Source organism: Poeciliopsis prolifica, unplaced genomic scaffold (assembly GCF_027474105.1).
Source record: "Poeciliopsis prolifica strain line A6 unplaced genomic scaffold, Auburn_PproV2 SCAFFOLD005, whole genome shotgun sequence".
NCBI classification, from domain to species: domain Eukaryota; kingdom Metazoa; phylum Chordata; class Actinopteri; order Cyprinodontiformes; family Poeciliidae; genus Poeciliopsis; species Poeciliopsis prolifica.
The window spans coordinates 3,999,361-4,121,256 of NW_026562380.1; the positions used below are offsets into that span (position 1 = coordinate 3,999,361).

General features: G+C 38.1%; 6 protein-coding genes across 14 annotated transcripts; 2 read left to right on the forward strand and 4 right to left on the reverse strand.

Moving 5' to 3' along the window:
• Positions 1–12,066: 12,066 nt before the first annotated feature.
• LOC129359967 (interferon-induced, double-stranded RNA-activated protein kinase-like) lies at positions 12,067–23,304 on the reverse strand. Its single transcript, XM_055029971.1, has 19 exons — positions 23,048–23,304; positions 21,689–21,818; positions 21,453–21,595; positions 21,246–21,369; positions 20,224–20,282; positions 19,301–19,453; positions 19,066–19,198; positions 18,915–18,982; positions 18,729–18,819; positions 18,257–18,306; positions 17,737–17,803; positions 17,216–17,271; positions 16,997–17,116; positions 16,762–16,884; positions 16,480–16,675; positions 15,687–15,821; positions 15,190–15,288; positions 14,972–15,034; positions 12,067–14,853 (listed from the first exon to the last, which is right to left on the reverse strand). The coding sequence occupies exons 1-19, from the start codon at positions 23,161–23,163 to the stop codon at positions 14,740–14,742; spliced, it is 2,040 nt and encodes a 679-aa protein (XP_054885946.1). The 5' UTR covers positions 23,164–23,304; the 3' UTR covers positions 12,067–14,739.
• Positions 23,305–24,093: 789 nt separating this feature from the next.
• On the reverse strand, positions 24,094–34,412 carry LOC129360146 (interferon-induced, double-stranded RNA-activated protein kinase-like). Its single transcript, XM_055030260.1, has 19 exons — positions 34,210–34,412; positions 33,508–33,634; positions 33,282–33,424; positions 33,068–33,191; positions 32,895–32,959; positions 32,228–32,377; positions 32,005–32,137; positions 31,291–31,346; positions 31,022–31,103; positions 30,423–30,454; positions 30,305–30,347; positions 30,145–30,218; positions 29,894–30,022; positions 29,631–29,759; positions 29,338–29,554; positions 28,726–28,869; positions 28,543–28,644; positions 27,904–27,966; positions 24,094–27,393 (listed from the first exon to the last, which is right to left on the reverse strand). The coding sequence occupies exons 1-19, from the start codon at positions 34,314–34,316 to the stop codon at positions 27,253–27,255; spliced, it is 2,061 nt and encodes a 686-aa protein (XP_054886235.1). The 5' UTR covers positions 34,317–34,412; the 3' UTR covers positions 24,094–27,252.
• A 231-nt stretch (positions 34,413–34,643) lies between these two features.
• Positions 34,644–38,013, reverse strand: gpatch11 (G patch domain containing 11). The gene is made up of 8 exons (XM_055029701.1): positions 37,873–38,013; positions 37,050–37,276; positions 36,920–36,961; positions 36,719–36,839; positions 36,536–36,626; positions 35,729–35,836; positions 35,473–35,554; positions 34,644–35,398 (listed from the first exon to the last, which is right to left on the reverse strand). Exons 1-8 carry the CDS (start codon positions 37,920–37,922, stop codon positions 35,343–35,345), a joined length of 777 nt encoding a protein of 258 aa, XP_054885676.1. The 5' UTR covers positions 37,923–38,013; the 3' UTR covers positions 34,644–35,342.
• Positions 38,014–38,225: 212 nt separating this feature from the next.
• On the forward strand, positions 38,226–61,355 carry heatr5b (HEAT repeat containing 5B). 2 transcript variants are annotated; one of them, XM_055029549.1, is made up of 36 exons: positions 38,226–38,284; positions 40,055–40,211; positions 40,297–40,508; positions 41,022–41,130; positions 41,224–41,373; positions 41,741–41,912; positions 41,994–42,151; positions 42,408–42,702; positions 44,700–44,855; positions 44,939–45,189; positions 45,268–45,379; positions 45,465–45,617; positions 46,286–46,385; positions 46,463–46,572; positions 46,659–46,822; positions 47,268–47,443; positions 47,568–47,673; positions 47,748–47,938; positions 48,655–48,814; positions 48,911–49,100; positions 50,644–50,813; positions 50,900–51,047; positions 51,485–51,664; positions 51,748–52,002; positions 53,344–53,525; positions 53,626–53,694; positions 53,804–53,983; positions 54,053–54,293; positions 54,779–55,015; positions 55,136–55,263; positions 56,012–56,156; positions 56,238–56,510; positions 56,586–56,810; positions 57,782–57,933; positions 58,505–58,718; positions 60,418–61,355. In XM_055029549.1, the coding sequence occupies exons 2-36, from the start codon at positions 40,086–40,088 to the stop codon at positions 60,723–60,725; spliced, it is 6,198 nt and encodes a 2,065-aa protein (XP_054885524.1). In that variant the 5' UTR covers positions 38,226–38,284; positions 40,055–40,085; the 3' UTR covers positions 60,726–61,355. The 2 variants fall into 2 exon arrangements, with proteins under 2 accessions (XP_054885524.1, XP_054885525.1); XM_055029550.1 differs by having other exon boundaries at positions 42,408–42,657.
• Positions 61,356–62,322: 967 nt separating this feature from the next.
• LOC129359559 (striatin-like) lies at positions 62,323–91,254 on the forward strand. 4 transcript variants are annotated; one of them, XM_055029208.1, is made up of 17 exons: positions 62,323–62,670; positions 74,654–74,757; positions 76,401–76,474; positions 79,257–79,335; positions 80,874–81,038; positions 82,246–82,375; positions 82,465–82,636; positions 83,596–83,706; positions 84,928–85,071; positions 85,161–85,297; positions 85,540–85,715; positions 86,928–86,978; positions 87,074–87,195; positions 87,281–87,448; positions 87,543–87,683; positions 89,011–89,199; positions 89,788–91,254. In XM_055029208.1, exons 1-17 carry the CDS (start codon positions 62,458–62,460, stop codon positions 89,955–89,957), a joined length of 2,346 nt encoding a protein of 781 aa, XP_054885183.1. In that variant the 5' UTR covers positions 62,323–62,457; the 3' UTR covers positions 89,958–91,254. The 4 variants fall into 4 exon arrangements, with proteins under 4 accessions (XP_054885183.1, XP_054885184.1, XP_054885185.1 ...); XM_055029209.1 differs by having other exon boundaries at positions 86,931–86,978; XM_055029210.1 differs by lacking the exon at positions 83,596–83,706.
• Positions 91,255–92,479: 1,225 nt separating this feature from the next.
• vit (vitrin) lies at positions 92,480–121,634 on the reverse strand. Of its 5 annotated transcripts, XM_055029212.1 has the most exons (23): positions 121,517–121,634; positions 114,249–114,336; positions 113,957–114,022; positions 112,066–112,222; positions 111,856–111,989; positions 111,694–111,771; positions 111,086–111,271; positions 110,591–110,635; positions 109,957–109,995; positions 109,810–109,860; positions 108,061–108,123; positions 107,437–107,490; positions 103,926–104,000; positions 103,721–103,786; positions 103,238–103,300; positions 101,833–101,895; positions 100,457–100,504; positions 99,913–99,981; positions 98,264–98,411; positions 98,071–98,174; positions 96,590–96,816; positions 95,998–96,511; positions 92,480–94,773 (listed from the first exon to the last, which is right to left on the reverse strand). In XM_055029212.1, the coding sequence occupies exons 2-23, from the start codon at positions 114,277–114,279 to the stop codon at positions 94,595–94,597; spliced, it is 2,460 nt and encodes an 819-aa protein (XP_054885187.1). In that variant the 5' UTR covers positions 114,280–114,336; positions 121,517–121,634; the 3' UTR covers positions 92,480–94,594. The 5 variants fall into 5 exon arrangements, with proteins under 5 accessions (XP_054885187.1, XP_054885188.1, XP_054885189.1 ...); XM_055029213.1 differs by lacking the exon at positions 107,437–107,490; XM_055029214.1 differs by lacking the exon at positions 103,238–103,300.
• Positions 121,635–121,896: the final 262 nt, after the last annotated feature.

The following is a 121,896-nucleotide window of genomic DNA, read 5'->3' on the forward strand; positions in this document are numbered from 1 at the left end:
AGGAACCAGATGAGTCATTTATTGGCGTCTCGCCTTATCCTGTTGGAGTAATTTTTCATAAGCTTCTTTTCAACCACAAGTTTTCATCTGCCTGAGGGCCTGAAACAAGAGCGTGAAGCCTTTGAATTCTCAAAGAGAAACTAAAAATTGCTCTTTGTGTTTGTTGTTCTATTCAGACTGAGTTTGGAAAAAGTAGTATTGTCTTGATGCTCATGCCCGAAGATCAACTGAAGGATTGCTGGTTTTTACATCTGAGGGCAATTATGTTTTTTCAGCTGAAAACGTTTGGAAACTGAAATTAATTTAAGGGTTTGCAGACTAGTAATCATGTTTTTGAAAATGCTAAGCTACTTAACTGCTGCTCTGAATCATGAAGCCATTGTGTATATGTGTTTGTGATTTCCACTCCCTGTGCTTTAAACCAACATATTGAAGTAGTCCTTAAAACATTAACAGTTGTACAACTAATTCAAGAGCAGGGATTTTATTTTCACCAACGCAACTGAGAACACATCTTTGCATATTGGGAGAAGGTCAGTAAAACCAAATACTGCATGATTAATTATTTCTCTATCAGTTTCGTTTCAATTTAAGTTATTTATGTAGTAAGACCCCAATAACTGCAACTTTAAGCTACTTCTAAAGAGAAAAGGGTCCAATTGTTATTTAATCAGAGCACATATTGTTCCACCATACTGTAAAGTTCAGATCTGATTAGTTATTGGTTTTGGGCAATTCTCTGAGTCAAGCATGTGGCAACAGTGGAGTGAAACTGCTCACTTTGAACAGCTACCTGTGGAGAACATACATTTTGTGATGGCAATAAAACAACCAAAGTCTCCATCCAGAAACGAGACAAATCAGAAAAAATAGACCAAGCATATTAATCAGAAAATGTACACAAAGTTAAAGGCAGTACTTTGTATACAGGAAGAGATACAGCATGACAGAGAGGCAATGACTCACGAGCAATAAAATACACTGCGTCAATGGCCACCGTTGCACATTCATTGTCTCGCTCCCGTAAAAAAAAAAAAACATAGCTATGTACTAAAGCAATGAGTCATGTACTTGCTATGGGAAATAAAAAAAACAAAGACAGTACACGCAATAAATAGAAAATCCATCAACATATTTGATGCGTACTGATGATTTTGATGATGGTATTTGACAAAACGTAATGTTTATTGCATCATAACTGGTGATGTTTTTATTAAGTAAAGTACTTTGAACTGCCTTGCTGCTGAAATGTGTCAATACTTAACTATTGCATCATTGTAGAGACATAATTCAAGACAACCAGAAGTCACTCATTAGTAAGGAAAATAATAAGCCTGGTATCAGAAGTAAACAAGGTAAAAAAAAAAAACCCTGGCAGCTGGTTCTACAGTGCAAGCCATCATAACTGGACACTTTGGTCAATAATGTAACCATTTCAGTTGAGTAGACTGAGACGGTGACAGGTCCATCCATCACGCTTCGTTTTCTTCATCGTCGACATCGAGTGTAGTTGGAAAAATTTCCCTCATCTGTCAAATCATGGAGCTGCAAAGACCACAAATGAGAGGACAGCTGGGGCGAAATCTTTGAAGCAACACACAGACAGGAGCTCAACCTCCCAGAGGAAGGTCATACGGCGTTGCCATAGCAATGGGGAACACCAGCAGTATGTTAAGAAGGTAGCCTGGAGAGGAGTCGGCAGGGCGTCTCAACTGGATCTATGGCTAAGGAATTTTAGTGGCCTGGTGCGGATGTAGGTTGAATATTAATATATTCCCTCTGAATGAAGCCAGAGTAGCTTTGCCTCTATTCATTATAGCACTCTGATGTTCTGGACCCATTAACATCTGTTAATGCTCAGTACGCACCGCGACACATCCGGCTCTCAGGACAACCAGGGTATTTTTAGACATGTGCTCATTAGTGCTGAGAGATCATTTGTAATGAAGGACGGGTGGAAAGAAAGGAGGCCAGGATCTCAGTGAAAGATGGTATCCATGCTCAAATGTCTGCGGAGCGAGTGGATTTAAACTGGGAGCGAAAAGAGCGAAGGTGAGATGTGAGGAGCAGGCCGCCGGAGGAGTCTGAGAAGGGCAGAGCTATAAAGTGGTCAGAGCAAGGGCAGAGAAATTATGCAGCACATTACGCAGTATGCTTCGAGCTCTCATCCTAAAATATAGGCAACACATGTAACCTCTCACTGATTGCATATGCTAATAGCTGGACTGAATCTATTGTTCCCACTGGGATCAGCATCCAGGCAGCCATCATTCATAAAAGCTCGTCAGTTCTATTAGCAGAGGAGTCGTAATTCAGGATCATGCATGTTATCGATTAATGGACTCTGAGAACTGTTCCATTACTCCTCTCTGAAATGATATAAGATCCTGGAGTCAACATGGAGCATTTCTCCTGTATAGGTTGCAATTTTTTTCTTTTCTTCCTTTTCTATAATGGCATTCTGATTTAATTTGTTGCAGAACAGAGAACGCCGTCTCTTTCTCCAGGTGGAGGTTGGTACTGGATAAAAATATAGTGCTTTTGTCTTGCAAAGAGGACACAAATACAGACCGCATGGCTGACCAGCTTTTCCACTTCCCTCCTCTTGAAGCTCCAACTTTGGTTCTTACACCCTGATGCAACAGTGCCCCCCAATGGACATGCTGAAGGTTACCAAAGTAACAAATACTGTCCCTCTGGGTATCTATCCGGGCCAAAACGAAGTTAATAAATAAATACTTTAAAGATGTGTCATATTTAAAAACAAACAAACAGCGAATTTTGTATAAACACATCAATTATTATTGAAGCCTATTAGTTACTGAATAAATAAAAAAATTATACTCATTGCTGTATTCATAATTTAAAATATTATTATCTGAGTATTAATTAGTTATTTCTCATTTTATTTGCTACAGTCCACTATCATGTAATCAAAACTCTTTGGTTATTTAAATAGAGCTGGACATTTGAATTGTTTGCATGTAAAGTAATTCTACTTAAAAAAAAAAAAAAACATAAAAAAATTGACCCAAGACTGAAGCCCCGCTCTCTGACTTTGACAGAACAGGCAGGTAAAGAAATAGAAGAAATAAAAATGTTAAAATTACAACCGAGATTTTTAAAGAAATAGTAAAAATTCATATATGCTTTGTTTATTTGACTGTATAAAAATAGCTACACAAATAAAATTTAATTAATCAATTATACATTCAATACACTTATGTAATATACAATTAACTCAACATGGGTTGCATGCGTGGGGTCTCTCTGTGAACCCCAACTTTTACCCACAATCCAGAATAATGAATGTTGGTTAATTGTTCTCCTTAACTTGCCCTTCAGTATAAGTGTGCGTGGATGTTTGTTTGTCCGTTGTGTTTCTATTTTGTCTAAAGTGTACCCCGACTCTCGCCCCATAAGATAAGCACATATAGCTGATGGATGAACCCAAAGTTGGCACAGATGTCATGTAAAATCTGGCAAAACAAAACTGAAGTATTAATCTTCTCAATTATGAATTACCGGTACTTTGTGTTGGTTTATCATAAAAGAAAATCACCAGAAAACCCATTTAAATTTGTGTTCATTATGTGTGAAAGAAATTGAAAACTGTAAAGGATAACAATGTTTTTGTAAGGTATTATATCTAATGACTGTATGATATGCACATCAGCTCCAATTGGCACAACTTTCCATCATAAAGCCCACAGATGGATGCAGCAGCAAGTTAAAGTTTTCTTCCCCAGACGCTGAGCTGTTCTATTACAGTTCAAACTCTTAAATGTGCTGAGTGACAGCGTAAGAAAGTTGTCTAAGGAAGTTGCTGCTTTCACAATTTCATCCCCTCGGTTGTACATCTTTCACTCAGCACTTCAAGGGTCCTGAGTTTTTATCAGGCACAGGGCTGTCAGAAAGCATCCTGCATGCTGATCGAAACCGTTACAAGAATGGCCAGATGTCAGGAAAAAAAAATTGGCTGCAACATCCTGCAGCAATAAAACGAGGTGCACTTCACATTGTCTCATAAGTCATGCTTGTAATGGATGAATTCAAATTTTCCTCTGGGAAAATCAGTGTTTTACAACAAAATATAAAAAGTAAACGCAGACAACAGGATGGCAAGTGTGATTCAGACCACAGGGTGTTGATTTCTGGGAAAAGCAGCTCCAGAGGGTGGAAGGAGGTGGACAGATGGCAACACGGTGAACTGGTTCCCCTACGAGGATTCACATGCAACAAGAAATCCAGTTATGAAATGGCTCTCTGGGTATAATGCCACTAATTTGGGTCTGATGAAGAACACAGGAGCTGATCACCAGCAACGGGGACAAGCAGCCATCTCTAACAGGATTTCTGAGAAGCCAGATGTGCTGCAAAATAAATGTAATTCAGCGGTCTTCACCCCCATGGGGGTTTTTTAAAGGACATCTTATCATATTACGGCAAGTACTGAGAGTCCTATACTGTATCAAAGAGTTATTGTTCTGTGTCAGTGCACCAGTGGCATCAGTACAAGCTTTTAAAACACTTGAACAGTGTGCTTTGAGCAGAATCAAAGACTCAGACTGACCTTTCTACAACCAGTAATTCAAGAGAGATTGGCTTGAAATCAAGGATAAAAATGTATTACATTTTGTCCACACAGAAAATGTGTAATGCTTTGGGTCTGTGGTCTGGGAGTAATATCACAGCACCTGGCATCTTTTGATCAAGAAGAAATTGTAAATAAAAATTGGGGACCTCAGTCACAAACTGAAACATGTGAGTCACAAAAGGAAATCATCAAAGAAATAAAACAGGGATGCCTTTAAGTGATCAGATAATAATAAAAAAATAGACCAAAACCTCGGGCTAAACTGAAACCTTCACTGAAGTTACTGTAGAGTTCAATCAACCTAGAGTTGTAGAAGAACAATTAGTCCAAAGGCATAGGGGTGAATTGATCATGATTTGGGTTTGTCTTACAGCAAGTTGAAGTGATTTCTAACTGACTGAAATATCACATATAAGAAAGTGAAAGATACACAGAAGAAGAGTTCTGTAACGCAATGGCAAGCTTTAAAACATCGCTAAAAACACATCATTGAAAATGTATCAATGCACTTCAAGAAGCACCACAAGCAATAATAATCTTGAGGAAATAAATTTGACATTGACATTGATATGTTTTTAAGCTTAAGATATGTTTGCTTTTGAAGGTTAATACCTAAGACTCCAAACGCAACCAACCATCACCAACACATATGCATCTTATTCAGGGTTTCCCCCCCAAAAAACTTGCTGAGCTCGGTACTCAGGGTGCTAAGATAGTCATCCAGCTGGCCACCATGTTTTTGAGTTAAACAATGTTTGAAGTTGACAGGAAATTTGAAAATATTACTTGATAATTATGTGATAATTATTAGAAAACTGGAATAGTAATACCTAAACGCCAACTTTAAAGTCTCTGAAATAGCAATAATTAAGAAAAATTAAATAAATAAACAATGGTAAGCCTGGGGGGTTGCGGGGAAGGAACAAGTAAAGCCTGGTGACCCGCCAGGCTTATAACACACTGAGGGAAACTCTGCTTATTTGAGATTTGAACTCAGTGCATTCTTTCTGTAAGGCAACAGGACTACAGAATAGAATATAAATATCCTTTATTGTTCCACAACAGTCTGTCACTGAAGGAGATTTCCAGTTCAAATGCTCCATATTCAATATTTACAAAGAAATATTTAGAAACGTTACATCTGTCATTCCAGTTTCATTACATTTGTCACTCCAGTGTTTCAAAATACACAGTGATACCTTAATTCTTCACTGTTGCTGTGTAGTTATCTGCTATAAAGACAGAATACATAACGTTGAGTTCTCTGCCTGTTTAAACTGTGACATACTGAATTTTCTCTCACAAAGGCTTAATCCATTTTGACTGGTATTGATTTCTGGAGGCACCAGACAGAGCAGACTTTTTTCAATAAGGATCAATACAAGTGTCTACAAGTATCATCAAATCCCCGGCCCTTGTGAAGCTCTCAGTTCTGAATTTTTTAGTCATCCTCCAAGTATGTCACAAATGAACATATAAGTGGCATAAATTTCTCTTCTAAGTTTGTCCTCTAAAAAATTGAGAAATCACAAATTCAACCCTCTGTTGCTAATCCTTCAACTTCCCATCGAGTGCATCTGCTCCGAACATGCAACCATGACAATAATGTGTCAAACATAATGTGCTCTGCTGAATGTTTGATGTTTTCCCCTCCAGGCAACAACAACATAATCTAAAGAGATGAAAATGAAAAAGTAAAGTGTATTTTAAAACCATCTTTGAAACCTGAAGGGACCTTTCCCCTAAATGCGAACAAACCCACTCAGGCAGAAAAGAGGTTTAACAGCTCTCAAACAGCAGACAGGCGGGCTGATTGCAGAGAGGGAGGCAGAGTGTGTCTGCTTTTAGAGGCTCTGCTGGCTCGAGTGAAGCCAAACTGGACGCAAATCATCTGGAGCACCATCCAGAGGGGTGGGCATGTGGGTGGATGGGAAGGCAGAGCAGATAAAACGAATCCTAAAAAGCTCCTGGCAGCCGAATAAAAACAGCCCCAAAGGCTGTCTGTCATGGCGCAGTGTTCAAGCGCTGGCCCCCTCTTTCTGTTTTCTGACTTTGTTCGTGTCCTGGTTTCGCACGGCTTTCATCTCACTGCTCGCCTGCTTTCATACGAGCCCGTGTAATCACAGTCGACACAAAGAGAAAGAGAAAGACCTGAATCTGCAAACGTTACACACGTAATCATTTCCTCTGGATGCGCTCTATCTTCCTGCTTATCTGCCTGTTTAATGAGCTTGCTTTTTTTCTGTCCTTTTTGGCTCTCTTGCTCCCACCACTGCCATCATGCAACCTGAATTTACTGTTATCATTCACACTATGCCATTAAGTCGCCTCTCTTTTATCCTTCCTCCTCTGTATACCCTAATTGTTGACTTAATGACATCCCTTTGCAGTCTTTAACAGCATTTGGAGCAGAATCCATCTCTACACAGTCAGTCTGCACTAGCAGACTGAAGGAGTCGACACCTTCTCTTAAAATCAATCAAGAAGCACATAAAATTTCATAGACCTCTGGAGAAGTGCATGATGGCTCCTATTTAACTTTTATATTAATGGAAGCAGAGAGGAGGATGTGTAGATGCCTCTGTTATTGATTTGTAGCTGTGTTTGCATGAAATAGTTCTTTGGATTGTAACTTGTGCCAACATTTGTCAGGTTACAACCACAAATTCTGTGTTTTATTTGAATTCATTATGAGACTGACAGAAAGTTTTGGTGCAGAAAAAGTGAGGTATGGAATAAAATATTTTTGTATGGCACACATTTAAATTCAGGCCCCTTTACTCTAATCCTCCAAAAAAATCGCCTACTTTTTAAGCTCCTGCAAACCCATCAAGTCGTCCATATCATTTAAATCAGAGGCATCAAACTCATTTTCAGTTTGGGTTATATCAAAAATCTGAATGTTCTTAAAGGGCCAGTTGTGCCAGAATGTATTAGTAAAACCAATTACACTGTTAAAATATCAAAAAGTAGCTGTTTGTTTCTGAATTTAATAAGTGTTTCTTAAAATTAAACAATGTTTAACATCTTTTCACGCTGATCAGTCCATCAAGAATTTTTTGATTGTTTTTGTATTTTATTTTTTGAAATCACTAATTTTGTGGTGCCGATGTAGAAATATTTCTAAGGAATTTTTAGCAATATTTGTGCTAATGTATGACTTTAAATGTAACTCTTCAATAATCACCATATCAATCACGGATTATAACTTGACATCAAGCAAAGCTGAGGCAGCAGTCACATAAAGAAAATATTTTTGGCAAATTTTGAGAAAAATTTGCAGTAAAAATCAGGAAACAAAATGTGGGAATCTGTTAATTTTGTGTGAATTTTGGAAATTTGTGAAAAACTGGAGGGACTTGTTGATGTAATTTGGAGTCTAGAGGGCCACATTAGAGAATATATGTATATCAGTACTGTCAACAAAGTCTGACCTTAATGGAAAATTTGTGAAGACTTATCTGAGGTGTTTATTAAATTCCATGCAGGACACACAACACACACAGAATTACATTCTCTGGTCATAGAAACCAAAATTGCTCTTTTTGAGCAACATGCATGGGATTAATTAGGGGAGAAATTTATACTCCACATCATTCTAAGCACACAAATGAAACAGTGGTGGCAGCATCATGCAGAGGGGATGCTTCACTTCCAGGAAGATGCTGATGGTGAGATGGAAAGAGTGAATTATATGGCAGTTCCTTCAGACTAGCAGCAGCAAACACCTGGGGGAACTGCACGCCTGCTGAGGTTACCATACAAACTTCTGTCAGTCAAACACTTCTAAGGTGATGCGATGAAGGTGGAATGTCGGAAAGAGCAGGAGCTTCTTAAAGAGACAGAGGCACAATTTCAAGGCATTAAATTGCTAAATTAAGTCTTGTTTTGTACAACAATTTTTTAACAACTGAATGTAACAGTTACTTGACTGTTCTATCAAATGACGATATGTGGCTGGAAAATGCATAATATTGCCTATTTAAGGAGGCTGAAACACAATGCATGCCACAGTGTTAATTGTTATATGTTTGTTGATCTGGCACATGGAATTCCAATTAATCCCATTCAAGTTTATAGTCATAATGTGAAGATATTTGAAAAGTGTACTTTTTTTTGTATGGCACTGTAATAAAACAAGGTATAAACCCACTACAAAAAGTTTACATAAAGCTATTTTTGCCTTCTCGCTCCATTCACCTTCTGAATTCATCTCTAAAGCTGGGATTGCATCATCATCTCTCACCTCATCATCATCTCTCTTTTCTAAAATCAGCACAACAGCTGGCCAGTCAGAAAGTGTCACCTTTTGCAAAAGAAAACAGAGGAGAAAGTGTTTGCAGATGATCTTCAGTCGCACCCCCGTTGCTCTCCAATGAACTGCTCAACTCCAGATGGGGCTGACTCCTTCGCCTATTAAAGATTTATAGGTGAGTCTGCCATCGCGTCCCTGACCTTCAGTGCTGTAAGCAGGGGCCTGTGCTTTTAAAACGCCAGTAAGTGGGGACTCGAGAGGGCAGGAAGTTGACAAATGACTTTGCTGAATTTGCCAGTCGACAGTTGGCAGGCTGACAGATGCGAGAATGCAATATCATTTGCAGTAATTTTACCTGACCTCACAATGTTCAGCGCGGCTCTGACAGCTGCTGCAAATATCTTGCAGAGCAGAAAACTGTCAGAGAAGCACAGAAAATAATTATTTCTTTTTACACACACCATTTTTAGGTAACACATAGTTTAGTCTCTCTTATATTATACTGGATTTGACTCTATTATTCACTTTTGATATTTCTTTGCCGTTTCCAATCAGAATAAAGAGACTCTTTCACCTATTCCTTCGCCTATTCAATTATCAATTATAAATGTATTATTTAAATAGTACTAATACCTTTTTTGTACATTAATGTACTAAATTCAAGTGTTTTAAAGTAGAATGACACTCACAGACATGCACACATTCATACACAGTGCCTTGGGGTACACAGCAGAAAAAGGCTGGAATCAAACCTACAATTGTTGTATTAAGATATTTAATAGGGTGAAAAGTTAAGAGAAAGAGTCGTATGCTTGTTTAAGAAACTGAACATTGTTTGTGGCATTTTCAACCTGTGTTTTCATACCAACGCTGACCAAAATAAAACATAGAACAGCAGCTGTGACAGTGTGTGTATCGCCAGTAAAAAAAAAAACATCTTAGCAAAAACACTACTGTGATGTGTAAGATCAGTTCTGACAGACGGGGCCTCCAGAGAGAGCAAGCTGCTGTAAGCGAGAGGTGAAAATGGATAAAAAGTCTCTGCAGAACATTTGACTGATGTGCAGCGATTTACAGCACATTTGATATGGACCATTAGGGATGTCTCATGTGAGATGAGCTTTATGTAACCACAGCATAAAAGGCTGGGGGAGGATTTACTGTAGGTGTTGTAAAAGAGGATCCAATCTCTTCTACTGAGTACAGCTCAGTCAGGTGGACAAAGAGCTCTGTGCTGCTTTTGTAGCTTCAAGCTTTGCCTTCTTCTTGTTACCTGTTGATGCTGGAGTCCAGCTGCACACGCCATAAATTCTTTAACCTTTCTATAAACTCCAGGGTTTTTAAAAAATAAGTTTTCTTGCCAAACTGCTCAATCTTTGTCTCATCTAAAACTTTTCTCTCAAATGCATCTGGATTGTCCAACTGACATTTCTGTTGATCCTGAAGGCATTGAGTTTGGATTTATTATCTTTTATTTATTTTTTTAGCAGGAAGTGACTATTCAATGAACTTGAACTAAATTCTGAACAGATACAATAGTTTTCAGTGTTTTAAACATCAGATGACGAGAACTATTAACAACACATAGTTAAATTAAACAAGTACAAACATAAGGCCAGACAATTAATTTTTACAAATCTTCTTTATCTTAACAAGAATTTTTGAAGAATTAGGTTTTTAGATGTGCAAAGCTGGTAGTCATGTGCAGCTGTAATTGTGGCAGTAGGTGGTTTTACAAAGTTATCAGCTCAAAGTGGCCTGAATTGAAATGCATGCCACAAAATGTTTTAAAGTAATATTCCAATATTTGTGGTTTGCAAAATATGAAAATATTTAAGGAGTAAGGGTACTTTTCTGAAACACTGGAAATAAATAAAATCCTGAAATAAAATCACATTCATGATGATTATGTAAACTGCTGAGCTTCTAAATCTGACCTTAAATCTGTCACCCATGAACTATACAGAGGTGTGTAGAGTACACAAAAATTGTACTGAAGTCAGAGCAGCACTACTTAGGTATTATTTTACTCAAGTCAAAGAAAAAAAGTACTTTTTACTGAAGATCTTTCCTAAAAAAAAGCAACTCAAGTACTGAGTAATCTCTAATCTAAGCTTTTTAAATGTCTCCAGACAGAGAAATTTTGCATTATGTGGACATTCTGGTATTTTAAAGATCAATATGAAAATAATTCAAGTAACATAATTTTACAATAACAAAACTAGGCAAAACAACACCAAAAACAAACAAACAAAAAAACATTTTCAAATACAATTCTTTCAATATATAAAACTTAAAAAAAAAAAAAAAGAGCAGTGTTACTTTATAGCAATTTTACTCCGGGAAAAGCAAACAGTTCAGTGTCATAATAATGACTTAGTATTCCTAAAAGTGTGTTTTGCTTTCAAAAGGTTAGTCAGGTAAATGTAACTAGTTAACTAGGAAGTTAATTGTGTATATTATGATTTCAACGTTTCTTTAGGTGCAACCAGAGAACAAAGACACTACGCAAAACATGCATCAGATGATATGCAAATAAAACCCTGAAACCCACTCAGGCCCTTAAACAGCACTTGTCCTGTTTGCTAAGTGTTGTAGACAGTGGCAGGATGTGGCTGCAGAGAGGTGGAAAGTCCAGGGTGAAAGCCAACAGGAGCCTGGGGGCGAGACGCGTCATGTGCTCATGCTCCAGTAAGCTCCGGTTCACCAGAGGTTAAGTGGGTTTTAGCATAACAGAAATATAAGAACAAGCAGTGAAGGAGGGCAGCGCTATGTGACAGCCTCTCATAAATCCTGAATTCTCATTTTGATTTTGAAGCCCGCTCCCGGGCGAGGTTAGTTCCCCAAGACACACAGAGCAAAAACAAACTCTGGTTGCCGCTTCTGAGATGAGGCTGTGCACTGAGTAATCACTCGCTGAGACCCCAGAGACCGCAGGCAGACTCTCTGACTTGTGAGTCCATTTTACCCCTGGATACATGGTTCATGCCACTGACCAGGAGCTCTGCTTCAGCGCCCACACAGCTCTCAGAGGAAGTGACCTCAATACATTCAATAACCCTGCTCACAGGAGCACGGCTGCTGCAGAGGACCACAGACTCTTATCTTAGAGGAGAGGATGCTGCTCAGTTGGAGCAAAATGTCAGGAGAACAAATGTTTTTAAGTTTACACACACAGAAATACAATTTATCACCACAAATATTTATCCAGTAATAATGCTTCAAGTGTTACATTGACACAAGATGTCTTTATTTCTTTTATTCGGATCCACATTAGTTGACGTTCCCTGCATCTACTTCTCCTGAGGTTCACACATTCAACATAAACAGCTAAAAATACAAAACATACATAGATCACTTCAGACGTTCAATATAATGACAAAAATAGACAAATACAAACATAAAACATAGATCAGAACAAATGAATATTACTATAATGAAATGTATAATATGTATAATTATATTGTCTTATATCAATTGTGGGTTTTTCCACATTGTCACCTTCCTAAAATAATTTGCCAGAAAATTGTTTTTGTGATTTGTTTTTGCCTAAATAATTTTTGACAATACAAATGATGTTATTTGTTAACAATAATCACATTTGAAAGAAAAAGAAGAAGCTTAGGCCGTTATTTTGGGAAGGTGACAATATGGGGGTTAAAAAATAAACAATAAATGTAACAGAACATAAGATTAAGATCATTCAGGATCATTGTTTTTCTTGTAAACACCTTCCTGAAGCTGGTCGATATTCACTCTCCTGATGTATCTCCAATACATTTTTCATTTGCTTCAGATAGTGTTTAAATACACAATAACTCCTAGATTTATGGGTGAACCAGAAGATCTGACCAAGATTTGGCAGGAAAACGCTAAAAATAGGACTCGTTTATATAAACTACCCATATTTTTGGCTCCTCTGTGTTATTGTGGTTGTTAAGGAAGCACTGTGAGCTGCAGGAGCTGATCTGCACTGATTACCTGCGCCTCACCCGGAGTTTGCGTGATTGTGTGAGATCTGCTATTTGGCCACTGTGACTGTTGTTTTCCACCGAGATGCTAATCATGCAGCATGTGCCGGAGGCATGATTAAATGTCACACACGCACCCCACCCCTTTGTCTGCTCCCCCTCACTGTGAACAAACCTGGATCACACTCAGCTGGGGGAGACCTGGAGTCTGCACACACAGCTCAGCAGAACAACAGCTCCACCTACAGGTGGAGCCTTGAAAGATGCTCAGTGCGTAAACCGCAGCATCATTCCTACTCCACCTTCCATGGATAGTGTAAACTCAGGAGGGTATGTGAAAAAATGTATGCAATTCAAGGCACTTTAATTGCATTAAAAGAGTTTTAAAAAACTTTTTCAGATTTTGTCTGAATATAACCAAAGTTTTCTGTGTATTTCATTAGTATTACATGGAAAAGACCAACAAACATTTGTGCAGCATTTAGAAAAAACACATAAAAATACTGAAAAAAATTTGCTGATTCTTTTGAGGGCTGAAAGTCTCCAACAGTTCTGTATATCCAGAGACAGACATTTTTCAACATTCGGCTTTGAAAACTGTATCAAGATCAGTTAGATTAGATGGCGATCACCTGTCAATATCATTTTTCAGATATGGCCAAGAATTATTGAATGGATTTAGGTCTGGGCTTTGACTGGGCCATTTTAACACATGAATGTGCTTTGATCTTAACCTACTGTAACTGAGGTGAAATGTTTAGGGCCGCTGAACCTCCAGCTCAATTTGAAGCCTTTTCCAGCCACAGGTTTTCTTCTAAAAGTCCCCTCTTCCTTTTTAATAACATTCCATTGATGTCATAAACATCAATAGATTGTTAATAACATTTTATTCATGTTATTAACCTTATTAGCTGATATGAAACTCATACCAGCATTTAAGAGAATAAGTGTATAGTGAAAGTTATTTCCCTCTTAGCTCTTTATTTATGCAAGTTAGGAGGTGGATGCAGTTTTGGCAAAGCTAATTATTAGATACATGCATGCCCTGTTTATTTCCCACAAATATTATCCTACGGATATGAAACTCATACCATCAGCTCAGAGAACAGGTGTGATTATGCAGAAAAGCTTACATCTTTTGAAACTCTTTATTTATCTGATTTAGCCAGAGATACAGATTTTGGTACAGCAAATTATTAGCCTTCTGTTATTTGTATGCCCCGTTTTTCCATCTCAAAAGATATAATACATACGATCACACCGGTAGCTCAGAGGATATGTTTCATTATGTAGAAAATCTCATATAACACGTTGCCATCCAATATTTCCACCTTGTGTGGGTTTGCAAAGTTTTGTACTAAGCAACAAAACTGGGAAACCTGTAGATTTTGACTTAAATCATTAACAGAAGAAAATGGTTTATGAATGAAATTTAAAACCAAAAAACTTAACAAAATCTAAAATTTCACTACATGCATTTTTGTACATTGTTTAAAAACAAGAGCATCCTCTAAATGATTGTTTAACTTCCAAAACATCAAAGTGCGTCATGTTGCTGAACTTAATGAAGTTTCAGAGGGGTAACAGGTTAATAAAATATGCAGCTTGCTTTTTGGGAACCCAACAAGCCCACCTTTAGTTTTTCCTTCCAGTTGTCCCATAGATGTTTTTTTTAAAGATGATCTATCTCTTTGAAAGAATAAGAAAATTGGCTGCTAAAATGACCCTAATCATGTTTTTTAGAACAAGCATGATTATTTAAGTTGTAATTATTGCAAGACATATTTTAAATCATAATTTTGTTTCAATGCTAAAAATTCCTCCAAAGTGCTGCATGTTGACAACTTTCTCCACAGATCATGTGAAAATAAAGCATCTCCTCCTCCTGTACAACCAAACTCTCATTCTTTTGACATTCACACACTGTGCTGATCCAGGTGTTGGTTTGTTTCCTCCAGTTGTTTCTTCACTTGACTTGGTTCAGGTCGATCTTTTGGGTTCTCAGACAGCAAAGATTTGATTATTCGATACTAAAATGAAAAATAGGAACAATGAACCTTGATTAGTATGAGGTTCCATAAAGTAAGTTTCTGAAATAAGTGCATTTAGTGAATAAATTGGCAAAGACTTAAAAACATAACAACATACCTCAAAGGGAAAAGCCCGTGTAAACTCTTCGGGAAGCGTGTTGTTTCTTGCATCTTTCCAAATCTAATAGTAACAAAGAAGATTTGACATGATAATAGTGAATTAGATCAGTTTGGTAAGACAATAATCCTATATCACATTTTAAAGAAAAATAGTACAAGAGAAAACACACAGTGATTTAATACATTTTAAAATCAGTCTTTTTATGAATGACTAACCTCTGCTTTTTCGTGGCCAGTTGAGATTTTCCAAAGGAGTTCAAAAAAGATCAGACCCAGAGAAAACATGTCCACTTTACGATCATATCTATTACTTTCCTGTTAAAACAATACCAAAAAGTTAATGTGAATTATTTGAGAATTAGCTTGTGCATTGGAATTGGTTTTTTGCACAGCGGGTAAACAGTTATGAGCAGGGATGCATGCAGAAAGATACTAGGTTTTACTAGAACACCTTCTCTTTTTGGTGTGGACAAAAAAAACTGCCCTTCTGAAATTGTTTAATTTATTATTTGACACTGTATATGTGTCGGCAAAGACAACTCAGAATGAACATATCCGCCCAATTTGGTATTTCTTACACTGGTTGCCCATTTCCTTTGGAATTGATTTTAAGACCTTATTTTTAGTTTTTAAATGTCTAATGCCTTTATTTTTTATTCTCTTCTACAATAAAATCAATAATGATGTTAGCTCTAGCACAGTACTTTACTTACTTGTTCAGGAGCCATGTACATTTTGGTTCCTGGTCCTTCTGTTCTGTCGATCAAGATTTCATTTCTGTCAATAGTGACGAGACCAAAGTCCCCAATTTTCACAATCCCATTTTTTCCAAACATTATGTTGGGAGGCTGAGAAGTGAAAAACAAATAAAGTGATTAAAGTGATTATCAAACTTCTTGGATCAAACAACTACAACCTTTATAAAAACTAAAATTACTAAACCACCAACATACTGAAATATAGGCTGATGATAATAGATGCCCCATATATTTATGAGGCATCATATAGATGCCCCATATGTCTATGGGGCATCTATATGTATCTATATGTATATCTATATACATATGGGGGCATATGGGGTATCTATAGGGGCATTGCCTGATGATTTGTGACTTAACATCAGGAAGTTTTTGAAATGGCTCATTTTCAAGACACTAAAGAACCTGAACTTATTGCCAGAAACCATCTGAATGTTTTTTTTTAAGTACTTGGTCTGTTTTTAGAAGCAGACCCAAAAGAAAGTACAAAAATATGCAAGATGTGAATTTTGCTCAACAGGACCCCTTTAAATATTTTGTGTAAAATAAGGACAATATTTTGAAGTTCCATCATTGATTATATGCAGTTTGCTTCAAGCTAAAGAAGTTTCCCAATGAAACTTTCAAGAGAGAAATTGTGGTAAGAGAAAAAAAAAATGAAGGCACAACACAAGCATGGGAGAATCCAATAAAGGAAGGAAGAATTTACCAACCAACCAAACCAGTAGTGTAAAAGCCCGAGCCTCACCTTAAGATCTCTGTGAATGAATTTGTTGGAGTGAATGTATTCGACTCCACTGAGTATTTGCAATGCAATAGGAAGACTGTCTTCTCTTCTCTTTGGGTGTGGTAGTTCCTCCTCATTCTTTGCACCAATCCATTGTTTAAGGGTTTCAGAGCCACATAATTCCATCTTAATGAAGAGGTACTGTCCACATGTGACACTTCCAGGTAATAAAAGGAAAAATTTGATTTTTCTGTCAGTCTGTATGATTAATTCAATTATGTGAAACTAGAGGAGAAAACTTACTGTTTTAGTTTCTTTTGGACTCTCTCTTGTTGCACTTTTGAATCCTCCATCCAAGAGTGGTAGTATCTGACAATGTTTTCATGTTGGAGATCTGATAACACCATCACCTCTCGTAAAGCTTTTCTAAATCAAAATAATACAAATACAACTACCCTCAGTGAAACAATTTCAGTTTGTCTTGAAATCTTTAACCAACGTTTCTGTTTTTGTGCCCTGAGCAGCACCACATACTCACTCTGTTCCAGGAACGATCTTCACTGCATAATCCAGGCCCACCAGTTTTTCCTTCACCTTATAAACACGACCGAACCCTCCTCCACCAAGATATCCAAGGATCTCAAAATCTGATGTGAAGCTTTAGAAATTAAACAAATTGTTTAGACACAAAGAAATGCACTGGTCTTTAATATTTATTAAATTTGGACTTTTAGTGCAATAAAACATTTTTCAATACCTTGACTGCACTGCTGGGTTGCTTATATTTGTGGTTTTCTGGTTGTCCACATTATTCTGGAAAAAAAAATCAATAATGGGAGTATTTTAAAAATAGAAAAGCATTAATTGAGAACATCTGAGTATTTGCACTACTTAGAGAAAAATAGTGCAAATACTACAACTTCAGCCCTTGGTAGCAATGTCTCCTCTTTGATTTGAAACCGCAGTGCTAATGATCTACAAGAGTACATAGAAGTGTCAAGGCACATTTTAGAGGTACAGTTCAAATTTTGGTATATAGCTCTGATAGTGTGTTTATTTTGTATGAATACTGATTTGTTTTTGCAGAAGGCTTAGGATGATCAAAACTTGTATTTCTATCATCCTGAAGCAGTTTCAGCCATGAAAACGTCATACTAATTTCTATAAGATACTTAAAAAGTCTGCAATGTTTATCTTTAAATGTATATTAATAGATAACATATGAGTGTCTACATAAGCATCAAACAAAGCAGTCATGGTTTAACATAAAAGCAAAACCTGGTCCAAAGAATCCACAGGATCAGATGAGCCCGTCATCTCGCTCTGTGAAGGCTCAGAGGAGTCTCTTTAACAAAACATTAATAAAAATTATTGTTTAACAGCGTTCCTATTTAGGTTCTATATTCTACAAGCTGGTTTAATATAAGTAGGTAAGAAGTGTGACCATGAATAAACAGCCATTAACCTGCAGCAGACAGCGGTCACAACCATCTCAGTTTTGATTTCAGATATACGATACTGTTATAAGTGTTTGCTCACCAAATAATTTTTGTATTGAAACATATTTGGGTAAACCTGGCTGTGAAAGGCCCAGGCTGAAAATGACGCTTAAAGCAGGTACGTCCCTCTCTACATGGGGCACCTGTGCACCCCAATTGGCCACAGGGTGACCTGGTAGCCATCAGGAAGGACTGCTTGCTACTGAAGTAAGATAATGACTGGTCATTCATACTCCACACATCCCCACTAAAACAAAACAACACAAAACAATGTGCTCTGTCTTTTTAAGAGGACTTACTGTGACATGGGTGATGGTTCATTTTCTCCAGATCCAGTTTTTCTGGGCATCTAAAATTCACAACAGTAGATCTTTTTTCTTGTTACTGCCTAAAACTTCACACACTTGGTAAGAATGTATTTTCCCAGTAACTACAGTAACCTGCAACCTTCACACTGCTTCACTTTCATTTAAAAATATTTCAATCACAAGCTTCAATATTTTCTCTGTAATTTTATGCCAACCTGTCGAGACAAGTTTTACTCCTTCACTCTGCAAAATAGAAACTACTTTTTCCCACCTAATTTTTTTAAATTCAATGGCCACAGGTTTTTACTCTCAGATATTTACACGTGGACACACTTAGCAAGTTTGTCTCAAAAAGATGACCTGGCTTTGCTTTACAATGTAAATTATTGCATAGTCTTAAGGTATCCTACAGAGAATGGATTACTGCTTTAACTATCACACATTTTAACTATGATAAACAAACCTGGGCGTTGGAAGGGTTTGAGGAATCAGCAAATGTTATTAAATCGCTTGAAGTCGTTTGCATGTTGTGTAATGATGACTCATGTAAATTTCTGAAAAAGAAGACAAAGAGGTATGTCTACATGAGTACAGCCATAACATTCAGCTCTCCAATGTATTCGGCAGTTTTTGTCAGGAAGTGCCTTACAGTGCATCTGATTGTGATGCTGCTGCTGCATCACAATCATCTTCAGATGCTGTTGATCCGACTGACACCTGAAATGCAAAAGAAGAGTTAAGAACATTTTAATTTGCCCTCGGCTTGAACTTGATACTAGCAAAATCTGAACCCTGTCCACCTTGCTGTCATTGTCTGACTGCTCCCGAAGAGCAGACCAGGCCAACTTTGCTGCTTTCTGTTCGGCTTCCTTGATCTTCTTACCCTCAGCGACAGGATATTCCCTTGTCCCAATTTTTAATTTGGAGAAAAATCTGCATTGAAGAAAAAGAATCTTGATATCTGTAAGTTTACTTTAACATCAGTCAGCAATTCAGAAGTAAAGGCAAAACTGGTTCAGTTAAGAAGATTCTTACCGACGGTTATGAGGAGGCCCACTTGTTTCTACAAGTATAAATTCAGGACGACAAAGGTTGTTCTTCTGACAGTAGTTGTGGATAATTTCAACAAAATTTGACTCCGTACAGCTGTTGTCTTCAGTGTTCATACTCAGGCTTTTTGTTTTTTCACTTAAACAAACAAACACAATTTCACATATGTGAAGACATCTAAACTAAACAACAGGGGATAAAACATTATTTTCAAAGTATCGAGACGTTGACTTGGACAATTCAGAGTTGATCAACTAACATTAAAACTTTATCTGAACGTGAACTAAAAACCTATAATCTGAGAAAATCAAAGTGTGGTACTTAGAATTTTAAGCACTTCCAGGTTCTATTCTTTATGTTCCTATTTTACGTTATTTTATATAAGGTATGCATTTCTCTTTATCATTTAACTAAAATGTATTGTGCATTAAATTATTAATTATGCACAGAGGTTTGTGGGAGTTGCACCATGTTGTCCATCCATCCATTGTCTGTTCATCCTTATCCCTATTGGGGTTGGGAGTTGCTGGTGCCTATCTCCAGCTGCATTCTGGGCGAAAGGCGGGGTACACCCTGGACAGGTTGCCAGTCTGTCGCAGGGCAACACAGAAACAAACAGGCCAAACAACCATGCATACACACTCACACCTAGGGAGAATTTGGAAAGACCAATTAACCTAACAGTCATGTTTTTTTGGACTGTGGGAGAAAACCGGAATACCAGGGTCTTTCTGCAAACTCCGTGCAGAAAGACCCTGGGCCAGGAATAAAACCCAGGATCCTCTTGGCTACCAACTGCACCACTGTGCAGCCCTGCACCATGTTGTGACAATGATAATTTATAATTGCAGTGTAGCATTCTGAATTAATCTCCACCCATAATAGATAACCCGCTGTTATTTACTCACCTGAGACCAGTTAAGTTTTTATTGACCATCTGATTTTGATGAACTGGGGAATCTATGACCTTAAAGCAAACATAAGATAATTAACAAGAGGAATGCTGCCTGATAAGTATTAGAAAGTTATTTACATAGAAGTTTGAGGCTAAGTAAACAAACTTATATGGTCTGTATTTTTCTGCAAGGTGTTGAAAAACACAGTCTATTATGTGTATCAGAGAAACTATGTGGTGTCCTACTACAGAATATTTGCATATGGGACTACCCATGCTTGATTAGTGAAAAGTGAATACAAATTAGTGCAAGTGAATTGCTTGTTTCATTATAGATGCTCAACCATCTGACTCCAAATAGATGCATACAAGGATCCACTTTAAAATGCACCAGCATACCTGTGGACCTAAATAGCCCCACAGTATAATGCTGCCACCACCATGCTTGATGGCTGGTACAATGCTATGAGGTGTGAAAGCACAGGATGAATTGATGTTCCATCAACAGAGTGATCTCAAACACGCATCCAAACTACTCTATGAAAGAATAAAACAGGCTGACATTAAACTTCCAGAACTGCTTTTTCCTCTCTCATTATGCTAAAGGGTACAGATTATGGCCATTAGTCACATCTGGGCCAGAAAATCTATTTTAATTATCCCAAAAACTACAAAAAGAAATATGGTAAAATATGAAGTTAGGAGTTTGACATAAGCTTGTTTCTACAATGATGTTATTGACTACAATAACATCAACAAGCTTTTGGAAGCATTTTGGAACAAAATGTTCCAAAAGTGGACATTTAAACAAATATTAGAGGGGCAAATACTGTATGCAAATATTTGAGTGGATGAAAAATACTGTAAATTCAGAAATCAAACCCAATTCTTGTTTCAATTAATCTTCCCAGTGTGGTATTACCATCCCACACAAGGAAAACAACAGTTCTAATGCAAGACATACACAAAACTCCGCACAAAATTTGCATGCTATGATGTTTGCATCAAAATGTCTAATAAACTGTATCACCTTACCTCTGGAGGTTGACTACTATTTATTATGTCGTACACCAACTTGGCAGCTTTCTCCTTTGCTTCTCTCGGAGTTTTTCCAGAGACTTCTGTGTATTCAGTGTCACCCACTATAAACTTACACCATCTAATTCAGCAAATGTATATTTATGAATTTCAAGCGGTTAGTTCATAGCAGAGACAAAACGTGCAGCAATGTGGTAGTCTTACGGAGTTGTATTATGGGGTCCAGGCCGTGTCGTCTCCACTGGTTTTACAGTCACTCTGTTTGTTTGACCGTATTGATTGAGCCAACATATGTAGTTGATGTCATTTTCCCTAGCAGGTGAAGATGTTTCTGCTGAATATTCTGCCTGTCAAGACAACAATTATTCACCATTTAGGGCCTAAATAATTGTTTTGAATTATTGCATGTAGTTCTATTTCGCACAGAAGAGGAATCTTACTGCGTCTTGTTCTTGGTCTCCACAAAGACATCTTATTGCATTCTGGGCTGCGTTCAGCTTGGCATCCTGTTTGCTTTTTCCCACGCCACTAGGGTAGGGCTTGCCATCTATAAGAAATCTCCCGGTGAATCTAAAAAAAAGAAAAAAAATTAAGTCAAACTCTTTCTCCATGTCATTCATTTGTATAATACAATTTTTATCCATAAGATGACAAAATCATCTGTACAACATTTATAAGAAACAAACGTTACACTTTTCTCAAACAGCTTTGCATGTCTGGAAGTTGAGAATTTTGTCCTTTTTTTCTTTACAGTTATGTCAAGCTGAATAAAATTGGATGGGCAACCATTTGTGAACTCCAGTTTTCAAGACTTGCAAAAAATATGTGTATCTCTGCAGCTCCTCCAGAGTTAAAGTGGGGCTCCTGCCTCTGGGATGCACTTATTAATGTTCTCTTGATGTTGACGACCATATTTTGGGAGGTTTTCAACTGTCATATGCCTAACTTCCTGCTTTAAACTTCTCCACAGGGTCTCCCTGCTGTGTGTTCCTTGGTCTTCATGGTGTTGTTTGTTCACTGAAGCTTTCAAACAAACATATGAGGCCTTTATAGATCATATGGATCAAGACTAAGATTTATGTAGATATTTGCTGTTTACTAATCCATTCATTCTGAAGACAGTTGCCCAGTATTTCATTTAGAAGTAATAGATTACACCAGGTTAAATACATGTAGACACCACACATCTCAGATTTATATTATTTCTCTTTCTCTTATAATTTATATTGGTATATCACATAAGCTCTTAATACAATACAGCAGTTTGTGGTCATACATTCGTACTCAAACCCTCCACTGTTTGGCCTCTACTGAATAATCTATCTTTGTGTTTTGGTCTTCTGCTGCTTGAGCTTGTTACACTAATGGAACTGCACCCCATACCTGGAGACAAGGCAGGGACTTAACATGTAAAAGGTAAGAGAAGTAACTAGTTGTTTTCAGTTAGAGTATAGATACATATAACAAACAAGCTCATTTTCAGCAATTAGAGGTAGATGTCATTTGAAACTGAATATTATATAATATTGTTATAAAAGTCTACCTGTTTTGTTTAATCAAAACTCACATAATACAGTGACAAAAACAATTATTAATTAATTTGTGTAATTATGTCAGCACAATTTTGATTAATAACTATTTTCATTATTTATTACATAATGACTGATTTCAGCAGTTCTTATTGCCCAGTTCACGAAACTGTACTTATCATTACCTGTCTTAGTTTCTCTATCAAAGCCCAAATGCGGACTAGCCCAAATGCCCTTCCCACATTTGAAAAGAAAAATATTAACACTTACTGTTTATTATGATCGGGGCCCAAGGAGTTCAGATGTTCATAAGTTACCTTCAGACCACGTTTCTGTCCATACTTGTTGAGATTAGAAATTGCGTTTCCAGCGGCTAAGAGCTCCATCGTAGTCAGTAAACCGCGTCCGGGGTGTCTGGCTGGTCTCTGCTTCAGCTTCAGCCGAGAATCAAGACTCTTTTCGAGCCAGCTGGTTTGTTCTTTTCTAAGTTTCGATTCTAAAATCCAGCGGGGCGAATAGAAACTAAGCATTACGACTTCCGGTAAAAGGCGGTGAAAAGCGGAAGTTCTATCAGTTTATATGGAACAATATCGACGGTTGCAAGAAGTCTAGGAATGTGAAGAAATATAAAAATGATTTGTGTTTAATGCCTCTTTTGTGAATTCTGACTACATTTAGGGCTTCTGCACATATCGAAATTCCATACGTTTACAGACATACGTAATTTCGAAATTTTTCTATCTATCTATCTATCTATCTATCTATCTATCTATCTATCTATCTATCTATCTATCTATCTATCTATCTATCTATCTATCTATCTATCTATCTATCTATCTATCTATCTATCTATCTATCTATCTATCTATCTATCTATCTATCTATCTATCTATCTATCTATCTATCTATCTATCTATCTATCTATGTTTACAGTGAATATCTTGTTCTCAGAACTTTTAAGTTAATAACATTATTTTACAAAGATTGTTTGATTGCATTTCAGTCAGCCTGTTGTTTTATGGGAACCAGAGCAGACATTTAGAAAAAAGTAACAGGAAATATGTTTCAATACCCAGTTCTACTTTTTTTTCTGCTTATCACGACTTGGAAAATATTTTAAAATTATATATTTGACTAAGTGTATTATTTACCAACTGTTCAGCCAATTAAGGTCTGCAATAAGTTTTTTAGACTTATTGGAGTACTGGGTAGGAAACAAAACAAATTCAAGTTTTATCAAAAGTTAAATGCAAGTTTTTTTCACATAATTTCAGATTTTTGAGTATAGATTAAGCACACAGAAGCAGAACAACTCATAAATTCCATATGGTTTAATTTTCCAGTTTGGTCTTTCATTACAATATGAAATGTTGTGATGCAAAATTGAAAAAACTGCCAGAAATAGTATTAAAATGATCTTAAACAAGTTTATATTTAAAACGCCAAAACAAGATCATTTTCTCACAATAATATTTTTGTTAAAAACCTCTACTTATAAAACCAAATCCATTATTTTCTTCCACCAAGTAAAGTGCCAGACACAAAACACCTCATCAGACAGCACACAGTCATGATTAACGGTTATAAATATTACTCAAAATGCAAGAGCTTAATGATTTGATGTGACACTTGGGCCAGTGTTCAGAATTTTGTGTCCACATTTTCTATTGGTGATGCAATAAAAAACAGTAAATCCTGCTACTGTAAACAGAAGTAACATCATCTGAAACATTGCCTGCAAAAAATGTGTTAAAAACTAATTTATATCTGGAGAAGTCTGAGCAGAGCAGAGAGAGATGCGGAGCAGACAGTGAAGGTCATACGTCAGCCAGCTATTCAGAGACTGGTTCATGTTAATGCTTTTCATTTCATATTCATTTTCATTGGCCTCTACATAGCAAAACTAAAGCTCTACTGCAGAAATTACTATTGTTTACAAAGCATATATACAATTAGTAATTCATGCTGTCTCATGAATTAGCTTGTGACACAGCACACACAGGCTGCAGAACTAAAATGAACAAAACTGAAAATTTGCTTTTGTTTTGCAGCAATTACACACTGGAGAGCCAGTGAAAATTAAAAACATGGCTGACTGGCAGATATCTCCCTGGATCCTCACCCTTTGCTCTGCTCAAACCTCTTTAAATAGAGGAGAGCTTCTCTCACATTTTTTGCAAGAAGGGTTTCAAAAATCTGAACTCACTTGTGTCTCTACATACTTGCTTCAAACACCTCAAAAATCTCTTTCTATTAAAGACAGGGCAGATAACCAACTCTTTAATCTTTTCGTGTTGTATGTTAACTGACCCGAAAACATATTGAAACCACAATGAAATTATAACATAATTTGAAAAACAAAATAGAATGAAAATAAAGGAAAGCAGAATAATATTGATGCATTTTAAAAAGAGAACTAGCTACACAAGTGTGACTTTATTTTGGATTGTTTTAAAAGCAGAACCAGCTGAACAAGTGTTCAGATGGTATTTTGGATTGTTTGCGCTTAAACAAAGAAGGCCATGCAAACAGGCTCAAATATATTCATACACTCTTACAAATGCTTGGTTAAATCTCCCTAAGAAAGTTGAACCTCAACCATCTGGTGTTTGTAATCATCAACAAGCTTCTAGTATAAATCTCTGAATATTTGACCTTATCGTATACCAGAAAAGGTGGACTTAATTTAAACTGGTTAGTTTACTGGCACAGCCCTTTGTTGTAAGAGTCATTCCATAATTTTCGATACCGGTAGCTATTAACCTATTTCAAAAGGTTAATGATAGAGCTTTATTACCTTTATCCAAGCCAGTTTTCATTTGTGTGTGGGGTAATTCTTGTCTGGAACATCCAGTTCTGACTACTTGTTGACTTAAAGTTGAGTTATAGAAGAGGAGTCCCCTAGCCAGTCTTCAAGAGCTACCATGCTGAAACTTTTAGATGCACCCCTTCTCGTACACACCTGAATAAAAATGAATAACTTGTTACCCGATCTCTGCAAAGCTCACTGATCTGGCCTACAGGTGCAAAGACGTAGCAAGCAGCGAAACACATTGGAAACGCATAAACAGTGCAAACTTCAAAATGTCAAAAAAAAAAAAAAAAAAAAAAAAACAAATGCAACAGAAAACATTTTACAAAGAAAAATTCTGGCACTTTCTCTTTTGCTTCTATTTTCTATGGTTGCAGCATTTTTTTGTTGAATTTTATTTGGTGTGTTTGTATGTTTTGGAGTTTGCATCGTTCATGTGTTTGCAGCGTGTTTCTTTATTGAGCCACCATAGAATTCAGCCATTTGATCCAGGCGTGCATCTAAAAGTTGCAGGGTAGCAGCTCTTGAAGACTGGACTTGGGCACCCCAAGTCCAAGTATATGGATTTTGTCTTCCATTCTCATTATTGGTGTGTTTAAATATAAAATGTATTAACATAGACCACTAGCATCTGTGCAATAATGTGTGTAAATACCATAAATATTGGTATTTAAACACCGTTAATTACTTTGTAAATTGGTAGATACACCAATTAGATGTATCTACTTTATACACCTAAAGGATAACAGTTTGAGACAGAGGGTCGGACCGAGCTGAATGAACATGTCCCTAACATGTCCCATGAAAACGTGTTTGGAGTGAATAAAGCAGGTGAACAATAAGCTCCTGCAATGACATTGACCATGTCAAAGATTTCTAAACTTAACCAGGTCTGTGCCACGAAACCAAACAGTTTAAATTAATCTCCACTATGTCTGCAAAAATGAATATTCAAATATCCAGACAGTTTTGCCAGAAGTTTGTTGATGGTTACAAAAACTGTGGTTTAGGAATAACTTCCTCAGAGACATTTGACTAAATATTGGAAGGGGTGTATGTATATATTTGAGTCTGTATGATAGTGACTCTGTTTAGATAAAAGAAAATTTAACAATAAAACGTAGGATCTCTAAATAAAATTATATTGAAGTTGTGGTTATATTATCAAATCCACAACAAGAAATACATGATTCAAATAAATCATAAGTATCAGAATGGAAGAGATTCATGCAGATCCAAAGTGTATGTAAACTTCTGACTTGTGATGTATAATGGATCCAGGACGTGTCCATATTGAAGGCACAGATGTGGTTAATTATTTCTACTTCACAATCAGAAAACGTTCTAAGAGTTTAAATTTTACATATTGTGGAACAATTCCTTCCAGTTTCTCTCACATTCTGTTTTTAATCCCTAAACATTTATTTTGCATGAATGTGATTTTGTCATAAAAGCAAATACTATTAAAACACTCGAGTTCAGATTTTCCAGGTTCTTGCATTTCAAATGTACTTAAATCAAATCAATAAGCTCAAGCATTTAGAAATATATTTCATCTTTAAAGCAGTTTCAATGCATAAGTTGAAAAACTTATGAGTCCAACATAACTTGTCACTAAATGAATAATTGATCCTTATCAGGCCTCCAAATGTGTGTGAAGTAATCAGATTACTGTTTTGCTGTCACGTTGCTGGGTTTTAAGCTCTGCAAGCAAACGTTTGTGCTGCTCTAAATCTATTTTTATTTTACTTGCTTCCGGTCGTTCTTCAGGTTTACCACACAGCATTGATTTTATCATTTGGCTCTGAAAAAAAAGAACACAAAAAGAACATGCAGTCATTAGGACTTATATAATAACTAAATTAAAGTCTGTTGTAAAACTTTTATTGTCCTGGTTTATCTGAAACATTATGATTCTTCAAGGTTTCATAAATAAGTTTCTAAAGTGATTACTTGTTTAGTCCTGCATATTATAACTGAATTAATAGTTTGGACCATATGAGGAGGCTTTTGCTCTCAACATATTAGTGGTCAGTTCCTGACCACTGGTCACTTGCTCTATAACTTCCCCCTTTTTGCCCTTTTCCATGTCAATAAAAGCCCTAGTGTCTCAAAATCTACAATTAATATCAATATTTGGGAGTGTTTTTTTTTTATATTGGGCACTTAATGTATTTTTTTTATATTGCTGATAATTTGTCTTATACTATGTGCCAATAGAATAAAAAAATAAAAAAAATGTTTTCTTTGTAATCTACCAAAAATCAGCAGAGTGAAAATTAGACAGTCCATAGATTGAGAGATAGTCAAGTACCTCTTGAGTAAAATGATACAGAAATGGTTGAGGAAGCTTCTGGTTTCTGACATCAGGCCACATCTGGAAATCAAGCAGCAATAAAGGAGAAGAAAACTTTTTAGTCGGGTTAAAATGAACCAGAAGGATCAGCAAAACACTTTTCAAATAACAAAAAAACTCGCAGCTTCCACTGCCGCTATAGTAAATAGTAATTACAGCCTTTTTTTGAGTGATAAGCCTCTGATGTTGTCCTGGTAATGTTTGCAGTAAAGACACTGTTGTTTTTTCTTAAATAGGATCCTAAAAGTTTCACAGTAAAACAAACAAGAAAATAATAAATTAATGTTACAAATATCCAATGTTAAAAATATTTTATTTTTTACATTGATAAGAGTGACTAGGACCTTTTAATTTGTAACGAAAAGTTTCTATTTCCCTGATGTTTAAATATAATGTGACGCTGAGGGCCTGTCTCTCCTCCAAAGATTCTGCGAACCTTGTTCATCGACATGGCATGCTGAAATATTTTAAACATTTGAACATTTTTAATAAAAAGCTGATGGACTCTGCCAAAAACCTGGAAAAGGGTCATCATCATCCAACCCACAGCTCCAACCTAAGAAAGAAATGATTAACAAGATACAAAAACAACCTTACCTTTTCTTTCTCGTGGATAGTGGGTATGTTCCAAAGGAGTTCAAAAAATATAAGACCCAAAGCAAATATGTCCACCTTTCGGTCATAAAGCCTCCGATCCTTCTATTATAAAATGACACAGAATCAGCAAAAGCCATCTTAACCCCTGAACTATTTAAGAGACATTCCTACAGCTGCTGTCACCTGCTCAGGCGCCATGTAGGATGGAGTTCCTTTGTAGCCTCTTCTCTCCTTCTGGTTCTCTGCATCATCTTCAATCTCAGCCGTGACAAGACCAAAGTCTCCGATCTTCACTGTGCCGTTCCGGCTGAACATGATGTTTGCGGGCTAACACGCAGATTCAAGAGGCACAAAAAGACATAGTTCAGAATTATCCCGAATGCACTTATGTAAATTTGATTCCTTGGTTTTCTATTTTTTTCTAAACTTGCAAAAATCTTATGCTTTTTTCTCCACCTTTTTAAGTGAGGTATTTATGTGTGTAGAATTTTAAGAAAAGAGATTGATTTAATACAATTTGGATTAATGCTGTAATATAAAAAATATGAAAAAGGGAATTGCTGTGAATACTTTTCAGATATTCTGTACTACAAAAAAAGAAAACAAATTGAAACCAATAATTTACTAAAACTGGATTAAGTTGCCAACCATTTAGAGCCTACTTCTGCCTACTATTTAGAGTTTTATTTGTAAAACCATGAATAATTTTCCCCTACTTACGTTTTTGCCACTTTGCAAAGCTGTGTCACTGTTTATTTTTTGTTAGTTTCAGGTGAAATCGACCTGCTGCCTCACCTTCAGGTCTCTGTGGATGAGCCGCCTGGAGTGAATGTGCTCGACTCCACTGACCATTTGCACTGTAATATCCACACTCTCTTCTTTTCTCCTGGAGTCTCTGAGGGATTTTTTAGGGTTCTGGATATTTTTCTCATCTATCCAAACCCGCAGTGTTTTAATCTCACATAACTCCATCTGAATGTAGAGATACTTTATAGACAGGTCAATGGAAGACCTGGAGAATAAACAACACAAAGAGGAAATAAACACCAGGTTTGATGAGTGAGACCTCCAGAGAGAAGAGGACTCACTGTGAAGCGCTGCTGCTGTCAGTGGAAGAGTCCCAGCGGTAGGCCGTGTCTTCCAGCCAGCAGGAGTGGTACCGAACGATGTTACAGTGATTCAGCTCCGATAAAACCTTCACCTCCTCCAGAGTTTTTCTAATCCAAAAAAGTACAACAAATAGGGTACTTTCAGAAAACATTGTACCTTGATTTGTGTTTTTAAAGCATATGTTGTGGGGATTTCGCCCCCAAAAACCCACTGTTGTTAAGAAAAAAAATTCTTGACTTACTCTTTGTAGCGCACAATCTTTACAGCGTAAAATTTTCCCTCCAGTTTACGTTTGGCCTTAAAAACACGACCAAAAGCTCCTTTGTCGAGTTGTTCTATGGATTCATAGTCTGTTACAAATCTGCTGAAACTAAAAAGCATGAAAAGTTATTAGTGTGGTTGAACTACATGATAGCATGTCTTATTTACTTTTTAATATTCTAAGAAAAGCAATCTCTCTTTGTGCTTCTTGTAGCAATTAAATTTCCATACCTTGGAACTGTCTGAGTTGGTGATTTCACACTCTGAATATTTCCTTCATGATTGGTTTTGAAATTTACCATATCCTTAATAAAAGCCACAATGCGGGTATGAGTATTTTGAAAAAGAACCACAGATAAAAATTGTTATGGTCAATGCCTTTGTTCTTTACCTCTTTACTGTTGTCTTTGACTTTTGGAAAAAATGCAGCAATTCTGGCAAGAAAAAAAAAAGAACCATTGACATTTGGTGAAAGAAAGTACAGCTTTACAGTAGGGATGATGGCTTACTTTATTTTAGGTTTCACAACTGGACTTATCACCTTTGGAAAAAGCAGAAGAACAATCACTTTATTAAATATGCAAACTTTCAAAATCCATTTCCAAATCCATCTTGATGTTTTACACGTTGGCCAAAATGGTTCAACAAAACACAAAAGCTGCAACTAAATAGTACAAGTCACAATGGCTTATTTTTACTTACAGTGGAAGTAAAAAATAACAGATCTTATATTAACCTACGATGGAAGTTGTGGCCAGTTGGAAGTTATGCTAAAGTGGAACTTTTGTTAATGTCTAATAATAAGCCAAAAACATGAGTATATGAGAAACTACAACGTTTGGGACCTCATCATTAGACTAATAACACCAGTGTAAAGCCCCAAAATCTGACAACCAAAAGGGTATCAGATCTTTGTGCTGCAGCTTTTGTTACTGTGCTCCGTCTTGTGTTGTGACTTCAGTATTTTGTTGAACCATCTGGGCCACTGCAGGTTTTAAGAGCTCAAAACACAAAGCAAAATATGAGCTGGGTAAAAACTGTAATGGATAAACTCGATGCAATATGTTCTGCAAAGGAAAGACAGAAGCAAGAGAAATAAATAACAGACCTTATCTTTGGGTGGGCTTGATGGATCCACAAAAACAATTGATTCGCTTGTTGCTGGTATCACCAGGGATGATTTTGTGTCCCTAAGAATTGGAAGAGATGCACGATTAGTGTCGTGTTCAACTATAAGTGTAACCATCTGCTGTACAGCTCAGTCAGAACAGCATAACACTTTCATCATAAAGCATTTGCAAATTTGAATTGTTTAAGAATTGTTTAAGTACAGTTGTTTTTTCTAGTATCTTTGACAAAAGGTGGTAGCTGCCTTACAGTGTGCTTGTTGGAGGGGACTGCTTGGCTTGTGTGCAATCATCAGACCCAGCTACCTGAAAACACAAAGAACCCAAATGTTACTTTTTCATATAATATGAGCAGACCAAAAAAACAAAAATTTTGAATTTTTAAAAAGAAATGTTGGCCAACTAAAATGTATTTCCATGAAATGTGTAGTAAATGCTGGTTTTTAGCTCCTTTTGCATCAATTACTGTGTTAGTGAAGCATGGATGAGATCAGCTTGTAGATCTTGTGAAATATTAAGCAACCCCAGATTGCTTTAAAAGTGGCCTTTAATTCGTCTGTAATGTTGGTTATGTTATCTCTCCTTTCCTTTTGATGGTACCACATAGATTCTCTATCAAGGGTAGATCAGATAAGTTTGCCAGCCCCTAACCTCCCAAATGGATGTTCCTTCACAGTCCTCTCAAAGCTATGGCTGTCCCTATTCCTTGTGCACATTTGTCTACAAATTGTTTTCCTGCTACTAAACTTTCTGTGAATATTCTTGCATGCGGCATTCTGTGCTTATTTAGAAATGACCTTTTTAAAACCATAGCGATTCAAATGAACTGAAATAAATTCCTTAAGTATAGTACTCTGTATGTAATATAACTGTGAAATAAATGGATGAAGTTTTCAGTTATATTTTAATTTATTTAGATGCACCAGAACTAGATCTGACATTAAAAAAGGTTAAGTATTGGTACCTTGCTGTCCCAGTCTGACCGCTCCTTCAGTGTAGACCAGGCCAATCGAGCTGCATTCTGTTTGGCATCCTTGGCCTTCTTGCCTTCACCAACGGAGTACTGCACATTGTTAATCAATAACTTGTAGGAAAATCTGTAATGACCAAAAGGAAAAGATTAATAAGCAAAGCGTTTATTGGTCTGTTGATATGTATTCAGCTTAAAGAAGTTCACTTATGCTCACATTGGGTTATGAGAGGGGCCACTTCTTTTCTCTTCTACAAATGCACAGGTGCTCCTTGTTTTCTGACAGTAATAATTGACCAGTCCAATGAAGTTTGTTTCTGTGAGGATGCTGTCTTCAGACTGTAGGCTCAACCGCTTGGCATGATTACTGAAAGACAAAATATTATAACTATTAACACATTTTACAGTCCCTCCACAAAGTTGAAACTATTAACTAGTAGGAAGGCTATTAACTCATCAATTGTATACTTTGACTTGCAATTTTCACCAATCATCTCAACTTTCCTGCAAATATGACTAATCACCTTTACGTTTTATGTATTTCCCTCTTTTCTAACCAATCACAGCAACCTGGCTGAATTTTGACCAATCCCCTTAGCCATCTTGAAATTGAACTTCCCCACGACATAAATTTATTTGTATCAAGGATGCTATTTCAGAAAAGTACTTGACAATATTATTTGCATTTCACTTATTAACCATGTTTAAATCGTATCTTTTTTGTGAAGATAAAATTTGTAAGATCATGGCACGGTATAAATAAAGCTTTAAAAAATAAGCTATTTTCTATAAAAGGTGTTGCATTTTAGGTCATTTTAGGCCGCAACAAAACAAAAACCATTGCATCATTCTAGAACCATCACAGGGGAAAGCATCAGGCTCACCTGATATCTGAGACAACTTCCTCATAAGGCAGACTTGATGTGCCGCTGTCTCGATCATTTCCAGTCTGCAAAACAGACAAAAACATACAATCAGAAACAAACATTTAAATTGAATCCAGGAATCAGATATCTTAGGATAAAATGATAATAAACTTATGTATCTCACTACTTACATCTAAGGTTTCGTTGCCTAATATCTCATGATGCACCAGCCTGGCAGCTTCCTCCCTGGCTTCCTTCTTGGTTTTCCCAAAAGCAGCTGGAAACTCCTTGTCTCCCACCACAAACCTACAACACCTGATGCCGTCATGAGAAGAACACTTTTATATAACTCGTACTACTGAATTCACACCTGTAGAAGTAACTGGATGTTGCAAGGAGACCTACTGAAATAAACTATTGGGTCCAGGTGTGATTTTCTCCACAGCCCTTATCATGAGCTTGTTACTTTGTCCATATTCATTCAGCCAACTCATGTAATTAGTTTTCACCTGAACCTGAGGAGAAGAAACTTCTGCAACACTTCCTGTCTGTCAGGACAAAAAAAAAAGAACATGTTAGTACTTCACATCGATGCAAAAAGTGAAATGTGCATTGATTCAATAATTCTTACAGAAACTGAAGTTTCATCTAATAAGTGTATCAAGGCATTTTTAGCAGCACTCTGTTTGGCTTCTTTCTTGTTCTTCCCCACACCTTCAGGGTAAGGCTTTCCATTCACAACAGCTTTTAAAGTAAACCTGCAAGAGATTCAGAAGAACTGCATTAGTCGCTTTAAGAATGTGATTGAATAGTTTGACAAGAAGAACGTGTGCATGTGCAAGCAGGTGTCTCTGTGTTGCAAAGTTTGTACAGAAATTGTATGGATATGTATGGATCAACAAATTATCTTTCAATAATCTCTTTCTTCTTGCACACTCTTCAATGAATACTGTAGTTGTCCTTCAGACACGTTCTTCCATGAGAGCTGTGCATCTCGGCAGCTCCTCCAGAGTTACCATAGGGTCTCTTAGACGCTACCGATGAAAACCATGTCTTTGTAGGGCTGCATCTGTTCCAACCTCTCACTGTTTTCAGAACACAGCTGTTGAGTCAAACTTGGGAATATAGTTCTATAATTTAACCCACACATTTTTCCTTGATCTGACTGCTGTGTTCCTAGGTCTTCATGATGTTATTTCTGCACTGACGTTACTGTACATCATGCATGTTTTCATAAAGATGAGTGGCTTACTAAAACGATACAACACACCCTGAGACGCAGGGAGAAGAAAACTTCCAGAATGAGGTAAAAATAAAAATCCCACCAACTCACGTTCTAATGTGGTCAGGTCCAACACATCCAACTTCCTCATACTTCAGCTCCAGTCGCTCTTTTTGTGCGTATTCGTTCAGCCTGGCTATGTAGTTTACAGAATCCATTTTGAATAAGATTAGCTTCCGAAGTGCAATAAAATATGAGAAAACACAGTCCTAGCCCGGTAAAACTCCTCTGGTTTCATATCAGCGCTGCTTCCACGACAGAGACGTAAGTTTCGATTTCATCTGAAACGTCACCCGTGGCGCCTTCAAGTCCAGTCTGAAATATCAATTCCTATGGAGTTTAATGCATTCACTATTTTAATTTAAAAAATCTAACTTTTAAAGTCACCTTTACATTTCGAATGATTGAAATATTTAAAAAGCGACCGAAGAGTTTGCAAAAGAATGAAAATAGATTAATGTATCAATCACTTTTGACACGTGGAAGATATTTATTAGCCTTTTTATTTTTTACTAAGGTATTTGTATTACCTTAGTAAAAATATGTTTGTGGCTTTTGTAAATCATGAATGCGGACGCCACACAGCAAAAAGGAAGTAAAAAAAATTAATTCGGTAGGAATTCACAACGGTTCCAGCTGTTTAGATATGTAGTTCGAAACGCCAAAGGAATACTTAGTATAATAAAAATACACAAAAACAGTCATGAAAAGGAGATAATAATAATGATTTACAGACGCGCTCAGTACAATGAGTTTTAGGGGAAAGAAATACTAAAAGCAGAAATAATTATGTATTTTTAAAAATGTCAACAATATGACCTCTTTCTAAGTAACTCAAATTCAACAACAATTTTTGAACATCACAAAACCCAATATCATCAACACAAGATTTCTAAAAAATAATACTCTCATTATAGCTGCTTTTGAAACACATGAAAGAGATTCCTCCATCATTTAAAAAAATGAAATGCAATTTTATCACATTTTTGAAGAAAAAAACAGACATAAAAACTGACAGTAGATTTAAACAATGAATGAACATTTCACAAATTACCACTAATATCAAATTCAGTTGCTGTTGATTCCTATTTGCACTGTAACATTATCTTTATTTATTAGTCAAATATATTTTAAGAAACAAATATATGTTGCTGTTTTTTCAAGAAGGAAGCTGCGAATCAGAATCATTCGTGATCTGCTGCTGTATCTCCTGGACAATTCGAAGCCAAGTCCTCCTCATCTGTAGAAAGTTAGCATATGCATGAACAAAAGAGCATAAAATAGATAGAAATCTTATGATGGTTTCACCCTTACCATTATATGTGGTTCCACACCATAAGCAGTAAAAATGGACTCCTCTTAAATAGGATGTAATAATTTGCAACTTATCAGAGGGCTGTAAGAGAGACCAAAACACCTGATGGTAAATTTAACAGCAAACACATTAATGACATTAGCATGGAACATATATTTCATATCTTAATATTGTTTAGTAAAATTAATATCTTTTTTGGTAACAGTGGGGTTTTACACTGTTGTGAGAAGTGTATATCCTAAAATAAATACCAACATTTAGCTCTGGAATTTCTTCCTCTTCGTCCTCCTCTTCAACAGGATCTTCCTCATCATCAACATCATCTTTGGGCCAATACCAGGGTTCCCTGGGAGCAGTTATGCCCTGAGACAAAAAATATACCTCATATCTAAGAAGAAAGCTAACACAACAATGAAGAATCACTTAAAGAGTTAGTCAAAATGATAATGAGATTTTTCTTCAAAAAGTATTTTCCCCTTTTTTTAAAATGTATTCTCACATTATAGTATCTAAAATGAGGGCTGACCAAGATCAGAGAAACAACCAAGAGGAGCTGTTTCCACAGCTCAGGTGGAAACAGCTTTCAAAAGTACAATCTCCAAATCTGACCTTTGTGGCAAAATGAAAACTTGCGTTTCAAGTTGTAAGAACTTTCTTTAGAAGTTTGTCACAATTCACGCCAGGAAAGACTAAATTTCAACTTTTTGACCTACTTACAACAGGATATTACAACAAAACACCATTGTGATGGTGGGACTTGGTGGAGGAAGCATTATGGTGTAAAAAATGCTGCTCTTCAACAGGGAAAGAGATTTGTCTGACTTATTTATCTGATGGTTGGAGCTAAATAAAGGGGAATCCAGAAAGAAAGCTTTTTCAGAGGCTGCAAAACACTAGAAACTGGGATGGAGATTTAACTTCTTGTATGACAACATCCCTCAAGATGCAGGCAGAGCTGTAATTACACGATTAGGTCAAAGCATAAGCATATAATTCACTGTAATGTGACAAAATGTTAAATGACTTTTTTGTGAGAAACTTTATACTCAGATTTCTTCTAACCTTCTGATTGTCAAGTTGCTCGCAAGACCGCTGACTCCTCCTCAGGTCTCCTTCAATCTTCCGCTCTTCTCTCTCTGTTCTGACTCTTGACCTGAAGTGCGTTGCAAACACAGACAATAAAACAGCTCTACTGCAAGCAAGAACGCTCCTCAGGGACATCTCAAATGCTCTTGCAAGCTTCACCTAAAATCCTCCAGAGACCTGGCCTCGTTCTGTTGTTTGGCTCGAACTTTCTGCCGATAATGGTGGAGTTCCTCCTCAGCTTTTCTTTTTTTCATCTCTTCAAGACCAATACCCCCTCTGTCTGATGGATCAGTAACAGAAGCTTTAATAAACAACAAATTGTACTCATCAGCACAATATGATAAAAAATGAACAGCTTACCTGCTTTAATACTTAGAGGAATCGGATCAACCCTTCCTGCTCCTGAAGACACATAAGACTGAAGTGTTACATTTGATTCAAGAGCCTGATCTTGATTAAAGACAAAATTATTACAAAAGATTATACTTACCCTCTTTTCCAAGGCCTTGGCCAGCTTTGTAACCCATCTTTTGAAGAAGTGCAAAGCCCTTGTTCTGACTGCTGATGGAGCTCTGTAAAGCTGCTTCTCTGCTTTCCTTCTCCTGCTCCTTGTAGCTCTTCTGACGGTTCTGGATATTCTTCTCCTTTTGCTTTTCCTCCTTTCTGATGGCTTCCTTCACACTCCTCACCATGTTGACTCCTGGCTTCACATCCTGACTGCAAACAGGAAAAACATGGAGAACAGAATCTTTTTGCAGATAATTTCTCTATTAATATTTTCAATGAGCATGAGGGGTGCTTACTTTCGCTAGGTTTGTAGCAAAAGAGAATGTAAAATATTTTTGTACTTATAGGAGCCACAAATTTTCACCCAAGAGAGATGTTACTTCAAAATAATATTACTCAAATAAAAGTAAAACGTATGGTACAAAGTTTTTCTTAAACTTACTTATGTAAATGGAAGTAGTCACTTCTTTCTCCAACAGAATTACTCAAGTAAGATGCTGATTTAAATATTATATTCAGCACCTGACAAACAGGCAGATTTTTCTACATTCAGCTAAAATTCCAGGGATGATAAAGTTATAAATTATTTTATACCTATATTATTTTGACCACAACTGCTTTGTTGAAACCTGTTAAGTTTACGTTTTAAAATGAAGGTAATCAATTAAATTCAATAAAGAAATACTTCATTAATTCTATATTTATAATTTGTATACTGCTGAAAATTTCTATCATCACATAATTTACAATATCTTGCTAGGTAGCTAAATATCTTCGTTATTTCGATACAAACATAAACTGCTTACATTTTACTGAGGAATGCATCCGACATATAATCTTCTTCCTCGTCCGACATTGCGAATTCCAGAAAAAATGTAGCACAAATAAAAATAAAGAGAGATTCGGCTTAAATAAATGCTCGCTGGTTATTTTTATTGCTCCGCCTATGTTTGGTTCGTTTGTAGAAAATGTCCGACCATCTACAAGGAACCCACGTGTCAATAGTTCCGACATTTAAAACACATAATTATAAAAACTATTAATTAATACACATCATATAGAATTAAAGTTTATTACAAAGCAAATGTTTTAAAACTTTCTTGTCAATTGCGCGAATATTTAGCAGTTCTGTTGGTTGTAGTAGTTTCCCACCGGAAGTACTTGTTTGCAACGCCGCTGATATTTTGTCGTCATTCATCCTGGATCATCTAAACACAGGTAGTTTTTGTATTTTATCGACATTTAGCTTAAATTCTAGGGTGCTGTTGTTGATGTCGTGTTTTATAGGATGTCTGGGAGTTGTGATAGACTTCAGAAAACAGCGTAAAGCCCCGGTTAACGCCGTGTTGCCGGAGTTCAGCTTGTTCCTCATAGGTATCAGCTAACTAGCTGGTTGCTACAAACAGCTAAAAACTGTCAGCGGCTGTCAAAGCACAAAACAACCCAAAAAATAATGTGTTACTACTTCTAAGCTTTACTTTTATGAAGCACAGACCCCATGTAAATGAATTTAAGTGTCCGAGAAATGATAGACATTTTGAGCTCTTTTGACCGGATTATTTGTTTATAGACTGTTCAGATCAGTTTATATGATGCCAAATCAACGTAATCTCAAGGTTGAACAAGACAAAAAATTTAGTGCAGGACATACATGAACAAATTTCGTTAAATTCAATCGAATTCATCACAACATGATGCAGTCACACCAAGAATCATATGGAATTAAAAAAAATTAACTAGTTATAATGCAGTTCAAAGTCAGGGGATCCTATGAAGCCAATTTGTAAGAAATCATCACAGGAAGACCAGTAGATTGCATTGAATCACTTATTTTATAGAAATTCCTCATCCTTAACATACATGTGGCAACAGAGGAGAGAAACCACTACCTTTTAACAGGAACCTCCTGTGGAACAAGATTCAAACTGAGCTGCTGCAAGCAGCGAGGTGTTGAAAGAGCAAGAAGCAGACATAGGAGAAAAAGAGAGAAGCTCTGGGTCAGAAGTTCTCCTTATGGAAAAAGAAACACAGTAAGGCTTAGTACGCCAGCAAAATATACAATATGGAAAACCGTTGAATGTTGCGATGACGATGTGACATTCCACTGGAGTGTTGGCATGGGCCAGTATGAGAACTACCAAAGCTTTATGCTATTACTGTATTTACATCAAGGTCTCCAACTAAAAAAGTGCAAAAATAATCGAATTGGTTTTTTCAAAAAATTAAAAGCTGCAACTAAAATACTGACCCAGTCACACCCACTGATGCAGACTGGTTGGCAACTTGGTGGTAAAGGTCTTTGCTAGGGGCACATTGACTGTTGTAAGAAGAAACAAATTACTTTCTGATTGCAAGAAACTACTCAATGTTCCACAAGTAACCCAATTTTTACCATGATGATAATTTTATTTATAACATTTCTGGTCATTTTATTGTAGTAATAATGTAGAATCAACACTTTCTGCTGCTAAACAGACATGACGCTCACATTTTACTAACTGTAGTTTAAAACCAATGGTATCTTACAAAGAGAGTTGACTGGCTTCCCTGCAGCATGATACTGCCACTAACATATTTTATTCTTCACTTTCATACAATGACCATCAATGTTTCTTTTGGAACTGGAAAAAAAGGATTGTTGTAAAATACAGGAGCCCTCCTTTCACAGTAATAAATGGGAGGAGAGCGGTGCTGCTTTACGCGTTCCTCCATAAAACAGGAGGAAACTCCAGTTACTCTGGGCTTTTCTCTGACATTTTATTGAGAGGACCTTTGGTGGTTTTAGAACCGTGACTTGCTAAGACCCCTGTTTACCTTGGTATCAGTAATGCCTTTATATGCAAGACTCAACAGGGTAGCAATTAAAAGAAGGTGAAAGTTGCGTAATGTGACTTATCCATTTTGTTTCATTTTGTTTTCTGAGATTACAGCTAAACTACCAAACAGGCAGAAAATTGCCATTTTATGCTGACAATGTACACTTTCTAGCGGACAAAGGTGAACATTGCTGATCCTCACCATGGAGCTGGCTCACAGTCTGCTGCTCAATGAGGATGCTCTGGCTCAGATCACTGAAGCAAAGAGACCAGTCTTCATCTTTGAATGGCTTCGATTCCTGGATAAAGTGCTTGTGGCAGCAAATAAGGTGATTTGTCATTGGTAGTTTTGCTTTTTTTAAATAATTGCCTTTGCAGGCCTCTGGTGACTTTAATTATGTGCATGAATTGCAGGTGGATGTGAAGGAGAAGCAGAAAAAGCTGGTGGAACAGTTAACAGGACTGATCAGCAGTGCCCCTGGACCACCAACTAGAAAACTGCTGGCTAAAAACCTTGCTACTCTCTACAGCATTGGCGATACTTTCACCGTGTTCCAGACTCTGGATAAATGCAATGAGATAATTAAAAGCAAGGATGACACACCTGCATACTTACCAACAAAGCTGTAAGATACAGCATTTCATAATATTTACAGTTTAATAACTTCTTGACATTTACAAGGACCTTTTTTTCAGAATTCAAGCACATACAGCTGACCCCTCTCAAAGGGTATTAGCAGTTAAGCCATGCATTAGTCTGCGGTGTAATAATTTGTGTTTAAAAGGAGGATTAAATTAGAAGGAACAGGTGTTATGTTTTTCCTTCTTGCATTAATGGAAGATTAATCCTACATTAGGATTTAATGGTGCAGTTTATTTTAATCCTGTGTTTTATTTACATGAAGTTTATTTTCCACATTTAGCCCAATATCTCCACAAACTTTAATCTTTTATATTGGGATTTTAAGTGATGGACATATACAAAGCACTGCAGCTTGTAAAGGGGAAGAAATATTTAACTGACACTGATAAGAAAGTTTGTCTCTAGCATATCATATCTTTTTTTTTTAATCAGTTTTTGTAATGATTTTTGCTTGCGTTTTTTTTGGTAATTGTTTTGGTTGGTATTTGTCTCACAGTGCTGCAGTGGCATGTGTTGGAGCATTTTATGAAAAGATGGGCCGGATGTTGGGAAGCTCATTTCCAGACACCATTAACAATCTCCTGAAAGCGCTAAAGAGTGCAGAGGTAACTGAGATGTTTTGTTTTTGACATAGCTTAGTTCTTTACTAGAGGGCCTTTGTGTAATATCTGTATTATTTATTTTAATGAATTCTGTAGTCCCAAGGCAGAGGAGAGATCCTGCTCAGCCTGCAGAAAGTGCTGAGTGGACTGGGTGGAGCTGCAGCTTCATGTCATAGAGACATCTACAAGAATGCCCGCTCCCTGCTCACAGACAGATCCATGGCCGTCCGCTGTGCGGTAGCCAGGGTTAGTATCTGGAAAATACTTCATGTGCAATATTGGTGTACCTACAGTTATTACACAAATGTAACATTTCTGCAGTAGCTTTCTTAACCTTGATTCTTGTATAAAGCCATTTTTTTACACAGAAATAAAATGCATTGACTTAAAAAGCTGAATGAACATGCCTGTGATCTCAGTTTTAAACAGTTTTATTAAGATTAAATAAGCAAACTTTGAGTCTTCTCTCTGTCGCAACTTTCAAATTAAATAGTGGTGTATGTTGTAAGGCCTCTTAAGTATCAGATTAATGAGATTCTGAATGGCTAGTAAAGCTGAAAATGTATTTATTTACAAAATCTCACATCTCACATCTTTCTTTTTGCCCAATCAGTGCCTGTTGGAGCTGCAAAATGAGGCAGTGTTCATGTGGACGACAGAACTGGAGAACGTGGCCACTTTGTGTTTTAAAGCCTTGGAAGGCTCCAACTATGGTGTTCGGGTGGCAGTGGCCAAACTGCTGGGAACCGTGATGGCAACAGCGCTCATGCCCAAACAAGCTGCAGGTGCCTGAGCTGGGTGAACAGGACTCTCTATATGTTCTATATAGACTCGTTGTTTCCAGCCTGGTTTTTTGTGACTCCCAGTGATGCGTCAGAACGTGAAGCGGGCCACACTGGACGAGGTTCTGGAGCTGATGGCCACCGGGTTCCTACGAGGCGGATCAGGCTTCCTGAAGAGTGGAGGGGAGATGTTGAAGGGGGGTGCTTCGGTCAGCAGGGAGGTTCGAGTCGGGGTCACACAGGTAGGAGGGAATTTTTAGAGGGGAAATAATTTAAGATGCTTCCAGTCCATCCGTCCATCCATGCTCACTCATGGACGGACAAATGTTTCCAATTAATTACTGCAGAACTGTCTTCCATAGATTAATAATAAATGTTTGTATTTATGCTTTTGAAAATAGCTAAAGAAGAAGAAAACATTGACATGCAGATGTCAATGTATCTGGCAAGAATCTGGCTTTTGTCCAACTTACCTGTCGTTTTCTTCTCTGTCCTCAGGCTTACGTTGTCTTTGTGACCACACTGGGTGGTCAGTGGCTGGAGCGCAATTTTGCCACATTTCTTTCCCACGTTCTGGACCTTGTGTCTCACCCGCGGGCCACCCAGACACACGTGGAAGCTGTGTACTCGCGGCGCTGTGTGTCCTTCATGCTGCGTGCCACCTTGGGGGGGTTACTGGGAGAAAAAGCTCAGATTGCTGCCGGCAAAGAAATCTGCCAAGCCATCAGTAAACAAATGAGGGCTGTGGGTAAGGAGGATGGGGGGGAAATATCACGGTTCAGAGCATTACAGAGTAAGTACTCATCCAACGTTATCATATTTAATTCTTTCTGCATTCACTTTCCAGAATCATTGCATGTTTTGCTTTTGGGTGGACAGAGTTTGCTTTACATTCCTCTCCTTTTTCTAGTTTGGCTTTCTGCTTTTTCTTCTCTAAGGTGGCCCTCCTCCTCCTTTTTTCCATCTCTTTTTAACCACAAGCAGCATCATAATGTCAATAGCATTATCCATCAGCTACACAGCTCATCAACCATTATTTCATAGTCATCATGGCTTTTTGTCTGCCAGTTCATGCTCTGGTATTGCTTTATAATCCCTAAGGAGCAAATAACATCTTCCATCTGTAAACATCTGGCTTAGATCAGCAAAAAACCTGCATGTACCTCTAAATTTACAGCAAGGCATAATTAGGTTTGCAAGTACACCACCAGATAGTTTCCATTGTCCCTTACACAGCATCACATCAGTGTCTTTTTAAATCACCATTACCTCATTCAAAAGGATGATTCTTACTCTGATTTGCTGTGCAACCTCTCATAGGACATCATGCTGTTGTAGATAACACAACTTTAAAAAAATTAACTTCACTGTTTCTCCAGATGTTATTCTGAGCTCTCTGTTGTTCACTTCATACTTGCAGCTCAAGCTTTTTCAGTCAGTTTGATCTGTGAAACTCCTCAAAACAAAAAAATGATAAATGTTTGTGGCTAATTGGAAATAAAACAATGAGATCTGAAGCCTGGTGGGGTTCTGCCACAGATCAAGAAGCGGCTTTAAATTTGATCCTTGAGACTATTTTTAATCTTTGTGTGATCTCTCCTGACTGTTGTCTGTCTGGAGCTCAGATGATTTCTAGATACTTAAAATGACCAGTGTGCTTTTATTTGTGTATTTGATGGAACAACAGTTTTTATATATATTTCTGTGACAGAAATCCTCAGAACTCCAAACTGTAACACGGTTAAGTTTATAATATTTGGACAATGACACCACAGTTGGTTTAATATACAAATAAAGCATGTTATAATAAAATAAAATGGAATTTAAAGATAACGGAATAATAATAATGACTAAATGATCAAACAATTGTAATATAAAAGCAACAAAAGATAATAAAATATAAACAAAATTTAATAGTATAAACTACCCTAATAAAATTAATTATTTCCTACTCAACCAGAATTAAAATGAGTGAAAACAAAACAATTTTAAAGTTATCTACCTATAATTAAACTTTCATCCAAGATAGTTACACCAACAAGCAAAGAAAATATTGCTAGTAAAAAGACTTTCTCTATCTTTATTCTATATTGATAGAGTGTCTATATAATACATCAGAATCTTAAAGTGTAGTTTTTGTAACTATTAGAATAATAACAAATATTAACAGACCGAGATAAGCATTTTTATATACGCCGACTTTCTTGTAAAGGTAAAATTATAAATAGTTCTGGTAGATTTAGATTTGTTATGTTTGCATTTGTTAATTCAAAGAAGTTTTTTATATATTTTTGTCTTTCCTCCTTTAAATCTGTATTTGCCACACTCTCTATCGTTTATGTAATTATTTTAAAATTAAGACCAACATTCTGTTTTACTTGGCATTTTTCTTCATCGAAAATATTTTTTATGTTCCTTGAATACATTTTAATCTTAGTAACTTTAAATGCACCTGACAATAAAATGTGTCAGTGTCCAAATATTTCTGGGTTCAATGGTTCAACCAAATGATTTAAGAGCCTAATTGATGAATGTGTGACAGCAGTATGTTGTGGTCAATTAACACTTTTAAGGAGTTTTTTTTTTGTCCATTTCTGAAATAATGATTATGATTATCTTTATCTTTAATGAATCAAAAACTTTCAAATTGTTGTTGATTTTAAGCCACTACATCCATCAATGCTGCACACATTTTAAAGAAAATTATCTTTTCATGAAACTTTGACAGTTAAGAGTAAGCAACAAGCTTGAATTGCTTGTTTGTTTTTGTTTCCTGCTATGTTCTTTCAGAGGCAGTAGTGAACGACATCAGTGGGGAGAACAAGGCAGGGGCAGCGGATGTCTCTGCCAGTCAGCATGTCATGGTGTGTGCCCTGAAAGAGCTCGGCAGTTTAGTCCAGAGCTTGAGTGCCACGGCTTCTCCACTCATCCAGGAGCCTTCGATTGGTAAGGCGCACACATCAACATGAAATCCAACTTTTGTTCTGTAATTTCAGAGTGAGGATTTATGCTAAATATTTACATCCCAGGGCTTCTGGAAACTGTAACATCGGTGCTGCTGCATCCGAGCATGGCAGCGCGCCTGGCGGCCGCGTGGTGTCTGCGCTGTGTGGCTGTGGCTCTGCCCTATCAGCTGTCTCCGCTGGTGGATCGCTGCGCTGAGAGAATCAACAACCTGAAGAGTTCTCCAGAGGCCGTGAGCGGCTACAGCTTCGCAATGGCCGCTCTACTGGGAGGAGTATACCAGTGTCCACTGGGTATTCCTCACTGCAAGGGCAAGGTGTGAAGAGTTTAATTTATCTCACTTTTAACCTCAAGTATCTTTAAATACAAAGCTAAATTATTGCTCAATCGGTAGCTGGTGGTGAGCATAGCCGAGGACCTCCTGCGTACTGCGGCTCAGAACAGCCGGCTGTCCCTGCAGCGCACGCAGGCTGGATGGCTCCTGCTGGGGGCCCTCATGACTTTAGGTGAGTCTCATAAAAAAAGCTTTGACTGTTTGCTTGCAGTTTCTCCTCTCTACCACTTCTTATCTGTGTTTAAATACATGTACAGGTTCCTCACTCGTCCGCTACCACCTTCCCAAAATGTTGCTGCTGTGGAGGAATGTGTTTCCACGCTCCCAGAAGGAGCTGGAGGCTGAAAAGGCCAGAGGAGACTCCTTCACCTGGCAGGTCACTCTGGAGGGCCGGGCCGGAGCGCTGTGTGGTAAAAACTTCTCCTCTGTAGACTTTCAGCCTTCTCAGCTTTCTTAGGGTTTATTCACACCAGCCATGTTTAGTTCACTTTAATCCTGCTCTAGGCCGTTTGTGTGGAAAGTCTGGTGTGTTTGGGGAGATGTAAATGCGCAATCAAACTCTGATGTGGACCAAAAAGAAAACTCTGGTCCACTTGAAAACCTCTGTGCGATTAATCTTCTCAGTTTGGTAGAAGTCAACTCTAATGTTGTACAAATTCATATTTGGAAAACTGGAAGCAGATTATAGAACAGAACATTCTGGGTAAATACAATGAAAACAAACACAAGAGTCTATTGCTAGCAAGAGAAATGGCTTGTGGTGTTTTACTCGAGACAAAAGAGAAATCCTAAAACTGCTAAAATACGACACCACCCATTTTTGTTTATATTTTGTGACGAAGGAAGTTGCGCTCATGTTGTCTTCCTAAGACGTTTCCGAATAGTTTCCATCAGTGGTTGTTGGTGTAGCTCCACCGTAGGTCACAGGTTTGGCTTGTTTGACACCATGCAACATGAAAGCGAACCAGCTGAAAATGTAACAAATGTTGCAATTTTGGTCCTCTTTCAGATAGAGTCTGCCAGACTATTGGATATTAAAACATTCTTATCTTGACTTGTTTGTTTTTGTTTTCTGCAGCCATGCGCAGCTTTGTGGCGCACTGTCCAGAGCTTCTCACTGAAGACGTAATCCGTAGACTCATGACTCCCATCGAATGTGCAATGACCATGATGTCACAGTGAGTGTGAAATTTCTTCACTAGTTGAAGATTTTAAAGACAGAGACACTTGATGATGATTATTTGTTGCTTTTCAGGGTCCCTGCCATCACTAAAGTCCATGGTGCTCACTTAAAAGCAAGTGCAGCAATGGTAAGACTCAGGTTGTATGACATCTTGGCCCTCCTGCCTCCTAAGACGTATGAAGGTAAAGCTTGCTTTTAAATTATTCTGTGCAAATGTTGCAGTTTTTTTTTTTTGAGGAGCTGTTTTAAAGTTTGTAATCTTTTGCAGGCAGCTTCAATGCACTTCTGAGGGAACTGGTGGCAGAGTTCACTTTGACTGACAACTCCGCCAACACCACCACCTCGCTGTTGCGCTCTTTGTGTCACTATGACGACAGTGTGCTCATGGGCTCCTGGCTGCAGGAAACTGACCACAAGTCCATCGAGGATCAAGTTAGTTCAGATTACTTCTGACATTCCTCCAAAATCCCTCATTTATTGACTTGGAAAAGTATAAATACACTTATGGTGAGATGAGGGGCTAAACAAAGAGCAAACCTGAGAAACTTTGTCCTAGTCAAAGTTCAGAGAAAAATATAGATAAAAATCTTGAGAAATTATGTTTAAAGACACTTGCACTCCAATTAGAGGGAAATTTAGCCATTTTACAATAAAAAAGAACAAAAAATGTGAGCCTTCAGGTGTGCCAAGCTGCTAGAGGAAAAACTCCTAGGACTTACAAGAAGGTTGTTCTTCAAAGTCAGAAGGGCTAAGAACATACACGCCTATCACACTTTTTAGATTTTATTTGTATAAATTTTGAAAACCAAAATGAGTCTTTGCACAATAGAATATTGAGCCTATTTTTGAAAGCTATTGTTACTCTGTTTGTCTGTAGCTGCAGCCCAACAGCGCCTCTGGCAGCGGCGCTCTGGAGCATGACCCCTCGTCCATCTACCTGCGTGTTCCCGTAGGTGAGGCCATTCCTGGGCCACTTCCTCTGGGAGTGTCTGTCATTGATGCTTCTGTTGCTCTGTTTGGTGTGGTTTTCCCTCACGTCTCCTTCAAACACAGGTGAGTAGTAAGGCTGTCATACATTTGTAAATTGGTTAAAATAGAAAAACTGTATGGGAGGGCTCTTGGTGTTAACTCTCTTACTATTTAACTTTTTCTTGTTGTTTTTATTGGTTTAATTCAGGCTGCAGATGCTAGACCACTTTGCAGAGTGCATAAAACAGGCCAAAGGAGTTCGACAGCAGGCGGTCCAGCTGAACATTTTTACTGCAGTGCTTAGTGCTCTCAAAGTAAGAAAACAGCCCATAAGTCATCTCAAAACATGATCATTGACACTGTCATTAAAATCTGGCACTGATTGAAGGGTTTGGCTGAGAACAAGAGCACTTTGGGCCCAGAGGAGGTGCGCAAGTCAGCTCTGGCCCTGGTGATGGGAGCTCTGGACAATCCTAATCCCATTTTGCGTTGTGCTGCTGGAGAGGCTTTGGGCAGGATGGCTCAGGTGGTGGGAGAGGCCACATTCATCGCCAGAATGGCACAGACCAGCTTTGACAAGTAAGAATATTGTGGAATTTTTTATTATTAAATAGATTTGCAAGAAATTAATCAACTAATGATTAATTGTTGATTAATAGTTGAAAAGATTCAAATGAGTTCAAACTGGTTAACTAATAGCGTCTGCTATTAGTTGTAGTGTGGTACCACTGGTCATCCTTAAATGGAGCCAGTTGATACAGAAACAAAGATGGTGGGTCCATAACAGAACAGGAAAGAGAAACAGTCCAAACATAGTCTGGTTTGGGATGCAAAATGCATTTTATGTGGGTCTGTTTTACATATATACTTAACAAGCTCCTTAACGTTCACCTTAATAGCGCTCAGTTGACCTGCATGGCAGAAGAATATCAACCTCTCATTCAAAAATTACTGATGTGCTACAACGGAAAGTTTGTGATGACAGAAAAGCAGAGAGGATAATTGACAAAACTTGTAATATGATGGAAAGAAACATGTTGAAGGTTTATCTTGAGTTAATGCACTTCATGCAGCAAAGCTTTTATAGTCTTTCAAAAGCAACCAGACAGTATGAAATCTCTGTTCATGGAGAATTATGAACATATCACATATTTTCTATTTTTATTTTTCTACCGTAGATGTTCCTGATTTTAAAATGTAATTTTTAAAAATTAACTTATTAATCAATAACTTGGCTAAAAATCAGTTGATGAGAAAAAAATTATTTTGTTCTTGTCTTTTCATTGTGACTGAAGGCTGAAGTCGGCTCGTGATGTGGTGTCAAGAACTGGCCATTCATTGGCTCTCGGCTGTCTTCATCGATACGTCGGAGGGATCGGCTCTGGGCAGCACTTGAAGACCAGTGTCAGCATCTTGTTGGCTCTCGCTCAGGATGGATCTTCTCATGAAGTTCAAGTAATACATAGAAGGAGAGAATTTTAAAATCAGCAGATGAAATGTTTGATTGTTTTCAAAAACAGAAATTTGCTTTGTTTCCTCTTCTTTCATCAGACCTGGTCTCTGCACTCTCTGGCTCTTATCGTGGACTCTAGCGGGCCAATGTACCGAGGTTACGTGGAGCCCACGCTCTCCTTGGTGCTCACCCTGCTCCTTACCGTGCCGCCATCTCACACAGAGGTCCACCAGTGTTTGGGTCGCTGCTTGGGAGCTCTGATCACCACTGTTGGGCCAGAATTACAAGGTAAGTCTGGCTAATTATGCTGAATTTCCTGTTAGAACAGTTGTCTTTTACACTGCCGAAACACGTCTTGCCAAGTATTTTTGGTCTCGTTTCTAGTGCAAATATCTTAGTTTACTTGAAATAAAACAAAACTAACTTACAAGTAACTTTTCAGCAAGATATAAGAGCTTATTTTAAGTAATTAATTTCTTAATGTTGGGGAAAAAGTACTAATTCTACTGGCAGTTTATTTCCCTTAAAACAACACATTTTCCTCATGTTATAAGTGAAATAATCTGCCACTGGAACATGCTATTTTTCCCATAAGTTAAATGTGATAGCTTTACATTATTTTACTTATGACTAGTACTTTTTCATCAATATCAGGATGTAGGAACAAGCTCCAACATCTTGCTGAAAAGTTAGTTTTATCTTATTTCAAGTGTTCTAAGAAACAAAACCAAAAATACTTGGTAAGATTTTGGGGTTTTGCAGTGTATATTTTGGTCAAAAGCTATATTTTACCAGCAGGTGGCAGTAACAAAAAATTTAAACCTATGTAGGCCAGTTTTCTAAACTTACCTTTTAAAAAGAAATGGCTTTTAATGGGTGTTTTTACTCACTTCTCTTTATCTCCTTTATCTGGATAAACAAAATTGTTCGATCAAGGACTGATGTGGAGAGAGTTTCTAAGGTCTGTTGCCTGACAAAGAAAAGCTGATCCACTGTAGAGTAGATAAAGATTTGGCTCTGGTATGTTAAGCCATAGTTTTAATTAAAACTATTGTGTGTGGCTCTTTGTGAAGTGAAAAAAGGGGTGACATGAAGGGTAAGGGTCTCGCTCCTTGTGTCAAATTAAAAATATTGTTTTTCTTTTTTTTTGATGGAAACATCAAAAGTGTGCCAGTTATCATAAAAAATAAACACTTTAACATCAATAAATGTGACTGACTTCAGAGTTTGTAGAATGACTATGGTGCAACTTTCCTCTTTCTCCTCTTTGTACCCTCCTATTAAGCCCTGTGTTTTCAGTTTTTCCACTTGGTGCCTTTAAATCCAAACACATGTGCTTTTGCCATTGTATATTAGTTTATTGTATCTTATATTGTTCTGTGTAGTTTATGTTTTTCATTAGTTATAGTCGGAAATAGACATAAAAATGATTAAACTATATATGTTTTATTTGCATAAACTTCTCTTAAAAACTGTATGGAATATAACAGACTATTTATTACCTCTGATAAATAAAAAAAAACTCAAGGTGATTCTCTTTTGGTTGTTATTTATTTGAGTCACAAAAATTATTTTTTTCCAACATTAGTAAATGTGCAGAACACACAAAATTACTCTCAGTTAATAAAAGAGGTTCACAACGCCCCCAGGTGGGATCAAACTGACCCACTCAGGTATTCATCAACATAAAAATGAACTAATCCAGGGAACTTTGATTGAACTAAGATAAAAAGATTTTTATTAGTCCTTCTGCCCTCATATCCAGTTGTCTGCGTCATTTGATTGTTAAAAACAGCTTCCTTCTGGTTTTCTAATTAATTTGCTTCTCCAGGAAATGGAGCAACTATTTCCACCATCCGCTCGTCCTGCCTGGTCGGTTGTGCCATCATGCAGGATCACTCTGACTCCCTGGTCCAGGCAGCTGCCATCTCTTGTTTGCAGCAGCTGCACATGTTCGCTCCTCGACACGTGAACCTGTCCAGCCTGGTGCCCTGCCTCTGTGTAAGATGCACGTTTCACACCGCAAAAGAGTACAGGCTGCGCTGATTTAAGTTGGGATTTCTGACTGTGCTCTGGGATTCCTGCAGGTACACTTGTGCAGTTCTCACTTATTACTGCGTCGTGCTGCCGTTGCATGCCTTAGACAGCTCGCACAGCGGGAGGCCGCAGAGGTGTGCGAGTACGCCATGAGTCTGGCAAAGAAAGCAGGAGATGGCAAGGACAATACAACCATCAGTGAGTTGGAAAAGGCCAATCTAATGGAAAAACACAAACTCTTACCAAGTACTTTTGCTGCAGTTTCTAGTGCAAATATCTTACTACATTTGAAATAAAACACAACTAAGTTACAAGTAACTTTTCAGTAAAATGTAAGAGCTCATTTTAAATCAATATTTCCTTATGATTGATGATAACGTATTAGTTCCACTGGCAGACTATTACACTTATAACTAGCTCTTTTTCATCAATATTGAGGAGTTATAACAAGGTCCTTTCTTGCTAAAAAGCTATCTGAAAGTTAGTTTGTCTTATTTCTGGTGCACCAAGATATTTAAATGAGCGAGTAGACCACAAATACTTGGTAAGATTTTGTGCTTTTGCAGAGTTCTGTTTGGTAATATTGGCTCACTGAGATGCTAACTCTTATGGTGTTATCCTGGTGTGTGGTTCAGATCTAAATATAACAGAAACCGGGTTGGAAGGCGTTCTGTTTGGCATGCTGGATCGAGAGACGGACAGGAAGTTGTGTTCTGACATCCATGACACACTGGGGCACATGCTGTCATCTCTCGCTGTGGAGAAACTTTCTCATTGGCTCAAACTTTGCAAAGACGTCCTCGCGGCAACAACGGGCAAGTTCCCAGATTAATAAAAAAAAAAAAACAGTGTGTCTTTAGAATCATTGTGTCTTAAAAATGCCCCTCTCCTCTTTCAGATGTGGGGGGAGCTGTGGTATCTGAGGTGGAAAAGGATGAGGAGGACTCTCAGAAAAAAGACGAGATGGACGATGATACCATGTTCACAGGCCTGGGTGATGATGACAAGTCCAAGCCCTCTGTGGCTCCACGTTGGGTGACACGGGTGTTTGCCGCCGACTGTTTGTGCCGCATCATCCTACTATGTGAGAATGCAGACAAGGCTCATTTCGACCTGGCAACTGCTCGTTCTGCACAAGCAAAGAACCCCAAAGGTATCATTCTACCACCCTGCCTATTTATACGACTAGTTTTTTGTTGTTGCTTTTCCTGAGTGTCTACAGTAAAAGGTCTTGCCTCTGGGAAGATCTAATTTGTGGAAAATAGCTAATAAAATGCTCATAGGCGGAGCATGTGTGTTTTGAGTAAAGACCGAACATGGCAGGAGATGAGTAAGCAGATCTGGGAGAGTTTTTTCCACTGTAATAGATGGAGGAGCCTGTATTTATGTTAGCTACTCTAAAACAAGCAAGATCTGTAGATAATGGCTGGAAACGTATTCATACCCTGTATTTTCCTCATGTTTCACCTTGTTACAGTCACTAATGTCTTTGTATTTTGGGGAGACAGACCAAATGAAAAGGATGCATAATTGTGAACTAGAAGAAGAATTATGTATAATTTTAAAACAATCTAAAAAATATGGCATGCATTTGTATGGAAATACTTTGTAGAATCATCTTTCTTTACTACTACAGTTGTGAGTCTTTTGGTTGATGTCTCACCTTAAATATCTTGACAAGGACTAGATTCTTTAGGGTGCTAGAAGGTGAAAGCACAGATATGACAGGAGTCAGGACATACCAGTTGCAATACTAAATTCTTGTAAAGCACATGAACGCAGAAATAACAGCAGATAGATTCCTGCTGTCTTCTGGCATCACTAGAACCCAGAGGACATCTGCTGCCTCAGAGGCACTCAGATAATTAATTTAAGTAATTTATTTTTTTTTAGATTGTTACCTACATGTGCCAGGAAAGTCTGCTCTACAAAGAGGATATCTCAGGATGGTTTCCCTACTGCCTGATTGATTTGATTAAATTAAGACTACATCTGGCTCTTTCATGTGCAGAAGACAAATTCACACCACTCTTAGATTTTTATTTGTAAACCATCTACTATTTTCCTTCCAACTAGTGATGAGTGGGTTGCTCTAATAAAACATATTAAAATTTGTATTTTTAATTTGAGAATATGTGTAAAATGTAACATTTTTGCAAGCCATTGTAATTGAATGAAAAATGCACCTCTGTTGGAGCAAACATTTTTCTGTCTTAAAAGCCAATATTTATTTATTTTTTAGTCCTGAGTCCACACATTAAATTTTGAAAGTGGATCTTTTCTTATGTGTTCAAAAGCAGAAGATAAAAAACACTGATTATAAAATCAGACACTGAGTTGTCAGTGAAGAAAATTAAATCTAATACCATGTCTTGATATTTATTTTCTTTGTTGGTAGTGACAGCTCACTTCCCCCTGCATTGATCATTTATGAATTGTTTTTTTTTATTATTCACAAAGGTTGTTGTTCCTTCCTGCATCTCTGTCTATTCAGGAGATCTGTTGGTGCTCCATCTGTCTGACCTGATCCGTATGGCCTTCATGGCAGCCACCGACCACAGCAACCAGCTGAGGATGGCTGGTCTGCAGGCCCTGGAAGACATAATTAAAAAGTTTGCGTCTGTACCAGAGCCTGAGTTTCCAGGGCATGTTATTTTGGAGCAGTACCAGGCCAATGTGAGTTAGAAATGTATCCAGAAGTTCTGAGTTGATGAAGTTAGAGAAAAAAGGAAAATGAGAAAAAATGTGACTTTGTATGTAAATTATGTGCACTTAGGTTGGCGCTGCACTCAGACCTGCTTTTTCTCCTGATACACCATCTGATATAACAGCGAAGGCATGCCAGGTGAGACACAATATTTACTTTTTGTATTCATTTTAAATACTTTGCGCTGTAAACACACCCAAACAGGGAGACTTTTAGAGATCTATTTGACCCCAGTATTTGTCTACAGGTATGCAGTACGTGGATCGGTAGTGGTGTAGTCAGCGATCTCAATGATCTGCGGCGAGTCCACAATCTGTTGGTCTCCTCGCTGGACAAGGTGCAGTCTGGGAAGAGCTCCTCCAGTCAGCTGTACAGTGAGAGCGCCACCACCATGGAGAAGCTAGCCGTGCTAAAGGCTTGGGCAGAGGTGAGCTTCAAAATGACAATTTTTCCACAGAACTCAATCTGATCGTGCTCTCTGCTTTGTCTTGGTCAGGTATATGTGGTGGCAATGAAAATAAAGAAGGAGGCAGAGGCTAAACCTGCCAAACCGGTTAGAAGGGGAGATGAGGATGAAGACGAGGATGACCTGGGTGCAGATGTGCTTCCACCAGACAGCCTCATTACCTTAGTGCAGCCGGAGCTGCCTTCCCTGAGCCGACTATGGCTGGCCATGCTGCGAGACTATGCGCTGCTTACTCTGCCTGCTGAGTTCTCAAGTCAGCTCCCACCTGATGGTACACAACTGATTATTTATCACAAAAATTAATCTGAAATGTTCAATTTTATTCTTGAACTGGTGAGATTTTGTTTAATTAGCTAATAATTAGGTTTTATTGTTCCATTTAAACTTTTGTTTATTTAATTTTAAGATTTGTCAAACCATATTTCTAAAATAGGTGGATGCGAAGAACCTAGAAATATTGTGAACTTTGCATTTTGATTAACTTTTTTTTATTCTTATATTGTTGTTAATTTGATTAGGTCCGACTTATATTTAGTCTTACAAATTAATCGTCACTTTTTAACCAAGTCCCCAGTTAGGCTTGTCAATGTAAAATATTTCTCTACAAAAGAGAAACCTCCATTTTAGTACAAAAGATTAAAGAAGATATATTACTGTCACAACTGGACCAAATGCACTAACTGTGTTGGTTTTGTGATATATTTAGTTGTCCAAACAAATAATTTCCGTTGGATTATTCTGTGTGTATCTTCATAGGCGGAGCGTTTTATACCCCAGAGACAATAGATACGGCGAGACTCCACTACCGCAGCTCTTGGGCCCCTGTGCTGCACGCTGTGGCCCTCTGGTTGAACAGCAATGGGTTTGAAGTTAATGATAACCAAGAGGATCACTCATTAACTCCTTCCAAAGTTCCCAATGCTCTTCAGGGAAGCTCTTCCTCAGCAAAGATGCTGGAGGACTCGGTTAAAGACAGAATGCATCTTATGCTCGGTAAGAAGTCACTTCCAGCTGTATTCTTTTGTTTTTCACATTGAGCTTAAAGATGTTAAGGGAAAAAAGTGAACAGAACTGTGAACTATTAGTAGAAGATGTCCATATTCTGTCATTCAGGTGTCAGCATAGAGTTCCTGTGCTTCCCGCGGCCCGAGGAGCCCATCGAACACGTGATGTCCTGCTTGCAGGCTCTGTCGACTCTGCTAGAAACTCCTTGTGCTAAGACACATATGGCAGAGGACCAGGTATGGAAAAATTATATATAATAGTGTGTTGAAATAAAATCAGAAGTATTGCATATAGTTTATTTAGCTAAGGCATGATATTTGTTATTTGACTAAAATTAACAATTTTTTTTTTCTTCTTAAATTCAAAATAACAGTTTTTGGAGTACTGTATATAAATACATATATGAGGACACAGACTTCTTGTATTTTGCAGAGATTTTAAGAAGACCAAAATTGAGTAGTTCTTAATTGTGTGGTAGAAGGAAAATGGGAAAATTCACTATGAAGTTTTTAGAAATAAAAATCTGAAAAAATGTGGCATGCATTTATGTCAACAAACCCATCTGAGAAAACACATTTAAAAACCACCTTTCATTGCACCTCCAGCTGCAAGTATTTTGGGGTTTGTACAAGTATAGGGTAGAGTCTGTCCTCTTTTGCAACAGAACTTGAATGGGTAGAATATGTCATCATCAATCAAAATCAACTTTAATGGCCAAGTTTGTGGAAAATGGCGACAACTTTTGACTTATGCCACGTCTTCTTAGTATACAGATGGGCCTTGTGTTTAGCATATGCTCCAGATCCTCCAGCTTTACTGTTGTTGGCCTGGATTCTATTTTTGGGTATCAGGCTGAATACAAATGGATGTTTTTAGTAACTCTTCATGAAGCTCAGTGGGAAGAGTAAGTCAGATGAAGTAATTTACCTTTTTTGCATTTCACATGGGCGTTTCTGATGAACTGTTCCCTCATCTCTAATGTAGCTGCTGGCAGTGGAGCTTCTGAATGTTCTGCACAGACTGTTACTGACGCGGGATCCTCCTGCAGTCCAGCTTCAGGTCACAACGGTGGTGCAGGAGACCATCAGAGCTGCAGTGGACCATCTACAACAACAAAGGGCCAACAGAGGTCAGGAATTTTGTGCTGGAGGCAAGCTAAGTATTTCTGGGATTTAATTCTGGTAACTGAATATTTTTATTTTTTGGTCAGGCAAAGAAGACGAAGGTGAAAAAGATTCTCTGACTGGCCTAGGAGAAGGCGGGGACACGGGAGAGCTTGTACCTGGCAAGTCTCTGGTTTACGCAGCCATGGAGCTGCTTGTGTTCATCCTGGTGCGCCACATACCACAGCTTAATTCCCGAGTGAAGGAGTCACCCAGCCATGCCCCTCTGAGGCCTCAGAGACTACCAGATGAAAGCGCACGGCTGGTGGCAAACACGGTCTCCATCTTGGCCGAGTTGCCTTCGTTGTGCTCTCCTGCTGGTGAGACCTGAAGACAACAGGCACAAATGGATCCAGGAAGTTCATTCTAACTTATTGGTATTTTTGCTTTGATAGGAGCAACAACCATTCTTCCTACAGTGCTTTTCCTAATCACTGGGGTCCTAAAGGAAACTGCAATTAAAGCTCCTGACAACTCTGTGCCTGTACCTGTATCAGCTGCTCTGCAGGGCATTAAGACCATCATCACCTCACCATTGGCCCAGGAGGAGAGCATTCAGACTCAGTGGACCACCCTGATCAGGAGCAGCCTGGCATCTGTGCTTGAATACTCTCATCCAGGTAAAGCAAACACATACATGCACTAGAGATGCAAGTTATTGATTGAGTTAGATCAAGTTGATTGTTAGTTGATCTTATCAATCAGCTAACATTTTGCTCATAAGGAGGCATGTACTTAAAACCAAAATTTTCTCTTGTATCAAGAGTGGTGATTGTCTTTCTACAACATAAAAAGCAAATTTTTTCATAATAAACTGAATTTTCAAAAAAGCTTTACATTTTAGCATTATTTTGTATCAGCTATATTAAATACATACCATTATAAAAGTATGGTTTTCTTCATGGTTAAACTTAAACATACTTATTAAATATAACAAAACAGGAACATATTAGGTTGCTTGATAGAAAAATAAAAGATGAGAAGAACAAATATGTGAAGCACTTACAGAGAGCTATTCATACACAAGGACTCTCTGTGGTTTCTCTTGAAGGAATGTTAAAACTTCACTCCATGAATTGCAGCTTAACTCACAAAGGCCCTCAAAATCAACCTTGCTTATTGGGACCTTGTTACAATGTTACTCTGTTATGCTCACCAGCTCTAGCACCTCATTCATTTTTAAATGAGAAGTTGACACTGCTCTGTTTGACTGCTATTTAGGTGATAACTTAAGGAGCATCTATTTCAAAACAGAACCACATAAAGTACAATTTGCTTTCCACACTGGACTCTGTTTGGACCATTTCTTTTTTTCATTCTGGAATGGCCCTGCCATCTTTATTTCTGTATTAACTGGCTAAGGGATGACAAGTGGTTTCTTCTGCTATATGGTGGCCAAACTACAACACTAACAGGTGTTATTAGTTGATCAACTGGAGCTAATTTTAATCCAATAAACCATTAATCGACCATTAATTGTAAGTTGATTAATTGTATACATTCCTAAAACGTAAGTTTTCTCATCATAAAACTTATGATCAGAAAGTTCTAATTGTTGTGAAAAATTAACCTTGTGGTTTTATCTTTATAGATGAGTCCAGACCTGACATGGATGAAGTCAGTATGTTGACAGCAATAACTCTCTTCCTGCTGTCGGCCAGCAGTGAGCTGGTGGGAGTGATCGTCCTTCAGAAAGGCTGCATGGATCGCTTCCGAAATGCCCTCAACTCTAGTGATCCCTGGGTAAGCAACGAAATGCACATAAACTATGTCTTACATTTTGTCACAGTACAAACACAAATGTGAGCTCTTAAGGGAGTTATAAATAAAAATTTAAATCTGGAAAGTGTGGAGGATGTATTGAAAAGTGCATTTTGAGATTTTCAAATCTTGGAACACTGTTTTATTGCCTAACTTTGTTTTAAGCTTTTCCATAACTTCATTCCTGACATGCTTTCTATGCTCAATGGAACTTATCAAGGCTGGTAGTTTGCATGTTCTTAATGAAATATTTGACCCTTTACAGGACAGCTGAATTTAGATTAAATTACACACAGGTGGACTCTATTTACTTGTTACTTGACTTCTGAAGAAATTTAGTTGCTCTTTATTAGATTAAGTGTCTAAAGGGGAATAAATAAAAAATATATATATCACACTTTTGGGATTTTTATTTGTAAAAAAAATTATGTTTCTTCGGTTCTCCTATTATTCACACTTAACACATAAATTTGTCTCTATTGTAGCAAAACGTGAATTTTCGGAAGGAATCATAATTAGTTATTGGTGAAAAAAATAACTCTGGTTGCCACAGGTTCAGGCCCGGTGTTACCAGCTGCTTCTGTCAGTGTTTCAACACTCCAACCGAGCTTTGTCCACTCCTTACATCCACGCCCTAGCTCCACTCATGGTGGAGAAGCTAAAGGCGGTGGAACGCAGTCGGCCAGGAACTGCTGCTGAGCTGCAGGCTGTGCAGGAGGGAATCAGGGTCCTAGAGAATCTGGTCAACATGGGCGAAGAAAAGAACAGTGAGTATAACTTTACTTAATGGACCTATCAAGTACCCTATGTAGCATGCATGTATTTTTTTTAATAAAATCATTTAGCCTAAGCTACAGTATGTCTGCTAGAGAATTAAGCCCAGTGCTTCTGACTGTGTGCTCTAGAGCATTAATGCATTAGATTAAATTTAGAATCCATGCACCTGTTCACTATCGGTCTGATTATTGATTTTGATATAACAATGAACATACTGTACATTAAGTTCTTAAAGTTATTTATCTATTGTTATCATTATGAACATTTTTGTTTTCTTCCAGTAAATGAAATGGCTTTTCGGAAGTCTAACAATTCAAAAACTCACCAACATTTTTACAGTGCTCAGTAGTGCGTAAAATTTACATAATTTACATTTTGCAAAAGTTGCAAGAGCAATATCTCAACAGTGACACCTGACAACTTTGAAAACACTTTCCACATTTATCTTACAGAGCTATGAAATATGGTACAATTGTAGAACTTCCCAAGACCCACAGAAAACTTTTGAGCTCTTATTGCTTTTCAACAAACAGTGTGTCTGCCATATTGAATAGAAATTGCAACTTTAACTGATTTTGACCCTGTTTTAGCTCTTTATAGACTCTGCATTTGATCCAATTCGTCTTTGGATTTTGATTGATCAGCTTAAAATTGTTGAGTTTGCTCTAAAAGCACAGAGGATGTAAAGTTAAAAAAATCCAGATTTTTTTGTACATATTTAAGGGGGTGTTGCCTGACTTCAAACTTTTTCAAAATTTTTATTGCTTCTATAAGGAACGTCACAGAGGCACAAAACATGTTTTGATTGGTTCTTAGTATGTCCCTAACAAAACTCAATAGTCAAATGCTGCCATTATCCAAGGTCCTCCCGCTGACAGCCTGAAATTTGATATATAAATGTAGTGTTTCAAGACCAGCAACAAGTCTTTTGGAGTCACAGTCCAAACTCTTCAGGAAATCGGCCATTTTGGTCCAAAGCTGCCATTTTGTGCCTTTTACATGGAAATCTGGACAAACTCCTCCGACAACTTTTGATTTACAGACTTCAAAATGAGCTGTTACAATCTTTAGATGTTGGAGCTCAAATGTTATTCAAAGCTTTTTGCTGTATCAAAGCATGGGATCACGGTCAAGCCTCAAAATCTTCGGCATGAAAGACAAAGTTGTTGTAACTTCCACACACAAGCTGGGAGCTATACCAAATTTTCTGTCTCATCACAGACCGGCCCTGAACACATTCACTGGGTCATTTACTGACATCATCACTTCAGCCCCACACCTTGATAATGGGAAGTGTCCTCATTTTACATTCAGACTCACGTTTCAATTTGTCACTGCTGACAGTGAGCAAGTTGATTTTGAATCATACCCTGAACAGTGAGTTCAGGTAAACAAACGATTGTTTGTTTAAACAATAAGAAGACAAGACACCATGTCCATATCTGCCATCAAAGCATATCATGACACATGGTAAAAGGAGGTGAGAAAAAAATCTGAACACCTGAAAACTGTAAAAATTTGCAAACTAAAATAATTATCAATGAACACAGAATATGTACTTGGGCCAACGTGATAGTCTAAGGTTGCATACTTTGCGCCATATTAAATGGGTTTTCTCAAAGTCTTTATTCTAAATCATCTGTGCTTATTGTTGTTAATGTTTGATGCATGTGTCTGCTTGTTTAACAGGAGTGCAGCTGTTGGCTCTTCTTGTTCCTACTCTCATCTCTTACCTTTTGGATGAGAATGCAATCTCCTCCGCACCTCAAGTCTCTAAAAACCTGCATGATTTTGCCCTTCAGAACTTAATGCGAATTGGGCCTCTGTATCCAGCTGCCTTCAAAACCGTAATCGGTGCAGCACCTGAGCTTAAAACGCGTCTTGAGTCTGCTATTCGAGCTAACCAGGCGAGCAGCAAAGCCAAAGCAGCAGCAAGGCAAGCTCAGCCAACTGTGCAGGCTGCACCGACTATTAAACTCAAGACGAGCTTCTTCTGAACACATCAAGATGTATTCCACCCTCTCAAAAGAGTTTATGCTGTCTTTGTATTTTCCCTGATGACAATGTACTACTTACCGTATCAGCTATTCATTACAGTTTGTTAAATATATTTATTTATTCTTCATCTCAACTTTGTGTTAAAGTCTAAATGGAAATTTGTAAATAGCATCAAAGAAACCTTTGAATGTTCACTTTAGAAAGCTTGCTTTAGCATCTCAAGTTTTTATTTGATGAATGTATCACATCCAGACTTGACTTTTTCCCTTGTGATTAATATCATTTAAAGGATTCGGTTCAGCCATGTTGTTTCTCTTTAGCAATTTTCTCGACCATTTGATAGTTATGTTTTCTCACAAATGTAATTTTATGCATTTGATAAATTTGTGCAGTATGTCACATTTGGGTCTGTTGATTTCCATCAGTAATGCTTTAGCTTTTATTTTTTACTCTTAGTTGTGGAATCCAGGAAATGATAGAATAAAATGAGAATACATGTCACTTTATTGAGCCAGATTTGAGATTTTGCTAAATTTCTTCAAATGCTGTATTTCTTTTGCTAGTAATAGGTGTTGGGGGATATTTTTACGTTTAATGTTTTTGTTTCAGATTGCTTTAACTGAAGGAATTTTAACACTCTTTATTTACTGCTCGTTATCATGTAAACATTAATTGCTTACTTTATCTTTTTTTGAAGTTTGAATAAAGTTTCTTTCACTCTTAAATGTTTATTGAATTTTATCACTTCACATTATTATTATTATTTTATTATTATGAATAATGCATAATTATTATTATTGTTAGTGCAACAGTACAGAAAATAATTAACTGTATTGTAAAGAAATGTACTAAAAAATATACTAGAGTAAGGAGGAAGAATGAAGAAACGTGGAATATGTGTTAGTTAAGGCCAAGCGTGACGTTTCCACAGTTGGTGAGAAAGCCATGTCATCTGCTGATGTTGCTCCACTGTGTTTTATTAAATCAAAAGTCAACACGGCCTTCTACCAAACAAAAAATTAAGAGCATTTCGTGCTTCCTTCTGCTAACAAGCTATACAAAGAGGATGATTCAAATAAAACAAACTGGGCTTTGTTAACGACAGCAGAGCAACAGGCTGATTGCCGAAATCCCACGCCACACAAAATTATGAGTGTTTCTGAGTAAGCTTGGATTTCTGTATTACATTTTTTTTCTCTTAATCTTATGCTGTAATCAGATTTTCTGGAAAAAATTATTTGGAAATGTGTAACTAGCTGGAAGTTATAATCATGTAAAATTAACAGAAAACTTGTCACACGTGTGATTTCACCTTTGAAGACTGAAAAGATTTAAAATTTTCAAATTTGAGGGGCTACTTTATGTTTAATATAAATTTTTTTATTTTCATTTTAATTATTCATTTCTATATATGTAAGCTCATTTATTAAATTGTGGTACATTTGGCCCTCAATAAATTACCTCGTTGAAATAGATTTAGCCACTTCCTGTGAGTGTGATATTCGGATAGTCCGATGAACGAATCGAACGTCCCTATAAGTGGGTTGTGGGCGTGGTCTGCTGCTGTCGTCACTGGATGACAGCTAGCTGTCAGAAAGTGAGTTCATTCCCCGAGTCGAGGAGACGGAGCGTTGTCGGTAGTTTTTATTTTTCTTTTCTTTTGCTATTCCTATTGACATCTAAGTAGATCGAAGCGGCAAGAACGGATCAACCTCTCCACCGAGCCCGGCCATGGACGAACAGGCAGGGCCCGGCGTGTTCTTCAACAACAATAACAACTCTGTTTTAGCCGGCGGTGGGAAAGGACCGCTGCCCGATGGCGACGCTGGGGAGGCGGCCAGAGCGCAGTACAGCATCCCGGGGATCTTGCACTTCCTGCAGCACGAATGGGCCCGTTTCGAAGTAGAGAGGGCACAATGGGAAGTGGAGCGGGCCGAGTTGCAGGTGAAAAACGCAACAGCTTCATTACACGTCACGTAGTTTTGTCACTGATGATCGTTTGGCCGATTTGTGTATTTTATGCCCCGCTGAGTTTCTCTGATTGTTCTGGTGACCAAGCTAGCTCGTTAGCTTTAGCTCAGTTAGCTAGAGGAGCTGCAGCGCCCCCTCACCCCCATTCCAGCTGCACGACGACTGTTTCCGACCTCTTTACGCTCTAAAACATCTAAACCTGCCAGATATTTTGTCGACGTGCTTTAGAAATTACTAATATTAAAGAATGTCACAACAAAAACCGTAATGACAGCTAACTGCGGTCAGACTAGTTATTGTGTAGCAAGATAAGACGGATTCCCTTCCTTTATATGGTATAGCTAAACGTATTGGACTTCGCCTAATTGCATTATCTATGTTAATTATTTGCAAAAATAATTGAATAAACAAAAATAGTACACTTTTACGGTGTTCTGATTTATTTGGGAGCCGTCTTTTACTGTTCTTGACAGAGCGTGAATCAGGAGTCAGGATTGTTTATCAAGCTAGCTTCCATGCTACTGCCACTCCTGAAGAGAGGCTACTGTCCTGATGGTCTTTTGTACAAGTTTTCTTCCATTTCATCCCTGCATAAATACAGTATACTGTGTATTTATACTAAGGCTAACAGATGCTTTATCCTTCCTTTCTTCCTTTTAATGAAATAATAGAAACTAGTAGTTTTTGTATAATAAATTAGATTGACCTGAGTCGTCGTAGTTTGGGAAGCTGTTTTGGACAGACGTAGGTCGTAATTCGTTACATTTACTTGTGCTTTTAGGAGTAATTTTATTACACCATACTTTTTAATTTTATTTGAGTAATGATATTTTACTTGCGTAAAATCTGTTTGTTCTTCATTAAATTAAGAACAAACAACGTCTTGTTGGTCCACAGGCTTTATTGTTCTGTTTTTGTTTTCTGTCTGCTGAGCCATTTGTTCCATTTGGAGATCAGTACACAGTACAGTAAACACTATATTATGCCTTTACCTTGTTGTAATATTATATACTGTGAGTATTGGTTTTCTAAGTTTTATATTGAACATTTTTTAATCAGAAAACCTTTTTTCTGCCTAAATTTATTATATGATCATTTGTTTGTGGGTTTTCTTGCCGGAATGTGCACATAAGATTCTGTTTCTCCTTCTGAAGACATCATCAGTTACTCCGTGCTTAAACAGTCCTGTGCCAAAATATTTTCTTATACTTTCTTTAGTAATATCTTGGATGACTAATTTTTATATCAGTAAAAATATTCTGGAGTAGTGCTATTCTTCAATGCAATTAAACTTTTTCTGTTGCAAATATCTATTGAAATAAAAGGGACAAAAAAAGAAGTGTCGGAAAGTATCCTGCTGTAAGAATCCAAGCGACAAAAGTCCAAAGTTTCTCTCCAAGTCAGATGCCAAAACCCAACATGGCTGCAACATATTGAAAGTATACCAGTAATAATAAACTCTTCATTTGTCTCTCATAAACTTCTGTTAGTGGTCGTGTTGCTGTGGTGTTTCAGATGCTGAAAAATAAACCGTTGATGTCCTGGTTATTTATTCCAGGGGTTTGCAAATATATTATTTCCGGACCAGAATTTTACTCTTCAAGAACATTGATTTTATTTGGAATAATAAATAATTTGTGATAATATTTGCAATCCTCAAAAACTGGCAACATGGTTGGGATCTTTGTACTTTGAACCTACTAATGAAAGTCAGTTAATCTGAAAACATCATTGAATGCAATTTGCTCTTTGATGAAACAGCTGTACCAATTAATGCAGTTCCTGTAATGAAGTAGCTTATTTGATAATTGGTATGTTTAATGTCATTGTACAATAACTTATTAGTAGCAATGAGTGATGAATTTTTACACATTTTGTTTAAAAAAAGTCTTATCACCTGTCACTACTTGATCTTGGCTCATTGTCAATATCTTTACAGTTGTGTTTTGAAACGTCAGGAAGACCATAGTTTTTGTACGTTGAAACTGCCACTTTTTTATTTTATTTTTACAGATGGAAAAACAAATCACAGATCACAAAACTGTGATCATCTTTGTGCCACAAATTCATATGGTCCAAATTTGATAAATCTAAGTGTTATAGATATTGTAGTGGAGTCAATCTAAAGTAGAATGGATGTGAAAAACATAAATATTTTGGAAATCCAGACCAGCAAATAAAAGGCTACTAAATGACAGAAATGAAGTGACAAAATAATTATTTACTTTTATGTTGAAACTTTAGTTCACAGTATTTTTACTAGAAAAGAAATGTCTAGAAAATGAAAATGAAGCCAGGGAAACTCTGGAGTTTCTTCCCGATGAAGCTAAAACAATCTATATAATAAATCATGTTCATATAGAACCTTTAACAGCTAAAAAAATTACAAAGTGCTTCCTAACAACAGAGCAGAGAAATTAATTCATACAGATCATACAAAACATATTTAATAAGACAGGAAGGTTCTCATGTCTTTTTTTCCCCCCTGTTGGTTCTTATTAAGATTAATGGCGTTACAGATAATTAGCACCAACATTCTTCTCACTTCATCAGCTCACATACTACTTGTGGAACCTGTCCCACAGTTTGAGAACCGTGGCATCCTTTGTCAGGGTCCAATATAACGTTTAAAACCTTGATTTCTATTTTGTTGTTTCTTTCAAGTTTTGACCCAGTTGAAATTGTGCCTTTTCTGGATCCCAGACGACAGAACAGATCACCCAGCAGCCAGGGAGACACTGCATTGTTTGTACATTGATGACGTATGCCACGTTTTGACTCAGCCTCATGCAGCACTTTCAGGCTGGCTGCTGTAACTCTGTTTCCTGTCTGCTGTCATGAAATGAGCTTATCAGCAGAGCAGTCGCTGCAGCAGCGGCACGGCTCAGGGAAGGTTGCTATTCAGCTTTGCGGGTAGTTTGTTTGTGGCGGCAAAATGGGGCGCGCTCAGTTTAAATTCGTACTTTTGTCGCTCTAAACCCTGACCGTGATAGACTGACTGTAGACCGTTACCAGCGGTTGGCTTTCTCATTATTGCTCTGTAATCCCTTTAACTCTCCTACTGATCCCAGAAGAGACACGTCTTTTGTCTATTATGGAAATTGGTCTTAGTCACCATTTCCTATCTTTATTTAGCACTTCCTCATAACAGCAGAGCAGGAGCATTGAAGACGGTAAAGCTTCCTTATGGTCTGTAACCTCGGGCTGCCCTTGAGGAATGCTTACATATACTGTACATCTGCATAGACAACGTTGGTGGATTAACATTTAGAGATGAATAATGGATGGCTGCATCGGACACCGTAATGGACGATGCCAAGCAGCATTTGTACTTTTTTTTTTTGCTCACTACTTAATGCAGGCACATCCGATGCCCTCCTACTTTGCTGCGTTAGAGTCTGAGTTGATGTGTTGTGCTTGTTAAAAGTGTTTTTTTCTTTTAAAATTAGTGCTTATATTGTCAAGAAACAGCTAAAGGTGTCTGAAAGCGGCTCGCTTGTAGAAATGTTGCTCAACCAGCCTGTTAACTGGAGCTGTAGTGGGGCCACTCCTCTGTACCAGGGAGGGCAGAGAAACCTGTCGCCGTGCCATTTCTCAGTAACTCATTCATGATTTAACCACATAGGTGTGATCTTTTCTTATCAGCTCACAGGCAAGAGCTGTAACTTGTAGTTGCAGCTTTGTCCTGGTGATAAAAATAACCAACTTTGCTGATTATTGTTTTCTCTGAAACTGAATTGTTCTTTTTCTTGTATAAATAAACATAATCGGTGATTCTGATGGTGCCTGGTCCTTGAGGCTCTCTTCCCTGCATGTTTTAGGTGCTTCCCTGCTACTGCACACCTGATTTAATTGATTTTTGCTTAACATTGGTCTAGCTACATGACTTGCAAAAGTTAGACACCTTATCCTGGACATATTGGCATATTTAATGTAGATAATCCAGTTCAGAGGCCAGAATAAGACAGACAGACCGATGTTGGTCCAGCGGAAGAGGGACGCCTCGAATTGAATCTATTGGTGGTGTGTGGTCGAGTTTCTTTCCTCCTTAAGGGGATAAAGAAGGGAAACAACAACTCGGTCGAAACAAAAGCTCCCTCTGTTGTTACAGCTCTGTTAATGTTCAAACCTCGGATCTAGAATTAAATTAGAGATGCAGCAATCAGAGATTTGTGGCCGTTTTCTTCTCTCTGGGTTTTGTAAGCTTTGACCTGTTTTGAAGAAGTTTCACAAATGACATTCAATGTGTTCTTTCCCCAGTCTCGCTGTCGCCACAAAAGCACTTACTTTAAAACTGGATTTTCTTTTAAAACATAGAACTTCCCATCTTAAACCGTCGTTAGTGTCTCGTTTTAGTTCTTAGCTAGGATTATTCGCTGCATTTTATCTCTAAAAAATTTGAGAAAGGATCTGATTGGATAAAAATGTGACTACTCTGTTAACTGATTTGAATCAGTTGTCTAATTAATATATATATATATATATAATTGATTAAAAACCAACAAAAAAATCAGCTGGAGTAAATCCAAGCATGGATTAATATTTAAAATGTAATAAACGTGACACCTTTAATGCCTCTATATGTCATTCTGCTTTGCATAGCAGACTGGAGTAGAACATGTGGGTTGAAGTTATAGATTGAAGCAGAAATCATGAATAATTGCTGTGTCTTAAAAATCAAATTTTCAATAAAATCCTGACACAGTAAAACATTCCCACCCTTAATTTAAAAAAGTGGGACATGACCACATTGATTTTACTGAAACAGTAAAAACAGTGCAATGAAAAGCCAGCTTTTGCTGTTTTACTGATTAGTCCCAAGATCTTTTCCAGCCCTGGGTCAGATTACGTCCCGTGAAGGCCAGCATTCCAGTGTGCCTCCTCAGCTCTTTTAGCTTTGGGGAAACCCCTCACTCCGTGGGGGTATCTCCTTGCTCAAGGTGCCCATAATCAGACACCAAGAGAAGGTTGAAGGTGACTCAGAGTGCGAGGTGTGGATTTATTCTTTGCAGTTTGATTCTCCCTCTTTGCTCTGCAGAAAGCTGCATGGAGCTCTTCCCCATCATAGTTGTATTTACTTTTTACAAGTAGCAAAGCCTGAAGCATAATTATCCCAGCGTTTCAGCTGTGTGCATCAAAGCATGCACATATGCACACTGTGGCATTCAGAATGGTGGAGAAGGGAGTCACCGTCATTCCTCGGTTGATACCGTGTCCACCCGCTCGCTGCAGGTTATTTTTTGCTCTATAGCATGCACCTACTGCCTCACAAAGCTTTAAAAAATGCTCTCGTTTCCTGATTTAAAAATAGCATGGTGGAAATGCTGGTTGTCACTATATCCTGGTCCTCAGATAAGAAGTTACTCCAGCTGGTCTAAAATACTCCGGGGACAATAGTGAGTAGTTTTAAAAGGGGTTTTCTTGTATGACGGCACTCTGGGAGCTGTGTTTCTAACTAAAGCGTCTTCCTCCGAGCTTTTCACCAGAACTGACACTAGAGCCGTTTCACTCTGCTGTCGAGATGCCTTGCTGTCAGCTCGTTAATTCTCTTCTTCTTCCTCCATTCACACTTATCAGCCTTCATCTGGTTACGCGGCATGCCAGTGAGTTGCCTGCCTGCTCCGGTTTTAAGCTGATGCGCTTGTAAGCTAAAATAGTCGTTCTAGATCTATTTTTGGTTTAATGTTTTCCCTTTTATTTCAGGGAATAATAAATTTTTCATTACTTTTCTTTTAAAAGTTCCACAATAATGTACCAGTTGGTTTAGGTTGGTACTCATTGTGTTTTAAAGATGGCTGCACAAGTTTAAATGCATGTGCAAAAACTTTTTTGAAGAAATTTGTTAGAACCAGCAGCATCTTTAGCATGCCTATGTTTATATTTTTGTATGAAAGTGAATATTGTTAAAACATAAGATGCTACTCTGAGCTATCTTCATTTACAAGCCAAAAGAAACTTTAATTGCTCTTATTTGTACAAAGTCATCTTATCTTGTCTTCCAGTTTAGGGTCTCATCAGTTTCTGTAGAAGCTGCTGTATACCTAGGGTTGAATAATGCTGGGTATTTATTTAAAAAAAAACAAAAAAACAGTCCTCGTATATTTCTCTTTGCCCGCAGGTGGGTTGCGTAATTTTTTTGTTCTCCTGAAAGCTCTTACATCACACCTTTACTTGCACAAACAGTGAGGAAACTCTCTCAGGAGCAAAATGAACTTTGAGTGAAAAGAAAATCCATGATTGAATGAGTGGAAATCCATTTGTAGGAGGCGGAACGACGCAGTTCTGAGCTGTTTCTGTCTAAGGATTTTCTCTGGTTCATTTTTAGTGTTGTGCAGGATAACTGAGAAGAAATCAAAACCCGAGTGAGAGCAGCTCATTGTGTCAGCCTGTCTGTCTGAAATCCATTACTTGTGGACGTGAGCAGGATCAAATTTCAGCATTTGAAGACATCTTGCCCTGTAATCTATTTTGTGGGAGACATACTTTAAACACTGGATTAAACTAAGTAATTCCAGAATATGCCTAAATGACAAAAAATAATGAGTTGCAGACCAAATTATAACATGCTTAAGTCTTGCATATAATTTATTTAAATTTCACTCCACAGCGGACCTCCGCTGGTTCAGTATTCCCGTTTCACATATTTTTTTCTGTGGAACGCAACTCCAAATTATTTCTGTAAAATGAATCTTTTTCTGGATTTTTTTTTATGGAGCATTGAAAAGAAAATGGTATTACTACTATAGATGCTAGCATCTATAGTAGTGCCAAGACTTTTTTCCCCAACTGGGTTTAGTAATGCATATTTAGGTTATTTTTGGTTTATGCATGAGAAAGTTGCTGCAGCAAAATTATCACTGAATACAGATATTGTCCAAAATTTTCAAATGTGTGTATCCCTATTACAGATCTACCAATGCTCACTATAGGGCTGTATAATTACACAACAGATACAAATAGGATGATATAACTTTAGAAAAATAAAATATAGTATGCTTACCCTACACTTTGTTTTCTTTCTTTACTATTACTCAATATTGCCACCATATTCCCACCACTCCCCGAGCTGAACAAACACAGTATTGATTTATTAAGGATCCAAGCACCCAGGATTATAGTGTCCTATCAACTATCCAAGCAAGTCTTTGCAGTTGCTGCATTGCAGCCAATGAAATTGTGACCATGATGATGATTGTCATTCATTATATTCTTATATTTTAAAAAAAAGTGAAATGTACTGGATAATTTAAAAAAAACATGCGTAAAAACATGAGCTTTCTATGTCTGTGGACCAGTGGGATCTTCATTTTGGATATTAAAAGCATCTAGTGGTCACCTGACATGTTGAGACTTAAACACAAAAATATTCAAAATGCCTGTGAAAACTTTTCACAATTAAAAGTTACAAATCTGAGTCAAAAAATCAATGCATAGTTCCATACTCTCTCATTGCAAAATGTCAACGTTTATGCTCAGAACCTCCTATCTGCTGGATTTTTCCGCATTTGCAGATGTCACTTTAGATGAGAACAAGGAGAGCTGCTCATATCCAGTCTGTCAGCATAGGAAAAAAAATCACACCCATCCTTGTAATAGAAAGAAAATCCCTCCAATCAGGTTCACACGCTGAAATACACATCCACCATTTCATTTTCTCAGATTCATTCAGCTCTTTGGCTGTGGCTGTATGGTTGTAAATTTGAAGTTATAAGAGAAAAGAACATGAATGTAACCAGACCACAGCAGTCTCCTGCCTCGCCTTGTTTTGCAGCTTTCTTCTCTCTGTTGCTACTGGTGTAAAGGCATGCGTGGAATGCACTTGGCTAGTTATCAGGTCAGTCATCATGTTGCTTGGTGCTCTGTGAGCGTAAAGCAGGGGTCACTGAACGGCACTTCGTTTGCATTGTAAATATGGGATTTGCACCAACACCCTCCTTTCCTTCTCCCAGTTTGCGACCAGTGTGGCCAGCATGTGTGACCATTTTGTTTGTGTGGACTTCCCACAGTTGTGAACTTTCTTTTCTGAATGAAGGAAGAGCTCTGTCCAGATTAAATGGACTCATTGTGTTGGAGCAGACGTCTGGATGATGCCGGATATATCTGGTTGTTGGGGAAATTTTGGACATTGAATTAGTGGTTTTATATAAACTTAGCATTTACATTCTTAGTTCTTTTTCTTGTTTTTTGTCTTCCAGTTTCATGAAATAAATGGCTAAACTCAGGTGAGAAACACAAGTTTCTAGCAACAGGCAGCTTTTTCTTTAAAAGGTTTTATTATAGTAAAAAAAAAGATGAATAATTTACCATTTTGCACTAAACTTGTTTTTGCACTAACCCTGTTTCTGACTGCATTTCCTCCCAGAGTAGCGTTGGGTCAATGTATCAGAGGGGCCCTTATCCAGCAGAGCAATAATGCAGTCAGTGTGAGGCAGGGAATTAAACGCTTCCTGTGTCTTTATGTCCAGAGTTGACTCATTATATTCTTCCCGAGGTCAATGTTTGATAGAAGCGAGAAACCGAGCCAGAGACTCACAGAGCCACACTCTTCTTCTTTATCTCTGACACGGCAGTACGCCAAATGGCTCCCGGTCCAGCGCTTCATGTGGACGAGGAAGTGGACGGTCAGCTCGTCGTCTCCATCAATGCGGACGCAATTTCATCTACAGCTAAAAAAGCTTTCTTATATGTAGTTTTGATGAAGACTTTACTCGTATAGATAAAGTGTGTCATTGTTTTGTTTTTCCTACTTTTGATTGCTGCTTTCAGACGTGTGTCTGTGCACATTATAACAGAAGAAGCTGGGTGCGAGATTTATAGCAAGCTGTTTGGTAGCCTGGAAAATTACTTCCTGGGTTTATGCTGTGTTACATTTGCCTTTAAAAGCTGGAGCTCATTTGTTTGGACTGATGTCACAGGCGAGTCGACTGCAGTGCGAGCAGGAGATGAGATTCTCGATGCAGGATAACCCGTATATGTATCATGGTGCAACAGGGGGAAACTTACAGTTTGAAACCAAATTGTGATCTAATTGCTCTTGTTGAAACACCTTCAATTAGCAGTGCATATCAGTATTTGGGTGACTCTGTACTGCACAGAGCTGAAGAAAACTCCAGTCTCTCCGGCAGTTTCTCAAGTTAAGAAGTTAAAGGTTACTGCTATATGCACAAAGATGTGTTGTGGATAAAAGAAATGAAATAGGAATAATCAATTTCTGTGAAAACAAACAAAAAAAATGAGTTTTTTAGAATATTTCTACAGGAGAAAAATGTCATTCTGTCTGATGTCAAAAAGTCACATATTTAAGTCAAGAAGGAAAATTTATCTGATTTAAACTAAAAATAAGGTATTTCTGACATTATAAACTTGGACATTTGAGACAAAAATATCAGAAGTTTTACGTGTTAAATTATTCCGATGTACATCTGGATAAGGAAGTCTAAGAAGTAGATTCGAGCTCTTTCCATGTCATAGCATCTCACAGACTACAAGGTTTTACCTTTGGTCATGTGATTTTGTCACATGACCAATATGATGATACAAAATCAGAATTTCCAACCCAGTACTAACTGTGTAGAAAACAGGAGTACAATAATTTAGCTGCAGCCTGACCTACACTTTCAAACGTTCACGGCTTGCTGAATGAAATATCTTTGAACCTAACATGGACAGGAATTTGATTATTTTCAGCTGGGTTTTTACTCAAATATAACCAAGAAGGCACAAAAAATTAAATCAACGCCTGGGTTTGTAAAACAAACAAAACAAAACAAAAAACAACAGTTATCCTAATGAGGTTGCTGTCAGGACCACTTTGAGCTTTCAGAAACTCTCCTCCCCTCTGATAATTGGATTTCAGCCTTTTTAGCCAGAGTGATTCATTTTCAGGGACTCTCAAAGTCCAATAAAAACAGTGAGAGATTCCCATGGAGTGGAACAGTTTGATCTGTTCAGGCCTAGTTTTCCTATTCCCTTCTCTCACTTTTTAAAGGTGGTGTAACAAAGTAATCAAATCCCTGACTTTATTTGCCATTCTTTCAACCGTTGTGTCTGACTTAATAAATATAACCGGTGCCTCTTGGTGACATTTATCTGATTTAAGCTCTTCTTATGTTAGCATTGGTTGTTTAGAGGTTGTAGGTTTTTAATGCACACCACATCGTAATAAACCCGGTTCAGAATAAATCTTCATAAACTGGATGGAGTAAGGAACTTAGGGTTGTAGAAATGTGGTGGGTGAAGTGGTGAAAGATGCACTCTGCCTCTCTGCATGTGATCGGTGCCAAATACTCCACTGTTTACTCTATCAAACTGAATGCCAGCAGTTATAATAATCCCAGTTGAACTGGAGCTGTTTCAGGAAGGTTGTTCTGAGGGCAGTCCTGTTCACTGAATTGTGACGGTGTTGTGAAGATGCCCATTGTCGTTGGAGGCAGACTGAGCTGCTGTGACTCATTTCTGCAGGCGGCAACTGTTTCTTGTGAGTGCTGTGGAAGTGTGATGCAGCCTACTCATGCTGGCACCTTCTGCGTTTTGAAGCAAACTGAAGGAAATTTGTCTGTTTATTCTCCTTTTAGACAAACTTTGATTCTCATGTGGACGTTAGACAGAAGCTTGTCTCATTGTGCTTGTTGGTGATCTTGTCAGATGGATTTTAAAGGAAGGATTTTGATGGAGAACAACAGCATACGCTCTTCTTTTTTTCTTTGGCAGCTTTTTGGCTCAATGATGCATGATCATTTTTGTGTTAACTGATATTTTTTTGCTTTTTTAAATTGAAATCTAAAATTTCCTAAAAATAGTACTTGTATCCTTAAATATTCACACCTTACACCCTCAAACTTTAATACGTATTTTGGGGATTTTTCTCTGGAGGAAAATTGTGTATCTTTTCCTCTTTTTTTCCACAACAAAAATCTTAAGCTTGCATTATAAGCTAAGCTTGCAGTTTCCCCAAATATCTCCTTTATTTATAGATTTTTCTATCTTAAAATTAATTCAAGGTGGCATTTTAAGTCTTAAATTTGACTTCATGCAACCTGCAGATGACTTTCATTTGAGACAACTTCAGTTGTTTCAGTTGTAATTGCATCTCTTTTGAAGAAAGTTGCACAAAATTGTATTTAGGAGCAGCATTGTAAAGGGGATTGTATAAAAGTGTAATTCATAGACATCCCCCTTCCTTTTGTTGGTCTGGTCAGTAAAATACAATGAAGTTTGAAATTGTAATATCACAAAATAAAGAAGTTCAAGGAATTTAATTACACTATACATTTAGCCAAAAAAACTATATAAAACAATGTTATGATTTATCAAGCTTTTATATTTTTGACACAGACTAGGATATGTGAGAGTAAAAAAAATCGTATCAAAGTGAACTTGGATGCATATTAGACATAATGCATCATCTATCCATATGCTGACATGCAAACCTTCCAGTGATTTATGATGGTAATTTTTAAAATCCCTGTGATTCTGCTTTTTGGTAGCTGTCTGCAGCAGCTTCTGTGAAGAGTGCTTTGAAACTATTGATCTAAGTGACCATGCTTCTGTGTGTCCGAGTGTGTGTGGTTCCCAGCAATGTAATGTAGTGCTGACTCAGACTGAGTTTGCTGACAGCTGCTGCCTGTTACTGAAGAGAGATGGGGATGTGAGGAGGGAGAGGGACGACTGGTGTGCAGGAGGGTGTGAGGAGGTAGATTTAAATAGAATAGCACTGAAAGGCTTTTTATTTCCCATCATGCCACACATTTTTATCTGAGCTTATTCTATTTCAATCCTGAAACAAGAGGGGTTTTTTAGATGTTCCCAGATGAAGGTTTTCTTTGTAGTAAAGGCTTTGTATGAAATTGACTCTTACCTAAAGTGCTAAAACTTGCTTCTATTATTAGAAAATATCCACTGAAAATATTTTAGTGATGTAGTGTAAGTTGACAATCCTTTTACTTTGTGTTTTCAGGCGCAGATCGCCTTCCTACAGGGGGAGAGGAAAGGCCAGGAGAACCTAAAAAAAGACCTCGTCCGGAGGATCAAAATGCTGGAGTACGCACTGAAGCAAGAGAGGTGGGTGAATGAACCATTTAAACATCTGAGCTAGTCTTCTTCAGCTGCAGTGTTTCTGTGTTCTTTAAATTACCCACTATCACTATCAAAGAAATCTGTAGAGATACCAGGCCATTAGTCCACAAATCAGTGTCAGTTTCTGAGACCACAACTCCTGTAGCAGTGCATCCCCGCTATAAGATTTTATATCTAACCTGAAAAATTTCCGGTTTCTAATTTCCTATTGCTTCCTGCTTTGACTAGTTGCTGCTTTCTCATCAGACAGAACTAGGTGTTGGAACTGAGCAAGAGCTGGTGTGAGATTTTTATGGGATAACCAGAGTAAAAATACCAAAGCTTTATAGTATTTACATTAAAACAACATATTTTCAAAGCAGCAACTCAGCATTTATTTGTTGTAGTGTTAAAATGTAGCTTAAATTTACTGATGGAGTTATCAAATTGAAGACGGTAATCAGTTGGCCATAAATTAGAATTGGACAATCTTCTCCTTTTCACCTCATTGCAGGCTGTTTGATTGCAGTCGGTTGTGACAGATGTCTGTTCATGTTGAACCAGGTTTTGGTTCTGCTGGAGGTTTCTTCCGGTTAAATGGGGGGTTTTCTTTCCACTGTTGCCACATGCTTGCTCGGTATGAGGGATTGTTGTAAAGCAAACAACACAAGTGGTTGTCTGCTGTTTTTCTCTCCAGTCTTATCTGCTGCCTCACTCAACTACACAAGATGTCCATGACTTCTTTGTGGGTGATGTTAGAGGTCTGAGACTGTAAATGACATCCATCATGAGGAATCCTACGAATGCAAAGTGTTTCTGACGCAGGCGTAGCCAGGCATGTCAGATAAGGCAGTATCAAACTCCAAACCTGGAGTTACATCACGTGTTTTTTTGTGAGATCTTGCAGCGGGGAGATTTAACAAATAAAATCCTCAACACAATGGTGTCAACTGAATGTCAGGATGGCTTTTTGCCCCGTCATTCCCTGGAGTCAGCTCCAGTTTTAGTTAATGTTTGGCTCGGAGGCACGTCGTCATGGCTTGTTCAGCATACAATCGTCCTCCGTCTGTGAGCAGCCTATTTGTATCTACTTAGCCTCAGTGAGATGACTGCAGGTCTTCCCTCAGGAGAAACTCTTAACCCAGAAATACTACCACTTCTCCTGGTTGCTAAGCAACAGGTCACGTCTCCGAGGGCGTCTTGAAAGCAATTTCAGAAATGGCTTTTTTGAGTGTGGGATGTGCCCTGTTTGAAATGGCTGTAATTTTAATGAGGTCGCTTCCTCTGGATCGTCGCAGTGCTGGATGGAGGGGGCTGCTAAGCTAAAATGTTTTCTTCCGTTGTCTGTCGACCTCGGTTGGGAAAAGCGTAGCACTTCCTGCTGATAATGTGATAGAGCTGTTTGTTGTGCTGTATAAACTTGAAAACTGACTCCAGCAAAATAACATTTGCAGAAACGTCTGTTTGCTTTTAGATGCCAAAGAAGTGTTGAAGTAAATATATTATGAGACATAGTTAATAATTATTCATCAGATTTATCAAGTAACAGAAAACAGGGTCCAAAGTACAGACAATTATTTATATTTTCCTGATTTTATCACCAGTCCCAAGTTTTCACCCTTTGTTTTTTGTTTTTTTTCTGCTTTCAGAGCAAAGTACCACAAATTAAAATATGGGACGGAGCTAAATCAGGGTGACATGAAACCTCCAAGTTACGACTCTGGTAAGTCGACAAAACCTCTAAATCACTGTGGTTGTTGAGCTCATGCATACCTGGGACGACAGCATTGTGGCACATGTAAAAGGCTGCATTCATGTTGGATCTTGTTCGTTTTGGTGCATTGCTTCACAGCGTACGTAACCATGGAATTACGAAAGAGCAATTGTTTCAGGTGTAGAAGAGAAAAAAATGCCTGAAAAATGAGAGTTTCATGCAGTCACGACAGATTGCAAAAGATTTGCTCACCTGAATTAAACTTTTCAGATTTTACTCATCTCTGACACGCTGCAGCTTTTCAACTATTTAGTTATTCCATTTTTTCTGCACTTGGTTTTTGTTCCAAGCACTGAAATGGTTACATCTGAGAAAATCAAAAGCACTCCACTGGAAGCTTCTCTTTGTAATTCTTTAATCCACCGAGCTGTCGGCAATTTTACAACATTTATAAGTGGAAAACAGCTTTCATGAAAGCGTTCACAGTGTGCTTTGTGGATTATTTGTGGAATATTGAGGACATTATTTTTAGAGCTTAAATTTTTTTTCTGTACTGTAATTGAGCTGAAACAATGGATTTAATAAACACAATTAATACTGAGCCATGGTATATTTTTAGTTGATGAACAATAGAAACATGACCACTTTAAGCACAACACCTACTTCTTATTTTATTCTGGTTTTATCAGCTCCTTGTGTTCAAACCATCAGCTCGGATAGCGATGCTTCCTCTCTTCTCTCCTCATCTCTATTCATGAGGAATGTTCAAAGCGCAGAACCCTTGAAGTGTTGATGATTTGGAGTAGGTGAAGAAGAGAGGTGTTGGATGAAAGAGGGGGAGAAAAGAGAGAGAGCTGAGAGGCGTTACTGGTTTGGTGGCTCGTCTGCCAGCTCATCACCCTCTACGTTAATTCTGACCCAGTTTTTGAGACGTCTTCATCTCTGCCTGCCCCTCAACACTTGCTCTTTGGTCTACAATGTAGAATAAAATGTTATGTTTTTGAAAATTTATTTTTTTGGAAGATTGGGATTTTTTTTTCACCATTACACTCTGTGGGTTTCTATAGTTCAGAGTGATGTCAGCCCACCCAAGAACTACCTTTTTTTTTCTTCCTGCAAGCATGTCTACAGCTTTTATTCATTTTGTCTTTGATTTCAGGTCAACTCACAGAAGCAATTATTTAAATAAAAGCCAGTTTCTTTTTTTCTAAGAAAAAAAACTAATTGAGTTTGGCATAAAAACATCAGAGTTTAATTTTACTCATATGGCACAGCCATACTGCAATATGAATTGCATAAACAACAATTATTTTATGTGATAGAACAAAATTAAGCATAATATGTAGTTTAAGGGCTATGTTATGTGGCTTTGCAAAGGTTAAAAATTAGAATATTTGTCAGCTGCATTTACTCTTGTATCGTTAACGAAAATCCAAATTACCTTTGGAAATAAACTCCACCTTCATCTAATTTAATTTTAGTTTAGATGCAGCTGTTCAGTGAAGCTCTAAGAGGTTTGTTAGAGAACAAGAAGACCAGAAGTCCTCATATCCTGCAACGTTTAGCTGCATCCCTTCTCCAACACAGAATCAAATGGCTCATTAACCGGCCTCTGCAGAGATGAATAATGTGTTAATAAGGGGATTCAGGTATTTTGAGGATTGGACTTGGTCAACCTCGATGAGGATAAAAAAAACACACTAGATAACTTAGGGATAAAACTGCAGAAATTTACCTGACGCCACAAATGAAGAAAGCAATACAAAAGTCCTTCACCATTTGCAATGACACAGAAAACTTGCGGAAGAACGTGCTCTGTTGGAGACAGATAAAGACTTGAGACTGAGCCCGAGGTTTGCCTTCCAGCAGGAGAGAGACCCTAAACATACAGCCAGAGATAGTTAAATCGTTTAGAAAATACAGGATTCTTACAGGTCCTTGGAATGTGCTTGGAGTCTTTCAAAATGCTTGAATGGCAACTAGGTTTTCAGGTTTTGAAAAATGTTTCTGTATAAAAGTTTTTAAACTGCACAGTTTTGTAATAAAATACAATCTTCCTAAACTCTAGGTTTGCACAAGAGGGTGGGTACAAATGTTCGTTTCCAGAAGTTTGTATCTCCAGTAGACCTGCAGATGTAATTCCAGCTAAAGGTGATTCTGCAAAGTATTGACTCAAAGCGTTTTGATAGAAGTAAACAACATACTGTAGAGTTTATGGTTCGAACAAGAAAATATGTGGAGATCAGGGGTTAATATGCTTTTGCAAGACTGTCTGTTACTTATGATTATTTGCTCCTTGCTCGAGGGCTGACCATCTTTGACTTGCACCAGTATTTCCTTATGGATGAAGACAAAGCTTTTGTTTCGTTGCAGCTGACATCACTCGTCTTTCTAGTGTTTCATGGTAATCGGGTGGAGCACAGATCACAGATCTGAGTTTTGACATTACAAGATTTTAGATGCTTTGTTTTACTTCAAGCTGTCGTCTCAACGGTTTCTGCTGGCTTTGTCACACAACAATTAATCTGTTAGGATAAAAATATTTGCGATTATGTACATTTGAAACGATGTTAGGGTTTGGAGTCCCAGCTTTTACAGATTGAAGAGAAAAATGTTTCCTGTTCAACTGGATTTGACATTTGGTTTTATGAAGTTTGTAAAGAATGCGCTGTCTCCAGAGTGCAGTGATGCAGGAATGCTCTTGCTGTTTGCTCAGTGGAAGTAATGTCAGAGGTTTGTTCGTCTTTGTTGTTTGTGAAGCTCTGATTTGTGCCTCTCTTCTCTCCTTCAGACGAGGCCAACGAGAACGATTCTTCTGGATCACTTAACAATCAGCTGTCCTGGAAACATGGCCGGCAGCTCCTCAGACAGTACGTACACAAGCTCTTCCAGCCCAAAACAAACCGAATGTGTTTAAATGAAATGAAAAGCCTGAGATTATGAGGCTAAGAACCTGCTCTTTCCAGGCAAGCAGGTTTTGTGACATTTGTTGCTGGGCCAGCTGTGGCCAAACAGAAGGAAAACGATGGTGAACAGCGCCCTCACATGGACAACTGCAGTCATCACTAAATCTGTGTTTTCCTTAGATGTTCCTTGTTTTAGAGGGCGGTTATTACATTGCTCTATAAAGTCTGTGAGTTTTGACATCATTCCTGCAGCTTCTCTCCTCATCTGCCCCAACATGCTGGCCGATGAAAGGAGCCATTTTACTCAGCAGTCTGTGTGAAGCGATGGATCAATAATGTGCCAAAACACCCTCCCCTACTGCTCCCCATTCCCTTTCTGTTAGTCACTCTCTCACTCAGATTGTGAGGGCTTATCCTCCTTCGCTGCAGGGTTGGTGTAATGTTTGATGAGAAGTTTGTTTTGCTGCAAGAGAACTGACAGCATGAACTAAACCACTGAGAGATGAAGAGACTATGAGGAGTAACATGTTTTTCACGTCTTTTTAATAAACTTTTTAAAAACATTTAATTTAAAGCAACAGTATGCAACATTTTACATATTTATTAAAACTGTCATCATATTCTGACAGACCTCCACCTCTTCTCTTACTTTGTGTAGTCGCTGCTAAAAGTGCTAATGGCGAAGAAACAACTTACTGTTAGGAAAGTGGTTTATCTTCTGTCATTGGTGTCCATGCTAACTAGTCTTAACAACAACAACAAGCTCAATTGTCGGGATGACGCTGTAGCATGGTAGAGAGCAAGGGGAAGACTATGTGTAGTGTATACACAAGCCTGATGGACAACGCTAAGACCCTCCTTTTGGCCAGAGTTAGGGTTTCTGATGAGATGGGTATGTTCCTCATCAAAAACATGCATTGATTTTTGCTTTGATTCTTTCATGCATGTTTGACAAATCCTTTAATCTCCTTGATGAGCCAACACAGCTGAGGAGCTTCTTAAAAAGATGGATGCCAATTTCAAGGCCTTTGATATAAATACCATTTTATAACAACTGTAGGTAACAAAGTTACATTATTGTGCTACAAAATGGAACCATATGCCTGGGAAATGCATGACACTGTACCTTTAGCCATCCTCTTTATTGTACATTCAGATGAGTTGCTGTAATTAGGGGTCATCCCCCAGCACTTTTGGCAGTGACTAAAGAGACACAAGTCTTTATACCCTAATTAATCAAAATGTTGTGGATGACCAATCAGAAATTGCCAGGAGGGCCAATAAATGTGTTCTGCACTGTAAAGAGTGGTCTCTGTTTCTAATGGGCACTTGAGCAAGAAGAGCCCTCACAGCAGTGCCATCTATTTGCAAGGAGGCACCGTTTCAGGCTTGAGGCCAAAATAAACTTTATTGTGGGCTGCAGATGAAGAGAAGAGTTCAGTTTTTTTCTGGGGTTGCTTATTTCCTCTGTTTTCTAAACTCCCATTCTATCTTGTTTGCAGATACCTGCAGGAGGTGGGTTACACAGACACCATCTTGGATGTTAAGTCACAGAGGGTCCGAGCCCTGCTGGGTCTCGCCGGCGATGCAGCCGGCAAGACTGGAGAACGGATGAGCATGGAGCCTTCAGTCAACGGGCCGAACTCGACACCAAAGGGGAACAGAGGGTGAGTATATGCCAGTAATCCTGCATCTGTTGAGGAAATGCTGCGAGATAATCAGTTTTAAGAAATCTCAGAGTGCAGAATTGATCCTTAGACACATCTAGATAAACAAACACTTTAGCCTATCTATAGATGTGTTTGTTCTGGGACAGAGCAGAGCTGGACCGTCCCCTCCAGTTGGCTGCAGGCAGATGCTGCAAATGCACTTTATTCTGCTGTATTGTTTCAGTTTTATTATTTGCTCCAAGCTGCAAACATTTAGTTTAGAACAGGTCTTTCTCAAGAAACTTTGATCTCTGCGGTTTATGTTACCAACATCTTCCAGATAATCAGTGTTTTTCTCTTCGTACCACCTGACATTCCCAGTTGGGGCTGGGTTAGTGACTCTATATTTATTTTGATTATTTAGTAATGTATTTCCAATTGTCCTCTATACTAAGGACATGAATTTATAGTGTAATGTTTATATTAGTTTGTTATTTAAATTTTCCCTGCTCTCACAGCTCCTTCCTCGCACTAAGCAACAATTGTAAATAAGAAATTGTTCTTAATCTGTCCTGCACGATTTAATAAAGGTTAAATAAAAAATGTAGCTGATGGTTGTTTTAATAATAATTGACAGACAACAGAAATCCCAAACTGCCAAGAGGTTCATTACTTTGACTGTCTTTTTGAAATGGCATAACTGGATGCTTCTTGTTAATTATTATTTAGTATTTTGACAGATCATGTCATATACAGTTTGTATATGGCATGATCCATATTTGTTTTGTAAACTTAAATCAGAATGATGCTGTTACTTTATCCACTATCAGCTCCGCCATCCTGGAACAATATTGTCTAAATAATATCAGGATAAAACCAAATCATTTAAATATTGCTCACAAGTTCATATGGTTGAATCAGATGGAGCCTTGATCTGCAATCAAGGTTCCCCATCGTTATAATTGAGGTTTTTCTTACTTGGACTTTTCCGTTTGACTTGCACCATTTTCAAAACATGGAAACATGATTTTTTTTCTAATTTTAAACATAAAATCAGTCGTGCTTGTTATTGTAGAGGCTGAATTGATAAATGAAACTAACATGTTTATTGCTCGATCATGCTGATATGTTGGTATAAATAAAAAGCCTTGGGGTGTTGTAAATCAAATCCAGGAGCGCTATGTGTTTTGGAAACTGTTATATAAAAATATTTTTGTCTGTGCAGAAAAGCTGAGCTTTCTGACACAAGCGCTGTGCTGGAGGCCTTCAAATTCATAGAGAATGCAGACTTCAGTGATGAAGATGAGGAAGAAGACAGCGACGGGAAGGACAGGACTAATGTGGAATCCAGGACTGTAAGAAACCAGTCTCCCTTGTTACGTCAAAACTGTTTAGTTTGGTCCAAGATGTTCATGCAGAGTAAAGAAAATAAACTCTTCCTCAGATTGTGCGAAAGAAGCCCTCATCGTCATCGTCGTCATCATCGCCAGCCAGCATGGACACCAGTGAGGACCCCGACACAGAGGAGGCCCTGAAGGGCTTCGACTTCCTGTCGAATCCTGACGAGATGGACACTTCATCAGAGTCCCGGGGGACCGGAGACGGCACTGACTGGGGTGAGACTGAGACACCAAAAACAGTCACAGAGTCAACAACATGAAAAACTGATGAGAACACATCACTTATTGTTTGATGCAGTTATCTTAAAATGTTTCTAACAATTTAGTGATGTTTCTGGAGTCTTCATTCATAAATCATGCTGTGGTCATGAACCATGACATTAGGACTGTCTCTGTTTAACCCACAATTTGTCTTCCACTGTGTTCCCATAGCCAGCCCACTCTGTGTCTTCCACTCGTTTCCACTCAGATCAATTATCAGCCTTGAAAAAGAAATACACAGTAGCTCCCAAAAGTTTTCACAACCCACAAATTTATTTTTTCTCTTTACAACCATGAACTTCAGTGTACTTTATTGGGATTTTATTCCATAAACCAGCAAAAGTAATGCATAATTAATGTCTTTCAAACATTTTTCTTTACAATTACATAGGTCTGAAATGATTAATCAGACTAATCATGATGACTCAATTATTGAAATAATAAATTAATTTATTAATCTATTAAATATGAACTGGATTATACAAACTTTAAAAAAGTCTCATGTTTCTACTTACAAAAATACATTGAAAATCATTTTCCTTCCAAATGAGTTGTGCACTAATATGTTTTGTTCTGTGACATAAACTCCCAATAAGGTACATGGAAGTGTCTGGTTGTAACATGATAAAATGCAAACAACTTCAATATGTTAGCAAAGAACTGCGTGAAAAAAATAAATTAATTAATCCTTAAAAATCTGACTTTTCCTGAATTCAATTAATTCTTCACTCGACAGTAGTTCTTAACAGAACACAATTCTAAATAAAAAGTATGAGGAGATTCTGGAGAATCCTATTAGTCCAGTTGTTTAAAACCCACCACATCTGGGGCTGAGAGAGGCCTTCATCTCAGCCTCTCGTTGGCCATGCAGCTCCTCAACAGCCTCTCGGTTTGGTTTTTGTTCCCCTGTGTAGACAAGGACGAGCAGGGTCCCGTTTCTGAGGCCTGGGACGTGGACCCGGGAGTGATAAACAAACTCAAGGAGCAGTACAAAAAGGAGCGCAAGGGGAAAAAGGGGGTGAAGAGTAAGTGCCGATAGACATTGCTGCCTCCTTCAGTCTCTTCTCTCTGCAGAGCCTGACTTTTCTGAGCTCGATCAAAACGCCTCAGATCAAAAGAGAGCATCTTTTTTCATCTCCTCCTCCAGCCGCTCCTTCCTTTGTCTCTCTCTGTTCTTTGTCTTCCAGTTAGTGCTTGCAAATGGCATTAAATCCCCTCACATATGAAGTGTAATGCTTGATGCATGTCTTGTCTGTTGCATTTGTTTGTTTCCCTTCATTTCATCTTCACACCATCATCTCGTCTTTGTTAAATGTTAGCGACTAAGTGACACTTTGTGTCAGTAAGGCAATCCGCCTCCCTTCTGGGCTTCAAGCCATCTCTGCAGACATCTGTTTCTCTGTCTTTGGAGCCATAAAAACATAATGATCTCCATTGATGTTTTCGTCCATCTGCCATGTTGATACTCCAGTAGCAAATAATATAGCTGCTGATTTAGATTAACAGCTAATAGAAGCTTTTTTTTAGCTGAGTAATAAGATTGCTCTCAGATTAAAAGCTCACTTAAACCTTGTTTACCAACTGAGAGCTCTTTACATGTTTTATGCCGACTTTCTCTTTGCTTGATCTTGAGATCAACAATGTCCTTCAACTTTTTTTTTTCTCAAACTTTTTTCGCTTTCATTTTCCTCTTATGATCTAACAGAAATCATAAGTTTTTTCTTCACTCTTTTGGTGTGAATATGGAGAGCATTTATTGTTCTATAAAGGACAATTCATACATAACGGTAGGCACAGACATAAAAGTTCACACAAAAATTTCTTCAAGAAGTGTACAGAATCTAAAAGTCATTTTGCTGAAAGAATAACATTCAGAGCAGCAATTAAGCCAAATTGTGCTCCTATTTCTTGTTTTAGAATGCATTTCAAGTTTAATGCTATGTGACTTAAAAATAAAAAATATAAAGACCAAAATTTGTTTTACTTTCAAGTCAATGACTGTTGCTCTCCACAGTTCACCGTTAAAGATAAATGTGCCTCAACTTCTTCTCTACCTTTGCAGGACTCTGCTACTGGCCTCCTGTCATCCTGTTTTTACTGATTTTTCTTTTTTCAGTGCTTTCTTCTATATTCATTTTTTCTCTGTTGCTTCAGCATATACCCACCGCTTTCTGTTTTTTTTTTTTTCTTCCACTCCATTCAAACACATGTCGGTTGTTTGATCGTTGAACCTAACTTGTTAACAGGGCCCAACCGGTCTAAGCTGCAAGACATGCTGGCTAACCTGAGAGACACGGAGGACCTATCTCACCTGCAGCCTCAGCCAACCCCGCAGTCCCGGCCCAACGTGCCACGCTTCAGCGAACATGAGGGGAACAGGACCGAAGAAGGTGATTCACTAAATACAAAACACATTTACCTTCCACTTCTGCCAGATGTTCACCGATTGACAGATGTATTTTATTTGCCTTTTCTGCAGTTGAAGCGCTCACTTTTCCACCCACACCAGGAAAGTCGTTCATCATGGGCACAGAGGAGGGCATGGAGAACGTTCTGGGCCTGGGGGAACTGGCAGGACTCACTGTGGCCAACGAGGCCGACAGCATGGTGTACGATGTGAGTGGCATGGGGCAAAATGATGTCACTTACCTGTGTTTTAAAGCAGAATCGGAGGGTTTTTTATTTTTTGTTTTTTTAATGAGACAGATTCTTGCAGAACACAAACTAACCATACAACTGCACGTTTACTTTAAACACCATGAAAATAAACCATTTAATTCTGCTAGAAAGATTCTTAGTGATAATTATTCGTACGATTGTCTTTACATTTTTATTATTTTTTTATTGTTTTCCCTCAGATCGGCAACAATAAAGATGCCATGAGAAAAACGTGGAACCCCAAATTCACCTTGCGGAGTCATTTTGACGGGATACGCGCTCTGACCTTTCACCCTGTGGAGCCAGTCCTGATCACTGCTTCTGAGGATCACACACTCAAAATGTGGAACCTGCAGAAAACCGCTCCGGCCAAAAAGTAAGAAAGCTTCAACTCTCTATTTACTCACCTTCATACGACTTCAGTTTTTACTTTTCCTACCAAATATGAGTAAAACAAATCCTGTGGCTGCAGCTTTTTTGTGTGTGTTTATTTGACAGTCTTCTGCAGAAGTACACAACCCAGCAACTATAAGACTAGAAAAGAGGAAATTATTTTATTTTTTTATCTCAGCATTGTACTTATGCTGCATAACTGAAACTAATTGCAGAAAACAATCAGCTAAAACAATATTTTGGTCTATAAAATGCAGCTTTAATAAATATTTCATTATAATTTCTGCTTGAAACAAGTTTCCCTAGTGTTATCTCTTTGTTTTATTTTCCTTAAATTTTTATTTTCCTTGTCACAAAAAAATTTAAATGACCCAGAAATGGTGCTTAAACTTTTGCATTTAAAACTACAATATTATAATGTAAAGAATAATGTAATGCAAGAGTATTTATTTTAGGGGAAACATGTGAAAATACAAAATTAATACATTAGTTAAAAAAATTAGGGAAAAAAACATAATTATCCAATTAATAATTATGATTAAAAATTAAGTTGTGACTTTTCATACATTTTTAACTAAAGACCAGTTTTAGTGATTAAATATTTCATTTAACTTTTCTTTTAGAAGAACTAATCCAAAGTAAAACATTCTTTGGGTGCGTACAATTTGAGCCTGTGAATGTTAAAAATGAATGGTCCTATTTTATGAATCAAAATGCTGTTTTTTGTGCATTAAAAATACCTTGTGTGAAATTGTGAAGGGATTCCAACACCAATCAATGGAAAATGTATAAAAAATGTATATCTAGCATTTTAAAAAAAGATTAAAAGGCTTGTGGAAAAAAACATGAAAAATTAGAGTTTCCACCAAAATTTGGCCACTTTTTATTCCACTTGCATCAGAAACAAATGGAACAAAACAAAAACAAATGTCCAGGGAGCCAACAAGGTTAGTAGAAATAGAAATATTATTTTATTTATGTTCAATTTCTTACCTTGCAGTGATTTTATGCAGCCTTTTCTGCATGTTTTCAGCCTCAGTCCTATTTGAGGCTCATATTTGTTGTAGCAAATATGAGCGACATTAAACTATATTTTTGTCCCACAGTGGTAAATCAATGGGAGGCTTAATTTTGCTTCAGACTTCAAATATTTGTTTTTATTTATTTTTTACTAAATTAATCAACATTTTGTCAGCAGGAGTACATCTTTAGACGTGGAGCCTATCTACACTTTCAGAGCCCACAGGTAAAATATGGCACTTTTATCAATTCTTTTTTTTTTTTTCAGCTTGTGATACAGATCACTTAATGGTTGCTATTTTATTATGTGAAACACAACAGGGGCGCTGTACTGAGTGTGGTGATGAGCAGTACAGGGGAGCAGTGTTTCAGTGGAGGGATCGATGGCACCATCCAGTGCTGGAACACGCCCAACCCAAACATCGACCCCTACGACTCCTACGGTAACCTCAGTGTGTGTTTCGATGGAACCAGGAGTGATTTTTAGCTGCAAAGCATGAAAAGTGATCGTGGTCCCCGTGTGTTCAGACCCATCAGTGCTGCGCGGAGAGCTGAGTGGACACACCGACTCGGTGTGGGGTCTGGTGTACAGCAGCGCACACCAGCGCCTCCTCTCCTGCTCCGGCGACGGAACCGTCAGGCTGTGGGACGCCAACACCACCTCCCCTTCGCTGGCAGTATTCAACGAAAACAAAAGTAACAACCGGATCCACATACATTAAGTTTACCTTTTTATTGTTTTATTCAAAATTGAGGAATGAAAACTTGCACTTGTTTATTCCTCTGCTAGAGTTGGGAGTTCCGTCCTCTGTGGACTTGGTGTGCAGTGAACCAGCTCATCTGGTCACATCCTTCACAAACGGCCAGATCGGCCTCTTCAACATGGAGACCCGCCAGCTGGTGCTCAGTATGGAATCTCATCTGCAGCCAGGTAAGTTTAGGGACGAGCTGCGCAAGGCATAAACCCAGGTGGGCTATAAATGTAGAACAAATCGTTCATGTTGCAACTTGAACAAACATTGACTCACCTTTAAAATGACCAAATTATTGGGTAATTACATCCATTTGTGTGCAGCCATTTTCCTCTTCACTTCCCAGTGATTCGGATCTAACAAAGTTTAATTTAAAGTTAACCATGCACGATTAAACTCTTCATGCTCCGCAAAAAACACAAAATCTTACCGGGTGTTTTTGTTTAGTTCTAGTGTAAACTTAAGATGAGACAAAGCTAAAAAGTAACTTTCAATTAGACAAAAGAGCTTGTTTTTAGTAAATAATTGTTTAAAATTGATTAAAAGCATGCCAGTTTCACTGACAAATTATTAAAACAAGACAGTTTCACCAAACCACTGTGGTGCAGGTGGGGATGGTCACGGCTGCCAGAATAATCCTCAGATTATGAAAATCTTCAACTGTTCCGAATGTTACAATTTGACTGGGATTGACGTTGGAAATATGGAAATATGAGCAAATGCTGGCAAAACTAAATAATGACATAGAAAACTTCAAGAAATCCTGGAACTATTTCCTTTCCTGCAATATTGGGACAAGTAAACTCCTTTGATGAACTGCTGTTTCGAAAATACTGTTTACTGTAAATTTCTGTTTACTGTGGTTGTTTTTGCTAACATCGAGGATATTTGTATATGCCAATTTTATGTGAAACTTTTATTGATTTGATATGCGTTGACTGGTTGCTTTGTTTTTGTTTTTTGTTTGTTTGTTTTTTTGTGTGTGTGTTTGCGTCAGGGGGTTCAGAGGGGTTTCACACATATGTTCTGAAAATAATAAAAACTTAAAAACAAAACAAAAAAACAAGACAGTTATCCCATGTTAAAAGTGAAATAATCTGCCAGTGGAACTCATGCTTCTTTTATCAATATTAAGGATTTATTGACTTAAAACAAACTTTAATTTCTTGCTGAAAAGTTACTTGTAAGTTAGTTTTGTCTTATTTCAAGTGTTCTTGCTTAGCAAGCTATTGTTCTTGTAGTGTGTGGTCTCATTTCAAAATGTTAAAAATTATGCATCAAACACCTTAAAAAGACTTTCTTGCAAAAGGTTTTATAATGGAAATTACTAAGCATGTTTTCATTTATCATGTAATTAATAGATTTATCGATTGTTGTAACAGGCCTATTTGTGAATATCTCTGCAAGACGCTGCCTTTATGTAGTGACTTGTTTTGACCATTGAATCTGTGTTGACTAATGGTTTCTCCAGTTGTCACATTATTGTTTTGTTTTTCCTTTAACCAGGCACTCCCTGTCAGATCAACAAGGTCCTCAGCCACCCAACTCTTCCAATCACCATCACAGCGCAGGAAGACAGACACATCAAATTCTTTGATAATAACAGCGGGAAGCTGATTCACTCCATGGTGGCCCATCTGGACGCCGTCACCAGCTTAGCTGTGGATCCAAACGGACTTTATCTCATGTCAGGCAGTGAGTATCCAACATCCTCTTTTGCTTTCTTCTTCTGGCTTGAATAGTCGACTCAAACCCAGTCTAAAATTACTGGCAATATTTAGAAAATGTGAATTATGCCGAACAAGGATTTTAAATGATATTTATTTACTACAACTCCCTCGATATTAATTGACACTACTGGTAAAGATGTGCAGAAAGCCTCAAAGTGTCATTTAGTCTTAAGTTTCCTAGCAGGATCTCAAATTGTAGCAGTAGCCAAGCTTTAACTTGACTGAATGCACTCAGAGGGGAAAAAGAAAATATCAAATAGCTTTATTTGTATTTTTAATATTTTCTATAAAAATGTTTTATTTTGATAAATGTGTCTAGTGCAGGAGGCTGCACTTCTGCTTTTCAAAGATGTAGGGTTGTATAATAGTACATCTGTTTGCAGCCATTTTCTCTCATGAGTGTAAACGTTAAGTTGTGGGTGTGGCCAGCAGCAGCTTCTAACCTGTTTGAGGAAGCATAACATTGCTCCTAATTCATGCAACATATGAAATGTCTTCACGACCAGAAGCCAAATAAAACCTCTAAGCAACTTCCTGCATGTTCTGTCCTCAGGTCACGACTGCTCCATCCGTCTGTGGAACCTGGAGAGTAAAACCTGCATCCAAGAGTTCACGGCTCACAGAAAGAAATTTGAGGAATCGATCCACGACGTGGCGTTCCATCCGTCTAAATGCTACATCGCCAGTGCCGGGGCGGACGCTCTCGCCAAGGTGTTCGTATGACACGGAGCAACATGTCCCTCCCCTACCACAGCCTCGCTCTCTGACTCAGTCTCCTACGATCAGGGACCAATAGAGACACAGCAGGGGAAGGACAGTCAGGCAGCGAGTCTGGTCCCACCTCAAACTAGCCACTGGTCTCCTGTCGGACTCGCAGACTATGTAGCCAATAGCCTCAAATAGGTTGTGAGGAGGAGGAACTGTTCTCTGGTCCCAAACTCCTTCACTCCCCACCATCCAGGCAGGCCTGGGTGTGACTGGCCACAGCGCCCCCTGCAGACAGACTCAAACTTCATCTCCACAGAAAGGAGAGAGGCTCAGGACAAGTGGCAGCGAGGAGTGGAGATGTGAGGTCCCATCTTCCTTCACACTCATCCCAGATCCTCCTCGGCTAAACCAAGTTTTTCTCCGTGTTGCGTTTCTGAGGCAGAAGCCTCCCAGCTCCTCTCCTCAGCTTCCCCAGACTGACTCTGCTTGCTTGACCTGCCTTTATTTTCCTTTTTAAAAACCTATATTGACGAATGTGCCTTTGCTTTAAAAAGGTCTTTAAAATATGTTATTTTAACAAGCTTTTTTTTTCGGGGGGGAAGCTGGTTATCGCAATGTTGTCGGTTTTAACATTGGATGTAAAATTACAAATGCTTATAATAAACAAAAATATATATTCAGTCTTAAAAATTTACAGTGCAGCGTGAGTATGAGTTTTTGTTTTTGATAAGTGTGGTTGGGATGTCAGTTCTGTGTGTTTGGAGGCAGCACTGGTAGAGCGATAAAGACCATTAATTACATGCCTGTTTCTTAGTTTCAAGCCACTCTGTACACTTCTGAAGATTACACGCTTATGTGTCCAAAGTAAACCATTTTGGTTCTATAATTAAAATTAAACAGACTTGATTCTAGATGTTAACATTTAGGAATATCTAACACATTTTGGCCAGTTTGCTCTTGTTTGAATTGAATGCTGTGTACTGTATATAGTTTTTTTTTTCCTCCCCGGCCTCAGCTGTGTGGACATGCTTGACTACAATGTGATGTATCATGTCCAGGTATTTACAGTAGTCCAGTGTTTAGCAGGAGATTAGTGCAGTACTTTTAGAAATATTTGAAATGATGATTTAACCAAGAGAAATGTCCTGCAGTTCCAGTTTACTGTAAATCCATGAGGTTTGAAAGCAAGCAAAGATTAAAAAAGGCAGACGGGATGTTGTACGTGGAGAGTACAGCTTTACATGAGCCATTTTCTCAGTCACTGGTTTGTATATGAGAGTATGTTCGAAATAAAATCTGCTGTAAAATGTTACTTGGGTTCAGATGCTGGTTATTTTGAATGCTGTTTTTGATTGACCAGATTGCATGAATTAAATTATACTCAATATCAACTTTTTTTAGCTTTATATTATGTCATTCTCTCATCAAAAACACCTGAAATGTTGCTTTGATTCCTACATATACATTTGAGAAACTCTATAAAAGTAACGATAACTAGAAAGTTATTGTAGATTAATCTGATTTACTTTAAAACATTATTATCACTACTGCTTTGGTCTAATCCACTGAGTTAAATCTTTGAATTGCTAAATTCACTAAATCACCTTGAGTAATCTCAATGTTAGGCCTTAAATTTTTATTTTGACCAGATTTTCCTCATTGGGTCTTAAATGGGTACTTTGGATTTTCTGGTGAGTTTCTGTGAAGTCATGCTGCATTCATTTTATAGTCAAAAGTCAGAAATTAAACTTCCAAATCAGAAAAATCAACTTGAACGCTGCTCCTGAAATCAGACTTCCAACTTAGGGCTTGTTCCAACACCAACTTCGAGATCCAATATGGCCGCTCTTCGCAAACACCATAACCTGAGGTGGAAACGTTTATTTTACCTCACACATATGTAGAAATGCGTCTAAATCGATGTTGCCTGATCTAAACTGAACAGCTTAAAAGTGGTGTTTGGATATGGAAAGAAAAGCTTAAAATTCATAAGAGTTACTGAAAATAATTACTACTTACTACTAAATGCAATCCCCCACCTGGATTGCATTGAAAAACAAAATAAATGTATTTTTGTAATTTCTTTTCAGAGAGTGAATCTTAACAACCCATTACATCATTCACTTTGTACTGGTGTTCTTCCTCATTTCTTTTTTCTTTTGGTTTGTTCCCTGAGATTGCTTAGATATATAAAGCCACAGAGAATATATTATTCTCTTTGTTGCAATTTTCTTATACTCTGGTACTTCATTTGAAAGCAAACATGTAAGCTGAATACATTTGAAAAGATAATTTCTCATATTTGACATTTTGCTGCATTTATTGTGCAAATGAGTTATTTTTTGGTGACATTTCCTTTTTGTCCCTCCTTATTTCTGTTTTTTAAACTTCATTGGCAATAGAAATAGAAAAATATATACATATTTATTTTCATATTTACAATAATCTAAAAAAAATATGCTGAGAAAAAAGAACAACCATAAAAACATTATGTTCTGTTCATTTGTTTTATTAAAAACAAAAAATGATCAATTACGTGAACATGACAAGCAAAGCATTTTAATGGGCATATATACAAACTGGAAAACAAAAGCAAAAAACAAATCATAAATACTCTTAAAACTTCAAAATGCTTGGTATATTAGGAGCCGCTCACTACAGAAATACAGAAAGGGATGAAATAAAATTGCATAAAACAACCCCACTTTTCACAGAAGTCCACATCCATGGTGGTGGTTTGCTTTTACACCCATATAAAAATTAGATAAACAGCACCATAGTCTCTGACTTGAACTCAGATTACATCTCCTATGAAGGAGATCAAAATGCCTCAGCTGCGAAAGAGGGGATCCTCTTCACAGGTAATCATGTGAAAGCACCATGTTAACAAGTTTATGAAGTATACGAAGCCATTAAAGGAAATGTTAGGAATGTGTTAAACCTACATATGTCCGCAAAGTTTATTATGTTGGAGTCACTTTCGAGTAACGCACAAAAAGAGTTGCATTTTGACTGCAATATATCATTGCAGCTTTCTGTTTTATTTCAGTTTCTTTTGATAAACTTGTTAAGTAATTACCTACATTTTGTGAGGGAATTGACACAAACTGGCCACCAAAGAGTTGACAGTGTTGTTTGTGGCACCAGCAAATGGTGCAATGCTAATAATGGTTTTCAGGAGAATTTACTGTGTTGATACATTTTAAAATTTATCTTCAAATCCATGATCAAATACAGTTACAAAAAAGTTTACAAAAACTCATCATTAGAATGAAGGTGGTATTATTTTCTGCCTTTAAAGACGGGTTCACAACAAAGAATGTCAAGGAATTTTAAGAACAAACGTCGGGTTATAAAACTTGTGATCCTCTCAGGCTCACATGGGTTAAAATGTTTTATATACATACGGCCTCAAATATTTTTGAAGAGAATTGAACCTTAGCCACTTGTACGATTACTTTTTAAACCCTAATGAGGCTTCTGGCTTAATTCTGGCTGGACATTTGACAACTAATTATTCTCAATGAGTTGGTTTCCTGATATATGCCAAGCTATTGAGCTTCGTCCATAAATTTTTCAATACAGTTGAGGTTTCAGCTTTGGAAAAGCCAGTCCAAAGGCCTCAGTTTCTCCATGTCAAAACCAGTTCTGATGCGTGTTTGAAACATCTTCTTCTTTTAACAACATTTTAAAAAACTTGTAATAACCAGTAATCTCCTTAAAACCAAAATGTTTTCTCTTTGAAATTCAAATAATAATAATAGTAAAACAGCAATACCTCAGGGGATTTTTGGATGTTGTCTAAAAGAAACAGTGAGGAGTCATGGTGAACCATTGTGAGTTTTAACAAGCCGCAGTCTGTCACGGGATTCATGTTAGAACAACATATAAAACTCATCAGAAATTTCACCGCAATCATGAGATATAAAATGTCTATCTTTATAATGTCACAGCTTCTTGTTTTGATGAGCTTCTCATGTTGTAATAACAGGAATATTTTCTAGTTTCAACAAGAAACTTCCCAGTTAAAATGAAAAACTGGTACTGAATGTGTGTTCAAGCTTAAGTGGCAGATAAACACACATTAACACTGGTTTGGAAATAATTAAATCACTGAGTGTCTGGACTAGCTTCAGCCTCACCACAACTTTGATGAAAACCAGAAAACCATTCAAATTAAATTAACTCGACCAATTCTGCAAATATTCAGCCACAATTTCTACAGAAGCTTATTCTTGGCTATAATAAGCACGTGGCTGTCATGCAGCTATCAAATGTTGTTGGAAATATGTGTGTTTGAACTTTTGTGTACAATTTTGATGACCATGACTAGAATGGAAAAAAATCCAACACAAAATTCAACCACATCAATTCAATCCTTACGTTTGAAATTTACTGATGTTACTTGATGTAAAATCGGTCCTTGTGAAACTCTGGCTCATATAGACTCATTAAAAGACCCAAAATATGATGTGACTTTCATACCCGTGATGAGTGTCTGTAAGCTTTTCACTGGAAGTGTAAATTCTAACCTCTACATCTTTGTGTGCCGGCAGCCCACCTAGCGACGCCATCTGTGGGGCCGCAGGGTGAGAACATTTGCGGTCAGCGTTCTGATAACATGCTCCTCCCCCTCCGTCGCACTGATGACCTCAGTTCCTGGGCTGAGAGTTGAACTCCTGGCAGATGTTGTGGATGATCTTGGGGACGTATTTGTAGAGGTTGTCGAATTCGTCCACGAAGAAGGAGTGTTCTTTGTCGGGGTCAGTGGCGATGTACTCCAGCTCATCCTGGGCGGCCCAGGCGATACCGATGGAGTAGGCGATCACACCTGCATCAGGGGAGGAAGACACAGGTTACCAAAAAAGAACTGCATGTGCATCTCTGAAGGCTAATGTGACTTTAAAGCCATTTTGCTTTTAGAAATGAAGGTTATCGTCACATGCTTTTTAGTTTTTTCTAAAATGGAAGGTGCAGCTGGCTTTACAGAAGTGTGTGTACTCTCCAAATTTCTTTACATTTAAAAGGTTGCAACTTCAACCTATTTTATGTGATAGACCAACACAAAGTTTTTCATAGCTGAAAATCTGTTAGAGGCTGTCAAACAGTTTTGCTCATCTCGAGACTAGGGTTGTCAATCGTCAATATTTCTATAAAAATTAATACAAAATCAAAATAAACAATCTCTTTCCTCTCAGTTGCTCACCTGACCAAAACAAAGAGCTGATGCTAGAAAGCTTAGACTCTAATAAGAGTGGTACAGAAAAAAGAAACTCTCTTTTTTTTTCTGGAAAGAGCATCCCTTCCATTACGCCTAACAGGGGTTATAAAAATACAGATTGTGGTGGGAAAAGACAATTACAGCAGATGCCCTGCTGATGTAGTTGTTCATTACAGAAAACATTCAGAAAAAATGCCCGGCAGACAGAAATTATACAGAGTTGCTGCTGAAAACATATATTGTTTTACCAAATAGGGAAGCAAAACTTTGAAATATAACTTTCTTTTAAAAAAGGTTGAATTGTCCCTACATACTAGTTTCATCTTAAGTAAAATTACTGTCATTTTGTAATTAATAATTTATTTTGTTATCAACGTAAAAGAACCCTGTGCCTTCAAAAAACATTTACTGCAGTATCAAGTGTTCTTGTTACTACTGAGTTTGACATTTTTGTATCGTAACAACCCGAGTAGAGAATAAAATCTTTACATTTTGAGTAGAAACGTTTTTATTCTTAAATGCAAAATGTATACATGTTTTGTATTGTTCTAGCTCAATTAATGCTCTCTGAATGTTCTTTTTTCATCAAATGGCCGTTTTTGAGTCTGTATTCTCTAGTTAACGATTAATCGATCACTAAATTAGTCGATTATTTCAATACACGATTCATCACGATTAATCATTTCTGTCCCATATTACAGATTTCAAGGCAACGGTGTACATTGAAAATGTGCACAACATTAGAAGGTCAAACAGGGTATGAAAACATTTGCGAAACACTGTAAAGGCAAATGTCATATATTACCCAAACACTCTTCAGTGATGAAGTCTCACCTTGGCGATGGACAGCCAGCGCTGGCGCCCTGACGTCATCGTACGAGCGTCCATCTGTAATGACGATCATAATCTTGCGTTTGTTGGGTTTGGATTTGCTGAAGAGCTGCTCTGCCGCGAAGGTGATGGCGGCCCCGGTGCTGGTCCCGCCGCTCCAGTAGTTGATGCGCTTTATGGCGTTCAGCAGCTCGGCCTTGTTGTTGTACTGTCCAAAGGCGAACTCCAGCCTCTGCTCGTAGGTGTACTGCACAGCTCCCACCCGTGTGTCCGTGTCCGAGATCTCAAACTCCCGCGTGACGTTGGCCACGAACTGGAGCACCGTGCGGAAGTTGCCGGTCCCCACGCTGCTGGAGCCGTCGATCACGAAGGCGATGTCGTTGGCGTTGAGGCAGGTCTTGCTGCACACCAGGCGGTCCGTGTCGCACACCCGCTTTACCAGCGGCTGCACAGCCTTTCTCAAGGCGAACCAGCTGTTCACAGGAAGGGAGAAGAAGCCATTTGTCCTGCACACAGCCTGGGGAGTGAAACAGGAAACGGTGTTACAGACTGTTTTTATGGGACGCACCGGTAGACCCGTGCAACTCAACACCACCTTGTCAACAAAGTTGGCCTCAACCAGATTTTGTTTCTCATTCTCATCAGGACCCTCGATGGTGACGAAGAAGATGTTAATGCCGGATTCTCGGGCGAGTCGAGAAGCCTCCTCCACCTTGTCTGTGGGCCAGCCATCCACAAGCACCACCGCTACGTTAGGAGCCCCTCCACGATTCCCATTCGCATCACTGAAGTACTGTTTGTTGATGTAGGAGAGGGCCTTTCCTGTTTGAACACCAGGGGGCGACAGTGAGACAAATAACTGATGCTGATGTCCGCTGAACTTCTTCACATTTTGTCTCGTCACAACCTCTAACTTCACTGTGTTTTGTGGGGATTTTATGTGATAGACAGATTTGCCAGACGTGACTGAGAGCAAACACAACATAAAACAAACAAACAAAAAATCTTATGCCACAAACATCATCTGCTGCATTTATAGACCTGTGACATTTAATTGGGACTGAAAATGATTTTAAATTCAATCCTTTGCAGTCCCAGTCCTTTGCTTATTGGGACTGCAAAGGACTTGACACAATGAGACTTGAGTTTTTTTTTGTTTGTTTGTTTGTTGTTGTTGTTTTTTTTTTTTTGCAGCACTATGTCTTTTTAAATCATGATGTTGTCCTTGGATTTCTGTTGTACAACTCTACTACATAGAAACACTTGATTAACCAGTGACTAATCATTGATGATGACACATTCAGCAGATTCCAGAGAGCTCAAAATAAATGAACTAATAATGAAAGTGCAATAACATTGAATTTTATGAAAGGTTTTGTGCTTTCCTGCCACACAAAAAGTAATATTCTTCTGAAAACCTTCTAATAATCTACCAAATGTTCTGAAACTGTGCAGCTGAAACTTTAACAACCTCCACAAAACCACCTGTCACCTGGTTCAAATTCTCTACAAACATATCTGCTATTAAGCACCTACTTAAATCTAATTATTAAATCTGCACAGTGATATCTCTGTACTGGGATAATCTATATTTAGTTTGTCAGTTGATTGTTGGTGATCTTTACAATAACAGGAGAGGCTCTGATCAAGATTATAGAGCCTTTGACATTCACACACACTGTTGTATGATTGTGGTCAAACCCAACAAACTGTCGGCAAGCAAAATTTAGCAAACCCTAAAAAAAAATCCAGCCATCAGCTCCACAATCTGCAGCTGATGAATGCTGCCGCACCAAAAAAAAGCAACAAACAGCCCTTGCTTTTTGAGAGCTGACCCCTACAAGCTTGTAAAAAGCAAATGCGTTCTGGTCACAGGAGAAAAAAAAACACGCCTTACTAGAAAGAGAACTGTAATTTAGCTCGCTGGTCTCCCGGCAAATTTAGATTTAATTCTATCCCTGCATGTGAAAATGTGCCAGCGTAGTAAAAACCATGCGATAATTGAAACCCTTCCACTTTCACACTTGAGTTTGTGAGTTTTTGTCGCATTTGGCAGCAACCATGAGGGTCACTCACCCACGTTGGACATGCCACCCTTCTGCACAATCTTATCTATGGCCGACTTCACGTCCTTGGAGCTGGAGTGGGCCCTCAGACTGATCTCTGTCACAGGGTCGTCACTTCAAACGAAACAATAAACAGTTTATATCTTCTTTTACCAAACTGGGACAAGATTACAGAAAGCATAGACAGCATAGACAGAGTTTACCCATATTGGATGATGCCCATCATTGGTCCAGCCATGCCCACATTGATGACCTGAGCCACCTCAGCCAGAAAGTCTTTCTGGATCTTAAAACGCCGCTTCCCAATGCTCCAGCTGCCGTCCATCAGGAAGGCAAGATCAACCTTACAATCTGAGGGGAAAAAAGGAGCACACCATGCGGCTACACCACACTGCACTGAGGTGGATTGTTGTTCCCTTAATGTTTCTATATGAATAAGACTTTCAAACTTATGATAAAGGAAACCAAACATTGATTTTTTTTAACTCTTACACATATCTGACTACATGTTTTTGTTTTTAAATTCAGCTGAGCTTTTAAATTCAGCGTCATAATTTAGAGTCACTCAATAAGGAAAGCTGCTCTGGCCCAAATCCAGTAATCTAGTTTGCTCTAGTCTATCCGCAAGACATTATTCAGACAAGCTTCTGTTTAATTTTGTCTTGAAAGCCAGACAAAATGGGCAAACAGATGCCAGACAGTAATATTCTTTATGAGTAGCATTGGTTTTGTTCTTGCAGCTGCAAACACACTATCGGTATTCAGAGTTTGTCTTATGGTACAGTCATAGTGGGAGAATCTAATTCCTAAGGATATTATAGCCTGACTTCTTGGACTGTTATCCTACTCTTGGAAGTTTTACTGAATTTTTTTGAACTTTCAACAAAGTACATTTTATTGTGACTATGCAGAGTCCAAATGCTTCACAGACTGCTTCAGCCTTACGTTTCAGTGATGAGTAACTTAAAGTATGCAATGAACCCACATCAGCTTTCTATGCATTTGTCTTTAAGATCTATATTATGAGAAAGATACAGAAAAGAAATACAGCAGGCTAAAACTGTGAAATTTCTGGGAGGTTTTTGACTCTTGGCCCTTCTCATAGAGCCAAGAGCATGGCTCTCCAGCGAGCTAGTAAACAAGTATTAGCAGCTTGTTATCTGTAGCTTTTACCACCTTGATACATAGAACGCAGTGAGTGAAAATGACTGCACATTACTCAGACTTTTACTGGATGAAAAAAGCTCTACAAGAAAAACCTACATAGGACATTAGACTAAATAGTCCTGCTAACGTACTTAAGGCTTGCTTACATCTTCTTTAATGACTTTAAGACATTTTAAGGCCATAATTTAAGATTTTTTAAAGGATGTGCAAACATCTTGACAGTGAAAAGGGTAATGCACTGTCATCCAGAGAAGGTCAGGGACCATCAAGTAAAATGGGACTATGATGGCACAGATGAAGTAACTTACATTTGCATATGGAAATAAAAACATCTCACTATTATTTTGAACTCTACATCTACAAAGCTTATAAAAGCAGAAGGTCAGAATAAGTCAGAAAAGATCAGATTTACAATTAAAACAGAAACTTATTTGGCTCCATATGTGTTACAATTTCTCACCTAGCTGAATAATCTGCACCTGATTCCATCAGGGACCGTCAGGATAAAAAGGACCTTGTTTGAAAGTGCAGGCGCAAGAAAATCCTTGGAATAGGCAATCACTCTCAGGTATGCATACTTAAAAGTATTATCTGCTTTAATAGGACTGAAGCTAGATGTATACCTGGGTGCTTGCCACAGATGAATAACATTCACATATTCATAGATGCAAGAACATCCACATACTTGGGTCTCCTTGTGATGCAGGGGGTTCAGGTGCTCTGGGTAGCACTTCTGGTTCTCTCAAGCTAAAACCTAGAAAGCGACAAAACAGAGAAATGCTAAAAAGTCAAGATGTTTCTGGATTAATTAGCTGTTTTAAATTCTACAAAATCCTTGATCTTTTTTCCTTTTTATCTTGGTCGTCTTCATGTGGGACGACTGAAGGGAAAATAATCAGCTTAACCTTTCATCATCCAGGAAAATGCAGTTGAGTGTTTACCACGAAAATAAAACACTCAACTAACTAACTAACTACAAAGACAGCTCAAACGCCTACTTTTAGGAAATTACATTGAAAGTTTGAAGGCGTCCTCTTTTTAGTGACCCCAAATGTTTCCAGTCACAAACATCATGCCCAAAGCCACCATGCCGTTTGGCTTTTGTCCCATTGCCCGCCAATTACAGGCCGAGCCAAAACCCAATCTTATCCTCGGATAGCTTTGGTTTGAATCGCACTTACTGCAAAGCTGCAAAGTGGCAAAACAAGCGGCAGTGCAAGCAAACTTACCTGATTCATAGGGGTTTGCATCTTGTTTCCAGGCATCTACTGGCTCCACTGCATGAATGACATTGTACAAGCTAAGCATTAGGAAAGCAGCAAGTCATAAGTCCAGAAGCATTTACCTACAGTGCTGTGAAAAAGTTTCACCATTTCAGATTTCTGGATTTTGCTTTTTAGGTGACATTTAAATGTTTCAGAGCATTAGTTCAATCAGATCAGGAAAGGTCTAGTAAATAAAGTAGTTTTCAAATTATTATTTTATTTAAAAAGGTAAAAACAGCTAAAACAACCTTGCAAAGAAACAGCAACTTCCCTTGTCAAGTCATTAAAGACAAATTTATTAATTCTAAATAAAAAAGAAAGAAATGTTAATTGAAAACCATTACAGGGCGTCACGTGGTGCAGTGGTCAGAGTAGGCGCCCCAAATAAAAATGGCCGCCACAAAGGATTTTCAGGGCCAAAATAACGGATGATAAACACGACACACAGGCCCGTCTCGCATTTCCCTAACAAAACATCTTTCTGATCCCCAAGATGTTTGGAAACATATTCTACGAACTGATGGAGCTTTTTAGAAGGTGTGTGTCCTGTTAACATCTGGTGTAAGACTAAAAGCTCTATACGCTATTTTATGATGCGGCAGATTCTACCGCCAGCTGATCTCTCATTGAGAAGGCGGAGTTAAACCCAAACGCACAACATTGTATCACACTAGTGCTGCAAACCGGTAAGTCTCAAGTCGTGAGGTTTTTTTCTTTCCTCCAATGAATGGACCATGTCCTTTGGACCGGGAATGGTGTAGTAAGAGCTCCTTTACAATGGAAACAGACAAAAAGTTTACCAGACTCGAGTCATACCAATCAGTGGAAATGAGGCATAAATGAAGCATTGTAGTAGTGACTTAGTCATAGAGTGGCATTTAATCCTATCAAGACGATGTGACCTTTTGTTGAGTTCGTGCTCAAAAGTCCTCCATGTGGCTGAATTATAACAAGAGTGAGACAAAAATCTTCCACAGGGATTAAGACGCTGCATTCCCAGTTAACATTTGATGAGAGTTGTTAAAAAACAAAATACAAGCAATTTTTACTTTTAAAATAATTTCAGTACTGTGGTATCATTGCCATTTTCAAGTTAGTTATTTTCAAGACGCTCTGACAGTATACATTAATTGTATTTAAACATTTGTATCCAGACTCCTGAGTCAGGTTATCTTTGTCTTATACTAAAACTAGTTTATTGATCTGAAGCATTTATATGTAACTAAATAGCAATAGTTGAAGAAATCAGTGAAGTGACAAATACTTTTTCACAACAGACTTTCAACAGCACTTTGTGCAAAAGCTGGATAATAGTCTTCAAGGCCTCCCTGGCTGCTCACCTTTGCCGTGGGGTAAGTGGAGGGGCATTTTGTGGCTGCCATCTAAGTCAGTGGAACGAGGGGCTAAAAATAAAGATATTATCAAATATGAAAAAAAAACTGCAACCAAAGAAAACACTGACACTATGGCAGAACAGCCACTCTGTTTAAATGTTTAGCTTGGCTGGAATTCTGGTTGTATTTTTATGGTGGATGCTCCAAATGGTTTCCAGACCTCAGATTTGAATGCCAACCTGTGCCTCAAAAAAAGAAGAAAGCACAATGTCTGAAATATGAGTTAGTGCTTTCTGCTGGGCTTTTGTGTCTCGTCAGCAGGTCGTACTGCAAGCGAGTTATATTGTTTAATGTGAAGGCATGCAAGTATAAAACAAATAAAATGTGGTTTCCTTTCACAGAGCAGTTAAGGTATTTTAGGTTCTTTCATGTGCAGTCAGACGGAAATTGACCCAACTGTAATATCTGTGTATTGTGAAAAAACTAGAGAAGAAACAGAGAAGCAGCCAGCCTGCTTGTGTTTATACTGCGAATTAAATACTGAAGTACCAGAAGCTGAAACTGGATAAAAGAAAACAGTTTTTTCATCTGCTTACAAAGGCTTTTCATACTTCTTGAACCTTTCCATGTTTTGTCACATCACAACCACAAACTTTATGTAATAGACCAACACAAAGCAGCGGATAATTGAGAAGTATAAAAAGGGGTTACATATATTTTTAGAAATAAGTCTCTAAAATGTTGCGTGCATTCTTTTATCTCCATTTACCTATTTAATGGACTGAAATAAAAATTGATGGTTGCAGCATTTATACTGACGTTAAATCACTCATAAGTGGGCACTATTATTCTGAAAACTAGCTTAACATGAGTTTGCCTAGATACAAATGTGCGGTATAAGTTTTGCATAAAAAAAACAAACAAAAAAAAAACCTACTTTAAAAATATGCATTAGCTGTATTTAAATGTGTCATGCATTTGAATCTTTCTGTAACACACTGGATATTAATACATACTCTGGTATATTTGGTATTTGAATAACAAATATGGGACGTTATAAGTATTTTTAGAGAGGGTCTAAGTATTCTGGTGTGGTTGTGGTTCCAACACTAATGCTCTCTGACATGTCTTCACAGAACAACTGTGCTTTTAGACTGAATCTATTTGCAAATGACCACTTCTGAATACTACTTATTGGTTGCAATAATTTCATTTCCGCTGTAACAAAGTAATGGTGGCTGACGTAAAATCCTAATAAAATACATTGGAGTTTGGAGGTGTAATGTGACAAAACGCGAAAAAGTCCAAGGGGTTGAATACTTTAGCAAGCTAATCCCAACCCATTCATTGACACTCTACAACCTGGAGATTTGTTAGTAACCCCAACAAGAAGAAATGTATGAACACTTACGGTATGGTCCAAAGCTATAAAGCCAGCGTTCATACTCTGAGATATCAGGCCTGAGATCCCGAGCTAGAGGAGGACGTTACGAAACCCGTTAGTGTGGGGGAAATGTCAGAGGGAAAAGCACATGTTTCCACAGTTACGACTGGTCAGAAATCCTTCACGACCAATCCCAGACCAGTGAAAACAATGGCTTTTTTTCACAATGATCACCTCAGAGTACATCACTTTCACATGCATCAATATCCTGCCCCATTCTGCTTTTCTGCACTTCAAAGAAGCCCTCATCTGGCAGGCAGATGGCATGTAAACAGAGATTCCCTTGCATGTACGTACTTACACATGGAGTCAATTCGGAGCATACATGATCAGCAGATACTGAACTGTAGCGGGTGCGTGCAGTACAGCAGGATACGAGGTGTGCAGTAAAGGTTGCGATACGCACCCAAAACTGCAGCACTCTGTCAGAGAGGAGGTGCATTTACTTACCTGGAATCTCAGGTGTTTCTGTCTCACTCCATGCATATCCTGAGTCTGGAACTGCATAGCTAACATCTGAGCAGAGAACATTGATGTGTCAGCAACATCCGGAAAGATTAATTCACCCTGGGTATTTTTCTTAGCCCATTTGTCCTTAATCTGATTAAAACCCAACATTCATTTCAGTCTCTGCTGAGGGATTACTGTCTGCTACCTGTTGGTCGTCGAGCTCCTGGGAACCAGTCAGGGCGAGAGTAAGAAGAGGGAGACCAGTCTCTCCTGGGGAAAGCTGTGCACGGGAAAATTAGAAAGCTTTTTTTAGGACAGGCATGAAGGAGGAACATACTTGTGATCGCCAATAAAGTGGGATTTATTAGAGATCCCACAAGATGTTCAGAACGACACTAAAACAGTTGAACCTCAGACGCTTGAGGACTGAGTTTCCGCCTTTTGTTTTAGAGAAAACTTGCTGTTTTCTTTCAACTGTTTGGTTAGAAAGGTTAAAAAAAATCTTAATATAAATTTGTGTTTTGTTTTGTAGTGGACATACAGGAAAAAAAAAAAGATTTGAAAGAACTGCCAAATGCCCGACAAAATGCTCTTCCTGCACTCTTAGGTTTAACCAAAACAACCTCTTACTCCACCTCCACAGTTCAAAATATTTATGTCTTTATGACTGAACTGTTATTCTCAGGGAGTCATGTCTGAATGTTTGTGAATATGTCAAACTATCTGACCATAGCGAATGATTTAGAAATTAAGGTGAGCCTTTTAAAAACAAACCAAGGTTAGTTAGCTTTACATAGTGATTAATGCAACTTTATTCAACTTTATGCATAAGTCTGGGTGTAAAACAGCTTCCAGGAATGAAATGGTATTTTGTCTACATTAATAATATATTTAGGCATGTTAGGGCAGTTGTTAGTGTTAATTTTGTGTTACTTGCGACTTTATTAACTCATTAGGATTTAATATGAATAATGAGATTAATAATAAATGTTTTTGATTATATGTAAATAATTTGGTAGATGAAATAAATTTAAACCTGAAGAATGTACAGACTCTTTGTTTCTTTAATCTAGAAAGAATGATTTATTCCTTATGCTTAAGATTGTTTATTAGGCTGATTATGATATTATTCACATAGATTAAAATATTTCAGCTTACCCTATGTACCTTCTTAAAAGTTGGTCACATGAATGCTAACTTAAATGAGCAAAAAGCAAACTGTCTATCTGTGGATAGTTGATTTTATTGATAAGTTGAGGTAAAAACCAGAATGGCAAAGCTCCCTCTGCAACAACGGACTGAACCATGACTGCACACTTCAGTGAACTCCTCTCTGAGGAGGACAAGCAGCTTGCACAAACACACAGCGTTTGGCTTTGAGGTTCCCATATCGGACTGGCTGGTGAGAAGGGTCTCTGTTTGCAAAGGCGGCCTGAGAGAGCGCAGCCAGCAGCCCACTGAAGCGCGGATGTATTATTATAGTCCCGATGTCAAACTAGGGACAGTTTAGATAGCAGACAGTGATAAAGACAATCTGCTGCTGTTGACTATTTTTAATATCTGCGTTGAAGGATCGAATTCAACTTCTTTAATCATAACCAATTCAGTAATTGCAGAGATCAAAAGCTGAGGATCCTCCTCTTGGATCAGAACTTATTTCATATCAGAATGAGACAACTCTGCTAAAAGATCCAAAACATTTACAGCAGCTCCAAGCTACTTACTTACTTTTCCATATTTTGTCAAGTTACAACTACAGAGTTAAATGTTTTTCTTTGGGTTTCACATTGTGGTGCGTAACGGAGAGTTGGAACGAAACAGAAAAAAGGTGTCAGTTTTAAACCATGAAATATTTTTGCAAATAATTATCTGAAAAGTGTGGTGTACCTGTATTTACGTCTGAAAACTTTGGGTAAGTCTCCAGCCTTTCACATCTTAACACTGAAACTTCAAACTCTCCTTTCAAAGTGTCTGAAGTTCATTCTGATTGAATGAAGACCATCTTGGAGCATCACTTTTCAGTAATCCCACAAATAAAAGCCTTTTTAGGTTGTATAGTGTGATTACTAAAATATTTTTATGCCTCCTTTTGGCTGTTGGACTGACATGTTTCATTACAGACACCGGACTAGCATCATAACTTAAAGCAATAACACCCAACATCTGTTTTAAGCCGCAAGGTGCTAAAGCTACATAGGAAAAGAATTTTTTGAACTCATAAATCAAAAACTAAAGAGTTGAAGTCAAAAGAAGCATCCATCTTGGAAACTCCGGAGGCACTGCTTGACTTCACCTTTAAACTCTTGCTTCTACCTGAAGGGGCAGCCTAAAGGAATCAGTATTTTCTTTTGTAAATCACCCAGTCATCCCTTGATCTGAAGAGCTGCTTCCTGCACGGATCAAGAGCTAAGCAGCAAAAGTTTTGTGGAAGCGTTTACACTGCCTTTTATAAATCAGATCCTACAATTAGCTGTCATTTAAACAGATATAGCCCTGTCTAATTTTAGGGGATTCATGGCTTTGCATTCCGCAAAAGAAAAAACAGAAGCACATTCCTCGGAGGGCCACACCTTGGATGGTTTGTGGAGCTTTTCAGAGATTGGACCCACATGCTGCAATGGATACAGACTTCGGCGCATAACTGGGTCACTTGGCGCTGCTCGTTTCAACTATCTGAACCTTCACTGCCAAAACTCACAATTGTCGCGATTACCAGCTTCTTTAAATTACGAATATATTTACTCCTGTTTTTGGATTTTTTATTATAAACCTTTGCAGGGAGTCACAGTTGTGATTTAAACGATTTCTGATATTTATGATGAAAATGTTTTTAGCAAATTTACATTAATAAGCTAGTTTCCAGAGATCGAAGAATTCAAATACCTAATTAATTTATCTCAATTGTCAATGAAGTAAAGAAAATAAAACAAAGAATCCTTATTAACTAATACACTGGACAAGAAGACTAAATGTAAAAAAATTGACTTATTGTTTGATTTTTTTCTAAACAAGAATTAAACCAATTAAAACTCTTAAAGTTTTTGGCAATCTGCTACATCATCAGATGTCAGAAAAGGTTATTTTGATATAATTTAAAGTTCTCATACTGAGCAGTCATTTTTAACATGATTAAAACTCCCAGAGTTTAAAAAAAACCTCTGGGAACAACCTCTGGGGCTTGTTTCTGGGATGAATTTGTAATACATTCAGATTATTGGAAATAAAAGTTCAGTTTCAAACCTTCCGGATTCTATTTATTTTCGAAAAATGAAGCGAGATGGTTAACCGCCCAATCTATTTTGAATTAGTTCTTATTTTAGTCCAGTGCAGCTGCAGATTTAAGAAGTTGTGGCTGAACTAAGAGTTCATTTCATCTCATTCATAAAATTCAGCTGGCTGGCTGAACTGGGCAGGAGAGCAAAGAGTATTTGGGGATGAAAGGTCAGAAAACAAACGTTGTGTTCAGACAACAGAGGCGTTACGATTTTATTTTAGAGCATGGAGCAGGATTATCACCAACGTAATCAAGATGAATCTGAGAGACTGATTGTTTCATCTCTTAGGTGAATAGACAAATTCAGGTTTTTCTGTCGAAATCTGAGCACCACTTGGATTTGGGCGCATCTTCGGTGTACCGGTGTCGCAGATTGTCTCGCAGTGCTACCGTCTGCCGTTTGGTTGAGATCTGCGCGTTTTGAGGACTCAGAGAAACTCACCAGAATTCGACTGGCTCGTTGTCGGGGTCTGCTCGGGTGGAGCCCTGTTAAAAGCTGCTTGCAGGCGACGAGAAAGCGCAGATAGGAGAAGAGAAGAGAAGAGAAGAGAAGAGAAGAGAAGAGAAGAGAAGAGAAGAGAAGAGAAGAGAAGAGAAGAGAAGAGAAGAGAAGAGAGGGAAAAACAGAGAAGAGGAAGGAGGGGAAAGCAGAGTTACAGGTCTGGGCTTCCATCCTCAAATGTAGCCCAGCTGTTTTACTTTGATGGAAGCTAAAAGCTTTTTTTTTTTCTTTCTCCACAGCGTGCTATCAAACACAAAAGCATGTAAGATGGGCGTATTTACAAGCACTAGCTCTGCTTCACTTGACTCTTTTCATCTCGTAAAATGAAAATATGACAGGGAGGATGCTCCTGATGACAGAAAACAGTGGTTATGCAGTGAGGAATGTAAGCTGGGAAGCTCAGAGGAGGGTATTAGTGGTGACCCTGAGGGTGAAGATATCAGAGGCTCATGAGTGTAAACAGTGCGGTTAGACTTACAGTAGTCTGCTGACGGTGACCTGCATGCTACCTGTACCCGTTTTTCTTTTAATCATGGGTGTAAGTGCGCTAATGAGGAGGCTGACCTGGGCCGACTGGAGAGGATGGTTGCCTCCTGATGGCTGAGCCCGCCTCTGGCCGGCGCAAACCTTGGACCAAGATTAGAAGGAAGAAGTTTTTCAAAATAGCAAAACATTGCAGAGTTAATCTGTGCTGATGCTTCAATAAAGTATACATTTTATTGCTTAAATGTTAAATGTTTGTGTTAATTTGAGCCCCTTCTGGTAGAGAGTTCAGTTTTTTCACTGAAATTAGGAGTTTGCACCAATGTCTAAATATCAGCACAGATTGAAAATACAGAATCTCCCTCAAGTATTGCCACCTCTGGTAAGGATGTGTAAAAGTTCTTAGAATAAATTAATATTTTATCGAGTGACACTCTTTTCTTCAGCTTCAGCTCAATGGTTGAATAAACATTTCTGTTTATTTAGTCATATGTTTTGCATCATGATACTGTTAAAAGACCCACTAACTCCCCATTTTCACTTTTTTCCACTGGATTTTTATTCAAAATGCTTGGTTTGCCATGAGCTCCTGCAAAGTCCAGAGGCCTCACAGCATCACAGATCCTCCATCGTACTCTGTGAACAGCAGGGTTTTTGCACACAGCATTTGAGTTTCATACTAGAAGTCTTTGCAAACACAATTAATCTTAGTTCTAGCTCAAGTCTGAGCTAGAACTTGTCAAACTTTGCATGTTTGTGTTTTGATAGCAGAGCAGAAAATACTTTTTCCATGCATGCTTCTCAAATAAGAGTTGTCATCGAGGCAGATTGTTGCCTAGATGACAACAATCTGCCTCGATTGTTGTTTTGCTCCACAAAAAGGAGCTCCCTTGCCAGCTCCTTTCTGTGCCTGCTGGCAAATGAATATGGAAACTCCTAATTTAACTCAATTACAGTTGTTGCTTTCTGAACTCACTGGATATGAATAAGTTGCCCTCACTGGATATTAAAATAATTTTAAATAAGTACCTATTTCCCTTTAGCCAATTCATTACATATAAAGATCAACAAACGTTTGCTTTTTCTGATTGGCATGTTCTCTTGCCTTTCCTATTTTAAAAGTAACTAACATAACGTCACCTTCAAAAAATAATGGACAAAATCACTTCTGGCAAAAGTCGCTTTTCTTTTAGCTAAATAAAAAAAGAGGTGGTGATTTAAAAAAAAATTATGTACACCATTATTTTAGGAAGGTAACAATAAATAAATGAATAAATAAATGTTGGTGTCAAACTGTTGCTCTGTTAAGTGGAGATTGTTATAGTGATTACAGCTTATGAAGCAGCTATATATTTAAATATGTTGCAAATTAACGACATTAGGCATATTTGGGATGAATATACACTTGAAACCAGAAAATGTATCTTACAAACTGTACAACTATGTTTAGCTACTCACGCTAATCATGGGTTTGAAGTTTGGTTACAACATGTTTCTGTGTAATACACTCTGGTTGGATTCTTAAGGGCATCATTACGCTATTGCAAGAAAAGGTGAATTTATTTTAAGTCCTTACATTCATCTTTACCAGAGTCTAATATTTGTGAAAGTTGGAACATGGCTCACAGAGCTGAAGATTACCCGATAAGCACCATTTCTGATTTGCAACCAACACAAGTAAAGTAGTTTGGTAGATACTGAACAGAGACGGCATGCAGAGCTTATGTGCACAGATAAAAAAAAAGAGAAGGGTCTGAGTGTCAGTGTAAAAGGATCAATTAGGTTTTTAAGAAGCAGAGGTTAGCAGGTTGGATTTTTGAGTTGATTTACCTGCGCTGGCACGCTGTGGATACCTGTTTGGGTAGGAGCTACCTCTGAACACTGAAGAGATGGTTTGATGGTTTAGTCAGACTGGAAATGCTTTGTGTGTGATCATTTTTTTCAACAGCTGGAACTTCTTGAAGTGTATTTACCCACCTTGGCTTGGACTCTTTCCTTGGGCACTCTGTGACTGTCCTACACCAATCACACAGTTCATTCACAAAACATTTAGATAAAAATATATATTACAAACTGTAATGATTTTACTGCTTGGTGTTTTTTTTTTTTTTGTCATAAAGCTACTTGTTGATAAATATGGAAGATACCACGACCTTCCAAACAAAACAGGTGATTTTTCCAAAAGCAGACCAGTGTAATGCCATGTAATGCCTTCTGCGCCACATTTGTCGTTGGGCTAGTATGACTTGTCACAAGCAGTGACTTGTTTTTGTTCCAGAGTTAATGGACTGTGTTAATGGGCAGTGCCATTGTCTTATGGACCACCAGCTGAGGGAGGCACAAGAATAACAGACAAAAAATTTATACCAACCCGTCGCATATTGCTCAGTGGAAACTAGGCACATTTATCAGATTAGGCCAAATCAAAATTATGCACTGCTTTATGTTTATTTACCACTTGAAAACCCAATCAAATACATTAATGTTTGTGGTTGTTGAGTGAAGAAATTCTTTTTGTGATGCTCTGTGTACCCCAGAATAAAATATCAACTCTGCAGCACCTCATGATATCCCTCCAACATACAATTATTCGCTGCTTTGCTTCACTTACTTGAACTTGCGGCAGCCACATGGGCAAGGTACGGGTGACTGCTGCCTGGATGGAAGAAAGACAAATGGTGTGCCGGAGTGGAGAGAAGGAAGATAATGTTACAGAAAATGAAAGGGAGAGGGAACGCTCAGCAGCCTATTTGGCCCTCTGCCCATCTCATTTGAACGCATACCTTAAGATAGGGTGGCACTGTCTACTCACCATACCTGCACCGCCATCCAGAATGACGCAGAGTCTCAGTGATTGTGTTTTTATTTAATCAGTGATGAAAGCTACAGTTAAAACAGTCTACACTGTAACTTCATCACAGAGGAGCGGTAATTGCTCCATAATTGCAGTTGTAATTGCCACTCATCATTGCTCACTGCAGAAAAGAAGGCTTGTTGCGGCAAGCTGCAAGCTCTGATTATAAGCTGCTAATGCTGTAAGTTAGACTAGACGAGGCAGGCTGCTCGTTTACCTTTTTAAACGTTTGTATCTGCTTGTTTTATTCACCTGCATCCCTGATTTTATGAACTACGGCTCGGGCTTTGGTGGTCGTGGGTGGTGGCGGAGGCATTGTGGTTGTGGTGGTGGTAGTGGGAGCAGTTGTGGTTGTTGGTTCAGGGCTTGTCGTGGTGGGTTCAGGTGCTGTTGTTGGCGGCAGCGTAATGAACTCAGCTGATTTGGTGTCTTTTGGACCTGAAAAAAGAGAAGAAATGAAGGCAGTCACAAACGAGGAGGACGGATGAGAGCGTCTACAGTGTAACCTCTGTTTTGTAATGCATTCTTGTCATTCTTAGCAGACTGCAGAAATCCAAATCTAGGTTCAGCATGCCAGAGTCAAGTGTGGGGATGTTTCTTCTGTCACCTTTTGACCCCGAAATATGCCAGACAAAACAAGTGTCCTAACAGATTCATAACGAACAGATGAAAAGAGCATACTGCCTTTCACATTTGATGTATTAATGATCAACTAAATTATCCATTCATTTTCTGCAAGCCCTTGTCCCTAGTGTAGTCCAGAGGGGAGCTGGTGCCTATCTCCAGCCTGACATTTCAGGCGAAAACTAAATATAATGCATTAAAACTGTATGGTAATAATGTGAAGATGCTTTTCCTACCTGTCTTCACGTAGGTTGGTCTTGAAGGAGCGTAGTCCAGAGTGGATGGGTAGATGACACCTTTCTTTGGTTTCCCAACTGTCACACAACAAATTTAGCTTTTATTCAACAAATTTCTTCTAAACTACTGATTTTGAAAAATATTTAATTCTGCATTAGTACCTGAGACCACAAATGATTCCCTCCACTTGGGTAGAGACAGTGACCGCACCCCGTTAGAGTTGCTGCCTTTGTAGATGTTCTGCCCGGCCATCTTCCTCACAATTACTTTTCCCCCTGCGTTTGTGATGACTCCACTGTGCAGACAACATGTTTGTCAAATAAAACCATCATGAGACTCTTTTGGCGATATTCATTTCCCAGTCCAAACACCTATGGATGGCTGCATTGCAGATGCTGGAGATGGATGCAAAGACACCTGTCCCATAGACCTGCTGCTTGGTTTCTTTACAGTGTGCTGGACACTTGGCAATGAACTCTGGGAGGTTAATCTTCCCCGCTCGGACGTCACACTCTATGTCCGGAACAACTGGACAGTGGACGACAAAATACCAGAAAGATACAATAAGAAAATCACATCACTTGACAATAAAGTAGACATTTCTAGGGAAATGTGGTATATTTTGCTACATTTTAGTATCACTACCAACACAGAAACTTAAACGCTTAGACAAACTGCATCTCAGACTTCAAACACAATATGGCTGACAGCTGAGAGTGAAGGATACTGTCATTCTGATTTCCCTACAATTTAAAAAAAAATATTTTTATAATTATTATAATTTTTGTTTACAAAAAATTGGGTTTAAATGATCAAGAACACCCTAGGAGTCACTCCCATGAACTGGGAATTGTTCGGACACCACAGTCTCCTACGCTACTTCATAAAGAATGGAAGGGCACCAACCAAAACCAAACCCAACAAGCCCAACTGGAATCTGAGGCTGCCCACATGCACAATAAAAATGTTTCTCGCAACAATAGCAAGAAGAATGCTTGGAGAAATCAGGCTGAAAGCTTTACTATACTGTCCAGCACGATGGCAGCAGCATCATGCTCTGGTGCACTCAACAAGTGGGAATATTAATTGATCTTCTTTGTCTCCAATCCATAGCTGAATGGGTCAAACATTGACACATTTAGGTTTTACGACAATAGTCCGAAACACACATCAAAAATAACTTTGGATTCATGGAAAAAGAGCAGTTAAAGTGCGTCGTTAAAAGCTGAAAATGAACCATTACCTGCCCGGCCGTGAAGACTGCATCTGAATATATTTGACTATAAGGTACTCTAGAACAGCATATTCTCACATTGGTAGCATATTGGAGTACCTTTGTGTTTGGACACTTATTCCCTGTGGTTTTAGATGCTGTGTGGTAGGAAATATTGTATTTTGTCTTAAATTTTTACATTCAGACAGTTGTGGAACAATGTTGCCATTGTTATGTTTCATATGACAATGGCAACATTGTTATATGCCATACATACATGCCAACAATGTTGCCATTGTTATGTGTTTTTTACAGCTGGGAGCAGCAGATTAGAAGCTCAAAAGTTAAAATAAAACCAGAACTATGATCCCAAATCTCAGAAAATGACACATTGATGAAGAGAAGGACCCAAGAGCAGAGAGAAGAAGAAATATCAAACAATTTCTTTCATCAGGCATAATGGGGAAAAAATCAAATCCCTGACTAGAAAATGTCAGGGATATTGTGGTTGATAGATTTAAAGAGGAGTAGCAAAAGCAAATGATGTGGATTAGCAGTGATAGGCAACAATTGATGTTGTCATCCAGGATGTGTTACTGTGAATACAGTCTCTGTTGCCTGGATCATGACAGTCATGAGACGGTCATACAACAACAGTCTTCAGTCAGAGGCCTCTTGAGATCTGTTACAAGACTGACTGCTACTGGATATCCTTCCTGCCCGCAGCATCACCATCCACAACAACTCTTTTAATACACCAGGATAATGATTTGAGTTATGACATCTAATTTCCTTTTGGAACAAATGAAGTATTTCTGAATTGAAAAAAGTGTTTATTTGCATGTCATTATTTTACCTTAAAAGCATTTGCAGCAATTCTATTGCCAGTGAGTACCAGATTTTCTCTTAACACTTCCAGTGGACTTTAGTCACACTTAAATGGAGATATTACTGCAACTTTCCCTCAGTCAGCACAGAAAATTGGGGCACATAATAAAACTGAAAGGATTGAAGATTATAGGCTTTTGGCTGCTGCTGAAGATGATCACCTTGCTTTGGTTTCTTGTTCTTTGATCCATTAGGCTTGGCCCAGCATGCCCAAGACAAGAGGAACGCTGTGAGTGAAGAAGAGGGAGTTTGACATATTAGCAGGCACAGAAACATAATCATCAACATTACTTTCTGCCCACAGAATCTCTTAAAGAGAAAAAGATGCTGCTGCTCGATGGTGTAAATTTACTGCTATCTGATTTTTATAGCTATATGAGACACTGCAGACGAGACTGAAACCAATTAAAACAAGGACATTAGTGTAATGGAAGAGACAGACTGCTTTCTCACCGTAGAAGATGACAGTAATGGATTTGATCATGATGAATGATGTTCTGGTTCAGCAGCTCAGACAGATGTTCTTGAATTACCACTCCACCTTACAGAGAAGGGAAATGGGGCAAATGTTTACTTTTGTCTTCTGAGCTCATGTTTTCTTTGATAGGGTAAAGAAAAAAACTCAACAAACTTTCTAGAAAAAGAAAAGCGTTATATCTGGAGATGTTCTTGTGGAAGTCATTACCTTGGGAATGATGGCCAAAGTCGGTTCCTTTTAGTATAAAGTGTTGTCAGCGGAAAAACAGGCATACAGGAACCCATTTAAAAAGAAAATATATTTCACAGGTTTGGCGTTAATTCAAGCTCTAGAAGTAGCTTGTCACAGTTCAATCCTTCTCCATTTATACTTTTTCAGTTTTGGTCATTTCATACTCTCTTATGCTCTCTTCTGTTCCTTTTGAAGGCTGATCTCCGGTATATTAGGCTTCAATATTTTCACCCTGGGAAGTATTGAGTGATGTATGGTGTGTACAGAATATCCCAAGGTAGACAGGGTGGTTTTGTGTTGGGCATGAAAAGGCAGAAACTGCAACTGCATTACATGGAGAAGGAGACAAAATTATTGCCGCCTGCATCAGAGGCAGCGTTAAATAAACAAAGACGACAGAGTCAGTTAGTTTATGTGGGAAGGGTTTGGTTTTAAAGAGCTTGGAGGCTTGGACCAACAAAACATGACATGCAAGATGGCGCCAGGTTACAGACAGTTTTCTTTTAAATTGTAAATGCAAAATGTTTATACTTTGTACAGGTTTGGCTTAATCACAGCTACGGCAGCATATAATCTTTATTTGAGTATGGTTGTTATTTTTAAAAGGTACTTTTAATGGACATCATCTAAACACATATTCTAATTTTTTGAATATGACTAAATAATATTCAAAATGGCATTTTTAAAATAAAATGCAAATAATAATGTTTTTTATTATTTTTTAACATCTTTTTCACAGTTTTATGAACTTTTGAGAGATGTCTGTCTCATTTCCAATCAGAAATAAACTTTTTAATTGTGCATCAAATATTTTAAATCTATATCTGAGCATATGAATGATTTTAAGCTCAATTATTTTAAGTTTAATCTTCTTTATTATTGTTCACGAGACTAATGGTACTTTAATTTACTTGTTTATTCATTTAATGTACTTATTTTATTTGTATTTTTTTATAATTTTGTTTTTGTCTGGTGAAATTGTTGTGATTATAGTGTTATGTTATTTACTTATCTTTATTTTTTTTTGCATTATTAACCATTCAACATCACTAATACAAGACTCTAAATAAAAACATGTAACATCAGAACCATTTTATCTGTGCTTAGAACTTGTATTCTAGGAACTGCTTTCTCACACGCAAGGGATGTTGCTACTGATCATGATGAAAATAAAGAATGATTCCTCAAGGCAGGAAGACTTAAAATAACAGTTTTTTAATGGAGGAGATTATAGCTCTATAAAAATTGTAGATTAGGTGTACATCTTTGATCGATGAATCTTCAGTTATTCTGCAGGAAACAAGACCAAAGACCTTCTGTGGCCTGAAACCACCCTGAGAGCCGAGTTGTACTCAGAATGACCTGTTTAGCGTTTGTCTTATTATAAGTCATGTTGTTACACTTCAAAGGTCAGTCATTTGAGGTAAAGACAGTATTTTAGACAATCGCAAACTCACCTTCAAGCATATGAGATAAACAACCTAAAGAAATCCACCCACTAACATCCATGCAATCAGCTTTATTAGAGAGCACACAGACATAATCTAATGAGGAAGGAATGGAGAACTGCCCTCAGATGGTTTATACGCTTGAGGGTGACAACCACATAAAGCTGGATCCTGCTTAGAAATACAGTCTGTTTGCGGGAAGGAGAAAACCTCCCTCAGCATCTGTCATTCAGAAGTCACACACATGTAAGAACATTAAGCACACTTGTAGAACTGTGTTTCATGTTAGGAAGAGAGTGGCTGAGGCTTTGCTCCATACACCATAATGTGTCATTACAGTTCTATTACTGCACAGCAAATCATAAACACAGACATACAGCAAGGCAGTGACAGCACCTCATGAAAGCCAGGCTTCAAATGTGTGTCCCATCAGCAAATCCAGCTGATGCTTGCTTCATGCAGAAGTGTGTTATGGACACTGATGATACTTGTTACAGTTGTTCATAGCATCATGAGACAACTAAAAAAAACTGTTCAGTTGCTCCTTCTGGCAACTAGGGCTCAAATGATTAATCGGGTCAATGATCAATTAATCGTTAACTGCAGCATACAGACAAAAAAAAGATATTTGCTGAAAGAACAATATGTTAAAAGCAGCAAAACTGTATATATAATATGCACATTTTGCATTTAAGATAAAAAATAATCCAAAATCCACAGGTATAAATTTTTTTATTTCAATCACATATATTTCAGTTGAACATAGTTATCAAACTATGCAATATGCTTCATCCATTATTCAAAGTAGCTTAAAAAGTTTTCTATCCAACTAAACCCAGCAGATTGCATCAAGTCATTGGCTTGCAGCATTCACTCCTGAATGAGGATGAAGCAAGAGAAGAAAGAAAATTGCATTGAGTCATTGACTCTGGAGAAACCTCCAACTGAATCTGACTCAGCACAAGCAACCTGGGGGGTCTGAAGCAAATTCAGACATTATTTCTGGGGTTGAGTCCAGAAACCTCAAATGTTTTGGTCGTGATTCATATCTCACGACCTTAGTCCACCTTCTCAAGTTGATAACCATGGCCTTAAACTTGGCGAAGCTGACCTTCATCCTGGCTGCTTCACACTTGAGTAAAAACCTTAACTGTTCTCTAAAGATGATGGTTTTAAGACGCCAGCATAACTTCATGATTCACAAAAAGGTCAAGACAAAACATCAGAGCCTGAGGTTTCTGAACCAGACAGCCTTATATTCATGACTATGCCTAAACGTCCTTGAATGCCACGAACAGGATCGCTGACGCCACAGAGTCCAACCATACTTTGAACAACTTTGTGCTGTGAATGTGCAGCTTTAACCATCATTTCACTGCAAGACCTTCATAACATCACTGCTATAACCAATATTCCAGCAGCTCTTCAGAATGCATTGAGGAAAATAGTTATACGTTTTCTGAAGCTCTACAAAGCACATGAAAAGTGAATAACCAAAATCACATGAGTCTTTTAGCAACTTTCCAAGGCTCCTTCCTGGTCATGTGTTAAGCAAGCTGGAGGTAAAACACACTGCTCCTCCTGAAACTGATGTTTGACTGAAGTAAGCTTTTCCAGGAAGGCTGAGAACTGGGATTTCTCAGGAGTTCAAACACAGTTTACAAGTGAAGCAACCACAAAAACCTCCAAAATCCCATTAACTGCAACTTTTTGAATTAAATTAATAAATACAAAAGTTTTCAAATTATTAGTATTTATTGAGATGAACATCAATGTTATCACTGACTTTTTAAAGTGCTATTTGCTCAAAAACCTTCTTTTTTCCCCTTACTCATGTTGGAATGTATGCTGTTATTGGGTTTGAATGCTAAATATGTTTTATAACCTGCAGCAATTTAACATTAGAATTTTAAAAAGAAGATAACAATTAGCTTACCACCTGGGCAACAAGGCACCTTGTGGTGCAGCGCATGCATATTGAAACTCCCTGAAATCCCTGCAGGCCCGCCCCAATCCAAAAAAAGAAAACCCAAGCATTTTCCAACTTTTATTAGTGTGTAAAAAGTGATTGTCGGAAACTATAAATATGACCTGCTGCAGCATTTGTGAGAACTGACGTGTTTTTTTCCACCGCGCCTAACAAATATGCAGATGATTTGACTGCTACAGAAAAAGGACTGCAATTTGTCCTCACAGTGGATAGAAGCAGACTGTGAACCTGCTGGAACAGATTTGTGCATCTAGAGAAACAGAAGCACAGCAGACCTCACCTGAACACCCAGCTGCCTCACAGGGAATCACAAACCCAGGGTTTCTTAAATGTAGAGCCACCTTCAGTAATTGCTCCTAAAGAAGCATTAATTTGGCCGAGCTGCACCTCTGCTGAGAAGAATGACATCACAGTAACAAAATAACAATAATTTCAGACTACTTAATTTGTGTGTCAAAAGAGTGACTGCTCTGAGTAATTACACAAAGAGGTTTTCTTTGAAAAATCTGGGAGTTTCCTGCAGGATCTGAGGAGAGCAGCTCCTGCAGGTTCACACAACCAATGTAACCTTACATGCACCCAAGCATTCAGCAAATGAATTCAAACCAGACACAAGTTCAGTACAGCTTATTGGGTGATTGTTAAACTTGCCATTTATCACTGTAATAAATTACTTTTACACTGTTTAATTGTTATATGTCTCACATTTAGCTTAGGTTAACTTATCCTGAGTGATCTCATTAGTTATGCTGCCATAGGCTTAAGCCTCTCCTTTTTCTGCTGTATTTTCTGCTGCTCTCCAGTTTTGCATTATTTGTCATCATTTCAACTTTTGACTTTATGTTTTCTTTGTTTTGCACAGAAGCTGCATCTGGTCTGGTATTCTCTTAGCTGTGACACCTTCATGGAGGGATCCAACAGCTGAGCTGCTGCCAACAACTCAACGTTTTCCTCTTAAAGATGATACACTTGACTCTGTGTTTAACCCTGTCTCTCTCTCCTATTGGCTAAGCTTTTACTGCACTGTCTTTCATCCTGTGGTAAATCCTCCATTTCTGCGAGAGGTCTCTTTCTGTTAAAGTCACATTTTTACTCTCCACTGTCGCTACATGCATGCTCACTATGTAGGATTGCTGCAAAGTCAATGACACAATTCCAATTCCAGGAGATGTGAATGCTACAAATCAATGACTCAATGTTATTTGCTGGATTTCCTTCGACGGAGCACTGATCATTTTAGAGGCTGGTAAATTATGATCTGGCCTGTCTTCTGCACTGTCTTTTGCAGTGGTCTTCTTCAGTGGCCTGCAGAAGACAGGCCACTGACCTTTAAGTCATGTGTTTCAAGCATTAAAACCCTACAGGAAAAATGCATTGTGTGATAAAATCTAGCAATGCTAAATACACAATATCAACAATGAAATACAGTAGTGGAAGGGTTATACTGTTGGGATTATTTTCATCAACAAGGAATGTGGTCAGAGCTGATGGTAAGATGGGTGGAACTAAATACACATGAATCTCACAAGAAAACGTCTTGCAGAGGTTCACCTTCCAAAAGAAATGACATTACAGTGGACCCTACCATCCTATTTGTAGGTTCACCTCTTTGTGATTTTTCTGTGAAAAGTTACCTCAAATTATTTGCAGAAAATCCACATATAGATTTTTTCATAGAGCATATTTAAGTTATTCTTGGGATATAGAGTAATGCTACTTGGAAGACTGTGACAGTTTCTACTCTTCATATTAATGCACGTTATGGAATGCTTTATGTTTGAACAATTAAAATAGACAGTTATGATTGTTTTCAGGAAGGGTCTCAAGTAGGGGTGTGCTAATTTATTTGTGTCAATTTTCTTAATTTTGGGAGATCAGTGATAGGCTGATACTTGCATATAAAGCCAAACCACCATCCTGTATCCATATATCCAGCCATATATCCACCAAGATTATCTACCTCAGCAAAGGCCTAAAATCAATGACTGTCCTCTTTCACTGTTAGCTCCAACCTGTAGCAGTTATCAATAGTCAGCCCACTTTTGCAAACTCAGCAACTTTCTTGCTATATATTGGCATTAGCCAAAATTGGAATTGACAGGTCAGGCTTTTTACAGATCAGAAACCAGCGATTGGCCGGGAAACTGAAATCAGTGCAACGCTGGTTTAATGATAAGCTGTGATCTCTAACCCCCATGAATACTGGTGGTCTTCTGTAAACACACATCCAAATGTATTGGAAAGGCTTAAATTAAACGTATCTATGTATTAGGATGGCCTAGTCAAAGTCCATACCAAAGCACCATTGACAATCCATGATGGGATTTGAAAAGAATGAAAAAATAATTCAAATGCACCACAACCTTAAATTGTTTCACAAAGCTCAGATTTTTCTATAAAAATGCCAGCTTTTTAGGAAAAATCAGAAACTTCGGTGTTGAAGCTTCGGTGTTTCTTTTAGCCAAGAAATAAAAGAAAGCAGAACCCATATCAGGCAGGTGTTCCAAAGGAAGCTCCACCGCAAACAGGATGTGGACAATATGGGCTGGGAGACCACACATGTCTTACAAAGTGGTTGTTCATGATGAGTTCTGAAAACATACCGCAATTAAAATTGCATGTTTCAACGCATTAGTGTAATCTTTGCATGCAGCCTAACTCTAAAAGTGAGGAGTTGTGTTCCCCGCTAGGCATAAACATTCATTTTCTGAAGTGGCCACTGCAGATGAACTAAGGGTTAATAGCTGGAAGGGATTGGGACTTGTTTCAGAAGTTGGTAAAACCCTGTTCCTGGGTGAAAGCAAGCCTGAAGCCAGACTCTTTACACACATTACCAGGGGGTGTTAAAACCCACCATTCACAGGTGTCAGTGCTGAGCTCCACACATTTTTGATGGACCAAAAAGCTGCAACAGCAAGCAGAAAGAAAGTCAAACTCCAGCATGTCTCTACAGGGTCACTCCTGCTGCTGCTTCTGATTCACGATTTGCTTTCTGAGTTCCTCACAGGCTGAATTAGTTTAACTCTTGGCAATCGCCTCAATGCAAGCCACAGCTTGTTGCTGAACGTGTTATACTGAAACCACCTGCGCTGAACCATCCTGCTTCCAAACAAAAAGAAGAAACAGGAGAATGTATATCAAGATGCCAGGCTTAGTTAAAGATGAAACGTTTCCTCTGTTACAGGTGGAAATAACTTAGAATGAAGCTTCAGGTGAGTCGATAGGAAAAATAATGCATTTTTTAAAACTTGTTATAATTGAAAGTATGTAGCGCATACTGCAGATTGATGTCATGGTAACCAAAACCAAGGTATGTATATCTGAGCATAGATTTCACAATGAATTATTTACTAAAAATGGCAAAACTTCCAGTCATGCTGATGAAAAATCTCCAAGGACTCGCATCACTGAGCAATTGCAAATCGATTCTTTGACAAAAGAACTAATTACGCATCATTGAACAAGTGAATAATTCACTCAAGCCACGCAAGTGCCACAGAAGCCAGCATGCAGGAGTCGCTTCTCTCAGCTCCCAGTTCAAAACCTCCCCGGAGAGCAATGAAGGAGCCTTTACCTGAGGAGGTTATGCAATCCCGTACGCGTTAAAAACGTAATCCCATGCGGAATCCTGTCCTGGTATTCCTCCTCTGGATGAACCGAGGAGCAGCGATCCTTCCACCTGGAGTTTCACTTCAAACTGGATGGCAGAGCTGATTAGAAGCGGAGAGCATGATGGGTGCAGAGTTGTTTCACGCCCCCCCCCCTCATATGGTTCGTCCGTCCCACTTCAGGTTTTTTCCTCCCCGCCACAGATCAGCGCGGCTGTGAGGAGAGGACAGAGGTAGCCTGCGAAGGTATTCATGCGCTCTCACGTTTTGTCACGTTGAAACTGCAACATCAAGGGATTTTATTTGATAGTCTGACATTAAGTGGGGATTCATTAATGGAAAATCT

What these genes read in the sequence shown, in the direction of transcription:
- LOC129359559 (XM_055029208.1), top strand. Translation starts at nt 62,458, where the DNA reads ATGGACGAACAGGCAGGGCCCGGCGTGTTCTTCAACAACAATAACAAC. An exon ending in TGGAGCGGGCCGAGTTGCAG is followed by an intron (nt 62,671 to 74,653) that starts GTGAAAAACGCA and finishes TTGTGTTTTCAG; the next exon opens with GCGCAGATCGCCTTCCTACA. An exon ending in CGACCCCTACGACTCCTACG is followed by an intron (nt 87,196 to 87,280) that starts GTAACCTCAGTG and finishes CCGTGTGTTCAG; the next exon opens with ACCCATCAGTGCTGCGCGGA.
- LOC129360146 (XM_055030260.1), bottom strand. Translation starts at nt 34,316, where the DNA reads ATGGATTCTGTAAACTACATAGCCAGGCTGAACGAATACGCACAAAAA. An exon ending in TAGGCAACGAAACCTTAGAT is followed by an intron (nt 32,960 to 33,067) that starts GTAAGTAGTGAG and finishes TCTGTTTTGCAG; the next exon opens with ACTGGAAATGATCGAGACAG. An exon ending in TCATCCACAGAGACCTGAAG is followed by an intron (nt 28,870 to 29,337) that starts GTGAGGCAGCAG and finishes TCTGCGTGTTAG; the next exon opens with CCCGCAAACATCATGTTCAG.
- LOC129359967 (XM_055029971.1), bottom strand. Translation starts at nt 23,163, where the DNA reads ATGGAGCTCTTAGCCGCTGGAAACGCAATTTCTAATCTCAACAAGTAT. An exon ending in AAAAACTTAACTGGTCTCAG is followed by an intron (nt 19,454 to 20,223) that starts GTGAGTAAATAA and finishes TGTTTGTTTAAG; the next exon opens with TGAAAAAACAAAAAGCCTGA. An exon ending in CAAACCCTTCCAACGCCCAG is followed by an intron (nt 18,307 to 18,728) that starts GTTTGTTTATCA and finishes TGTGAATTTTAG; the next exon opens with ATGCCCAGAAAAACTGGATC.
- gpatch11 (XM_055029701.1), bottom strand. Translation starts at nt 37,922, where the DNA reads ATGTCGGACGAGGAAGAAGATTATATGTCGGATGCATTCCTCAGTAAA. An exon ending in AGCAACTTGACAATCAGAAG is followed by an intron (nt 35,837 to 36,535) that starts GTTAGAAGAAAT and finishes TTTTTGTCTCAG; the next exon opens with GGCATAACTGCTCCCAGGGA. An exon ending in GTGTGGAACCACATATAATG is followed by an intron (nt 35,399 to 35,472) that starts GTAAGGGTGAAA and finishes AACTTTCTACAG; the next exon opens with ATGAGGAGGACTTGGCTTCG.
- vit (XM_055029212.1), bottom strand. Translation starts at nt 114,279, where the DNA reads ATGATCAAATCCATTACTGTCATCTTCTACG. An exon ending in TTATAGCTTTGGACCATACC is followed by an intron (nt 101,896 to 103,237) that starts GTAAGTGTTCAT and finishes CTTTATTTTTAG; the next exon opens with CCCCTCGTTCCACTGACTTA. An exon ending in TGCATCACAAGGAGACCCAA is followed by an intron (nt 98,412 to 99,912) that starts GTATGTGGATGT and finishes TTTTCCCCTCAG; the next exon opens with ATTGTAAGGTTGATCTTGCC.
- heatr5b (XM_055029549.1), top strand. Translation starts at nt 40,086, where the DNA reads ATGGAGCTGGCTCACAGTCTGCTGCTCAATGAGGATGCTCTGGCTCAG. An exon ending in ACAAGCAAAGAACCCCAAAG is followed by an intron (nt 52,003 to 53,343) that starts GTATCATTCTAC and finishes CTGTCTATTCAG; the next exon opens with GAGATCTGTTGGTGCTCCAT. An exon ending in TAACAGCGAAGGCATGCCAG is followed by an intron (nt 53,695 to 53,803) that starts GTGAGACACAAT and finishes ATTTGTCTACAG; the next exon opens with GTATGCAGTACGTGGATCGG.